This window comes from Pleurodeles waltl, chromosome 3_1 (assembly GCF_031143425.1).
Source record: "Pleurodeles waltl isolate 20211129_DDA chromosome 3_1, aPleWal1.hap1.20221129, whole genome shotgun sequence".
In the NCBI taxonomy this organism is placed as follows: domain Eukaryota; kingdom Metazoa; phylum Chordata; class Amphibia; order Caudata; family Salamandridae; genus Pleurodeles; species Pleurodeles waltl.
The window spans coordinates 362691565-362835743 of NC_090440.1; the positions used below are offsets into that span (position 1 = coordinate 362691565).

General features: G+C 45.0%; 1 protein-coding gene across 1 annotated transcript; it reads right to left on the reverse strand.

Annotated features, from left to right (window-relative positions):
- Nucleotides 1–15938: 15938 nt before the first annotated feature.
- LOC138284100 (nicotinamide riboside kinase 2-like) lies at nt 15939–59355 on the reverse strand. Its single transcript, XM_069222531.1, has 8 exons — nt 59109–59355; nt 53099–53189; nt 52474–52519; nt 52203–52383; nt 39045–39116; nt 26712–26818; nt 22347–22438; nt 15939–16149 (listed from the first exon to the last, which is right to left on the reverse strand). Exons 1-8 carry the CDS (start codon nt 59132–59134, stop codon nt 16144–16146), a joined length of 621 nt encoding a protein of 206 aa, XP_069078632.1. The 5' UTR covers nt 59135–59355; the 3' UTR covers nt 15939–16143.
- Between the last annotated feature and the right edge of the window lie 84824 nt (nt 59356–144179).

A 144179-nucleotide genomic window follows, 5' to 3' on the forward strand; every position in this document is an offset into this window, starting at 1 on the left:
TAGGACTGTGTTGTGGTGTACGCATGAAATAAGTATACAGTCCATAGTAGTAGGTTGAAGATTTACTCAAGTATTCAGGAACAGTGGGGCCACACGACTATCTTCCAAAGCATCAGCTGCAGTCTGACACATGCCAGATTTAACACCTGATGTCATACAATGCCCACAAATGCTTTTTCAACACAATGTTTATCCTGCTGCCAAAATATTTCTCAAGCATCATCATTGGCATTTCAAACTGATCTCTAGGTTTCCCATCTCCTGCACCTAAAGGCAATTCTTCCAAACTTTTGTGAATGTTCCTCCCCTCTAAACCAAGATTGCGGAGTAGAACTGCCTGCTTCCTGGCTATTGAGAACCGTTCTCCACCCATGGCTATCAAGTAGGAATCAAATAATTTTCCACAAAAGTAAAGATTCACCTTTCTCTGACAAATATGGTGGAGGTTGGGCCATGTTAGAAGTTCCATGGCTGTCTAAACTGAAAACTATATATCCCTCACTGCAGCATTCTTTAATTATATAGCCCAGAACACACATTTCTCAGCACTCATGCAGGCTATATAATCAGGAACAGTAGTTTTCATTTTTTATCAGAGCACAGAACAAGTCACACAAAGCACAACAAAGTACAAGAAATGTTCAGTTGAAGACCAAACCATCAAATCTCCAGTCGCAGAGAAAACACCCACTGTTGTCTGGCGGCACGTACATTTTCACAGTGCACCGTTGCAACCACTGTTGTCCTCTCAGCTGATAGTGGCTGCCCCCTCAGCTGACAACAGCTGCACCGATGCACAATGCCCCAATCCAAAATGGCGCTGGTGTGTGTAGAATGTTATACGCATGCTGCGTATGCTGTACTGATATCAGGGGTTTGTGCATGGAAGCCTCAGTCCAGGAGTGTCACGCATCAGGAATATTGACAGCCACACAGTTGCTAGTATGCGGAATGCCGGCTTGAAGTCTCGAGGTAAGGCAGTTACTGAACGATCTTGTTATGTCTCAAACGTTTAAATGTTAAAGCTGCAAAATGTTCTTAAAAGTTAATGCTCCCAAAAGATGGAAGGGAGAAAGAAAAAATGTACTTACTTTTATTCCCTCTCCCTCAGCATCACAAATCGCTCACTTCGGCATTACTTTGGGTACATAGAAGTCCTTTGCTGCATGTATCAGTTTGGTATTTTCTCCAAACATTCCAAGTTGTCTAGGCCAACTTGCCTCTCTAAAGGCTTCTTGCTGGGAGGCTCAAACTGCAAAGGTCACACTTAGCCTTGTCAGCGTGCTTGTCATTCTGCCTCTGTCCAAATTGAGCTGGTCGCTCAATCTATTCAGCTCAGCTAGTGGTTCCTCCTCTTTTTCACAAGCCCGCTCACTGCCAAAATTTGTTGGGTTGTATGCATGATATAAGTATAGTCCATAGTAATAGCCACTGGTTTAGTCAGATAGTTTGAATGACTAGCCAATCTTGAAAATCAAGAATTCAAGGATGGCAGAAGACAGGTCTGCTGTAAAACTAAACTGAAGCTACAGATAAAAATCAAGAAAGCCAAAAAGGAATGTTATATCAATCAATTACATCAGGCAAACACTTCACCTGATCTTTTTATAAACACAAAAGTTCTTCCTTAAAAATAAAAAAAAACTTGAAACTATGGGAAAAGCTCAAGCAGTACCCATATTCCTGCATTAGTTCGGATATATTTTCTGGATTCTTGTTAAACACAGCCCAGAATTCTGGTTTCTAGACACCCCCCACCCCCACCCCGATACCAAAGACTTTGTCCATGTGCGAACCTGAGACAGAAAGCTAGTTGGACTTCAACCACCCCACGACCCACTGAGCAATATTTAAGTGAGATGTGTTTCAGGAAACAATCAATCCTAGGTGACTTTACGGTGGAATCAAAACCCTGTTTCATTAAGGGAAGTCATACTCAATAACATACTATGGACATATTTTAGTGATTTCCTTTAACATCAAAATTCTATCTTAGTGCACACAATATGAATTGCAAGTACAATAAAGGTAAATAAAATGGTCACTGCAATGTTTACTAATAACATGAACAACACACAATACTGAAACATATTGGCAATATAACTATTTTAATCCCACCCTCATTTTTCTATTCACGGAGCTAATCTTAGCACAAAAAAAATCCTAATTTGAGTTTCAAATATACCGGTTTGAACAATAAGGCTTTATGTTTAATAAAATAGGAGTCTGCTATTCTCATCTCTGCTGGCAGCTGGGCTGATTAGCTCAGCAAGTAAAGGATAATCTCTTCTGCTAGCCTTAAACAAAAGCAGGTGATGCAACTTTGCATGGCCTGTCTCATCAGTTTTGCCTGGCATGAAGTTCCTTTCTAACCCTTGTGAGAAATTGGGTTGTTGGTTGACTGGGGTGTGAGGCTTTGTGAAGCAGCAACCACATTACTTGTCAGGATGAGGCACAAGCCAACTCTAAATCAACCTGTTCTCAACCCTCTGGTAGCTTCGCAGAAAGCAGACAGGCTTAACTTAGAGGCAATGTGTAAAGTATTTGTGCAACACTTCAAACAGTAATAAAGTGAAAACACCACACAAAAAAGATCCTACACAAAGTTAGAAAAATAGAACTGTCTTAAATAGATTAAATAAGACCAAAAAAACAAAAATTTAATTAATAGAACTGGAGATATGCAATTTTAAAATTTCAGTAGAAATATGCCAAAAAGCACAAAGCGCTTACTGTGGATATCTGGCCAGATTAAGTCAGAAGTTTAGGCCGACCCCGATGGACTGCAAGCTGACTACAGGGACGCAGTTAGGCATCCTGAAGAGAGTAAATTAAATCAATTTTTGGGGGGAGCGCTCACAGTAGAGAAGATGCATTGCTTCAACAGGTTCCACAGAGGCTTGCAGAGCACCTTCGGCTCACTTTCAAAGTGTGCCTTTAAAATGGGGAGAAGCTTTGAGAGTCATGCCTTTGAAGTGCACAAGTGCCCTGCCTTCCTGCCCCTGGCTCCGGAATAATTACGGGGAGTATGCAGCAGAGGACCCATCCAGTCACACCTAAGCTCCCTCATTGTATGCTGCTGTCTTAGAGGAATACACAAAGGCCAACTGTCAACTACACCCAGTCATATACCTCAGAGACAAACTGCAGGCACCAAATGGCTAACACAAGAAAATACCAACTTTCTAAAAGTGCCCTTTTCAAAATTGTAACTTAAAATGTGACTTCACCATAAATAAGGACTTTTCATTACAAAAACACGAGGTCTGAAAGTAAAAAGTTAGGGGGAAACAAATGCCAAGGATGCCAGGTCTATCACATGTTCCTCCAGCTGAAAGTGGTGAGAAATACCCAACCCCTTTGGAGTTCTCTTCACTAAGATGGAAGAACCTGGAGAGACCATCAGCATTGGTGTGGTCTGTTCCAGGATCGTGTTCCACCATAAAGTCCATTCCCAGTCAGGATATGGAGCACCTCAACAGTTTGGGATTCTCACCCCTCATTTGCATTAGCCATCTGAGGAGTATGTGGTCTGTCTGAACCCGTAATTGAGCACCAAAAAATGAGACTGCCCATAAGGAAAAAGTTTACTCTATTCTTCAATTGTTTTTGCTCTTGTTCATTTTGTATTTATTGTAGACTTTCTGTTAACAGACATTTAATCCTAGAGGCGACTACACAAGCCTCATTTTTTACTAAACTTCTGTGTCCAATACATAAGTCACCAATGCTTGCTTAAGTGTACCATTGATGAGTTCTATGACCCCTCAGAGTCTTGGCGAAAGGTGTGTTTATTTAGCAGTCATATTCCCACAGCAGACACAGCATCCATGAACCCCACAGTGGTGAACAAAGGACCATTGTCTGAATGAAAGGTATGAACTGCTTCCAATGCTGCTAGGCACTGCAGGTCTTTTATGACTGCTCAGAAAATAGCAGTCTTTTGTGGGAAAACCCAAAGGAATCTGGACCAATATATATTTATATAGACAAAATCAGAATAGTCCTGATATGGTTGAGGAGGATTGCTGCAAAAGGCTTATGAGAGATAGTAAGAGAGTGTCGGCACTGGTCATACAATAATAGAGTGTTTTATCTGATGACAAATATTGCATTGAAGCACATAAGTTTTGTAAGATTTTGAAAATATGGTAATCAGTATCATTGCTGTGTCGCATGACACAATAGCACTGATGCCCAAATAAGCAATAGCTATCCCCTCAGGAGCAGTCTTTATTAAATGCAATCTAGCGTGCTCATTTGGAATATGTCTATCTCCTACTATGGCTATGAAAACCATAGTCATGTTTTCTTTAGTAAGTGTGTAGAAATATTTAAGAGGGAAAGCCATGAGGGGGTTTCTCCTTTTTGAACATTGCATGTATCGCTACCAAAATGTCTGCATCAATCTAAGCTTGAGATTGAGTTAAAGCAGTCATCTTAAAGGTTTGCCTGCTGACTTTCTTTTAGCTTCAATCTCTTCACTTTTATAGGCCACATAGTGCTGTACATGGACCAACGAAAGTGTATCCTGTAGGACAGCTACCTTTTCCTAAAGCTCTTTACTTTGACTTCTCTTCTGAATCTCTAACCCTGTTAAAGCGGTCCAATGCGAAAATCCTACACTGTACCCTTGGACACAGAATGCTGAGTCTGACACAATAAGTGTACGAACTGACAGATCAGTCTTCTGTAGAGCATGTAACAGCAGATGTATTTCTGCTAACTGTGCAGTGGAATCACCTAACACTTTAATATATGTGTTGCACCCTCAAGTTGCCAACTTCAAAGATTCCCTGCACTGCAGCACAAGCTGTCCATGTAGAACACACTGTTATACTCAAAACTGGGTAAGACATTCGGAGTTTGTGGAATATTTTGTGCGTGCATGTAAAGTGTAGGATCATATTAAATTTTTACATCAGTGGCATTTAAAGAACTGCCCTTCTCCCCCAACGCAGGAGTACAGCACACACATTAGAAATATTAGCTTTGGTTGCTGCTTATAGTGTAGGCATAGGAGAAACCGTAATTATTTGTTACCTCTGCACTTTCACTATAGCTGTCTGTACTGGAAGGAGAATTTTCCCAGTGAGAGTGAAGCATTTCTAAGCAGAGCATTACAAATGTGATCTGTAAACTATTGGAGTTGTCTGTCCTTTATACATTGCATATTTTGTAGCCTGAAGTGCTGGGAACAACCCAAATCACTAGATTTGTTTTGCTGTCCCTTGTCTGTCAATATTTGGGGGCCTATTTACGAGCAGGTTTGTGTCACTCTTGCCCATGCAATGTGGTGCAAGAGTGATACAAACCTTAAGTCAGATTTTTGAAGCCACGCAAATCCCCTTTGCGTGGCTCCAAAAATATGGAGGAACACAACGCTGCACAAATCACTGTGTTTCATTACTCTGCCCTGTGAAAGCGTTCAATGGATGTTGCATGGAGGTTCCTGCACAACTCCCATGGTTTTTGACGTATTCCTAGATTTACAAGAACTTGTAAACCTGGGAATGCGCAAAAATCTTACACCTTCCAGAGGAGGCATAATGAAGAGAAATATCTCTATTTCTGCTTGTTTCTGCCTCTTTCTATGTGTGCTGCATTGTGCAGCACACATAGAAATAGGAATATGCCTCCCAGAATTGTTTTTGTGCAGGATGGTGCCCCCTTCTTGTAAAAAACAATCCTACATGCAACACCAGCACCCTTGCACCATGGTGTAGGGGTGCTTGCGTTGGTGGTAGGTAGACAAAAGGGCACCAGCACAGGGGAAAGGACAGGAATACGTTGTATTGCCCTTTCCCTGTCACGCAGTGCAGGAAGGTGACTTGCTGCGCTGCGTGACCTCCCCATAAATGGGCCACTTAGTCTCAAACAGGTCTTGTTGCAGTCCCTGTAAGATAGCTGTGTGCACTTTTGTCCAGTGTTTTTCAGACCCCGTTGGAGTGATTTATTCATACAAAGGTTTTACTTACTCAGTATAATGTGGCAAGCATTCTCTACCGAAGTAAGGAAAACTTGTAAGGGCTTGCAACTTCCTTAACCTATTTGAAGGATAAATTAGTCCACTTCTGTAGGAAGTCAGGTGCCAAGCCCTCACAGGTAGGTCGTTTCCAAGGGAAATCACATTTAATATACAATTTTAGATTTCCTAAAATTAAATTTATACCCATGTTGTGTTAATAGATTCAGTGTCCTGTCTATTCTAATCAGGTGTTCAGCCAAATCATCATCTGTTATGTGTATCATAATTATATGTTAGCGCCTCTGGTTGTTCTTGTATGATAGTCACGATTCTTGCTGCAAGAAGCTCATGGCTATTCTTATATCCCATCGACAATCTTGTATAAGTGTACTGTGGGCCTCAGATGCTATATTTGACTAAAGAATCCATTAGATCTGTCTAAGGTTGCTTTTTTCCTTCTCACTAGATTCATCATTAGTCCAATGGTGTGGTCATTTTATACCGCGTGTGTGTATGCTTTTACATTTCTAGAATCTAAGATGATTGAATACAAAATTTTAGGCTTCGATATCAAAAAGAGAGAGTTGTTCACTGTAGAATGACCAGGCTTTTGCCTTGCTATTGTAACTGATCTGATAACGGTTTTGATATTGCGCTTCGCTTCTGGCTTCAAAAGAAATTGAACCTGTATCTGGCGCTTGCTCCTTAAGAGAATTTCATGTGAAACAGATTTTTTATCCCAACCCACACTGTCTATATACATTGCTGGAGCCTTAATTTGTTTTTCAGTCTCATGATTCCTGTTTGAAAGGATTACATGCCCATCCAGCATCTCAACCTGTATGTATTCTTTAGTTAGAGTCACCACCAGATGCTTCTTGAGAGTCTAGCCAACTATTCTCATTTCTGCTGGGCTGTTCAGAAGGACTACCATACAAGTCCGTTCTGCAGAAGTGCTTGTAGTCTGCATTGCATGTGTTTTTACTAGACTGGCTACTTTATTATTCTTAAAGTGAGTCTTTGAGTCCAAACCTTTCTCTTCATTGTTATACTAACTTCAACTCCATGTTCTGATTCAATTTTCTGCACAATATATTTGGCTTCACTGCAATACTCAGTCCATCCACTTCTCTCTGCCATTTTATAATCCCCAGGGTCCTGGAAAGTATGGGAAGAACGGCTATTAGGATACTGATCCGTCTTTTTGATTTTTATCATGGTCTCTCAAATTCTATTTCCCCTGCTGGATTCCTATGTTGAAGTTCTCCAGATTCAGTTCTGTTTTATGTGTTTTGCTTTCTGTTGTTTTAGTTCCGGCTATAGTGATTTCCTTGCCAGAACCTCACTTGCTTTGAGAAGTGGTTTTATAGCCCATGAGCCTAAGGTATCATGGCCCACAAAGGCATAAACTTCTGCAATAAGTTTTAGAAGTTCTTATTCACAATCCTGATAGGGACTGCTGCCAACCGTTGGCTTACTGCCTGAACTGCTGCTTCTCTATGATCTTTACTCAGAAATATCAAGGAGAGGATCATAAAATTCACGAATTCATTTCATCCCTAAATCAAGAGCATTTGCAGCTGATTGCTTATTCTGTATCTTTTTTAACATCTCTGGTCGCACCTCATGTGGTACAGTCTTCTACCAGTGGTACCATCCCAAAGGGATGACATAGTTAAAATCCTATGCCTATCCTGGGGGTGTCGTATTAAGATTGACTGCTTCTAATTCATTAGTCAAGCAAGCAATCCAAAATAAAGTTTTATCTCTTCTTGTGGATGCTTCATCCATGATAGCATTAGTTGTCTGTGGAATAATTGCCTGTGGTGCAGGATGCTTATGCTGTGCAGGACCAGAAACAAATGTTCCTGTAGCTGTCAAACTAGTCTGAAAATATTCACTATGTCATTTAATTACTGCAACTGTTTGATTCATTGTGTCAAGGTATTGTGTGTACCCCGCCAACGCAGGCTAGGTGGTCTCATCATTACTAAAAGGGCCCATTCTGATGTTTTGCACCACATGGGTAACTGGCCAAACCTTACTTGGTGTTCCAGATATCTTGATGGAACTTCTAAAACTCGATATGGCTTATAATTGGCTGGCAGTGCAGCAGCTCTTTATGTATGAAAGTTCCCAGTAGTGGGATCTACAGGATCAAACCCATGAGTAAAATATTTAAAAATGTCATGCTGCATTATACATCAAAAGTGACCTCACCTCCTGAATAAGAGAGACCCCTAGCACACAGATGTTGTGTGACTGGTGCCCTGAAGTTTACCCCAATCAGCATTTTCAACAAACTCATCCAAAACATGAGATTTAAATTATGAAATCAAAGCAGGGAATAACCTTTTCTAAGTCAAGCGTGTGACAAACTTACAGCAAATACGAAATATCTCTTTAAGCTGCAGGAGGTACCCAATATTGCAAAGGATGTCCCCGCAAATAGTAGGAGGTGTTTCCTGAAGTACTCCATGAAGGTTCAAAGGGTCCAGAATACAAATCTAAGGGTCTGGAATCTTCTGGATGGTCCATGGAAAGTTGGACCACAATTCCCACAATGCACATAGCCAAATACGTAAAAGACCACTGGATGCACTCCAGGCTGGGGACTCTTGCTGGAGATGATGCAGGTGAAGCTCTGTTAGCTTGTAGCTGCAGGGAGTCCACTCCGGAGTCCTTCTTAAAGCAAGGCCCCATCCCCAGAGCTGTAGTACCAGATTGTGCAGCAGGTGCAGTTCTCTCCGTATAAATGTGGTCGGAGACGCGGCCTCAGTGAGTAGGGGAAGACCTTCCCCAATTCTTCTTAATATGCGAATGTTACTAGCATTTTATTGTGTTTGACTACTAATTTATGTAATTTTACACTTGCCCGATTTTTATGCTTTTATATTTGTGCGACTGGCTAGTCACAGCGCATTTTTGAAAACTTGTTTTTATGGGTATTTTTTAGGCTGAGGCATTTTGTTCACCTTTGGTAACTATTATTGATACTTATTTTACCTGAATTTTGCGGTCACACCATTCCTTTTCCCATTTCTCCTCCCTTCTCACCGCCGATATTGCCACCTGTAATCTCAAGGTAAAGGCCTGTTAGAGCCCGCCTTGTTTAGGACGGCAATTTTGCTGCAGACATCTTGGGGGTACAATTAGACAGCGGTCTAGTCCTTCAGCTGACATCACTGACCGGGCGGCTCGCATCTCCGTCTAAATGTGGTCAGTGATGCGGTCGTGCCAACCGCGCGCCTAAGGCATGCCCGTCTGCGCCCGTCTGTGACCATATGGGGCAGAGGGCCAACCACTATAAACAAAATGTCGGACCTCCCCTTCGTACGACCTTTTCGAAACAGGAGCTTTTAACTCTCAATAGAGAGTCTCCTAACTTGCATTGCACTTGGGTGGATCCTTTCCAGGCTAGCTCTTTTAAATGTAGGACCTGTGGATGGCGTTTCAATACATCACCTGTAGAAAGCCTCCCCATATACAAAGACCCAGGAATGGGGCATAATAAGAAGTTGATGATTAATGCCCGCTCGCTGACCAAGCACTCATTCAAAATTCGAGAATTGATTGAAATGGCCAATTTGGACTGTCTTTTTATTACTGAAACCTGGGCTAGAGAGGACTCTAACCCAGACTTTCTATTGCCCGCTCCCCCAGGGTACTCCTTCTCTAGATTAGACAGGGTCGAGAAAAGAGAAGGTGGGCTCGCTGTTATATTAAAAAACCTCCTCAGTTTCACGATGGAGGGGATTAATATCAGTCAAACGATTTGTGTAGGCGCTTTCTTTAAAATCTGCTTTCAGTGCACAATCCTTCTGGAGGGACTACAACAATACAAGCCGCTAAGAAGGTTTTTCTCTCAGTTTGGTTATCCATATTGGAACCGCTGATCTTCTCTGCCAAAGCTATCATTTTGGGTGACTTCAATTTACATATCGATGATCAGTCCGACCCAGCCGTTTGTGAATTTGTAAGCACCCTGCAGAATCTTGACTGGCACCTTGGGGATTTGATCCCATCTCACAGTGCAGGACACACTCTTTATGGCATTTTTATGCGGCATGGAATTGGCACCAGATTAGATAACAGGGCGTTGGACAGGACTGACCACTACCTGCTGTCTTTTAAGTCATCAAGCTTAGATATGGTCCCCAAAATGCACTCAACGACAACTCTCAGGAGACCATGGCACAAGGTACAGGTGATTAACCTGACCCAGGCACTTAAGTCTGGCTGGGAACTGGCGAAAGCCTTGGGTCGAACGAATTTAGAGATCTTTGAAACAGGAACGAGGGCGGCTATTGACTCCCTAGCCCCTTTCGCCCCCTTCAATCCTAAACAGGGACGCAACTTATCTGCGCCATGGTACTCTGAGGATCTTAAAAACCTGCAGAGAATTTATCGCAGGCAGGAGCGTAAATGGCTGCTAAATAAAACTAAGACAGAGAGAGATAAACTCAGGAGGACTCTAGAGAATTATAAATTGACTATTAGGACAGCTATAACTAAATATTTCTTCCATACTATTAGAGAGGCTATTAATGTACCTAAGGAACTGTTTAAAACAGTATGTGCCCTTATGTCACCATCTAGGCCCCCCTGCTTGGAGAACTCTACTACTTTCTGTCAAAAGGTGGCAGATTTTTTTTAAAACAAAATCACACAACTGCAGGCTAATTTTATAAAATCTCCTTCAGAATTAAAGGAGGATAGGCAGGAGTACTCTCTATATTCTGACATTGGAAACCAGTTAAAAGGTTCTCAGCCCCTAACATAAAAAAAAAATATTAAATGTATTAGCGGCTACTAAATCTGGTTCTCCTAATGACCCCTGTCCTCGTATTCTCAAGTTAGTTCCCAATCTTATTTCCACTGCTTTCGAACCAGTTTTTGTGGACATTTTACAATTTATCGATCGCCATTCCACTTACTAAGAAACCAGGCAAGAATGTGTCAGATCTGTCCAATCGACGCCCGATCTCCCTTTTACCCACCTTAGCTAAGATTTTAGAAAGACATCTTAATATGGAATTGGTGTATTTTTTTACGAGCCAATGGAAGGCTGGATCCATCTCAACATGAATTCCGTTGCGCTCACACCACAGAAACATCGCTAATATCTTCGGCAGATATGATCCGTAGAAGAGTAGATAAGGGGGAAGGCACAATCCTGGTCCTGTTAGACTTGTCTGCTGCCTTTGATACTATATCGCCGCAATTCCTCATTAAGGGTCTGCATCAGGCAGGAGTAAGAGACAAAGCACTCGACATTCTTAGGTCTTTTCTGACCAATAGATCCACTACGGTGTCCTGCGTTGATTATAGAGCGACCCCTTTCCAACTGCCCTGCGGAGTTCCTCAGGGTTCTTCCCTCAGCCCCTCTCTTTTCAATCTGTATGTCACACCTCTGGCCAGTGTGGTTTGCTCTTTTGGATTCCATATAGTGTCCTAAGCTGATGACACACAGCTTATTATCCCAGTTTCCCACAACTGGGAGGAAATGAGGGAGAGATTCCAACAATGTATGACTGCTATTAACAGCTGGATGTCCCATAATTGGCTTAAACTAAACAGTGACAAGACTGAAATTATTTGTTTTGGTCTTAACAGCAATCTTTTGAACGCCAGAGGGTGGCCGGAGTCCTGCAGTGGGTGCCCAGTTCCGTGCACTTCAGCCAGAAATTTGGGTATAGTATTTGATAGCTCCTTTTCCTTTGAGCAGCAGGTCAATAATATGATTTAAGTTTGCTACTGGGCTCTGAAAATTCTCAGAAAAAAGTTCAGCTTTTTGGAGGACAATCTGAAAGTTCCTGTAGTTCTGGCGTTAGTCATATTCAGAATAGACTACTGTAACACCTTATTGTTAAATATTAGTAAATTTGCCCTCCACAAACTCCAACTTATTCAGAATGCAGCGGTTCGCTTGGTCCTGAATTTATCCCGCTCTTCTTCAGCAAGTAGCAGCCTTAGACAGCTTCACTGGTTACCCATCGAAAAAAGGATCAAGTTCAAATCCCTTAGCTTAACCTACAAGGCTCTCCATGCAGAGGGATGTGAGTACTTGAGTTCCACCTTACAGTATTATCAACCACCTAGAATCCTTAGATCCTCTTTTAAACATCTGATTGTGGTACCCTGCTGCCATAAGGCTAGGTGGGGGGACAGAGCCTTTACGGTGGAGTCAGCGAGACTATGGAACTTCCTGCCCTCATTAATCAGACAGACGGAGATAAACACGACTTTCAGAAAGAAACTAAAAACATGGCTCTTGTCTCAGTAGGTAGGGCTCTCTTCGAGTCATTTTCAGGATTGGTCCTGGTTTCTCTCGATCTCACTAAGGTTAGCGCTTTGATGCTCTATTGCCGGAATGCGCTTTACAAAAACTACACAATACAAGACAATATTCAGAAGTGCAGGCCGAGGGTGCAGATCCAGATTACAGCAGGGCAGTCCTTCTTCCTCTTGTAGTTTCCGGCAGCAGATCTGAAAGGCTATGCACCTCTCACATATGTATTCCCAGCTCCTTTGCACCAGGAAAGGGGGCACCCCTGACCAGTAAAATGCTGGGTGACACCCAGATGCATGACCACTTCCTCCAAAGTGTGGCATATTCCTGTTCCAGAAAGCACCATTCTTCTAAAATCCATGATGGCTGAAATTTCAACAGAGCAGTGAGAGCTGACTAAACCAACCCCCCAGTGTGGATCTTGATAGTTCTCTTCCTCCAGCATCTACAAATTCCGTACTTAAGCCTGGTATTTGGCTGAGGGGTCTAGAAAGTGGGGATTAGCTGATCTGGCATTCCCTGCCTGTCCTGCTCTTCTTTGAGGCTGTATGTTTTATTACCCATCCCTCTGTTCTGGCATTCCCGTGTAGCCCTAGAGCTGCTCTTCACCAGATAGCCTCTCCCCTGGACAGCAACTTATCACTTAATCAAGCAGCTCTGCTAATCCTGTTAGCACTGACCAATGAGTGGGGAACCTTCAGAATTCTGGATTTTGACTTACTGAAAGAAAATTCTTATAACTCTTTGGCTGTACAAGTTATTATAAATGAACCAATGGCAAATTGCTGGATTTATCAAAACAAATTGTTTAAGTCCTTGAATGACTTGTCTGCTCTTTTGCTTCCAATATTTACAATAAAATATAATAATATTGCAATGTTAGCTTACTGCACCCAGTATTTACAGTGGGGGGAAATTAAATGAGCATTTTTCTCCATCACCAGGTTTATAAAGCATCTTTTATAGAGACCCTGCTTATAATTACATGCCCCCCCCCCACCCTGGGACAGACCCTGGGGATACCCAATATGCGAAAAGTAAGTTAAATTATGACTTTTAGAGAACCCATAGCACCAAAGTCAAATTGGGACACCATTTCCATTTAAATGCAGTCTGCAGAATCAGGCTGTATTTAAATAATTAACAGAAACCCCCAGCAGTGCCTTCATGCAAAGGGCAGCAATTCTGCTGGGCTTCCACTTCCATGACCTATTATATACTAGGGGTGTGTAGGTAGTTGGCACCCCCTTACCCTATTATCTACTAGGGACTTATAGGGGATGTCATGCAAATGGTAAGAATTTAACTTTTAAAGACAGGCTGCAAGGCAGGCCTGCATTTAAAAGTACAGAAAGCACACAGCAGTGTACACACGAAAGTGCAGAAATTCTGCTGGGCATCTAATATCCATGCCCTATTGTATACTAGGGACTTGTAGGTCTGACAGGCTAATTGGAAATGGGGGAGGTGTGTGTGTGTGTCACAGTCAAAGACAGTTCCCATCAACACCTGTCAGCAACATAAATTGGGGTGAACAAGGTAAAAACATGACTTTCCAACATGCACTATAAGGCATTCTCATAGTGTAGTTAGTTTAACACTGGCATGCAGATGTTACTCATAGTGTAATTAGTCTAGCACTGTACACCTCTTGTTACTTGTACAAGAGACTTCTACAAATTAAACAGAAAAGCAATGCAGTGATAAATTCATGTTTCAATATGCATAGGATACACAGATATAGGCCCTCATTCTGACCCTGGCGGTCTTTGACAGCCAGGGCGGAGGACCGCGGGAGCACCGCCGACAAGCCGGCGGTGCTCCAATGGGGATTCCGACCGCGGCGGTAAAGCCGCGGTCGGACCGGCACCACTGGCGGGGTCCCGCCAGTGTACCGCGGCCCCATTGAATCCTCCGCGGCGGCGCAGCTTGCTGCACCGCCGCGGGGATTCCGACCCCCCCTACCGCCATCCAGATCCCGGCGGTCGGACCGCCGAGATCCGGATGGCGGTAGGGGGGGTCGCGGGGCCCCTGGGGGCCCCTGCAGTGCCCATGCCACTGGCATGGGCATTGCAGGGGCCCCCGTAAGAGGGCCCCTACATGTATTTCACTGTCTGCTGTGCAGACAGTGAAATACGCGACGGGTGCAACTGCACCCGTCGCACAGCTTCCACTCCGCCGGCTCGATTCCGAGCCGGCTTCATCGTGGAAGCCTCTTTCCCGCTGGGCTGGCTGGCGGTCTGAAGGAGACCGCCCGCCAGCCCAGCGGGAAAGTCAGAATTACCGCCGCGGTCTTTCGACCGCGGAACGGTAACCTGACGGCGGGACTTTGGCGGGCGGCCTCCGCCGCCCGCCAAGGTCAGAATGAGGGCCATAGTGTTACAAATGAGTTGCTTGCTGAGGAAAATGCTGAAATGGTGTGTATCTTTGGGAGGTGTAAGCTTTAATCGCGATGAAGTAACTATTATTGCTTTTAAACTGAGTGATACTTTCAGACAAATACTATTAGAAGATATTAACATATCAACCGAGTGCATGAGTACATGAAGCCATTTCGTTTTTGCAAAGCCTGTGATTTTCTAAATCACAGGGTTTAAGATAGATAAATGGCTTTATTAATTATACTAAACCCATTTTGTGATTTGGTAAGTGAATCACCAAATGATATTAGAAATGCATAATGAATCACAACTTGGAAGGGGCATGTCAAAGGCATTCCTTCCAAATTATGATTCAGGATGCTGTGTATCTATGGTTTGAGACCATTGTTAGGATACAGACTCCTCAAATGAGGAGGTAATACATTTGCAAAGGGGAAGAAGTCCTTGTGTGACCCCCTTCACCTTGAGAAAGTAAAAAAAAGTTTATTTGTTTGGGAGTGGGCCAGTGCCAACTCTTAAACCAAACGTTTAAAGATTTATTTTTTTCTTATAAGCAGACCCATTTCCTGTAAAGAAAACAGGCTACATTTGAAAAATGTACTTTATCACAGACATGGTGGTCTGTAGACTCCAGAAGGCAAACATCTGTGTGATAGCATGCAACTGGAGTGAGTCGCAACCTGATACCTACCTTATGAATATTTATGAGGTAGGTCGTACTGTGACCCAATCTAAATGGTGGTTTTCCACAAAACGTCACTGTGGAATTTGGGACCACTTTTTGCAAATTGATTCTATGTACTTCTAGCCCCACGTTCCAATGGCAAAATGTGAGCCATTTACTTGGGTTAAAAGTGGGCTGACCAGCCACAGCTGTGTCTAACCGCAGAGTTTTACCAATTTGGATCATAACATAGTAGTTGACAGACCATAAGTGGCGTGAATAGACAACAGGCCAATAGCAGGCATTTCTACATTACAATAGCTATGAGCGAGAAGTGGCGGAAGTGTTATGAGCAGAAGGAAGCCAGAACGGCTGAGGAATATCTCCATGGTTGCATAGGACCAACAGCAAGGCTGCTATGAAGTCTAGTCATTATATGTTAAGTAATCTCGTAGTTTGTTCACCCGCTGCAATATGTTTTTACACTCGTGTGTACATACAGAGTGCTGCTTAGGGTCAATCAGTTTTCACTTTCAGGGTAAGCACATCTGACGTCACTGTCTGTTGACAACATTACAGACAGCAATCATAGTGAATGATATGCATGTTCAGAAACAAAATGATGAAACCAAGTTTCTTAAATGACAATTTATTTATATGGAACATTTTAGTTCTCAGTGCAGTCGGTCAAGTGCTCAGGATAAAGATTCCAGTTTATAACAATGTCTTCAAGCAAGCTTGGCTATTCACATAAGCTTAATGCCAGAAGCAAACAAAAAAATATATCTGAGTGATGACAATGTCGATAGAAGGTAGGCAGACATTTGGAATTCTTCTTCTAGGTCTGTTGAATGAAAAAAATGGTAGAATTAAATACATCACTAGCTTGCCAATTTAGTTACCATACTTCTCTCTAGTCAACTAATAAACTAAAGCACAACCAGAGTTTTACAACAACAATTCAAATTTCGTATTAACTGTTATGCATTGATGCATAAACCAGTGCACATACTGATTTGCCCTGCTTTAGTTAACTGTATACAACAATGCTCTTGCAGTACCGCTGCATTCATGAGGCATGTGCCATCACTAGCATGTGGGAATCCTTTAATTTAGAAGAGAGCTGCTCACCTATTACAGAACATACACTATCAGCTGCTCCACTTTTGGCAGGCACACACTGTAATTGTAAATTGTATTTATATAGCTCTTACTACCCATAATGAGACTTTGTAGCACTTTTTAAAGTGAGTAGCACGCTACTCCAGTACTTAAAGTTAGAGTTCTTTTAGCTAGCAAATTAGTAAAAAATGTTTTTTTGTTTTCCTCTTGGAGATTAGCGGTGGAAAGCTTGTTAAGTAATTGCTCATTAAGATTTCGTGCCTTAAGTGCATAGTTTGAAGAGACAGATTGGCTTTGGAGACTTGGTTGTGGGAAAATGTAAATTGATATGGGAGTGGTGGACATGTGCACCTGTTAGTTGGATGAGGGAATAGTTTGGAAGGGCTATTTGGGATTCCACAGTAGTATGAGACGTTTGGGATGAGTGAGAGAGTGGAAGTAGTGGAATTTGGAAGTGGTTTAGGATGAGTGAGAGTAGAGCTGTGGGTAGAGTTGTAAAGGTTTTCTTACCTCCGCAGTAAGTGGAAAATATATAGGCAGACATAAAAGGTATATATTTTTTAAGTTGTTAACATATTACACATATGCAGAATAATCTAGAAGCATACAATTGTGCTATATAAAGACCCATATCTACATGCATGCATTAATATTTACAAACTCCTGTATGTACATGGAGAGTTTATTATTTACAAGATAAGGCATTTACAGTTTTAGTTGTGTATAAAATATATATTTTTAAATTATATATGAAGATAGCTAAGGCCTTGTGTTTGTTAACTATAGAATTTGCAGCATACTCTGAACCGGATACAGTTTGTGTTAGCTGAGTGCGGCTTCCTCTTGGCATTAGGCATGCAGCTTTCCTCATATTGTATGTGCTCATTATTTTTACTATTGCCACAATAAGTGTGTCATTTGGTGCCTCTTTTACATATATTCTGTACTAGACTGATAATAAAGACCTCTAATAACACCAGTCCAGATATCTTGTGCGTGGACTAATTTAGGAAAAGGAGTAATGCAAATTAATCTATAATGTGCCAGTCTGGCAGGACTGTTTGCAGTGCAAATTAGGTCTTTCTTCAAGTAAGCTAGGGTAGAATGTTCATGAGACACCTATCTATGTGCTCCACTGTGCACATAAGGGCAATTAACCTTTACTTAACGTGGAATCAAAAGAATTCTATTGGGTGCACCCAAGACTTATATGCAACGTGACAATGTGTGACAGCCCAATTAGTGTATTAGGTGGTGTTGTGGCGCATAGCTAACCATTAAGGAACTCAACAGTGGTGTCCCTTCAACAAATGTTCTTTTTCTAAGAGAATATACATACACAGATCTGTATACAATACTTAAAAGTCTTATTTATAGACACACTTTAGTTCTCTACTACCAGCACACGTGAATTCTGTAAAAATGTAAATGCCAGTTAGAGTAACTTAACGGTTATGATCTACAGCTTAAAAAAAAATAAAAAACGATCAGTTATGTTCATTATCTGTAGAGTTATAATGTCCACATACCCTCCCCAACCCTGGTGCACTGTTGAGGACATCACAAGCTGCATTCTAGAAGAGGTCTATAATACCATCACTGGTGACATCACCAAGAAGAAGTCTATAAAATGATTTGCAAACATGTATCATACATTAGATATTTACACACTTATATGATGTTCTTGGTTCCCTACGTTTGACACACACAAAACTCTCCCTTCCATTGCCCGGAAATGTTATTCCTACACCTTCTTGTGCAAACCATACATTGTTTCCAGTTTTACAAAAGGCTAATAAGTCAGAGAAAAGGGTTCACTTTCAAGTGCAACCTAGTACAATGCTGCACTTTATCAAAAATATTGTTTACTGAACCGAATTGAGGACACTGAATTGAACTGCTATACTCATTCACTCACTTCAAGCTGGAAACTGCTCTTCACAATCACTCATTTGCCCCAGTGGCATAATAGCTCCATATACAAAAAAGGTGTACACTGTTCCAAATGGAAAAATATAATCACTAGGGGAACATTAAAGTTCAGGAGCAAGAGCCCTCACACATCCGAGAGGATGTCATGCTTCATCATCGGGTAGCTCCTCGTCAGACCGGCGCTGCAATGTCTGACGGGCTCCCCGTAAGGGGGCTCTTTGCCGGAGATCTTTTAGGTAGCAGCCGTGGTAGCGGACACTACAAGACCTGGTGTTGCGGGACCAAGATTAAAAACAGAAGGAAAGTGTAAAATGAGGAATAATGCTCAACCACTTTCTGCATGGTGCTGGAGCTTAAGGAGATTATCGTCGGGCTCCAAGTTCCTTCTGTTTTTAATCTTGGTCCCGGTCTTATTCCATTGATTAATTAAATTGACTCGCTCCTATTAAGACTGGGAACCAATTTTAGCTTTCACTCTCCGGCCAGGATTAGCGCCTGACCACAACACCAGGCCTTGTAGTGTCCGCTACCACGGCTGCTACCTAAAAGATCTCCGGCAAACAGCCCCCTTACGGGGAGCCCGTCAGACATTGCAGCGCCGGTCTGACGAGGAGCTACCCGATGATGAAGCATGACATCCTCTCGGATGTGTGAGGGCTCTTGCTCCTGAACTTTAATGTTCCTCTAGTGATTATGGGCCATATTTATACTCCGTTTGCGCCGAAATTGCGTCGTTTTTTTTGACGCAATTTCGACGCAAAACTAACGCCAACTAACGCCATATTTATACTATGGCGTTAGAGGCGAATAGCGCCAAAGTTCCCGGAATGTGCGTCATTTTTTAGCGTGAACCCCTTCCTTGCGTTAATGATATGCAAGGGAGGCGTTCCCGTCTAAAAAATGACTCCCAGGCCTTTACGTGGTATTTATACTCCCGGGCAAAAGAGACGCCCGGGAGTTGGCGTGGCTAAAAACGGCGCATTTGCGCCACTTTTTAACGCCTGCTCAGGGCAGGCGTTAAGGGGCCTGTGGGCTCAAAATGAGCCCACAGGTGCCCTCCCATGCCCCCAGGGACCCCCCCTGCCACCCTTGCCCACCCCAGGAGGACCCCCAAGGATGGAGGGACCCACCCCAGGGACATTCAGGTAAGTTCAGGTAAGTATAATTTTTTATTTTTTATATTTTTTTTTGGTGGCATAGGGGGGCCTTATTTGTGCCCCCCTACATGCCACTATGCCCAATGACCATGCCCAGGGGACAGAAGTCCCCTGGGCATGGCCATTGGGCAAGGGGGCATGACTCCTATCTTTACAATGATAGGAGTCATGTTGATGGGGGATGGGCGTCGAAAATAAATGGCGCAAGTCGGGTTAAGACGATTTTTTCGACGTAACCTGACTTGCCCCATTTTAAGACGCCCATGCGCCATTTTCCCCCTACGCCGGCGCTGTCTGGTCTACGTGGTTTTTTCCCACGCAAACCAGGCAGCGCCGGTCTGATTGCGCCGTCTAACGCCATTCCATAAATACGGCGCCCGCATGGCGCTTCAGAATGGCGTTAGACGGCGCAAAACTTTTTGACGCTAAACTGCGTTAGCGCAGTTTAGCGTCAAAAAGTATAAATATGGGCCTATATTTTTCCATTTGGAACAGTGTACACCTTTTTTGTATGTTCAGTTAATTGGGAGACCGTACACTGGACCAACTAATCTCCCAGTCCCTCCCTTTGTTGATAATAGCTCCATATACATCACCTCGTGGTCAGAAGGGACAGGTGATGGCCTTTGTTGATCACTGTAGAACATTTTGGCAAACATCCTTAAGAATATCATTGTTCAACATAAAGGACCAGTCCACTTTTACCTGATAACAAGCATACCTCCTGGTTAGTACTGTTGTAGAACATCTATCTTGGTCAGAGAGATTTTCTCTCACAGAACCTGTGGCAAAGGGTGAGAGGAGTCTTTCACAGAGATGCACTGTTAGACTGAACTCCCCCCACTGCCTTACAAGTTTCCAAAATGAGGGGTAAGGTGAATGACTGCACTCCTCTTGTATGTGGACTGCATCCACATGCAAAAGCTGGTGGAGGGGGGCATGAAGATGTATGTAACAAGTGTGAGCCAGGTATCAGCTGTCAGTATGCATCTTTTGCAGCATAGCTCCCACAATATGCTATGAGCCGTGACAACTTTTGACTTCTGCAGTCACGGAGCAATGAACATGGTGCCCATCCTAACCATGGAGCAGGCGACCTTTACATACTATGGTGTTACTTTTTAAAACCCTTACTTAGTTGTTTTAGTACCAATCCTCCCATTTAGTTTACAGCTCCAAAGGTATTCGGCTTTGCTATACTTTTCCCCCACTACAAATTCTCTTTCACTCTGATCCCAGTTTGTCTGTCTGACCCTACTATAGTTTGCAGTAAAATGAGAGTGGGCAGCAACACAATTGACCCGGTCTCTCACTCTTGAATATCAGAGTGTGAGGCTAAGCCAAAACTGTAATTGGACCATGCAGCTCCAGAAATCGCCTGCAACCATGTCTCAAAACTCTGTTTCCTTATCTAAAATTCACAGTAAAACTTTATCTAGGAGAGTGGCACCAGCTCTAGAAATGTATAACATGAAGGCTCTAGGTGCTGCCCTATATATGGCTGCAAACTATAGGGCTCTGCGATTAGTCAAATCCTTACTACCATTGAGTATATGTTTTTAAGATTATTGTTTGGACTCCCTATGAGTACTCTGATGATTCCTCTTTGTTTTGATCTTGCCCACAAATTTATTTCCCAGAAATTTGAGTTCAGAATGCTCATCTATTGGCACTGTCGGTTGACTACAGCGGAGTTACGGTCCTACTGTGTGGGCTTGAAAAATGTTATGTCCCCAATCTGTGCATGCAAAATTTGATGGCTGAATTCCAGACATCTGCTTTTGGGAAAACTGGTTCTGGAAAGCTTGTGGTCTACTCCTGAAGAGATGGGTGCAATTTCAAAAGCCAGGCTATTAGAAATGTATTGGAATCTGTTTTAACCCTAATAAATGTCTCTATCAGAGGCTCCCTGGTAAGGGATTTTCTCGATGTTAAACCGCTGCCATGGTACAAGCCCACTATAGATAAAATAACCCCTCATTTGGCTCACAAACTGAACATGCAGTTCAGGTACAGATCGCTTCCAACCAAGCAATTCTGTAGCACATGGTCCAGGGACGCACCACGGGTTGACATATGCCCAGTCTGCACCGAGGCTATGGGGTCACTACCTCACATACTGTGTTTTTTGTCCTGGATATCACTCCCAAAGAAATTAATGGGTAGTTCCCTTGTGTGGGAAGCTGGGTACTGGCCACTACATGGAGGCATACAGTATTCTTTACTGATTTAAGCAGATTGATGGTTTTCTCTGAATGTCTAAATATCTACTGTCTGTATGATACCAAGTGTATCATGGCAGTGGAAGGAGGGTTAGAGAGTTAGTAAACCCCATACAGTGGCTTGCTGTATTAAATATGGCCCAGTACTTTATTGCAACTTTGTACTGTTTGTGGCTTAGCACTTTTCTGCGACTTGTAATCCCTGGTAGATAAACAGGATGCTTATGGTTTGTTCTTTAATCTTTTTATTTCATACTGATTGTAATCTGTTTTAGCTGCTTTTAAAAAAAATTGGTTTGCACGATGAGCAGCCATCTGACACGATATGTCTTTTTGATCTTGATGAAATTCCGTTCACCTCTGTCGCTAATGGTTTATGTGTATTGTATTGTTATGTACTTTTACGATTCTGGCAATCATAATAACGTTATTCATTCATTTAGTCTGCAGTATTTAGAGCACTAATCAGCCAAATAGTAACAAACTTCCAACTGTAACACTATTTGAATTTATTTTTGACTTGGTGTAAAGTCTTAAATGGGGTACACTACGTGCAACAAATCCTCCATGAATAAAATGCATAAATGATAGTGCAAACCACTTTTCACCTTTGTACGCAAGCATTCATCGATTTTATTATGAATATCTCCATAAACTGCATTGAACAATTCTTCCTTGGATTTTGTTCCATCCAGTCTCACTGTGGTAAGAGAAAACAAGTTAAAGCAATTAGTCACAAAGTTGAAGCATTTACACAAGAGAATGAGATAACCAAGTTAACTGCACAAGCAACCATTCAGGGAATGGTGAATCAACAGTGCCTAATGCAGAGAAGCTACCCAAACTAACCTTCTGTGGAACTTAACACAAGACATTAACACAAACTGGACGATAAGGAAAACAATCATTTACAATGCAATGGGTCCAGCGTTTGCTTGACTAAGAGCTATTAGCATTGTAAATACCTAACTGGTCTTTTCTTGCCACATAAATTGAAAATAAAAATAAAACAGTTGACATAAGCGAGCCGATTCAAAGCTCCATGGCTGCTATGAGCATGAGTGCGAAGGAGACACAAAAGGAATAAGAAGTTTGTTTGTAGTAAACGTATCGGCAAAAGTGCAATTATCCATGTAACAGGGTCAATGTCCAAGGCGGTAACAAAACTGCCCCAAGGAGGGACGAACATAAAGCATTTACCAATGATAAAAAGGATTCTTAAAAGGCAAGCCCATGAACAAGTCATAGTGATGGGCGTGCAGGGGGCGTGATTAAAAGCCCACAGATAAATTGTAATAGGCCAGAGCGCTTACGCACTCTACCTAAAAATACGTAATACCATTGGGCTCATTTGGAAAAATAAGTTTATGCCCCGCTGAAACCAATGGCGTAATGAGACTGGAGAACCCCCCTTCAAAGTACATGGAGGGCCCCCGTTTCCTGACTTACTCAGGAGCTCTCAGGTCCGGGTACTGTGCTGAGGGGGCCCTCTGAAGATCCCCACGTACTCTGGGGGCCTTTGGTACACCACTGGCGGAAAAAATCTCTAATAGCACGTGCCGGCTGTGGGTGGATAGAGAAATAAAGGTGGCACCCCATCGCCTCTGCTAACCTCATAGTGCCAGCCACAGGTTCCCGCAGCTATCAGCTCTTAGAGCCTGCAGTATGTGGAGTGAAGTTAATTATTGTGTATTGTTTATACAGTTTTCTCAGTTTATTGACCAGCATTTGCTCTCTCCGGTGAGCAGAGGCAATGGTGTGTAACATAGGCAAGATGGGCAACAACCGCCAGAGGCAAAAGGAATAAGTGCTCTGGACAGTGAAGCCAGCCGGACATACAGCACACTTAAAATATTCTTCAAAAGGCTAAAGTGTAAAGCAGCTGCTGCACAGCCGAACCGAACCTCTGCAACATAGCGGACTGAGAGCAACTCCTACTTCATAGCAGTCAAAGGTGGAGCACTGGCTGAAACCTGATTTCCCACATAACAGGAACAGTCATCATCAAAGTCTGGTGCTGGATGTAGATGTACCACCATAAAAGGATGCAACAAATGTTGAGGTTAGTCGGCATCTGTAAAGTGGACTGATGTTCGATTGCAGCTGCTATCGAAGTTTTTGCATGAATTTGTAGACTTCTGACGATTGTGATCTGTTATTCCACTTCATAAAGAGCTGATATTGTCACTTTAAGGCACATATTTCTGGTGGAACAGCCCAAGTTTTCATGTTCATGAACTGACAATGTGGGGCTCTTCAAAAACGGCCCCAGCTATAACTGAATGCTCCCTGTTTATAGATAAATACAGTTTTTCTCCCCTAAAAGGCATGTTAAATTTCAGGTCTGGGGTTTATTCATTCAGAATTAGTTGTGTCTCACCGCTGCATTGTCAACTCTTCAGGAAAAAAAACAAAGTATGAGCTACGAGCGTGGATTAATAGGAATCGTAGCAACTGCTGCAAATGAACAATTATTTTTTATTATTCCGCCGGACACGCCTTCCTTTCATTAGCATCAACACACGCTTGGAATCATCTTTGTTTTTTTTTTTTTTGAGAAAGGAGAGCTCTAAATCAAGGGGGACCGAACTGTGTGTGCTGAGGAGAGGGGTTGGTCCTCAAGTGACAAGCTACATCTTCAATCCTTCAATCCCTCCCTTTCTTAAAAAGTAAGATATTTTGCAAAACAACTCATTTCACCCAAATCTACTGTCTGAACCAGGCACTTAGCAGATGCTGTTACCCAAACAGTCTTTAAATGAAGCACCCAAATACAAGTGGACGTTGGATGATGCAAAGGCCCTTGTCTTACAGACAGGCATGCTTGCAACTCCCATCACTTCCTTTATGAGTTGCACTCAGCACCTCTCCTATTTTCTGTGCCGCCCTGTGAGTCAGCTCTACTGTCGCCCATGAGTTCCTAGGAAAGTATGCATCTATAGTGTTTGGAGAATGCTGAGTAGGCACTCCGGACTGAGTTGCAACTATCGGGACAAACTGCTTTCCTAACATCATCAGAGTGGCAGTGTTTAATTTGTAAAATTATAAGTGTTGGGCACAACGTTTTGCTCAGAAAGCTGGAGCTACAAAATGTCGGGAAAGCCTTGATTTCACCTTGTGGCCTCTTTTATTCATCACCAGACACTCCCTGCCTTTTATCTCACTCTTGCAAGTTCTTTTCATACCAGCGTTATCCCTTTGGCACTATTTCCCATCTTCTCTTCATCCTTTGTCCTTCTAGTGTTTTTCTCTTTCTTGCTCTGGGTCAAAGTCTGATGAGAAAAAAAAGGTGCTGGTCCCCAAAATTGAGAGCTGGTGGGTCACACTTGCAACTAATGGCTGAAATTAAGAACTGCACATTAGAAAGAGAAACCTCGGAAACTCTGTGGTGGAGGCAGTCACTGGAGGTGCCAGAAATGTAACCAGGCAGAGTGAGCGAAGGAGAGGCTTTGGCCTTCCGAAGGGGCTGGTGAGCTAAACAGTGACCTGACAAAAGTGGAGCAAGAGCGCTTATCTTAGCGTGAGGGCCCATCCTTGCCAGGGATAATACAGAGCCATCATGTGGTGGAAAAGAGGAAGAAGAAGAACCTTGTTCCTCAATACTGCAACTTTGAGACCAGATAGTGCTATGGGAGAGTGGCCCCCATTTCACTGGATGCTGCATGGGGGCAGCAACATTCGTGACACAGATAAAACATAGAAGCCTCTTCCTCGATCGTGTTGTTTCCCTCCTGCTTGGCGACAGCAATAAGGGCTTGGGAGACTCAGAAAATGCTTCTGACTGGTGCAACACAGAACAGTAGGGTAAGCAGAGGGTTTTGACATTGGCTGAACAAAATTAGAAAAAGGATTAAACTCAAGGGCACACTACAAGATAGTGGACTCCTTGTTACATGTGCCCTCATCTATGCACACTAAAACATGTGGACTTTCAAGAAGGTCTGCTAAAGAGGCGCTGGTGAATTCTGACAGTCACTTTTCTCGGGGTAGGTGATCAACTGCATTAAAGGACACAGATCAATCTGAAATTACCAAGAGGGCTGGCTTATAGTTGTTGACCAGCTGAAGCAGAAGTGGAGGAAGGCGGTAATTGCCTCTCACTGCATGGATGTCAGGCATTTAGTTGCCCAGAAGCTGATCATATTCCTCTTGGAGTTGATACTGCAAGATGGCAGACATACCAAGGATTCTAGGGAGATCTAGAAATTTGGAGATCTGAAAGCAGCTACAATTTCAGGGTGAGAGAGTGAGTCTTCCGGAATGTAGTGTTTTTGTGAGCTAACATGGGACACTGTTTATTCCTATGTGTGTATTGAAGGAGTTTGTGATCACAGTCTAATGGCTACTGCGTTGCTTTATTGGGTCGGAAGAGCACACTCTGGACAGGCACAATGTGATGATCATTTTGTTGCTTATGTAAAGTCTCTGTTTGTAATATTTGATACACAAGAGCCTTCTTGCAGTGGGTTGCATTCTTAATGAGTTTAGCAGATGGTAACCTGCAGTGCACGGATTTAGGTGTTCTGGTTCTACTGGATGGGTAAAGGTGGTGAAAGGGCAGGCAGGCTGTCTATGAATGTTTTTATGTATGTATGTATGCTTTTTGTTGTACATCTTTGCCACCCTTAAGACAACAGGTGTTTTAGGGTCACACAGAGCTGGTTTTTGGCATCTTTGTTTTTGGAAAGATAATCTCCTGCTACTATTGTCTTAAATGAGTGGGGGTGCGCTCAATATTCTGTTTGCATACTGTAACTCTGACGTGTTTCAGATGCAGCTAGCGAAGGGTGTTGTGGTAATATTATGCTAAGGTGCAGGTTTTTTTTTTATTTAAAGTAGGTGGTAGGTGTAAAATTTTTATCTCATCAGTACAAAACAAGATGACATTTGGGGAATATGCATTTTTTTTAAATGTTAATCTTTTACATCTGTGCTTTTTATTTGAACAAACCATTTAATTCCATTGTACTCACCAACATCCACCTTGAGATTCTCCATTATGTTCCTGTGTTTAATGTACATCGGCCAGACGTGACCATCGAATAGTCCGGGGGGATCAGGAACAGTGTAGTTTCTTGAACTAAGGTCAAGGACAAGGAAACAAAAAGTCATAAATCTAAACAAATATTGACAGGGAAGATTTGTAATGGAGGAAGCTGCGTATTTACTGTTGGTGTGAAACCCAGCCACTTGGTTATTGGCCAAGCAAGAGGTAGATGGGTGACATGTCACGCCTGCCTGGCTTTCTCTTTCTTTCCACCTTCAGAATACTGGAGTAAACCCCATACACCACGGACCACCAGCTGTTGAGACTTGCATTCTAACTCCCATGTGGCTGCCCCAAATATTATAATTGAAAATCACCTCACAAAGAACCCTCATGTAGCACTTTATAGATTCACAGAAGTGTCTCGGGCAATAATGGAATTGTACAATTGCAGAGCTCCTTTCTTAGAAAATTGTATCAGTGAACGACACTACATCTCTTTTTTCCTCAAACCAAGTGGTGTTCTACAGAGCTCTCCATATACCACTTGATAAACTTCTAAGAAACTTTTATACCGATGCGAACTATACAAATGTGCTTCAAAATTGAAAGCCCTGCGAATAGTTTTTTAACCTCCCTAAGGAAATACAATGCTCTGAAGAATGAATGAATGATGTGCCTTGTAACCAAGATTGACTGCTACCTCACACCCTCTTCTGAATAATGTCGCTCATTCCTGTCTCATGTATACTGTGGTCACAAAATCACCTAATGCACAACCACAACAGCGATGTGAACTGACTAGTAATAAACATTCACAAAAAAGTGTTTTATTTCAGTTCCGTCAATTTACAAGTGCTCCATACTTTGGAACCAAGAAATGCACAGCAGTCAATGACATGCCAACAAACACCGACCAAGGCCACGCTAATACTAAATATAATCTTCCCAAATATCAACTAGCAGCAAGGCACAAAATTCTAAATTCTCTGATGATGAGGAAAGATGGACGAGACAGCAGTTTTGCTTCCCACAGCCAAAATAAATGCTTCATAGACAAATTGATGTGCCGCTTTGACTGCATCCCAGTGAGCATCAAATTCAGAATGCTAGGCCTTTCTTCACTTTCCAGTCACATTGGTGGATCATTTTGACCAAAGTGCTTCCACCGAACAGTTGGGAACAGCCTCATTAGAAATGCAAAGTCGAACAGCCTTGCCATCTGTGCCCACTCTGCATTATTTTAGTTTCTCAGAAACACCGCCCTCCCCCCGCCCCTTTTATTTATGCAAGAGAAATAATTCAATGGTCCTGATGCTCTGGGACTTTTTTCCCTGCACATGGTTGCCACTAAAGAATTCCCCAGCATCGGTCCACGATAACGTCCATGGTGGTCCCAGGCAGTGGAAATCTACTTTCAGAGGCCTGCCCTAACTGGAGCCCTCCCTCACCTCTAAATGGAAAAATGGAAGGGGAACCGTGGTGGGCTGCAGTGCTTTACCAAACCCTAAAAAAACTCATACATTATTGCACCTTCAGTAGACCCCGCCCCCAACTCTGTCGCTGAGCGACAAACTGGTTATACCATGGAACCGGCAACAAAGGCTTCTACAAGAAGACATCTACTCTAGGGGAACATGCATAGCAGTAACGCAGCAGTCTATGCATCTCTACTAGCCTTCAGAACAACCTCCAGTTTTTCTGGTTTATTTGATCTCCCTCACTGTCCTCAAGGTGACCAACAAATCAGAAAATTCACCCATCGACAATTTGTTTAACAGTAATATAACATGCTCACCGTGGTATATATTTTGAAACTTTTAACATGTACTAGATCCAGATGTTTAATGCTACTAACCTCAATGGAGTTTATTTTATCGACCCAGAAACACTAAAGACCTAATGGACCCACCATGATTTCATCCTGTGACAATGGGGTCAAACACAGATTACTTCACTATACACATTAGTCCACTGCGCCACAAAACCAGTCTGAGGGAACTTGTGTACTAGTTTATTTTGGAGTGCATCTGCTTAGTATCTGCCAATGTATTTATTCGAACAGTTAAAACATGGACTGTTTTTGAAACAGTTACCTGGTTTAATGTCAAAGGGAGCCTCTGTCTGTCTTTTAGACCCTCTAGTTATTTCCATAATTCAAACATATTACTTGGTTCTCATTACCGCATGTGTCAGTAACTATTTTACATCTCACGATAGCCAGTCCCAACATAGTCCTTTGATGTGGCAAGTGAAGGGATGCTAGGCCGAACAGCAAGAGAACAGCAAACAAAGAAGAGGGACAACAAGGTACGTTCAAGACTGAAGTCATCATGGATGACGGACGATTGACGTGCTGTGTGTTTCTGATTTATATTTAGTGAAGGTTGCAATCTAAATCTATCCTGCATCACGCGTCAAGCTGTCCCACAACGTTATCACCTCCGGTATTAATTTATGTTTAAATTACCTTTCTACAAAACAACAAAGTACATTTAGACAACGCTGCTTAAGCTTTTAGCGGTGATTTTGCGGAGATGATCTTTAAGATCCAGCGCTCGGAACAGTGTCCTGTACCATATTTCTTAGGGGGACATGGGAGTCCTGTGATACGGAATTCCATTATTTTCTCCCCCACTAATTCACACTGTTTTTCTCTGCAGCCTGAGTTTTGCGTTCACTGTGTAGGACTGGAAAACAGCCAACGTTAACATAATAAAAATCATCCTATTAATAGCCCTCCGCCCCATAGCCTAACTGAGCAGGCAATAAATAGCACGTGCTGACAGCTCAATGCCTCATCCCTGAAAGACTTGGAACAGGAGGTCTTTCGTTAATTAAAATGAGAGAGTGAGCAGGATGTAAGCCATTTGGAGGTAAGTACTAATATCATTATATTTCCTGCTGCATGAGTGTGCATTACCTGCCTCACCGTGGGCTCGAATTTTAAGAAAAGTAAATAACCTCACATGGGTATATAACAGACTTATTTTTGTGTAAACAGAATGTCTTTGCGAAAGTGCATTTGCACTAAGAATTTTTTTCCATCTCAAAGGAAATATCTTTCTCTGAAGCGAAACCTCTTCCAAACGACAGTGAAAATGTACACTAAAGTTTCTCAATTTAATGCAGAAAATGAAGAAACAAAGCACATTAAATGGTACTCAGTGGTTTTAGATCGAGGTCTACTTCAAAATGAAAGAATTTATGTGAACATCTTGGTATGAAAAAGTTTTTTGTTCTAGCACACAACAAAAATGAACTGTGCTGATATTTCAGAAAATATCACAATTGGGAACTTACAAAATCAATCAATCAGGAATTTGTAAAGCACAATACTCACCTGTGAAGGTCTCAAGGCACTTGGGGGGGGGGGGGGGGGGGCAGGGAGGGGGGTAGAAGGGATGATAGTGCTGCTACTGCTCGAACAGCCAGGTCTTGAGAAGTTTCCTGAAGGTAAGGAGGTCTTCGGTCTGGCACAGGTGGGTGGGAAGAGTGTTCCACATTTTGGTGGCGAGGTGCGAGAATGATCTACCGCCGGTTGTAGTTCTGCAGATGCGTGGGATGGTTGCAAGGGTGAGGTCGGCAGAGCAGAGATGCTGGGTCGGGTGTAGAAGGAGAGACGTCTGTTGAGGTGTTCTGGTCCGGTGTTGTGCAGGGCTTTGTGAGCGTGGGTGAGGAGTTTGAAGGCGATTCTCTTGTTGACTGGGAGGCAGTGCAGGTTTCTCAGGTGGTCTGTGATGTGGCAGTGGCGGGGGATGCCAGTATGAGGCATGCGTTCTGGATGCGTTGCAGCCTCTTCTGGAGTTTGGCCATGGTTCCTGCATAGAGGGCATTGCTGTAGTCCAGTTTGTGGCTTATGAGGGCTTGGGTGACCGTTCTGCTGGTTTTGGTGGGTATCCATTTGTAGATCTTTCAGAGTATGCAGAGGGTGATGAAGCAGGAGGAGGAGATGGCGTTGACTTGCTGGGTCATGGATAATGAGGAGTCCAAGATGAATCCTAGGTTGCATGCGTGGTCAGTGGGAGTTGGAGTGGCTCCAAGAGTGGCAGGCCACCAGGAGTCATCCCATGCGGAAGGGGGGGAGCCGAAGATGAGGACTTCCGTCTTGTCGGAATTGAGTTTGAGGCGGCTGCTCTTCATCCATTCGGCGATGGCCTTCATTCCTTCATAGAGGTTGGTCTTGGTGGAGTCCTTGGTGAGGGAGAGGATCAGCTGGGTGTTGTCGGCATATGAGATGATGTTGAGGTTATGTCAGCGATGTTAGCGAGCAGGGCCATGTAGACGTTGAAGAGGGTCGGGCTAGGGTACGCTGCAGATGATTTCGGTGGCCTCCGAGTGGAATGGGGAGAAGCAGACTCTCTGGGTTCTGCCAGTGAGAAAGGAGGGGACCCAGACCAGGGATCTGCCATGGATTCCTGCATTGCAGAGGCGTGAGCATAGGATATGGTGGCAGGCAGTGTTAAACGCGGCCGAGAGGTCCAGGAGGATGAGGGCCATTTAAGAACATTTTTGTAATTCTGAAGTGTGTTGGAAACAAATATTTGAAAAGATCACAACACATCAATGCATTAGGTGCTGACATTTCAACTCATTATCGTTTTGTGTGCAGTAAAACTGTTTGTCTTTGCAAGTGTGATAGTCATTTCTTATTTTTTGTTCAAACCATTTTTATTGAAGAATTGAGAAACTGACAGTCCATAGTGAGGGCACATTACAGGGAACATCATGAGAGCATATCAAACCACATAAAAGCAAATGCATGTATATGAGTTTACGTAAGATACAGTTGGAAATAACACTACAAATGTGTCTTTACCAAATCAGATTGTTTGAAAAGTTTCATGTGCAGAAGGGTAAAAACCACCCATAGAGGACTCTTGAGGGGATGATGGGGACGAGCTGAGGTCCCTGTATGTACTCATGGTGAGTGAACCATGTCAGGGGGGATAGAAAAAGAAAGAGGAGGGAGGTGAGTGAGGGAAGGAGAGAGGGGATATGGAGGAGAGGGATGGGGCAGCTCCGCTAATCCATTGATGGGGTGTGTTGCTAATGTGTGCAATGTGATTTAAACAAGGCAGTTTGTGCAGGAGGTTTGTTGAGTTTAAGGAGGTTCTATTTTTTGTAGGTAAAGGTCAAGTTTGTCCTATAAACAACGCATGTGTGATGCATTGTGCAGTCTCTTGTACATTGTTATCTGCACTTCTGGTCTAACAGTGTTCCGCCACCTGTTGTAGGCGGTGACAGTGGTCGATTTCCATTCTGATAGGATCGTTTCAGAGCCCCGTGCAAGCATGAGGTCCGATAATAAGGAGTTTTGTATGGGGAAAATCTTGCTTGCAGGGTGTGCTGCAAAGCTCAGGCACAAAGTTGGTATGGATGGGGAGATTCTGATTTTGAGGATGTCATGAATCGTTTGGTGGATTCTGGACAACGGGGTAACAATTTTGCATGCAAGGAACATATGTTTTAGTGTATTGGGGATTTCGCCATAGCGCCAGCAGGTGTCTGATTGTAGTAGCCCAAATTTGTGTAGTCTGGCAGGTGTCCAATGTATTTTGTGTATTAACCAGAATCTGTACTGAGCAATTTCATGAGTGATTTTGGTAATTAAAGGGTGACTGCCAGATTCTCTACCAGGTAGTGTAGTGGAAGGTTCTCTGGAATGAATGGGGACCATTTCTTTTTCAGGTTATGTATGAGTTGAGTTTTGGGGGCTTCAAGCAACTTATAAATGTGTGAGGCAGTATGACCAGGTTTTTTGAAGTTCCCTAGAAGACTTGGTAAACCTGGGATGTGCGGTTTCTGCAGCGGTCTGACTGCTCCTTTAAGTTTTAAAAGGTTGTACAGTATAGTTTGATTGGTTGGAGGTCGTAACGGTAGCTAATTTTGGCAAAGGTAAATGGGTATGGGGTGAACCTAGGTGGGCAGTGAGATTTAAACCTTTCTTAGACCAATGCTCCCAGAATAAGGTTTTCCTGTCTAATTTAATTTTACGGTTGGGCCATATGGAGGATGATTTGGAGTTGACAATGCAGTTTTTCAGAGTTTTGTCAACATGCAGAAAAGCAGCAGTTGTGCCAGCTATTATTGGGAGAGAGAGCCAGAGGGAGATTCATTGAGACCTCTAATAGTGAGGGTGGCACACAGAGGTAGCAGGGATAGCAAATGGGATTCAATTTTTAGCCACAGTGGGGATAATTCGTCCATCTCGTTAAGCCACCAACTGCCCTGTGCTGCTAGAAAGGCCTGCTGATATCTGTAGAAGTCATACTTGTTTAGTCCTCCTGTATTCTTCTTCAACTCAAGGGTAGGGCCAGCTATCCTGGCCATTTTTCCTTTCCACAGAAATTCTGATATCAGTTTGTCCACAGATTTAAAGAAAGAGGTGGATAGATTGATGGGTAGCATGCTTGATAAGAAGTTTATTACTGGGCCACCATCATTTTTGCAGTCTCTGATCTGCCCCACTAGGTAATATATTTCGGAGACCACAAGCTTAAGAGGTCTTCGATTTTCATTAGTGTTCTGTTTGTACTGATTTTTAGTGAGAACTGGATGTCCTTCCCGAACCATATGCTGAGGTATTTAAAAGCCGCAGGTTGCCATTTTAAACCAGAGCTACCCAAGGTCGCCGGACAGCATAGTATGTTCATGGGAAAGACTTATGTTTTTGAACGGTTCAGAATGTAGCCAGAGACCCGGGAATGTTTATCAATCTCAGACATGACATAGGGGATTGCAGTAGCTGCATCTTCGTTAAAGATTAGTACATCATTGGCGTAGGCCACAACTGTCGGATTGAAAATGAACACCTTTGATGTTGTCGTTATGTGACAGAGTGGAGAAAAAAGGTTCAGTTACAAGCAGGAATAAAAGTGGTGAGAGTGGGCATCCTTGTCTTGTGCCCAGTTTTAGGGGAAAGAGTCAGAGAATGTATCATTGATTCTGATCTTAGCAGTTGGATTAGCACTTATGGCCATGAACATGAGGGTAAAGGTCTCACCTAGGCAAAATCTATTTAGCACAGTTCGCAAGAAAGACAAAGAGACCTTATCAAAGGCCTTTTCTGCATCAAGGCCTTATCAAGTGTATGACAGAAGACCCGGATGTTATCTGTCACTAGGCAGTCTTTCAAGAAGCCAGTTTGGTGAGGGGCGGTGAGTTTTGGGATCACCTTTTCAAGTCTATGAGAGCTTGGCGTATATTTTACAATTGGTGTTAACTAATGAAATAGGATGGAAATTCTTAACATCCATGGTATTCTTGTCCTCTTACGGTATGACGACTATAGTAGCTTCAGAGCCTATGCCTGAGACCTGGCCTGAGGAGGAATATGATTGGAAGAGGGCAATGTAATGGTCAGTTCAATTGAAATTGTGTTGTCTGCAATGGCAGTGCACTACCACATCATGCATACTCCGCACTACCCCACTCCACTCTACACCACTCCACTCCACTCTACATCACTCTATGCCCTTCCACTCTACCCCACTTCATTCCAGTCTACCCCACTTCGCCCACTCTACCTTACTCCAATCCCATCTCCATTCCAATCTACCTCACTCCATTCTACCCAAGTACAATTTACCTCATTCTTCCCCGCTTCACTTTACACCAGTCAAAAGCTATCTATCCCATTCCACTCCACCCGAATGTACCCCAATCCACCCCACTCCACTCTACCACACTCAACACTAATCTACCCCACTCCAGTCTACCCCACTCCACTCTGCTCAAATCTACCCCATTCCACACTAATCTACCGCAGTGTACCCAATTCCACATCAGTCCACACTACTCCACCTGTTCTTACCCAACTCCAATCTACCCCAATCCACTCCAATCCTATCTACCCACCTGAACTACAATCTACCCCACCCCAATCTACACCATTCCACCACACTCTAACCCACTCTACCAAACTCCACCCTACCCCATCCTGTTCCAATATATCCCACTCCACCACAATCTACCCCACTCCATCACTACAATCTACTGCACACCAATGTAACCCAAGCCAGCCTACCCTACTCCACACAAATAACTTTTAGCCATGCTGATCAGCAACTATAATGGTGTGAAACATGGCTCAAACACATTGCCAAAGCCAATAGCTCTGGTGCCAATGGTTGTTTATGTTAACCATTCGTGTCTGAAAGGAAATAAACTGAAATATGCAAGGTCGGTAGTTCCTTGCACACATTTGTGCTCACTTTCTCCTGGTTGTCTCTCTCACACACTCTCAGTCACATCACTGTTACAGGGAGATCTCCGAGGTGACAAGCCAGGGAAGCGGAAGTTACCTTCTCCCTCTCCGGATGTGAGGCATTTGCAACAAACTGATGAGTCACACCACTAACCTACACAGGCCACGCTCACGCTACCAGTGCTACTGATACACGTTATCCTCTCTGCCCCCCAGTGACTACCTGCTCCCAGAAGGATAGGCCAGTAAGCCGTGCACGAGGCAGACGCAGACATGGCTGCCCTTCTGACTGGGCGCCTCTGCTGTCAGTAAGCTTATCTTCAAGGGGGAATACCGAATTAATTCAGAAATACGTTATTAGTAAAACATTAACTGGCTCAACTGCTTATTGACAACTTATTATGCAGCACATTATGCCACAGTTCATAGAAAACACTTTTAGGACATAACGTCCCTTGTATGGCAAACACCACAAACTGATTGTACTGAAAGCAGGTGTTAGTTACATTAAGCCACATCAAGTTTGGGCATTTTTTTATTTCCAGAAGATAAAAGGCTGAGTCCGCCTCGTCAGGATTTCAACATGTGCGATAGTATGTTGAATCTACATGTCCGCAGTTTGTGCGTTAACAGAGATTAATCTCATAAAATAGCAAGATAATGTTTAAAAAATATTGAGCCCTCACCCTAACGTCGAGTGACGCTGCTTCTGGAAAGAGGAGCGAAAATGAAGGCAAGGAGTGTGGACTGAAAATGAACAGAAAGAGCAAGCGTGAAAAATGAGGGCAGAAGGAGGGGAATGCGATTAGAAACAAAGAGGGGAAGGAAAACGACAGGACAGGGAAAACATTAAAGAGGAAGACGAATAACGTAAAGAAGGAGGAGACTGAAAGAAAATGAAGCCCAAAGGAAAAGGAATATAAGGAATAAGATTTAACCACAGGATTTAACTCTCAATCCTGCCTGGACATTTTGTGATCTTGGGCATATCACTGTTTATCGCTGGCAATGGCTCATCTGTGACAACCTCAGAACAATTTACAAACAGCCTGACCTAAACAACAGTACTAAGGGCAGCTTTAAATCAGATGTAGGGGAGACAAGGAGAACAGCATTTCATTTTTAAGCATGTTTGTGGTTCACCGTTCATGAATTGTCATTGTACACAGAGCCATTTAGCACTGCTAGAGAACATCACAGTGTGAGCAATGACCGTGTTCAGACGCTAAAAGCAGAGTTTGCAGTCTGTTTCATTACAGTGTGAAATGTTGTCTCTGCACAGGTTATAAAAGGACAAGTACAAACCTTCTTCTTATTCTTATTAGCCCAAGGCTAATCACAGGAGGCCACAGGGCAGTGCTCCAATGTTAAAGCCTGACCGTGTATTTGACTATGCACGTGGCAGCAATGAAAGGAGGACATTATCAAGGTCGTCTTCTTTGGTGCGTACAGCACTAAGGGCCAGATGTAGCAAAAAAATATTTTGCGACTTGCAAATTGCGAGTCATAGCGACTCGCAATTTGCAACTCGCAAAATATTATGCAGAAAGGTGTCTCAGACACCTTCTGCGACTCGCTATGGGGTCGCAAAGACCCACCTCATGAATATTAATGAGGTGGGTCGCATTTTGCGACCCCATAGCGAGTCCATGCACTCACAGGGATGGTGGCCTGCTGGAGACAGCTGACCTCCAAGTCTGTGACTGCTTTTTTAATAAAGCAGTTTTTTTTTCTTTTTGCAGCCCGTTTTCCTTAAAGGAAAACGAGTTGCAAAAAGAAAAAAAAAATCAGAGTAGGCAGTGGTCCATAGGACCACTGCCTGCTCTGAAAAAATATATTTTTTGGGCATTCACAAAGGGGAAGGGGTCCCATGGGGACCCCTTCCCTTTTGCAAATGTGTTACCATCCACTTCAAGTGGATGGTAACTGCGAGTTGGTTTGCGACCGCATTCGCGGTCACAAACCAACTCAGCATGGTGATGCGGTCGCAAATAGGAAGGGAACACCCCTTCCTATTTGCGAGTCGCAGCCTCAAATTGCGAGTCGGTACCGACTCGCAATTTGAGGTTGTGCATTGCGTTAGGCCTTTTGCGCGTCGCAAACTGCGTTTTTCGCAGTTTGCGACGCGCAAAAGGCTTCCTACATCTGGCCCTAAGTCTCTTTCTCATGTTACTAGTAGCTTGCAAGTAAAGTCGCAAAAACTGTCTTGCACTGCTTTTGCTCACATGGGGCCAGATGTAGGAAAGGAATTGCAACTCGCAAACGGCAAAAACTGCCGTTTGCGAGTTGCAAATTACATTTTCCTATGCAGAAATGCATTCTGCGAGTCGGACCGACTCGCAAAATGCATTTCAGAATCGCAAATAGGAAGGGGTGTTCCCTTCCTATTTGCGATTCCTAGTGGTATGCAACACCATTTGCGACCGCATATGCGGTCGCAAAGGGTATAGCAGTTACCATCCACTTCAAGTGGATGGTAACCCACTCGCAAATTGGAAGGGGTCCCCATGGGACCCCTTCCAGTTTGTGACTGGACCCAGAAACATTTTTTCAGGGCAGGGAGTGGTCCAAGGGACCACTCCCTGCCCTGAAAAAATACCGAAACTAAAGGTTTCGGTTTTTTTTTTAAGTGCAGCTCGTTTTCCTTTAAGGAAAACGGGCTACACTTAAAAAAAAAAAAAATGCTTTATTTAAAGCAGTCACGAACACGGAGGTCTGCTGACTACAGCAGGCCTCCATGTTTGCGAGTGCCCATAGTCGGTATGGGGCCGCAATTTGCGACCCACCTCATGAATATTCATGAGGTGGGTCATTGCGACCCCATACCGACTTGCAGACGGTGTCTGAGACACCGTTCTGCATAACATTTTGCGACTTGCAAACAGCGAGTCGCAATGACTCGCTATTTGCAAGTCGCAAAATGTTATTTAGCTACATCTGGCCCATGGTGTCTTTTCTCTGTGTCTTACCGGAGCTTCACAAAACCTGCTCACTTTTCAAAAGCCAAAACGATCTGCATTTTAATGTACGTTTATTTTATTTTCCCTACTTCAAAATGTGCACTTGTGACTTTTACTGAGCAAAATGTCCAATTTTACTCACTTAACAAATTTCCTACATAGGTCCAACCTAATGGCTATATCAATGTTATTTGGTACATTGACAAACATTTCCAAATAACACAAAAAATCCACCTTTTTAGCATTAAAGCACGGGAATAATGTAGGAGAAAACGTGAACTCTCTCTAACTTTTACATTTCCAAGAACAGTGAAGCGTATTTCAATTTTCTGTAGTAACGAAAAATGCTAGATGAAATGAACACCAAGCGTATACACTTAAAAAGCCTAACCGTTTAGGTATACATGGAAGCCAACATAAACAACGATAGAGTTGTGTGGAGCAGCAGCACCGGTATAAATCCGGAGTGCTTCCGTCCTGGCTAACTTGCATTTGCTGTGGTCTATTTAACCTCGAGGACGCACCAGGTTTACACCGATGAGTCTCTGCTGTCTCGGGCAGTGTAAACCTCTGACCTGGTGGTTTGTCCGCCAAAGGGCCACAGGTCAAAGTAATTGACTTTTTGAGGGTGGAGTTAGCGTCACTCATGTGCCCAGCTCGGTCCGCAAAGAGGACCCTGATAGTGGAAATGCAAAATGGAGAAAAAAAACTCCGCACATCAGGGCCAATAGCTTGGGTGTTATCTAAAGCAAAAAGGTTTGATTAGTGGGTGCTTTAAACATGGCACTGGCACACCAAACCTTCAGAGCTGTGTAGGAGCTGCCACCTCGCTGGCAAAAATCTCCAAATAGGTGGACCGGCAACCATCTGCCAGAATCTATTAGGTCCACCTGGTTCGTTTGCAGTAAAATCTCAAGAGATAAGTGGTGCCGTATTGAGATATGTAAAATTAAACTAAGAAAGCAGTATGTTACCCCTGCCCCTGCTAATTAGAGACAAAGAGTGGTTTATGAAAAGTTAGAGCCGCCTTTGCGTCATTTTTGACGTAAAAGCGGTGCAAACTTACATTTCTAAAATAATGACGCAAAGGTCGGCACTAACTTTTCATAAATCAGGCCCAAAATGTTTAATATCTCAAACCAAAACTTACCTTCTCCTCAATTTACAAACGTCGTATGGAATGGAAAGAAAGTAGCGTTGGTTGAACAAATCAATCAGCGGTCTGAAAAGTAAAAGATTTATATCTTAATGATACAGCCAACACTCACCTAAATACATAACCAAACTGAACACGGCAAGGAAACAAAGTACACTATTAAGACAGTTTCAACATGCAAATACTTCCTTATTATGGTTATCAATATGAGTTATGTCATACATACTTGCATGTCCTCTTGCCAACTTTCATATTTACTAACACTTTAGTAATTATATGTTGCTCTGTTTGCTTGCCAACTGGTTGGAAATTGCCTATTGCCACAGACAGAAATAAGCTACCACAATATAAAGACCATGATGTAGAGTTTGGCGGTAAGTTACTCCGTCACAAACTTGACAGATATCCCGACCGCCGTATTATGATTCCCATACGATATAATGGGATCGTAATACAGCAGACGGGGTATCAGTCACATTTGTGACTGAGTAACCCCATCTGCCAAACCCTTAATCAGCCCCATGATGTTTATTGTAAAAGTTTTATTGAGTTATACGAGCCTCAGCTCGTGTTTCCCTCTGTAAGTCAGGTCCCCCACTCCTTACTTGTTCATCACAATGGTTCCCATTCTGTCCCTGTTTAAATGCATAGGTTATGCTGTACAGATTTGTAAAGCTCAGTATCACTGGCATGGCATCCTGGTGCTGGACAGGTGTGAGCCTATCCAAACATAGGGCCTGGTGGATTTACAGTTATAGCCAGGTCTTCAGCTACTTGTGCAATTCAAGAAGCGAGGAGGAGGCTCTTCTGTGTAGCAGCAGGTCGTTCCACACTTTAGGAGCAAGATAGGCACAGAGGTAAACTTATCCAGTATTTAACTTTCAGTGGGCAATGCCTTACTTTCCAGAATACCACTTTGAAAATAAAATTGACTCTCTTCAATTCTGTTGACAACAGGCTTCAAACAGTGCATTGAGTACAGTAGACAGCTCTCAGGGTCTGATACACACAAAACCTGCAATCCCCCCTTTGAAAGTTCCATCTGATGCGGTTCTGCCCTGAGAAGCTGTGTCATGTTCAAGAATGGGCCAGTACCACAGGCCATCATTCTCTTCATCACTTGACAGAAGCTTTCACACCCAGGTAAGCAAGATCTAGTACAGAGCGCAGAGCCCCGCTTGCCAATGCCTATTCATACATGCATGCGGGCTGCCCCATTCTGATTCCGTAACTGTTCCAGACCGGTACCCTGTGGCTGCACGCATTTAATGGCTTGATGGAATGTTGAGACTTCTGCTTTGTCATGAAAAAATGAATGCATAAAATGAAAACTCCGCAAGAACACCTACCTCTACATTTAGATTACTCTGACATCAGATGTCTCTCACTTAACAAAATGACAGCTAATCAGCATAGTGAGTCCCTTCAAGGGTGCACCCTGGTCGGTGTGTTCTTTCAAAAGCACCCCCTTTCTAGGTCTCTGCCACTTTCATGTTTTATCAGATTGTTGGAAAGTGGATTATTGGTAAGGGCAGCTAAGTACCAACACTTAGCAACAGGCTACTAACCCCCACTAGGTCCAGTTAAGTCTCAATAAATTAACCCCAGCTCAACGCTTGGTAGCTTAGCAATGAGCAACAAGGCTTAACTTAGGAGACAAAGGGTCTGATTATGACCCTGGCGGATATGATACTCTGCCACAAAGGTGACGAATATCCCATCAGGTGTATTACAAGTTCCATTATATCCTATGGAACTTGTAAAACGGCGGGTGGGATATCCGTCACGTTTGTGACAGAGTATGCCATCCACCAAGGTCGTAATAAGGCCCAAAGTGTGTAAAGCATTCAAATATCACAAAACAGTAATTAAATAAAACACAGGAAACAGTTTAAAAATCCAAAACAAATTTATACAAATAGGAAATACTTTAATCTTTAAATTTGACACTAAAACAATTAAAAGCGCATAAGGGGAACCAGAGTTATGAATTTTTAAAGAATAAATGTTTTTACCGCATAGAAAATGAAAACTTCAATCAGGACATCTGGTCGCATTCGACCGGGGCAAAGTCAAAATTTGAGACCGAACGCGACGGAGCCCTGCTCGGCTACAACAAGTGGGAGGCCTTGCTCAAAAGTTTACCTTCAGATTTAGGCGGTCATTCTGACCGCGGCGCCGCCCGCCATGCGGTCACCGCCATTTGGCCGCTCCGCGGTCAAAAGACCGCAGAGGCCATTCTGGCTTTCCCGCTGGGCCGGCGGACGCCCGCCAAAGGAGCGGCCGCCGGCCCAGCGGGAAAGGCCCTGCAACATAGAAGCCGGCTCCGAATGGAGCCGGCGGTGTTGCAGGGGTGCGACGGGTGCAGTTGCACCTGTCGCGATTTTCACTGTCTGCTATGCAGACAGTGAAAATCATGCTGGGGCCCTGTTAGGGAGCCCCTGCACTGCCCATGCCAGTGGCATGGGCAGTACAGGGGCCCCCAGGGGCCCCACGACACCCGTTCCCACCATCCTGTTCCTGGCGGTAAAAACCGCCAGAAACAGGGTGGCGGGAAGGGGGTCGGAATCTCCATGGCGGCGCTGAGATTCAGCCCAGACAGGGGAAATCCGGCGGGAAACCGGCGGATCCCCTTTTCTGACAGCGGCTTTACCGCCGCGGTCAGAATGGGCAGGGAAGCACCGCCAGCCTTTTGGCGGTGCTTCCGTGGTCCTCCACCCTGGCGGTCGATGACCGCCAGGGTTGGAATGACCCCCTTAGTCTTTTTCTTGAAGATTTTCTTCACCAGGACGAAGTCACAGATTGGATCCAATGACCCTGGAGTCCTCTTCGGACACACGCTGCAGGAGACCTTGGTGAAGAATTCTGCCTTCAGACTTGGTCGATTTTTCAGGGTTGAACTTGAAATTGGATCCAACGTCCCGGGAGCCTTCCTCGGATACGCTGTGCAGGAAGCCTTGGTCAACTTTTTACATTCAGACTTTGTCACTTTTGTTAAGCTTTTTCTCTCTGACGTCGGACGACCCTCCACAGCAAGCCCATTTCCAGTCGATGCCGTCGAATTGCCTTTCCAGGAGCCCCCGGTGAAATCCTGGAAGTCTGGAGCTTCGGGGCTTTTCAGTACGACGAACCTTCAAGTCAGGCCGGGTCGCGGTTGACGTAAGCCGTCGTGACACACTACGTCAGGTCAGTCCCTTTATGGAGCTTTTTACCAGAAGTTCTGCAATCTTCTCCAAACTTCTGGATCTTCTTCCTTAAGGTCTTTGAAGGTCCTTTAGGAGTTCACAACTCACCCCAGGGTTCCAGAAGGTCTGAGTTGCTCCTTGAAGGTTAGGACTCCAACTCCCAGAATGCACCTTGCTCAAATCCAAAAATGACCACTGGACAGTGGTCAGCTGGTCGGTTCCTTCAGGTTTTGATGTAGGAGACTCTGGTTAGCTAGTTTCTACCTGTAGCAAACAGGGAGACCCTTCTTGAACCAGATGAAGCCAGGCAAAGTACTTTTTGTGGTGAAGCCCAAGTGTGCAGCTGGTGCAGTCCTACAGAGTACGGTGTCGAGGTGCAGGTCAGGGTTCCAGCAGGGCAGTCCTTCTTCTTGTCTTGTCCTCTGAAGTGTTGGTGCAGCTCTGCCATATTTATCCTTGCTCCTGCGGTGGAAAGCAGGAGTGCAAGCTGTCCAGTCATAGGCAGGCCTCCACCCTCTTGGATGACCACTTCCTGGGAAGTGTGGCAAAAATCAATCCCAGGGAGCAACATTCCTCAAAAATCCAACATGGCAGAAATTCAATCTTGGAGGTTAGGTGTGGCTGAGCCCACCCATTGGTGTGGCTAAAATCCTTTAGCATACCCTTTCCTTCCCTCTCCTAATCTAATTAGGGGGGCTCCTGGTTGTGTGCTGGAAATGGGAGAGGCCGTGAGCTGCTCCAAATGGTCTTCCCACCTTTCAAGTTCAGTTTGGCTGCTCTCCCCCCTTCCTGTTTCACCATCTGCTGAGGCAGATCTCCTACCCCAGGCACTCCCTTTGACCTCAGCCCAGGCCGCCTCACACCCCATCAAGGCAGCCTGGCCAGGCAACCAGAGGCTAGCCATTCAGAGAAGGGAACTAGAGAGCTGAAGTTGGCAACTTTCAGGTAGAGTTCTAAAACTCTTTCCCTTAACTAGTTATATTCAATTCAACAATGGCAACAATTGCAAGTTGTTGGATTTATTAGAACAATAAGTTTAATACCAAACTTGAAATATTTAGATCCTTTTGAGACTTTATTAATTAAAAATAAAGTATTGCATGTTAGCCTATGAAGCCCATTCACTACAGTGAGGGAAACCCACATTTGGCTATTTTTCCCTCACCAGGGCTTATAAAACATCTTTTATAAGGTCCCCGCTTATAGTTACATAGCACCCAGCCCTAGGGGCACCTAGGGCACACTTTAGGGGATACTTATATGTAAAAAATATAAGCTATTTTTAGACTTTGGAAGTACTTTTAATTCCAAAGTCGAATATGAAGGTAACTGTAATTTAAAAGCAGCCAGCAAGGCAGGTCTACCTTTCAAATGTCACTGGGCACCACAGCAGTGCACCTATGGGTGCACTACCTATGGTGGCGTCCCTAAACCTACATGACCTACCATATATGAGGGACGTACAGCTAAGTTCACATAGCTAATTATAATTAGCCTAATTTACATATCCACTTTACACAGAGCAGTGGCCCTGCAACTGGTTAGCAGTACCCAGGGCACAGCCAAGTCAGTAACCACCAGTATCCATCCAAAATGTTTGGGGGTGACCTGGCAAAAAAAGAGGGCTTTCCTACTTAGATTTCGAGTGGAGGAGTGTGGATGCAGATGCTCTAAACATTGTCAATGTTTTTTTTGGGATGGGGGGCAGAAGGCCCTATCCTACCCCCAAACCCCCATCCTGGGGATTTTCGGGCGGGTGGTAGGGTGCAGGACATGGGATATAATGAATGGGCAGTGATCGCGAGGGTCGGGGCTTAGGAATATAAGGTCAAGGACATAGTTGGGATAGGTCACCATTTTAAGGGAAGCATGGTCACACCTGCTTGGCAGGGGCAGTTTTGTGGTGTTCCTTAGTGATACGCGTTTGTCAGGTTAGCTATGGAGGGTGGCGTGGCACAAAGGTTTTAAAGACCCTGCGCACGCCAGAGCAATCTTTTTCAGCCTAGGGTTTTGAAGCGCAAGTTGGTTCTCAGGGAAGAGAGGCCACAAAGGAGGTTGGAAGCAGTGGTTCTTGCTTGCTCCCCTCCCTAAAATAAAACATAAGCAGGTTGTCAAGTCTACGGGATCCATGGGAGGTAGAGGGGCCGACGACTGCGGGCCAGCCTTCCAAGGCCTCTATGCCCCATTGGGCACTGTCTGTGTGGGGGGGGAGGGGAAAGAGACTCGCCAAAAAGAGGCTGGGCCCTGGGGCAAGAGGAGGCAGGCACCACAGTGCCAGTATGTGGTTCCTCAGGGGCACTGCCCGGAGGAGCAGAGCAAGCTTGTCAGCCCAGCAGAGGACATAAGGGGCACTAGGCTGCACTTGAACCTGGAGCAGGGCAGAGGTCTTGGAGCATAGCAGTTCCACAGGGTGGACGGGGATGGTGTGTGTGTATGTGTACAGGAGGTGGTGGATGGCCTAACTGCCGGGCCTTCTTCAGCTGGCACTCGGCCCGCGAGTACGGTTACACTGCTTGGCCGCAGTATTCTGTAAAGAGAAGGTGAGGCCAGTGAGGCTTTGGGCCTGCCACTGGACTTATCTAGTCCGTGGAGGCAGCCCCGGAAGCAGCAACATGCCCAGGAGGGAGAGACGGCCTATTCCCAGCAGAAGGGGCACCAACAAGGCCCCATAGGTTTCACAGGGCACTGTGATCTGGTCTGTGAAATTCCCCCGAAGCAGCTAGTGTGGTGGTCTGTGAGGTAGGGATAGGGCATACCAACAGCGGAGAGAGCAGGTGGGGCTGGAGAAGGAGTGCCAAGAAGGTGAGAAGTTCCAAGCCGGGAGCTTGGGACTGTTGGCAGTAGGGGTGGGTGGGAATGAGGAGGAAGGTAGTGAGGATTTAGGTAGGAGAATGTGGGTGCCTGAGCCCCAGAAGAGCGTCGCCTTTCAGGCAGGTCAGGGGCAAATTAGTGCCAGCTCTGTGGGTGAGGCAGGAGGCGAATGCTTGGTGGCGGCCAGGTGGTTGGAAGGGTTTTGTGCATTCCGCTGGCCCTGACTGGAAGACAAAGCTTGCATCTTTCTGTCTGGCTCTGCATATCATGTGAGTGGATAATAAACTTGCTGATGCTCTTTCTTATTTCCAGTGGAGAAGGTTCCGCAGGCTTGCATCATGGGCCAAGGAGAGGAAGACGCTGATGCTGGTTCATTTGTTGTCAGTGGGCAAGATTGGGTGATGCAGCTTTTCCTCCATTTCCTGTCGGAGTTGACTCAGTGGCTGTACGGGCTTGTGTGGGATGAATTTTTGGAACCCAGGACAGTGAGACGAACTGGTCTAACAACTACTGGCCAGCAGGTTAGATGTGGTAACTTTTATTATTTCCCTAATTGCAAAGGGCTCATCAGCCGTCACCACTACGCATATGTTGGCAGGGATAGCTGTTTATGGTAAGCTGTTATGGCAATATCATCTGCTGGCAGAGGAATTATGCAGGTGCATTTTGGAAGATTGGGAGAGGGGCCGGTGACAGAGTGAGCCGGCCGTTAACGCTGCATATCTTAAAAGGCATTATTTCGGTGCTACCTGGTATTTGCAAGGACGCACATGAGACACTTGGATTCTCTGTGATCATGGTATTGCTGTTTTTTAGGGTTTTCAGAGTTACTCAGGTGGTGGGTTCCAAAACCATGTCAGGGGTCTGTTGGGAGGATGTGAGTGTCAGGGGCACAACTGTTCAGGTTTTGCCCCCAGGTCTAAGATGGATCAAAGAGGCAGGGATACGCTTGTATCGCTCTCAGCATACCTGGACCCGCGGGTTTGCCCCTTGGCATTGTGGGAGAGAATGGGAGGGCATGGTGAAGGAGTGGGTGAAGTATGTGGGCACACGGATGGGCCAAGATCTCTGCTTCACAGATGTTGGGGGTTTTGTGGAAGGCTTGGAGTGTGCTGGAATACCCAGCACAGGAGATTGGGCCACATTCATTAAGGATTGACATGGCTACGGAGGCAGAGCGTAGGTATTGGATGGTGGTGGGGATCAGGCAGGAAGAACAGTGGCGGACAGATTGCTAAAAATTATATTTAAGGTTGGTATGGGTTTTACAGCACATGCATTAACTTTGCTGTTTTTTCCATTTTAGGTTGCATTGCACACCTGGGTAGAGAGCATACTGAGGTCTAGAATCCTTCATAAAATGGGCAACTCTACATGCAGAGATGAGGAAAGACAGAAAGCAGCTTGGTTTCCAGAATACAGCGGTGCAGGTGAGGTGTTCTGGAAAAGGGGGCATGTGGTGGTTTGAGTTCTTGCCTAAGTTAAATATGTTGACAAAGGGCTGCCCCTGCCCTGATGAGTTAGTTACATTTGGGGGGGAATTGACCTAGTGAAGTTGAAAGGAGGACTGACACTTTTGAAAAGAATCAAAGCGGATTTGCTGGAGATAAAGAAGGCGTGGTCTGGTACTACCATCATGTGGACAGGGTTTGTGCCAGGGAGAGCAAGGCGTGAGGTAATTAAACAGGGTGCCATTCACAGGCCAAGGAGGAAGAGGAACAGGGACCTTTAAAAAATTTGCAATGCTGAGGAAATTGTGTTTCTGGAGCATACAGATATATGTTACGAAGAGGCAGACTTTTTTAGGGATGACAATGTGCTCCTGTCGTTTTTTGGGGTTGAGTTATATTTGATGCAAATATGGAATGCTTTAGCTGGATTATTGAGCTTGCCGGTGGGATTGTATTCCACACTGGGGTGAGGGGACAGAAAACCTCTTATGGGTTTTTCTGATGGCGGTTGTTTAAACAAGTTTAAAGTTATTCTTCAAAAGTTGGTCAGATTGACACCCAGTCAGGGATGTGGGGGAGGGGAGTTAGGAATGCTATCAGTGGAGTATGCACAATGTTTGAATACAGGAATTTGGAGTCAGGCGAGTTGTGATTAGCCTTTTAGGTTGCACAGCGATATTATTTATTTTGGGGGCGGGGAGGCAATGGTCAGTATTACATATGTATTAGTGACGCTGAGTTTTGATGTTTAGTATGTAAGGCTCAGTGCTAAGGTTATGGTTTGAGACTTGTGCTCCTGTCTCATTAAAGAAGCCTATTCCACATGATCACTTTTTCCATGAGTTCTTGGATGTGCCATCCAGTCCGATGGGGGCTTTGGGGGGGGGGCAGAAGGCTCTACCCACCTCCTCCACCCTGGCATCTTTGGGCAGGTGGTAGGGTCCAGGATGTGTGATATAGTTATTTGGCCGTGAGTTAAGCAATGGGGGCTTAGGAATATAAAGCCGTGGGCAAAGTTGGGATAGGTCACCATGTTAGGGGAGTGTGGTCACACCAGTTTGGCAGGGACAATTCGGTCACGTCCTATGCTCTCCCTCCCTATGTCCTTTGTGTGGCCATCAGGGGATTTCTGTTTATAAGGAGTTTTGTTGTGATGGTGGAATTTGCACGATGGTGAAACAGGTGTCTAGGATTTAGGTATGATGTGATTGTCGCTGTTAATGGACAAGTGCTCGGGTGGTTGTTTAAACAAGTTTAAAGTTACTCTGCAGCAAGGTCAGGTGGACACCCAGTCGAGGATGGGAGGTGTGGGGGGGGAGACGAGGGTTACAAATCCAAACAAATGCAATCCGTAAAGTATGCACAATGTTTGCATGCAGGAGATTGGAGTGAGGTGAGTTGTGATTGGCCTTTTGGGTTGTTCAGGGTTACTTAGGGGGTGGGGGGAAAGACAGTCAGAATTTACTTTGTATTAGTCAGGCTACGTTTCAATGTTTAGTAGATAAGGCTTAGTGGCAGCCAAAGTTACAGTTTGAGACTTGTGCACTTGTTTTATTAAAGCAGTCTTTTCCACATTATCACTTTGTCTGTGAGTTCTTTGATGTGCCATCCCGCCCGATGCTGCCCGCAGGACAGCAATGTGCTATGAGAGATGTCAGACAGTGTTCCAAAACCTGGGGTTCCCATTTATACACATGTTTGCCATCAAGAACAATGTGCAGTGTCCTCAGGATAGGGAAAGCCTCTGGGCCATACTCTCCACCCCCCAGCAGTTGCTAAATTGGAAATGCTGGTTCCTGATAAATTAGTATATGCATAGTATCTGCTGCAATTTGCTTTGAAACACTCCACTGTGAATAATTGCAAGTGCAAATGGTAGAGTTCCTGCAAGTGGAGGGAGGGGTCAGGGGGAAGAGAGTCAGAATGTAATATGTATTATTCAGGCTGGGTTTCAATGTTTAGTAGGTAAAGCTTAATATACATATAAAATATATAGTTCCTGCAAGTGGAGGCATGAGTAAGTCAATCCTCTTCAGGCTACTCTAAATTAAGTCATCTCTTTCACCACTTACTCAGCAGATTACGGAATTGTTGAAAAGTCATGTAACTGATTTTCAGTGACTCGGAACACCTTAACAAACTGGACAAATTCCCATTGAAGAGCACACATGTGAAATGAAGCTGCAACCTTCCAGCCTGCTGTGACACTGATCTTCTTAGGAGATGGCTGGCCTTTTATGTCTTTTTAGGTAACAATCACCTTTGCCAGCAGAAGTAATACATTTCAGACCTTGGCCTTTATTAGTTAATGCACTGCAAAGGTCTGTGTCTGTAACCACAGAGCTGCAGTATTGAATCCTGGTTGGTGCAGTGGATAATGAGTGCTACGAGGCCCCAGTCTGTGACAGAGAACACTGTGAATATATAAGTAACTATTTTAAACTTGCATTGCATACATTATCAAATAGGCTGCTACAAAATGTGCAAAAAAGTGTAATATAAAAAACTGCTTCCAAATATAGATTTTAATAACACCCAGACAGCACATACTGCAATTTTCTTTTATATCTGACCTTCAAATGTACACACTTCACAGCTCACCTGGTAACTCCCTTGTAATACCACTCAAAAAAATAAATATGTGTCATCAGGAAACCTCAAGTTGTTCCATCAATTCCATCAATTAAAACCTAAGTCAGCTTCCAAGCACCCTTTACATATTAACCAGGTGTGCACATTTCCATTTCTTTCAGGCAAGCAGGCACTCTGGCAAGAAGGTTTGTTTAGCTGTTTGCCCCTCCCTGGGTTTCACAGCAGAGGAAACCTCCTGCCTTACACTTCAGCTGAATCATTTCAGCTCTCGGAATTGGACGGTTATCGTTTCATAAAAAGTAGGGGAACAATTTTCTTTAAATTAAAAAAGTATGGGCAAGTCATGCCCCTCAGATCCTACCCACTTCGATCACTAGGCTCAATGGATTTACATGTTTCTTCGTCACACTACCTAGGTAGTTGCAATGCACTCTTCTACTCCTCTCCACCATCTCACCGAAAAATGCCAACCTATTACAACTTGAAAGAGTCATGCAATTTGAATCAATCACCAATCTGCAAATGAAAACCACATTTCCCCCTGTAGGTGCTCTACTGGCTGCACATTGAAAAGTAGAATTGTACCCATAGCGCTCCGTATTTTCTTTAAGACCACCACGCTTAGATCATCCATCAAAAGCACCCATGCCAAAATCCGAACAAACACTGAGGGGGTCATTCTGACCCCGGCGGGCGGCAGTCAAAAGACCGCTGCAACCATTCCGACCTTCCCGCTGGGCCGGCGGGCGCTAACAATGTTAGCGCCCGCCGGCCCAGCGGGAAGGGGGCCTGCAACACTGAAGCCGGCTCCGAATGGAGCCGGCGGTGTTGCAGGTGTGCGACGGGTGCAGTTGCACCCGTCGCGCTTTTCACTGTCTGCTAGGCAGACAGTGAAAAGCAGGCTGGGGCCCTGTTAGGGGGCCCCTGCACTGCCCATGCCAGTGGCATGGGCAGTGCAGGGGCCCCCAGGGGCCCCTAGACACCCGTTACCGCCAGCCTCTTCCTGGCGGTGTAAACCGCCAGAAACAGGCTGGCGGTAAGGGGGTCAGAATCCCCATGGCGGCGCTGCTTGCAGCGCCGCCATGGCGGATTCGCCCAGCCGGGGGAAATCCGGCGGGAAACCGCCGGACCCGGTTTTCTGACCGCGGCTTTACCGCCGCAGTCAGAATGGGCAGAGAATGACCGCCAGCCTGTTGGCGGTGCTTCCGTCATCCGCGGCCCGACCCCCTGAGTTACTACGGAGCAACCATCTGAAATGACTTGCACCCGACCATGGGAGCCTCAGAGACTTTAATATCCTGAAGTAGATTCTTAACTATTTCCCTTGAAAATGTGTTACAGTTGTTAATGATCGCTTGAGATTGTTAATTCAGCTCCTCCAGAAAATACACACTGTTGACTGATTTTTTACTCTATGTTGTACTTAAGAAAAGCAGGAACACACATTTCTATATGCACCATCATAAACCGTGCATGTTAATAGCTGGCCTTAGTCAGTTATAGTGCGGTATAAGTGTTGTATAAATAACACAGGAGTTAGGTTTGTTAATTGGCACCAAGAAATGGACTGTGAGACTAACTAACCTGCACCCATTTTCTCTATTTGATCCTGTGTTTACAGCTGGAGTCATTCCTACCCTACTCCTCTTCTATACAAATCACCAGTTATCATACCTGCATAGCTGACGACTGCTTCTTGGTGTATTCTCAAATAAAGATTCCACCTCTGTTACTAAGGGGGCATGTGGGTATCACTACATCAGTCATCTTGTTTCATCACTTGGGCATGGTTATTGCCAGAGTGATTTTTCATTTCCACGGTTATTTGTGCTTGTGGAGAAAAACATACTGGTAGAAACCTGTCTGGAGAAACTTTAACTGCTGAATTTCAGTTTAATTACCATATCTAACTAGGCCTAATTTGTGTCATGCATCGCGTGGGGCTGGGCACAGGGCCTGACCGCACGCCAGGCCCTGGGCCGAACTTCTGTCATGCACAGCATGCAATAGGCCACAGGGCCAGGCCTATGGCCAGGCCCCACTTCCAACACCGCACAGGAGACACAGCAGTCCTTATTCTTGTGAACCCCTCTGACGGTCTCACACCATCCTCATCAGGTGCCTGCACAAGATTGGCATCCAAGGACCTGCTCACCGCTGGATCTGCTCCTTCATAACAAATAGAACACAAGTTATCAGCCTGCCACAAGTGGCATAACAAAGTCCCAGCAGTGTGCCCCCCCCCCAGAGCTCCAGGGGGGCCCCCTCAGCACACTACCTGGCCTGAGTGAGTCCCGGGGGGGGGGGGCCTCCATGTACTTTGCAGTGGGGCCCCCTCCAGTTTTGTTATGCCATTGCCTGGCACCTTACTCCTTGAAGCCTGCAAACTCATCTGATGAGTGCCTCAATGCTCATTGATTAGCCTCCCCCTACTCAATGCGATTCCTGTGGCAAGTGTCATCTGCACACCACATCAACATCGGCTCCTACACAGACAACACGCAACTCATACTATCCCTCTCGGACAAGGCCCACAACAAAAGAAACAAGTTCACCTCATGCATGACGGAAGTCTCTAACTGGATGAAAGCCAACAGTCTCAAGGTCAACACCAACAAGAGAGAAGTACTGATCGTTGGCAATAACACCTCACCATGGGACTCTGGTGGTCGACCAAACTCGGACCTACACCCAGAATCCATGCCAGAAACTTCAGAATAATAATCAACAGCAAACAGGACAAGACTGCATAGGTCAGCGCCATTGCAGTATCTTGCTTCTCCACCCTGAAGATGCACTCAAGCAATACTAGAAACACTGTCACTCAAGCCCTCGTCACCAGTAAGTTGGACTACTGGAACATCCTCTGCGCCCGGGTTACCAAGCAACTCACTAGACGACTACAAACCATCCAGAAGTAGGCAGTCAGATTTATCTTCAACCTGCCACACAGAACTCACATCACACCACTCCTGATACACAAATGCACTCAATTCAAACTCCCTGCACACACATTCAAGGCACTACATAACTTAGACAGGCCTCACCTACTTAAACAGTTTCATTTCCCTCAACCAACTACCCAGAAACACATTATGAACTTTGTGTTTTACCTGTAAGTGTACAGGAGAAAGCCCTCGACAATAAGAATATGGACCACCTCCTTCTTAGAGTCTTGTAGAAGATCAGCATCCGCTGTGTTGTTAATGCCATGCGAGCGTTCAAATTTGCTGGGGTCTTTTATCCAGGCTTCGATAGTGCTTACCATTGCCTCCATATCTAGTGCAGAAATAACTGGAGGCAAATAAACACAGCAAGGATTAAAGCCACTCGAGACTCATATCTGTATTTGAAAAACAGAGTTAAAGTATAAGTCCACCTTACCATCGTACTGCTTAAACCCATCTTCAAATGCTATCTGGTCCTGGGGCTGAAACAGTATTAAAAACATGATCATCAATTTCCAGGATTTTTCCGAAAATTATGTTTTGTGAAAGATACAAAGGGTGGTTTACATTTTTAGAGCTACGACACTGCAGCCATTTTCAGGTTTCATAGGTAAGTTTAATTTTATATTATAAATAAAGTGTGCTGTGTCATATCTTAGACAAAGGACAACAAGTTTAGCAGAAGGAAAAATGCAGAGCAAGTCTCAGTGGTGAAGAAGACCATTTGAATTTGACAACAAGTGTAAAGAAAGCCATTCAACAACATATTTATGAACTCCTGGGCAGTACTTGATCAATCAACACCCAAAACAATCAAACATGTGGACAGATGTGTCTGTTTCTACCCATTACCAGTCACAAAAAACATATTTTGACTCTGGAAAAGTGAACAGTGGAGCCGAACATTAAGCAATATTCACTTCCTTAGAGTTCAAATATTGTTGATGTTTAAGTATCTATCCAGTTACCAAATGTCAAAATTGGAAATGCTTAGCGGACTTACAAAACATATATAAGCCTTGTCAATTTTAAGCATGCACAAATTTATCACAATAACTCACCTTAAAGAAGTCATCCTGGTGCACCACGCAACAGTTGGGTAAGTTGCTGATAAGTTTATTGGTAAGAGTAGTCTTCCCGCCGTTGGTAACCCTACAGGGAAGGATATATCAATTGTTTTTCAGGAGTCTACAACTTGTACTTAGTTTGCCCACACTGAGGCATTATTACCCCGTTTGAGTGTTAGAGCTTTAACAGCGGTTTAACACTCTACTGAGGACATTAACTGTTCTGATTTGCCCACTCCACAATCATGAGCTTGTGACAAATTTGAAGGATCATAATTAAGGTAAGGGCAATCAACAATGGCTAATGGCCTATAGCAGGTGGGCAATACATCTATTAGCATCCATACCCCAATTCTCTTCCAACAGACTGACAAATAGGCCAATTGTCCACATCTGCTTCATATCCCTGTTTCATGCTCCAAATAAACGTAGAATTCAAGCAAAACTGTTAGTGGCGGCATTCTAGACAATTCAATTGGTCGAGCCACCCTCGCCACGGCTTTGGGAACCAATTTTACTAAAATAAAACGTTATGCTCCTGAAGTTGATATTAGGGAGCAAGTGACTGAGTGCCATTCGAATTCCTCACTTCTTTGTTGGCATGTAGTTTAGTTTCTATTTGACCTACCAAAGAAAAGAGAGAAAAAGGCAATACAGCCCCAAGGGCTTGATTAACAGAGCCATTTGCACCCCCGCTCTTAACGTAGGTGTGCAAATTACTGCATGTATGAGTGCAATTTTGCTTTTTGCATTCACATAATGTAAATCTTCTCTTGTTAACTGATTTATTTGCATACAAAGAAATTCAAGTATGATGTAATTTTACGTGGGAGTATACCTACTCAAAGAGGGAGGTTGTGGATCATTCTGTGTGGGAAGACCATGACCTCTCAGACCAAATGATCAGGACCTCTCAGACCAAACAAGCCCCTTTACTCTTCCCATGCCAGCTTGGCTCTGCTTGGTAGCCCTTCACCACCCCCGCAGGAATAATAATTTGTACCGAAGCAATCGAATGGAGCAGTGATCAAGCATGATAAGGGGTAACTCTGAACTACATCATCCTACCCAGAAGTCCTGTCTAATAATAAAGTTAAGTATAAACTATGGCAATATCAGACTGCAAATGGCAGGAGTATGGCATCTGAAAAACGTTGATGCTAAGTGGTTTATGCCCTATCCCCACTATAGAACATAACACCAGAAAGAATTATTCTGCATTGTCTCCTACAGGATATATATATATATATATATATATATATATATATATTAATAATTTCCTGAAAATGTGTTCTCGTGTTTTCATTCGTCTCTTTGTATGCAAAGACCTGCTGGCTGAATAAAATGGCACAGGGTATTGGGTATTGCAAGAAATACGTGGGTAATGGGAGGGCTCTATATTTAGGGCCGCTTTGCAGATGTCAGGAATTCCAGTAAAACATATCCATAGTAAAAAACTGAAATAGTAGAATGAATTATGTGAGAAGGAACGCCCACGTGCTTATCGTAGGATTAAATCAGTACCATTATTTCAAAATCTTACCTGGTGTCGAGGTGATATATATATTTCAGTGTTATAAATGGAGAAACATGTCAAAACTGTATGTCGGTCGGTGCGCGCAAGACCAGAAAATATCGTTTGGTGTATGTTGTGGAAGATCACAGCCTCTGCACAGCAACACCGATTGTGAGCTGAGTCCTATGCGTCTGCTGACTTTAAATAAACGAGACCGTGACCATTGTTACATGTATAAACATGACATGCACTGTTACATAATCATGAACCTACTTCCAAGATTAAAGAAATACAAACTTGGTATTTACCAATAACAATAGCCACAGTTCGCACACAAATAGGACACACACACAAACTTAAGCCATTCTTCGTTATATTTCAAAATCCTTAAATTGGCCATATTTTGGCCATTCAAAATACAATAGAACCAGACATTTGAGGCCATTTAAAATATAATAATATAACCAGAGCCATTAAACAACCATTAAAAGGCAAATTAATCTAGCACCGACTGACAACCCTAGAAACTCCGAGAATAATTATTATTCCTACATGAGCCCAAGATTAATCGTGAGTCAATCAAATAAATTTGAACTTTAAACTTGAATTGTGCATTTATTCCTAAAGGAACTAGAGGGTCTCCATCATTCACACAAAACATTAGTTTCATGTATTCATATATAAAGGTTAGATTTACTATTGTTCACAAACCTCAGATTATTCACAAAAACACAACATACAGACCATGCCCCATCGTTCCAGACCAGAATGTGGACAGTCAAACAGTTAACTTTAAACGAACCTGCTATTCCCTAATATTAACAGTGCTGGAAACAGAAACAAATACACTGGCAATGACACTGGTGTGGTTTATGAATGAAAGTACAATTTTTCATTCATGGATTTAGATACTCAATAAATCTGACATCTAATCTATCACCCATCCTTGCACTCATGTATCCATTCATCCATCCATTCCCTGACTCATTCTTTCTTTCACCCTCTGACATAACCAAACTCAACAACATATGCTGGATACATTATTAAAATATATCAATGTAACAAAATACCTCACACAGACTTTATCGGAGTGCAAAAACAGCCCACCCTTAAAGGCCTATTGGCATTAAATTGGTTTACCTAGCGAATACCTCAGATCGAAATAACTTTGTTGTAAATTTTCATAATGAACAGATCAGACCCATAGCATCTGAAATATATTTTCCCGGAGAACCAATAATGCCTATTGCTGTTATCATTGGCTTGTCACCATAACCAACTCCGGCCTACTGCATTGAGCCTATATTTTCACACAAGGCAACCATCAGGCATATAATCATAAAATTACATACATATACAAAATTACAGTTGGCAAAGCAATACAAAACTCCTCCAAATATAGATTAGTAAGGATTACCATAGTTCAAATCTTCTATCCTATTGGTTTGTACAGGTAAATCATCAAAATCAAAAACTTTGTCTACTATGGTAATCTGCAAGATTCCATGCAACAAAATAAATACCTTCATGCTTTAGCACGGTGTACTAACAATCCACCTTTAATACATGCTTTTAACAATAAGTAAGTCAGGTCTACTTGTTTTGTCATATTGATTAAAAACAGATCACACCCACAGAATCTGACATAACTTTTCTAAGTGAACTGATGAAACCTTTAGCTTTAACCATTGGCTTGACACTATAACCAACACAGGCCTACTGAAGTGTGCATAAACTGGCAACCATAATGCATAGTTATAAAATTACAAATATGTGCAAAACTATATTAGGCAAAACAATATGCAACCCTTATGCAATATGCGCCTAATGAGAATCATGACAGCGAAAATCTTCTACTTCCACAGTTTGTCAGAGTGGGTGACCAATACCAAAACTTTTCCCTACTATGGTAATCTGGGAGATTACATGTAACAAAATGACTGTCAAGGCTTGTAACACAGTGTAATAAAAATCCACTGCTAAAGGTATACTGGCTTTAAAAAGTTTTTCACAATAAATAAGCCCGGCCTCCTGCCTTTATCATAACTTTTAATAACAAACAGACTGGGCCTATGGTATCTGGCAAGGGCACTAATCAGGCCAATAGCTGTTATTGTTGGTTTGTCACTTTATTCAAGTGAGGCCTACTGCACTGATGGTAAACTTTTTCACCAGGCAACCAACAGACATTCAGTCATAAAATTAGGAAGGTGTACAAAATTACAGTTGTCTGAACAAAGTAATATCTCTCCTGAAAAGGAGTCGCACATAGCAAATCCTGTAACCCCACAGTTTGTCGGAAGGGTGTTCCCAAAACCATTGCTCACTACAGTAATCAGTAAGATTCCATGTGACAAAATTATTTTCTGCAGGCTTTCCTACAAAGTAATAACAATCTACCCTTTACAAGACTGATGTTAACATACGCTTTTCCCAATTAATATGTAAGACCTAGTGCCTTCATCGTAGCACTGCCTACAGCCATGATCATTTGTTTGCCACCATAACCAACTCAGTTCTGTTGTACCGAGTATAGGTTTTGCTACAAGGCAAAAAGACAAGCACTTTTCATTCGAAGCACATAAAACTTTGGCCCAATCAAATCCTGTACTCAGAACAACCATCATGTGGGCAGAGTCTAAGCCCCTCTCCAAGCAGTATTTTCAGAGCTCTTTTTAATTCATTACAAGAGGCCTGGGGCTAGCTGTAGTGTCAAGCCAGACTTATACACTCTGGAACCCCATCAATGGGGTTGGGAGCAAAAGAGGGACCAGGAACGAAGATGTCATGAGCAGGGTCCCGGACAGCAGCATATTGTTTGCAAATATATGCATATTTTATTTTAGTCTGTCTTCAAATAAGTTGACAAGGAAAATAGCGGTGATAGTAAAGATGTTCTAGTCTTCTTTATTTTCACCAGATAGTTAATTTTCAGAAAGCTTACGGAGTTAAGACACCTACTGAACACACCTATGTGCCTCCAGGAATTCTAAGACTTTAATAATGGTGTGATAGTTTACGTGGTTAATGTGCTTACTACAGATCGGTGTACACTATACTATACTTAGAGGATTAACGTCCAGCTGTGGACAGTTACGTGTCACTTCCAGGTCACGGGTTGCATTCTTTATGCCACCAGCTCTGCACGATAATTAATTTGTTGCATAGAGTTTTGTATACAATTCTGGCCACAAATTCTAATCCTGGAAAAAATGTCTCGGTGAGATTTTCAGCTGCAAGTACCTGCATGAAACATGCAATGCATACATTTGATTCCTTGTTGGTTGTGGTTCAATATGTAGTTCATCTAATGTTGATAAAATGTCCTTGTTACGGTCTCCCCGGGCAGCTACTGCTCCACAAAACTGCCAGTGATCTGATGTTTCCGGACTCCAGATTTCTAGGATTAGAAACGCAATACCAGGTTTTGAAGGACGTGTATCCCACCCAGTAACTGTCACTGAGGAAGGGTAGAAGCTACAGGTGCAGCTCAGAGCCAGGCCACCCTCACCAGCATCGCAGGAGGGGCGCAGCCTCCCTCCGTCCCAGAAGCCTCCCTGGTTCAGCCTCAGAGCAGGTGGTAAATACATATTGGCAGAATCGTCCCTGGAACAAGGGGCAACGCGTATGTGTTTACCCAGTATAACCGGGTCCTCACAGGTATTCCCTATTCTAAGGACTAAAACGAGCTGTGCCTACGTTACGCCCCTGCTGCTGTGCACAGTGAACATGGTGAACCAGTGCCTTGGCTTAGCCTGTCTCGGAGACGGCACACTGCGAGGGCAAACACCTGGGAGCCGACCCGGAATCAGATCCCGGCAACAGAACAGCGCCAGAACCGACATCCCTGTCCCATACCACACTCGCTCGATTAGTCATAGATAAAACTGATGTTCACCATTAGTCACTTATACCTGAAGTTCGCCATTAGTCACGCACGCCTCAGGGTCACCATTAGTCACTCGCACCCCAGGTTCACTATTATTAACAGGCCACTTTTCAAATGGAAGTCCAGCTGCTTGCCAGAGCCACGTGTAGTGATTATACACCGGACAGTGATGTCTGCTTTTTATAATCAGTGGAAGGGGGAGATACAGTTGACATTCATTCTGATGGCTTTCATACACTGCATTAACCACTGCAGGTCAAAATGCATATATATTTTTTAAATGTGTTTGCTACATGGCTTCGTTAATCAAAAAGGTTATTTTCATCTTTGTTGAGCTAATAGTTCTCTTACCTAATTAATTGCGTTAGCGCCACGTGGCATTCTGCGCTATACAAAGACTGAAATGAACAAGCAACACCAACAGAAGTATTAATTTTTGCTTTCTTGCATATATTTCCCATATGTATCATTCAGGCTATATCTTAAAACGCTGTGATAATATTTGCGGCTGTTACCGCCTGTAGCACATGAGGATGATGTGCGATGTCAGCTGTGACAGCTGTCCTATTCCTCCCTTCCCCTCCTTCCCCCTCACTCACCCTCCGATTCCGAAGATGAACTTCATGGTGGCTGCGAGGAACAGCAGTACGCGTGACTCTCACACCAGGCTCTGGGTAGGGAAGGCTCGGGGGCGCCGCTCGTCAACTATAAGCATCGAACCGCATGTTGCTGCAGGAACCGCGGGCTGCCGTGCTGCCGTCCGGGTTTGGGCCGCGTGCTCAGGGGGCTCCCAGGCAGCGCGAGCCAGGCACACAGCGTGCGGCACTGAGATGAGGACTAACCTACCAGCGGAATGCCCAGCCATTGGCTTATAACCAGTCCGCACTCGGCCGCGCCCACCAATGGCAAAGGAGAATGAGGACACACCCTTCCCAGAACAAGCCACTGCCCAGGCAGCAGTTGCCGGGAATTGCCTCCTTACACCAAGAGTCCCAGCGCATTCTATACGTGTAAGAAGGGTCGACATAGAATTGTTGAACTCCAACCAACATTACTAACGGAACACATTATATAATATAATAATACTGACATGTACAGCACGAAACAATCTCCAGCACTGTCCATACTCCATACAGAACTGCCATGTGGTACAGCTACCCTGAACAGGCTAAACTGATTGACAACTTCTACCAACAACCAACAATTTAGGCCATGACGTCTAAGAGATATTGTAATTAAACATATTCAATCCACAAAAGACTAATTTAATTTGAATGTTAAATAAGAATAACGTATCAAATGAAGCCATAAAACAATTAGGCATTTCCTCAAAACACAAAGGAAATGTAAGCAGGATACAATATTTAAACCAAAGGGGAAATGTAACAGTCAAAGGTGAGGGGAAAGAAAACAGTAATTGAAAAAACATGGCAAAAAAAGGCAGAGATAATTGAGTGACTGGACGAAAGTCTGAAACGAAAGCCTAGCTCAAGTAGCAGTGGCACAGCTGGGGAAATAATTTCTAGTTTGTCACACACCCTGTAAATATTCATCAAGAGACATTAGCTGCCCTTTGTTGGATAGTCAGTGCTGCCCTTGCTCGAGGAAAGGCACATCACAGTAGTGATTTAAACTTTCTACCTAAATTGCACCAACCGCTAGGTGGAGGATGGGCACAGGAAAAGGGGCGCCAGCGCATTGCTTTTTCTTTCTCTCTGTCTCTTGAGCCATGCCTGCTGTAGCACATTTCTTCAATGGTTTATGCTATAATCAAGGTCAATAAATGTTTTCACCCAGCATAAGGGTGTTGAGACATAAGCATCAGTTACACAGCAAATCAATTTAGAATGACAGTAAAACAGTGGGGCCACACAAGGAAATAAAGTCTAAGTTTTTTTTTTATTACAGATCAAGGCTCAGAATAATGTAGATTATTCTCAAAACAAAACAGTAAAAATACAGAATCATAATAAACTGTCCAACCCCCTAAAGAATTCTAAGCACTCGATCAATGCTGCATATAACAGCTATAAGAAAATTAGAAAAGGAGGAAACAAACACTGTCTAATTCTGTTAATCATTTAGCAGTTTAAGTCCTACAATTTAGTAACCTGGGCATGGGTTAACCCCACAGATGAGCAAATCCATGTTACCATATGCTGGGTTCAACATGTGTGGGCAAAAAGGCAAGAAGCACAAAAGGACAAAAAGAATTTGGAAAAAAAATAACTAAAAAACAGCTACCACTAGTCTGCTAACTTTTCACTCATCGAGTTTCCAAATGACTATTATTTGTTACTTATAGTGTTACACAGAAAAATTATTTGGACATATGATCATAATGATTATTAAAAAGGAGAATAAAGGACATTATATCCACATCATGGTGAAGTACCCAACAAACAAAAATATATCTGTATCAAACATGTGTCCATCTTAAAATACTTTCAGCAGTTGTTATTATTCATAGAAGGAAAACCACATAATGGGCTGACAAGTGATACAGTATCCATTTCATTATCATACAATATTTTTTATATAATGACCCAATTTGTTTGCTACAGCAGCATCGATACCAAGGAATTTCTCAAGTTACTATCGCATTGTCCCTTCCCTCATTGTTGCATTTGCAGTTGTCCAAAACCATTCATAGTCAAGTGTGCATATATGACACATTACTCCTCATATCTTATGGTATTCATTGGCATCATTTACATGAAGAAACCCCACAATGGACTGATAAATGGTAAAGTACCTAATTCATTATAATGTCAAACTCTTCATGATGACCTAATTGTTTACTACAATACTACCTTCAAATGTCTCAAATTACAACCGCCTTGCCCTTCCTTCATTTGTACACTTGTAGTTGTCCAAGTCGTTCATAGTCAAGCGTGCACACATAACACATTATTACTCATATCTTATGGCACCCTTCGCTTTACCCTAGATGCCAAGTAAGAAACAAATAACCACCATTAAAGTGTCATTGCTTTCAGTTCTTTTTGGAAGTTTAGAATATATAGGGGGTCATTACGACCTCGGCGGTCTTTTCAAAAGACCGCGTGGCCGCGGGAGACAGAATACCGACATTGCCGGCGGTATTTCTGTCTCCCTATTATGACATTTCCGCTGGGCCAGCGGACGATAACAGTGTTACCGTCCGCTGGCCCAGCGGAAATGTCACATCAACATTGCTGCCGGTTCGTAATAGAGCCGGCGGCAATGCTGATGTGCAGCGGGTGCAGTAGCACCCGTCGCGCATTTCACTGCCCGAAATTCGGGCAGTGAAATGCACGACAGGGCTATGCCTGGGGGCCCCTGTACTGCCCATGCCAAGTGCATGGGCAGTGCAGGGGCCCCCAGGGGCACCCCAAGTCCCCTTACCGCCAGCCTTTCCATGGCGGTGTGTACCGCCATGGGCAGGCCGGCGGTCGGGGACTCATAATCCCCAGGGCAGCGGTGCTTGCACCGCTGCCCTGGGGATTATGACCGCCAGGCGGAATCCTGGCGGGAAAGTGGAGGGGCTGGCGGTATGGCCGTGGCAATTCCGCCACGGTCATAATTGCTGGCGGAACACCGCCAGCCTGTTGGCGGTGTTACCGCCAACATACCACCGGCCGCCAGGGTCGTAATGACCCCCATAATCTTAGGTAAATAAAGAAATTACACGTATATCCTCTAACAAATTGCAATTGCTACCAGTGTACCTTAGATATTAATTGTAAACCTCCCATTGGTAATTAGCTTATATATTGGAAAAATGTGCTAATGCTTGCTCCTGCCTAAAGTACAAAAAAGGGAATCTCTATAGACATAGACTAAAAATTACCCCCAGATCGCAATCAGAAATTTGCCTGGGGAAAAGTGTGATACCTACAGCGAATATCAAGAGAATCCATGCATTCATCCAAAATGCACCTATGTTAAAGTGTCAATGCTTCTATGGTATTGGATTACCTAGAATATTGTAGCTAGTTAAGTTTCCTACCAGTATACCTTGGGTATTTGTTATTAAAATTCGCAGTAAGAATAAAAAAAACCTGGATATGAAAAAAGTGCCAGTGCTTACTCCTATCTACAGTGCATTAAGTAGGGTGATGTTGGTGATCAGAAACTAGGTGTTGCCCCAGAATATAGTTGCAAATTTGCATGCAGAATTGCTGTTTGTTTCCATCTAGTTTTACTGACTGCAAAAACCTAAATATGGTGAAAGTGCCACTGATTAGTCCTATCTACAAAACCTAAAGTGCGGGGATATCCGAGATCCAAAAAAAGGGATATTGCCCCCAGAGAATCATTGGAAGGTTTACAGGTAGAAATGCTATCAGATTCTATCTAATTTCACTACCTGCATTATATAATTTTCATGTAAGGTCAATCTGGAAACCCTTACTTGACATATACATGAACATCATTTATGCTCATAACATTATAAGTGCACATGTAACTCTGCATCTGCATTAAGTCCCCATGATGTCTTCGTCCTCATCAGGATGATCCACTTAGATATAATTCTCCGTAACATCAACTCTCGATCACCTTCCCTGGAGCCTGCGGTGATGTGTTGGATGCCATAATATCTTAGTTCAGATCTGTCACCATCATGCTGTTCCCAAATGTGCTTGGACATTGAATAAGTTGTGTCTTTATTGCTGATGGCTCTGGGATGCTGTAAAATATGCAGTCTCAATTTGTTAATTGTACTGCCCACATATTGTTTACTGCAGCCATACTCCAAGACAAAAACCACATGGGAGATCTCACAGCGTATCCATTCTTTCATTCTCATCATCCTCCCATCATGTAATTTGAATGATCTCATATTTTTGCCAAATGAACAAGCCTTACATTTGAGGCATTTCCAAAAGTCCACTTATTTCCATTTTAACCAATTCGAACCATCCTTGTTTTGTGGTGCCATGTAACTTCCTGTTAAATAATCACCCAATGAGACTGTTTTTTTAATAAGGGATCTGTGGATGTTCAGTCAGTATTTCTCTAGATGTTTCATCAATTAACAGCAAGATCTAATTCTTTTTCATGATTTCCTTTGTTTGCTGACTCTCAGAGTCAAATTGGATTATGTATCTGATCTCATTATTACTTGCTGTATCATTGATGAAGTTCGATTTTGGTATCAGTAATTCCTCCCCTTTCCTCCTCCTGGCTCTTACCACAGCATATTCAAGTACTGATTTGGGGTATCGACTAAAAGTGAATGTTGTGTACATATCCATGGCTTGTACTTCAACTTCCCTATCCTCTGAACAGTTGCGTCTAGCTCTCAAGAATTCTCCATACGATACACTCCATTTAAGTGCGTTGGGGTGCCCACTGTTAGCATGTAGCACACTGTTATAGCTTCTTGGTTTCCTATGAATCTTAGTACATATCTTGCCATCCTGTATGTAAATACCAATGTCTAGATAGTTAATGCCCATTGCACTATCTCATGGGTGAATTTCAACTGTTGAGGATTATTGTTAAGTGAGACAATAAATTCTTCCAAATCTCTTTGTTCACCTTCCCAAATAAAACATAAATCAATGATGAAGAATACCCATAGTACCACATGTTCCAAGATCCTTAAATTGTCTTCTGTCCATACAGTCTCTGCCTCTCACCACCCCATTGTCAGGTTTGCATATGTTGGAGGAGAAGACGTGCCCATCGCAGTCCTTCTCTTTTGTAGATACTAATTACCATCAAGCAAAAAAGTATTGTGGGTAAGGTAGAATTGTAAAATTTCTATTATCATTTCAGTAGGTTCTAATGAGCGGATGGACCTGGACCTAAGGAAGTATCTACAGGCATTTAACCAATCCTCATGTTCAACAGAAGTATAAAGCGACACAACGTCTATTGTGGCCATTAAATAGTTCTTCTTCCATGTAATATTGCCAATTCTGTTAAAATAATCAATTGAATCCCTGAGGTAGGATGGCAAATTGGAAACATAAGGAAACAAAAAAAATCCACAAATCTAGAGATGTTTTCTAACAATGATCCTATCAATCTAACAATTGGTCGTCCTGGTGGACTTATGTTATCCTTGTGCACTTTTGGTAAAAAGTATATTGTAGGCGTTATCGGATTATCTATTTTTAAAGGTATCTCAATTCCTCCTCCTCTAGCAGGCCTCTATCATACCAATCTCTCAATTGTTGATGGTATAGTGTCTTATGATCCTCCATCAGCTTTCTTTCCAATTTTATGTAACTTGTTTTGTCATCCAGTTGTCTTTTATCCTCTTTAATATTTTGACCGATCCAAAATTAGTTTGTTCCATCCTTTATCAGATGCTTTTATTATGATTGTGTAATCATTTTGCAGGTCTTCCAATGCTGACCTATCCTCCTTTATCATATTGGTATGATTTGTCCTTGTGTTTTAAGGGCAATTTCATTCAATCCTTCTATTATCACCTCTCGAAACAAATCTATCTTATTCCCAACAGGTAATTGGGGGCAAAAACCTGATTTGGTTTGCAGAGGCTAGGCATTGTGCCATCTGTTGGACTCCCCTGAGCTTCAGACAACTACTGATCTGACAGATTTTCCAGAATGGATTTTTGTGAGATTCCCTCAGACTCCTCTTCCAAAATGGATAAAGATCTCACATAAATCGTGTCTGTGGTGGTAAATGGGGAGATATCCTGATGACTTGGTGTATGGGACTTTTGTCCTTTTTGTGCAAAGAATGCCTTGAGCTTGAATTTTCTACAGGATTTATAAAGATCAATCCTGGCTGCTGCCAGATCCATCCGTGCCACAGGGTAGAAACTCAGTCCTTTGTTTAACATGTTAATGTGCTTGTTCTCCAATTTTTTAGAAGAGAGGTTTATAACCAGATCTTCCTGTATTTCTAGTTTTCTAATCCTTCTTGCCTCCTCCTCTTTTACTCCTTCCTCTTTATCTCCTTGTTCTCTTGTATGTGCATTTGCCTTGCTTTATGTTTCCCACCCAAGCCTCTTTGTTTCCATGTTGTAAAGGCGCATCTCTACTGAGAAATCTAATATGGGTAACATTGATGGTGGGTCTTCGTCCCCCGAACTAAGATCCGATCTCTCAACTCTTGAGGGGACTTTATCTTTTTAATTGTTTTATCCATAGTTTGTCTGGTATAAAATGAGCCAAACCTTTTGACGAGTGTGTATATTCTGCCTGTGGCATAGCCTGCCTTATCTCTATTACATTTCTGTGCTTTCTTCATGTGTACTTCCTTTTCATGTTTCTCTAACTTTTTATCCACTTCTCCCAAAGCATTCTTTATTTCTTCTGAGGTCTGTCCAACTTCCAGAGCATTTTCAATCTCTTATATTCTCTGATTTATTTTCCAATTTGCATTCTGCCTGTACAATGAGTGTATTCATTAATTTCATGGATCATTCCGCTGTATCCACCTGCCACTGTTCAGTAAATCTGGATCCATGTCATTTAATGTAGCAAAACAAAGATCCTCAGACCCCTGGAAACCCTCCTACACTCAATATATTTCTTCAATGTAGCTTTTCCCCATCATTTGTTAATCTCCATTAACCTAGCTTGTTCTAGTTCCTATATTAATTTACTGGGGGTCACATCTTACTTTACATGCATGGGGAACTCTTCTATTTCCTTGTTGCTGTCATCATCAAATAGGGGCTTAAATGCCTGCTTCCATCTTATCTGCCTCTCTGCCATCATTAACGGTCAGTTTTATCTAAAAGCAACACTTTCACTAGCAGCTCCCACACTTTTTAAATCGTACAGCATATCAATGAAATTTGTAATGACAATGTCAGAGTTGGCAACACAGAACAGAAATGAGTTTGCAGTTTTTCTAATTTTCTCACTCATACTCTTCTGTGAGTCACTGGAAAATACTCGATCTATTAGTAGTCTCCGTTCACAGTTGTGCTTGATCTTGGCAGCACGCTTCAATAGATGTCAAAAGTGCTCAAGGGAAAAAGGAGCGGCGGGTACACCCTCCCCCACGTCTCCTCTGAGGCATTATGGAAAAGGTCCCCGTTAAACCACCCGATTCCCCACTCACCGTGTTCCATGGGGATTCCTGGCGTTCTTCCCTGTTCCTTGATCGCAACTGAATATTTTGTGGACTGCACATCATCAGGGGGCTCAGCTTCAATTCAATCTCCCTTCAATCTCCTTCCCAGCACTCAGTCCTGCATTAGTGTTCTAATCAGAGTGCTGAGTCTAGTTACTCAACCCCAAACTTCCAGCTGACGTTGATTTTCCTTTTCAAAGAAGCTCGCTCCCAATGAAGTCCTGTCACCACATTACATTTGCAATCAATAGCTCCTCTGCTTCTTCCTCCCAGCCACCATTTACCTTTTAGCAAGAATGACTAAACATTTTCTGCACAATCAGGAAACAGGGCCTTGCAGGCCTCATTTAGATTAAGCCAAAGTGAATTAAAACAGCACATTGATTTATGCAAATAAGGCAGCTTTAGCATTCACAAGTTTGAATCCAACATTAATAAGCTTTGTCAGTGTTCATGTTACAATAGATTTAAAACAAAATAACTTAGTTAATACATTGTATTGTGTGGTGCAGAACTATAAATGTCAACTTTTGCATGCAACATTTTAAACATTTCTCTTCTGAAAATCATTATTGTTTTAGTGTATGCTATTAATTAATACCATGAAATATAACATAGAAATAAATTAATTGGTTAAACATTAAATTTGAAGGCTGTAGTACATGCTTTTCAGTAACCTATTCTACTGTGAATGCACATTAATATGACTTTTAGTACACCATTTTACAACACAACTATTAGTTCAAAATGCATAAGTTGTCACGTATAGATGATCACTGTGACGTTAGGGGCAGTATTAACATTTCTGCTATGTTAGTTCCCCCCCTGATGGTGAATTAAGCCATCACACATATTCCAATCTCTCATTTTCAATGAAACAGCTCAAAAGTTCAAAGGTCATTCCAGGCAAGATCTTCTGGACTCCTCTAGCTGCTTAATGTCACTATAGTATATGCATCATGTTGTCTTAATCTCAGACTCTTCTTTTTCTCCTCTGCTTGTTCTCACATCTTTCAGGTTCTTAAACAACTACAACTAATGCACACAAATCTATTATCAATATAGGTCTCATGATAGCACCAACAAGTCCTTTCCCTAAATTTCCAAACCACCTTCCAACTGCTGAAAAAACACTTCCTATTGCTTCCCAGGCACCTGTTGCTTCTAACTCCTACAGGTCCTTTTTCAGGTCTGTCATATTTAGAATATCTTCTTCAGCTCTTTACTATTGTCAGATCGATAGGTGCAGTACTGTTTGACTTGTAACATTTTGCAAGCTCCGCTATCCTTTGCAGGAAAGATGTCTAACACAAGATGATTTTGTAAAACCATTGATTTTACGGCAACCATTTCTGTGGTTACTAATAAGAAAGCATCTGCTATATCAGTAGAAGGCTTATTTACAATGGTTGACAATGTCCTTATCTTGTGATCATTCAGGACCACAGATTAAATTATGGCACCAAAAATATCTCCTACTAGCTCTGAAGAACTAATACCTCTTTTAACTCTGGTGTTTGATTTCTCACCCCAAAAAGAATCATTGAAATGTTCCACATGATAAATCTTTGGAAAGACTACTCATAGTTAACAAGTATCATACCAGCCTTTTGGCAGCTTGTAGCGTTTTCCCCACAAATGTAATAGACACCTGGTATGGTGGGGTCTTGTCCAGATAACAAAAAATTCCAAACACTTTTAAAGAAAAACACACTTACACATTCACTTGTCCCTACAAAAATTGTGTCAGTTTTCGATTTAGGTCTATATACACACAATTTCCCTACCTGTTGCCAATCTAAAGCAAGGAATCCTTGACTCCCTGCTAATGAATGATTTTCTTCTTTTGTCCAACGTTGTAACACTATTTCTTTTTCTATCTTAGCTTTCATTGTTCTCCTCTATCTTCAACTTGTCCTACCAATTCCTTTTCTACTGGGGTAAGTATAAAGGTCAGATTGTTTCTTTGGGCATAGACTGTACCAAATGTCAATGTAGGTTCAAAAAAACCTCCCACTGTATCAATACGTTTCACTTTAGCAACGCTGCTCAAATGTTTCATGATTAGGACAATTGAGAAAGCAGTGTCATAGTTCGAATAATAACATTGAAAATATTCCTGCTGATATAAAAATGTTAACAACAGGCTACAGGAAATTCCACAGGTTAATAGCATACTATGATAAGTGATTCCCTCACTCAATGATGAAGGCAACTGGTTTCACATGCAACAATCTCTAACCTCCATGGTATTCACATACTCATTTAATAAGTTATAATATATATTTGTAGACAAATCACCTCTGGATCCATCTGCATGTAACTCTTTCTCACTAAGTAAAGACTTTTGGTTTGCCATTGGAATTGCAAAACTCAGAACAATTGTGGATTTAACATTTTCTGAAGCACTAGATGTTGGTAAGCTTGCTCCAATGAGCAAACATTTAATCATTACAACTGTCACAACTAACAATCCTACACATATGTACCTAAGCATACTCTTTTTGTTTCCACTAGAGTCCATGAGCTCTCTAATGTCAGACCAAAAATCCAAAATCAAAATCAAAAATGCAAATGCGGCTGAAGAATACTACTGTCTCTTTCAGTCCTCCTTTATTTTTGCGCAAAGCAAATATAAAAAATAGTCTACCATGAAAAAGTTCAAATTATTTTGCAAAAAAATCCTTGACCTTCTAGAAAGGTCATCAAGTTTTCTATGGAATGTTCAAAAAGCTTCTAATAAAAGTTTTTTTAACAACTTTATTTAGCATTTGACATGAAACCAAGACATATTTAGAAGCACAGAGGACAGGAAAGTAGAAGTCGCCACACTGCACCCCCATGAGCTAAATTAGCGTAACTTCAAAGAAAGTCTCTGTAGAAGTCCAGAAAATCCCAAGCAAGACCTACATGTCCTCCCAGCTCCCGCCAAAAATATACATAAACCCTTTGAGCAGCAACAACCACCGTATCCAACATGAATGTCTTGTTACCTCAGACACTGTAACAGCATAAATGAAGAGCACTCTAAACATAGGAAGTCAAGAAGAGTCATCTACTGAGTCTGAAGAAGAGAAGACCGAAATGTCTGAGGTTTTTAAGCATCTTGGCCATTGCAAGGTGTATGCCCCCTGCCCTATTTTAATGCTGAATGTGCGTAACAAAGGGGCACCTTATGGCCTCAAATTTAGCCACTGTAACCCTAATGGTTGCTGTAAGCTTGTCCATGGAAAACAAATTCCATAGTTTACACCACCACAGATTGAGAGCTGAAGCGTGGAGCTGCTTCCACAGTTGTGCATCATCGCGCTGCAAGGAGGAGATGAGACTAAAGCCGTCCCCATGGAGTCGTTGTGGTGAGAGCTCTCTCTGCGCCCGGACCACCCAGAAGGACCAGCAAAGGATCTTGAGGAAGTATTATGTTAGTTAAACTGCATGTGCTGTGTAGGACCTCCTCCAAAAAGATTGGATTGTCGGTCAAGACCACCAGCTCCCCACACACCTTTCAGCAAGGCTCCCAAACATTCTGTGTAACACTACTGGAGTCAAATACCATTCCATGTAGCCGTACTGGAGTCAAATACTTCCGTGTGACAAGTTGACATGAGATGCCTTTGCGCCGAACGTCTGAGTGGTATAGTGATTCAATGGCTATTTTGTCTCTTTCCATAGCCAAGCGGGCCTTCAGGAGACCCGCCCAATGCAAAGCTTGCTCTACTCGGTACACAGTGTGGCGAGGAAGGGCAAATTTATCCCTTATTGATTAATTAGTACTCAATTCATAAAAGGCATGCAATCTGGGGACGTACCCTGATCCCAGCTGAAAGAGTCTTGTGGAAGCGTATCTGGTGGGAAATCATAATTGGGCACTAAAGGTGTCAGGTGGATTAGGTACAAGGGGAATAGTCTTTTAGTCCGTACCTCACGCCAGTATGTTAGCAAATGGGATGTCAAAGGAAGAGGTGTGGGATCTGGGGGGGTCTTTCAAAAGTGGAAGCCACAAGAGTCCATATATGCGGACCGAGGAGTAAACCTGCTCTACCTGCACTCATCGTTTGTTGTCTGGGTTATAGTTCCAATCCAGGGAGGGCCAAACTTCTTCCGGTAGGACATAGGTGGACACATCTGGAAACCCAAGGCCTCCTTCTGCCGTGGTACAATACATGGTTGCCCTGGCTACTTGAGGGGGATTTCCCTCCCCAAACAAAATGGAGCATTTTTGTGCGAATGTGTGTCTGCATCGATTTAGGTATCGATAGTATGAGGGATTAGAGGGCGTATAATAGGCGGGGCATAAACTCTATCTTAAGGCAATTAAGCCTTCCCAGCCAGGCGATTTCTAACTTGCCCCAGTGACAGAGGTCTTTGAATAAAGCAGTAAGCAATGGGCGAATGTTGCCTTGATATAGGTCTGTGCGTAATGTAAGATGAATCCCCAAAGTGATGTTAGAATTGGATCATTGGAACCCGGCCATCCGAATGGGTATCTCAAGGCTACCATGTGGGTCGGCTACTCCCATACCCCAGGATTTGGTAAAGTTCACTTCGAAGCCTGATGTTCTGGCGAATGAATCTAGTTCTCTCATCAGGGCCGGGATGAGAGTATCAGGGTGAATGAGGAAACACAGTAACGCAAATAGAACTGATTTCTGCTCCCTTGCACCAACGCTAATACCCTGAATGTCTGGGTTGCTTTGAATTTTTGTGACCAAGGGTTCCATGGATAATGCAAAGATTGAAGAGGATGGAGGCATCCCTGACGCGTCCCGCTCATAAAGGGAGATAGTGGGAGAAAGAGTTCCGTTGATCTTTAGTTTTGCTGCAGGTTTCTGAAAGTTAACTTGTATATCTATCATCATCTTGGGGCCCAGGTGAATTTTGGTCAAGATTTTAGATAGGTATTTCCAGTCTACACTGTCAAACATGTTTTCAGCGCCCGAGGAGAGGAGGACCAAGGATTGGTGGGTGTGTTCCACTACTTCTATGACGCCTCACCTCTAGACATACAGGAGCATGGTCAGATAGAACCTTAACCAGGATCATAGAATCTAACAGGCGGGGAGTAGTGTGCGAGAAATCAGGATGTAATTGATGCGTGAGTGTGTTTTATGAACATTAGAATAAAACATGTAATCACATTCATGGGGTCTAGGTGTCACCAAGTGTCCACTAATGAAAGGTCGAAAATACCCTGAATCAGGGATAGGGGTGGATGGGCGGCTCCCTGCCTAAAGTGAGAGCTATGAATACTAGGGTCAAGAGCAGCGTTAAAGTCCCCACCTAGGAGTATGTCACCTCTTGCAAAGGAAATTTTCAGGAAGAGATCAGTGTAAAATATCTCACCTTCAGTGTTAGGTCTATAGATAGAGAAAAGTGATGTTAGTGAGGAGCACAGGGTACCCCTGATGCCCACCACGTCCCCCTCGCTATTTCTATACTTGCAGTCAGGCTTAAACAGAAGGTCTTTGCAGAATAAAATCGCAACCCCTGAGTTTTAAAGTTGTATGAAGAATGATATTGTGTGTGGTGCCAATAAGTACACAGGCACTTGGTATCTTCTCTGAGCAATTGCATCTCCTGTAGGAAGGTGATATCAACCTCAGACCTACGCAGCCAAGTAGTTAGTGCCCTACGCTTGATGGGGGAACTGAGATCCTGAACATTTAAGGTGAACATATTGAGTCATCTGCGTGTTGTGTAGAGACAACTGCCTACCCTAGAGAGGGCATCGGGAACATCTACCACCCCCTCCCACTCTTGTCAATGCGAGGGGGTGGTACATGTTTCTGATGCCTTTGTTGATGGGACGGCGCTAATGTGTCAAACAACATAATATGAACATGCGAAACAGTGTCAAGTAACCACACAAAGGCGCCAGAAGTGCCCAACTGGAAGGTTCAGACTGTCCCCCCTCCCCGAAGGGGGGACCATGTGGATTGTCCAGAGAAAGAATAATATGATGTGAAATATAGATCTTTAGGCATAAAACAAAGAGGTGTAAGGGGCAAGCTCCTATATAGAACGTGGTGACTGATTCTTGATGTCTGGCTGACTGCATCACTTTTTCCTTTATATGAAAATAATGGACTCTAGTAATAGTGTCCGGCAGAAGATTCTTCCGTTGTTGGTGAACTGAGTACACTCTATGAGTGTGGCCCAGGACCACCAGCTGGTCAGCCCAGTAGTTGGGTGAGGAGAGCCTGGACATGTGATTCGAGTTCTGAAGGAGGGATAGTTGCAGCAATTCCTCTGATGCGGACATTGTTGCATCTGGGGCAATTCTCCAGATCGTCTAGTTTGTCTTGCAGCAGGTCATGGTCCTTTTCCAAGCTTTCAATGCATGTCATTCAGTCCACATTTTCCATCAAATGGTCCGTGGCTGTCGACTCAACAATAGTCAAATGAGAGTCGATTTGGCATATGGACTCATTAAGATCAGAGAGGATTCATGTGATGCAGTGTCCTTGCGGAATTTAACCAGCAGTAGGGGTATGTCTTCACTTGTTGCCAGGGTTTGGACGTCTGAGCTCATCTCCATTGTCTGGGTCAGCACTGGGAAATCGTCTCCATAAGACTGGGAAGGAACAGAATTCTGGAGCATGTCCTCGATAGATGTAGGGAGAAGGGTCTTTGCCCGGTTCGTCACCATTTAGACTCGAGGATGCACCACTCACTATTATTTGAGAGCTATAGAGGTTGTTCCACAGTGACCCAGCTGTCATGTTGTGAATCCAGGAATCGTAAATATCACACTTAGTATTCCATGAACTTTGCTGATTGCGGGGACCCCCTGTTGGGCACTGGTTGGCTCCAGGACGCCGTCAGGCAGGCGAGAAATAGTAATGTTCATGTAGTGAGGGGCCACATTACCTCCAAACGTCCAGGATCTCAGGCATGTCACCAGACTCCCCTGTGGGGGTTTGGGTATGGACGATGTGGTGATGGGCCAGTGCAAGAAGCCCTTAATAGAGCAGGCAAAGAGTGCAGGCCACTTGCAACAGGAATCTTATCTCAGAACACTAAGTGTGTGACCAGGATTCAGTGTCCCCTGTAGGCCATCCAACCATCTATGTGGGCAGGTTGGAGGCTAGGCTGCAGCCACTGAGGTGGGGCATGCAGGCCGGCCCTGCAGCAAGCAGGATGTGACCATGCGCCCTGTGGAGTCAGGTGTTGCTTCTCGCACTGGACCTCTCAGGATAGTACAGGTTACAAAGGGGCAATTGAACTCACTGGTCTCAAGCAGTACATTTGGCATGCAGACAGATTCCCAAGCACTCCTCACCTCCTGTGGCTCTCGAGTTCTAGTCTGCCAAACTGGTAGGAGCTGTCCACTGCCCTTTTCTGCCGTTTGGGACTGGGATCTAGAGGCCATTTCAGGAGGGCCAGGAGGCAGCTAGGCCACATCACCAGTCCCTCGTTGCCGTCGCATGCCTCCTCACTCACCAGCCCAGCCATCGGTTGCTGGTTGTGGATTGTAGGGGGGCCGCATGGGGCTCCCCCGCCTTAGTGGGGCTTCAATCACAGAATGGCCCTGCAGCTGCTGTCACGGTTGGGGCCACCATGATCAAAGGGATGGCCTTGCCGGAGGGTGCAGAATGCTGTATGGGGCCCGCGCAGTCACCTCATCAGTACAAGGGGCCCAAACTCAGTAGCACTCCTCCTCTGGGTCTGACTCTCCTCAATGAAAAAGGCCCACCATTTCGGAGCCGGAGAAGCTCCCCTGTGGCCCTCCAGATGACTCCCACTGTCCAGACCGCCGGGGCCACTGCTTGGAGAGCAGAGTTATCACCTTCAGGCAAAATCAAGGCTGCCTCCTACATGTCAGAGCCCTTGCTATTGTAAGGGGTATGAGGTTTCCTTAAGGGGACCCCAATGATGTGTCCCAAGCCTGGGGAAGTGGGGTGCGGACAAGAGCTCAGGAGAGACGCATCTTGTCGAGTCTCCATCTTGGCCAATCCCCCAATAAAAGTTGAAATCTCTCTAATAAAAGCACAAGTCATAGTAACTAATAATCACTTCCAGGATGTAATGTCTTTGTTCATCAAGCAGTAATGAGATTTCAAAGTTGAGCTCTACTGCAATCACAAACTCAAGAATGTTGAACTGGATTTGCATTGTTTTAAAGTAAAAGTTTGTAAACTCTTCCTCTCATTCATTTGCTGCAAAGTATGTCCATTCAGGTGCTGAGTATTTTCGAGTGGGCACTCTTTTTGATTTCCGAGTTACTCGACCCTCAGCATCACTGTCACTTTGACTCGACTCTCAGTTTCTTCAGCAATTGTTTGGGGCACTTGTACAGCTGGCACAGTTTGCTCACTCGGCCAGTTGTCTCCAGGTACAACTCTTTGAAGTACAGCATCTGGTCCTTCATCAGCATCTGAACTTCCAGGAGTCAAATGAGTGTGCTTCGACCCTTCTGTACAAACCACTGCTGTTGACTCGCTCAGACCTTCCTCACACCCCAATTGTGCTGTTCAGTCACTTGCATATATCCAACAGCTTGGCCATCCTGACACCTCTAAATCACTGTGACCGACCCTTCAGGGACAGGTGCTGTATCACCTAGGGTACCTGGAACTTTGCGAGTGTGGCTTGCATGTACTCTGTTAGGGAGACTACCTGGTGTGGCCCCTTCCAATGGAGTTCCAAGCAGGATTTCCACACATGCTTCTTATCCATGACCTAGTCACCTGGACACAGCTCCTGCTGCGGTTGTGCTGTAGCTTCTCCAACCTGAAGAGACACAGAATGAACCACGTCAGCTAGTTCTTTGCAACAAGTAGTTCAACAAAATCCAACTGCATTCTATTGAATGGTCCTCATGATCTTCCTATGTGACGTTTCACTACGTTCATCTGTTGTCATGTGACACACCTGTGACACACGGCTACTGCTGTCAATCTAAGTCTAGGGTTAAACCATATCTTCCTGAAAGTTCTAATCATTGCATCACAATCTACATGAGCCTGTCCATGATAGTGTCTAGCCATGAGTGGTAATGGACTGTTTGACAAAACCGCTCTTCCATCACTTGAAACCAAAATATCATCTTCATTTCTTATGACACATCCTGCTCTGATCCAACTCTGCTTTCTTCCTCTATTACTTCTTCCTGCAATATTTTAACTTCCTACCATGTATCAAGAGCAGTTCACAGGACATTTTGACTTGTCTCATTGCTTGATTCATTGCATTACTCTCCACTAAAGGAAGTACAGCTTAGGGTGCAATACCTCACCACTTCATCTGCATACATATTTTCCAGTGTTACATAGTCAGTGGAACTGTGATGTGCAATGCACTTTACAACGGCAATTCGAGCAAGCAACTGTAATGCATTCAACAAGTTGTACACTTTATCCCCATTTCTGATGAGCGATCCAGAAAAGGCCATAAAACCTCTGTAGGACCACAAATGACCAAATTCATTGACAACGACAAAGCCATATTGGCTATCAATGAAAACTGTCACTTTCAGCTGTTCAGAAAGCAGCATGCTCTGGTAAAAGGAACTAAATCAGCTGCTTGGGCAGAAAAGACTTCCTGAAGCCAAGAGGCTTCGATCACACTTGAGACTGTGCAAACTGCACAACAAGCTCTCAGGGTACCGTTATTGTCTTTTAAACAGGAGCCATCAACAAACATGACATAATCATTTTCAGAAAGGGGAATATCTTGAATGTCAGGTCTTGGCTTGTTGCATAGTGCAGTAACATCGAGACAGTCATGTTCAGCTTCATCAGTACAATCATTTACATTTTCAACAGGGCAAGGTATAGGTTGGCAGGATTCAACACAGTGCGACCCTTTAGATTTATGCTGGGGGCAGTGAGAATGATTTCAATCAATCAATCAATCAGGGATTTGTAGAGCATGGCTATTCACCCGTGAGGGTCTCAAGGCGCTGGGGGAGGAAGGGGAGTGAGAAGAGGATCAGTCGAAGAGCCAGGTCTTGAGGTCCTTCCTGAACTGAGACAGGGTGGGAGATTGCCTGAGGTGGATGGGGAGGGGGTCTTAGGTCTTGGCAGCGATGTGGGAGAAGGATCTTCCTCCGGCTGTGGTTTTCCGGATGCGGGGGGAACTTGGTGAGGGCCCTGTTGGCGGAGCAGAGTTGTCTGGCAGGAGTGTAGAAGGAGAGTCTGTGGTTGAGGTAGGCTCGTCCGGCGTTGTGTAGGGCCTTGTAGGTGTGGGTCAGGAGCTTGAAGGTGATCCTCTTGTCGATAGGCTGCCAGTGTAGGTCTCTTAGGAGGGCGGAGGTGTGCCTGTGTCATGGGGCTTTCTTGATGAGACGGACAGAGGTGTTCTGGATGCGTTGTAGTCTTTTACGGGTCTTGGAGGTGGTTCCGGTGTAGAGAGCGTTGCCGTAGTCGAGAGGGCTGCTGACAAGGGCCTGGTTGACTGTCCTTCTGGCTTCGGTGGGGATCTACTTGTAGGTCTTTCGAAGAATGCATAGGGTGTTTAAGCAACCCGATGAGACCGCGCTCACCAGTCGGTCGATTGAGAGTGATGAGTGTAATCTAGTCATACGAGTGCTAGTCAGATGTTGGGTTTTGGTTTTGGTTAACAAAATGTCCACCGAGTGGGGTACAAAAACATTTAGGGGATGACCCATAACAATGCCTTCGTACTGTTGATGCTCACTGCAGCAACAGCCTATAAACAACCAGGCAAAGCTGAAGCCACAGGATCAAGAGTGACAGAAAAATGGGCCACATGGTTGTTTGCATTTCCCTGCAACTGAGTCAAAACCGAGAGAGTGCACCCCTCCTTGTGACAGCAGGACAGCAGCACCCCTCCTTGTGACATTTGTTATAATCAGGCATTCCCAGAGCAGGGGCACGACAGAGAGTTTCTCTCAACTCTGTGAAGGCACTTTGCAGTTATCATCCAATGGTACCAGATCAGACACATCTCCGTAAACGCTTGTCCAAAAGAGAAAAGTTTTGAATTGACTGATGGCTGTAGCGAACCATTCCCAAGAATATCCTGACTTCTTGCTGAGTGGTTGGGGGATTTATTTTCAGAATTGCTGAGATTCTTTCTTGTGACACCTTTCTTATACCTTTTTTCAATGTGGTGACCTAGGTACAGTACTTCTTTCTTATAGTACTGTCAGGGAAACTTTATGTCCATTCTCTCCTAAATGGTTCAAAAGAGCAAATGCTTCTTGAGTATTTGATGCCATTAATGGGTCCTCAAAGTTCTGGACCAAAACTGAATGGTAGGTAATTTTAAGTGACTTCAGATTATTCTTCAAGATCTGGTTAAAAATTGAAAGACTCTTTGTATATCCTTGTGGCACTCTGCACCATGCCAAAACACAACTGCCAAACCGAAACTCGAAGATAAACTGGCTCTCCTAATGCAACGGTATGGTAAAGAATGCTTGACACAGGTCAATCACAGTGAACCACTTTGCTTCACAGGGAATTTGAAATAAAATTACTGCTGAATTTGGTACCGTGGGACAACATGAAACATTCACTTTTCTAAGGACAGGACTATGCAGTATTTTCTATTGGGCTTATGTAGTCCCACAATGGGAAAGTTACATACATTTCCCATTATCTCTTTCAGGATACCCTGCTCAATTAAACAGTCTATCAGGGGAGTGATTCCTACAATTGTCTTGGGTGTCATATTATATGGGTGAATTTTTGGATACACTGCATTTGGTTTCACTGTTATTTCTACAGTCTCAACCCCTTTAATGTGTCCTATCTCCTTTCCTGAAAGATCCCAAACTTGAGGTGACACAGTGTCTATCAGATTCTCAGGAAAATCATTACATGTCAACATTGGGTACAATAGGAAACTCAGGGTGTGCAGCTAATGGAACAATTTAACTTACACAATGGGACTTGCATTGCATACCACAAATTGATGCTCATCTTCAAAGGAACCCATTTTTACAGGAACAGATTCTGTTACTGGGTTGGACAACTGTTTATTTGCGACTTCTATAACCTAAATTCCTGAAAGGGGTACATTTTGTACTTCTGCTGTCCTGACAGTGGCACGTGGAGCCCCAGTGTCAACCAGGAATGATACATGATGATTCATTACATCGGCATCTACATAGGGACAATGTTGATCCACTTCCAAGGAAGCACCTAACAGGAAATCCTCTTCATCTGAACAACCCAACGAAAGAATCTCAGAAAAATTGTCGACACTCAAATCCATTAACTTGTGATGCTAACTGATTCATATATAAATGTGCAACCTGATTTAAATTCTGTCAGGATACATTTGCTTGTTGCTGACCCCTCAGTGTTTGTGATATCTGAATCTACTGTCCTTGGGGCACATTTGCATTTTGCATTTGGGGTCTCTGAACTCTCTGCATTTGAACCTGATTTTCACCTTTCACTTGTACAACTCCATCATTCTATACCTGACTGTTTGCATTATTAAGATGACACTCCCTCCTCCAAAGGTTGAAGTGGCAACAACCGTGACACAAATCTGTTCTTTTCAAAGTCTGGACATCAACAACCCCACTATGATCTACAGGAACACCACATCCTCTGTCTCTCGGCTAGAAAACATTTGCTCCTTGCTGTTGCACTCCTTGCATACCACCAGTATTCACCACCAACTGTGGTCTCTGATTAACTTTGCATCACCATCGCCTTTTCTTTCATCTTTTTCATCTTTAGTTCCAGTTCATCAGTGCAGTATTTGGAACACTGCAGGATCTTGTCAACAGGCTTGTGCTGCTGTTTCATGGCACTTGTGTGTGGTTTCAATCCTTGCACAAATCTGAACACAAAATGGCTCATATCTTTTGCTCCTAAGGTTTCAGTGCCACTGTAATGTTTGAAAGCTTTCAACAATCTCTCATAATAGGAATGTATTGACTCCTTGGATCCTTGAGTCGTCCTATCAATCCTTAGCCAATCAATATCCTTTGGAGACACCATGGGCCCGATTTAAGAAATGTGGCACTGCATCCAATGAAGTGCCACTTTCTTGTGCCCCTTTGCGCACCCCTACTGCCACCATGTGTGCAGGGTAGGGGCAATAGCATCTAAATATTTGACACTATTGATGAACTGTGTAGGATTAGTGCTGAAATGTTGGTGCTAATCCTGCACAGTACATAGGGGCACATTGAAAACAATGGTATGCCCCTTTTAAACACCTGCTTTGTGCAGGCATTAAAAGTAGCCACAAAAACACCCCCCCTTGCATGCATTATGCCCAGCGCAGGCATAATGTGGTGCAAGGGGTTACAAAGTGGCGCAATGCATGCATTGCGCCACTTTGTAAATATAGCGCATCAAGTTTGTCCTCATTGGGCCGCATTAGCATTAAAAAAATGACGCTACTGTAGGGCAAGAAGGCACTAAGCCCTCTTAAATCAGATAACCTTTCATAAGCCTGCCCTGCACAATTCCTTAATGTCTTTGCACACTAACTGCATTTCGTCATCTGTATAGATATATAATTGGGCAGTGTTCAGAGGTCCTAATATTATTTCGTATTATTCCAATTTTCAATCTGGACACATTCAGTGATGATTCACTCTCTGGAATGTTGTCTGCCTTTGCACTGCAATTTGTTCAGCCTGTTGCACCTGCAGGACTAAGATTATTCAGCCAATCATTTAATTAGTGTGCAGTAAAACCTCACTAACTTACTGAAATATTCTGTTACACTTCTGCTGTTGCATGACCTGCAATTAGCTCATTCGGGGTACTTGCTATAGACATGTCTTCTGGTGTGTTAAAGGGTATTCCTTCTTGTGGGGTACTGTAACTAATATTTAATATTGGGCACAAAATATTGTGAGGATCTCTGAGGAAACCTTGTATTAGGAGTAAATCATATCTGACTTCACTGAAGTTGGGCCTGAAATCTGGGTAGGGGTTAATGGCCATGGAAGAATATTCATTTTCTCTATTTCTGAACCACTTAGGCTTACAAATCTAAGGGTGGTTCCTTGCCATGGACAATAGGGCTCCGCCCTCTTTAATTCTTGCCCACTTTTTAGAGTTGAGCGCACAAGTGCTTTGTCCCTGTTGTAATCTCTCTTTGGGCTTTTAACCATGCCCATGCCACTCCTGTCACTTTCATTGGTTCGTGGGCTTGCCTTTTAAAATCTGCTTTATTTCATTAGTGATGTATATGTCATGCCTTTCCGGTGTTTAGCCCTCCTTGCGAGCACCGGCCAACTACTGAAAACATACAAGGCTCCATGTTTTCAGCCTGGTTTCTGCACTATTTTATTTTTTATTTTCCACTTAGCGCGATCGTGCTGGGTTTTGCATAGCGCGATCATGCTAGTTTTTTTTGTTTTCAATTTCAGTGTGATTGTGCTGGGTTTTACATAGCACAGTCGCGCTAGTTTTTTTTCTTTCAATTACGTGGCAAGAAAAGTCTGATTAGGAGTCTACATTGCTAATAGCTCTAACTCGAGCAAATGCGAGACCCAGATGCATTGCAAATGCTTGTGTAATGTTCCTGGAGCTCAATAAAGCACCTCAATGCCTTCAGATCGAGTTTGCGCTATACAAAACTGCAAAAAATAAACTTTCTGGTCGAACGTGAATCGACTGTATGATGTCAAACCGATTCCTGCTGTGGAAACATTAGTCTACCCAGCCACATGGAACCTGTGCGCCCGCACCCCTCACAAAAGCTCCTTTACAGCCTGCGTCTTCCTATGTCACTTTTGTGAGGTGCTAACATGTTCCTTAGGGGAGCCTAAATTCATTCCTATACCCACTGTTGGCTTAAAATCACTCATTGACCTAGCCATCGAGTATTGTCTGTGCACTCCAGGGAGCAATGCTGGGAAACCAATTGTGCAATTCCCTCCCAGCAACAGCAGAGGGGACTCCTTTGACACAAATCCCCACACGTACGCCTTAAGCTTTCGCAAGTGTAGCCTTTGTTTTGGAAATTCTGCTCGGGACGGTTTTGAGCCGAGTCTTCAGCCATATGAATGTCTAACCATCTCTTTCCAGTACCCTTTGTACCCTCCCTTTTTGCGGTATTTCGAGATATCAAAACCTATAGCAGGCAGCGGCCATTCCCCCCCCTCAGTTTAAGTCCTTGCAGTGTAACTTTGCTTGTGAGGCAGTAACATTTCAGACTACCCTCCGAGCACGGAAGCTTGAAACTCCCCCAAAGAAGCCCATTCCCAAAATACTAAAATAGTACATTAATCAGTTTCTTGATTTGGGAAATGTTGGCCACAGTTTATTAATACTGATTTATAGCATGGTTGCCCTTACTTTTATAAGGGCCATAAATCATTGTGTCATATCACATATGGCATGCAAATAATATGCCTTGAATTTCCATAAATCACTTTGTCATCCATGAGATTGAAAATCCATGAGTTCATTGCTTACATTTTGTACATTTAGGTCATAAATCACAGTTGACATATTAACAACCCCATAAATTGCCGACATCTGCATATCATATGCCCATCAATCAATTTACCATAAATCAATCCAAGCGTTTAGTCCTTTGGGTCTCTTGCCCCTTGGCGTTATTCCTTTTTTGTGTAGGAGGGTACTTATTTTCTTTTAGGCTTAACTCGCCACCTTGGTTAGTCCTTGTGTCCAGCCCTCCGGTGGACTCAGGCTGCGGGTGCCGTGTTTCATGTACCTCCCCTGACTGCCTTACCCTGCTCTGAGGCATCCCAAGGTAAGTAGCCCTGCCACCCCGTTGTGTTGTGTATGGCCTTCCTTGTTCTTTAACACGCCTCTCGGCTGCAACCCCTTTCGACACAGCCTGCAACTTCCTGCGTACATTGTGTTTGGTGTGGGTAGGTGGGTGTCCTCTTTGCATGGCTGCCCGGCTGCCCAGGTGAGAAAGAGGGGTTCCGGCATGGGCAGGCCCTTTTTAAGCCCCCATCCGTGCCCCTGGGGCACGGGGGGGATTCAAAAGATTCTTAGGCCCCCATTGGGCCATCCAGGGCTTTACCTCCTTTCCGCTTCCACCCTGTGCCAAGTCCCCCCTTTGTTTGCGCGCCCCCTTTGGCACGCTTTCTTGCGGGCCTCAGAGGGGGTTTCCGATCCGGCCCCTCGAGCCCCCTTCGGGTGCGGGCCTTCACCCAAATGGCGCGTTACAGCATAGTTAGAAGGAACTGTCAGTAACAGTGAATAAAGGTGGACAACCAACAAGATGAACGCTTTAGTTATTTATTTATTGCCCTGACACCCCCAGCCCCCCCCCCACTCACACATACACATTATCAGACAGGCCACCTTTCTGGTTTTGAAGGAAGCCAGACGCAACAGCCGCTGTTTTGCACATTGACCTTTCCATCACAACGCGGGTTCTTCATGGTGGAAGTGGTCAAATTTTCACCTGGGTGCGATGAAGAAGAGTTTAAACTTTTCCAAATTAAGTTCAGATGCTCACATTGGATACAAGTACTTTAACTCCACTGGACAGTGTTGCACAGCAGTTTTTGCCAATTGCACAATTACGAATTGTGAGCAGCAAACAGACAATCTCTTTGCAACATCAGCTCAAAAAACTCCTGAATGACAGGATACTTCTGTGTAGACTTCAAGAATGCACCGTATAGCGATTGAGAAAAAAGATCGGAATTCTTTGAGATTAAACCTGGTGCTGTCACCACAACACGATGGTTCCCAAAGGCTTCAAATACCACTGAATAACAATGTCCAGTCATCCGTTCTGTTAGGGACTGCTACAATGGGATGATAAGTTACAGACAAAATCAGTCTTAATCAGGGATTCATCCAGTAGCTTCTCACTTCAACGTTTTTAGATCTGGCTATAGATGGCATAAGAAGTTTCTTTATGCTATTAAGTACAAGAAATAGTAGCAGAGAATGAACTTTAGGTTGGCCCCTTAACCTTTCTTGCATGCTTTTTAGGGTCGAGCCTACGTTACATGCGCTCGCGCATGCGTATCGCAGCGAGACGCTTTTGTATTTAGAAAAGGGTTCAGAGCCCTGTCAACTTCACGTCAGTGTTTTTCATTGGTTCGTGGTCTTGCCTAATAAAATCTGCTTGCTTTAATTAGTTGAAGGCATGCATGCGTCATGCCTTTTTCGGTGGCTATCCCTCCTCGAGCGCAGCGACCAAGTACAGAAAACATGTGAGGCTCGCTGTTTTCCATCGGGCTCGTGGACGTCTTTTTCTCTAATTTACGAGCGCGATCTCGCTTGGCAGAAGTCGAGCACTTTACATAGTTAATTTAACTTTTTCGGGTTACGTACATAAATGCACTTTTGCCCGATAGGTGAAAAGTTGGGTTAGGAGTTTACAACGCGATCAGCTCTAACATAAGCAAACGCAAGACCTGTTGCATTGTAAATGCTTGTTCCTGTTTGTTTCTGCTTGCATGGGTTACTGATCAACGCAGTGACTTTATAATGATGGTCACATTGTGTTATTTGTGTTCCTAATACGTTTGTTGTGGACATCAACTACTTCTTTGTTCCATTGCATATGGGACATGTAGCTTGTAAATGCGAGCCCTTGTGTGTTTGCTCTTTGATGTGTTTACTTTGAAGACACAACTTGTTAATTCCTGATTTGTAGCGCTCTTGCTTAGGAAGCACAAGTAAAATCGGTAACATATCCTGCCCTAACGATGTAGTGCTGATGACCCTTGCTCGTTTATATATGCATCATAACTTTTTTTTTGGTGTGAAAATGTGCACACGTGGGTATTAAGTGAGTCCTTACCTTATTCGAGTTGGATTGGTAATTAAGGATGCCCTTCAGGGTATGAGCCTCATTTGGATTCTGAAATCCTTTTTTTTGCTGCACTCGTGTAGGAAAGATTGTCCCTACTGAATAAAACAATCCTAAAATCTCTTTGACAATTAAAGACACCAGGACAGAGTTATATGTAGAGAACACATTAGAGGTCTCTTGGCGCTATTGATGGGTTCCATGTATCTTGCTGATCTTCTGAACCTTGGAACAGTGAAAGGCTAGGTTTCGAACCTGTGACTATGAAGTCAAACACAGATCCCTGGAATGGATGCACTGTCCAGAGCCAGCACACCTGGCTACTGAAATCAATAACTAAGATAAAGCAAGAGGACACTAGATTGTTGTATGTACCCTATGCATTCTCACTATTAATGTCCTGCTGTATGCTACTTTGTTGCTTGGTCCACCTTACTACAGATCTGCTCTGCTTTTTTTTCCCCCTCTATTTTCCATCATAATTTTTAGGTCGAGCGGGCAAGTGCTCTGACATGTTGTGATCTATCCGTGGGCTTTTAACCAAGCCCACATCATGCCCATCACTATCACTCGTTCATCGGCTTGCCTTTCAAAAATCCTTTGTTATCATTGGTAAATGCTTTACGTTTGTCCCTCCTTGGGGCTGTTTTGTTACCCCCTTGGTAATCGATGCTCTTACATGGATAATTGCACGATTGCTGATACGTTTGACTGCTCGCAAACTTATTTTTACTTTTGTGTCCCTCCTCCTCTTACACTCTGATGGCGGCCGATGCATTTTGAATCAGCTCGCTTATGTCAACTGTTTTAGTTTTCATTTTCAAATTATATGGCAAGAAAACTTCAGTTAGGAATTTACAGCGTTAATAGCTCTAACCCGAGCAAACGTGAGACCCATTGCTTTGCAAATGCTTGTTATTTTTTTATTACTCATATTCTGCCCCCAAAGAGGTAGTCAGGCACTTTTCCCAGACACGTGTGGGTGTGCATGTGCTTGCCATTGCATTATTTACCAGGCTTAGATTTCAGCCACCCTGCCCTCAGTGGCCTGACAAACTTCAGGACTACACCCCCTGTCAGAGAATGCAGCCCGGCTAATTGAACAAGTGCATTAGGTTTCAGCCCGGTGCTTTCAACGGCTGTGTGTCAATCAGCGAGGATGCATACCCCCTCCCTGTCCCCATCTCATCACAGGCAAGGTGGGATCAACAAGACTCACTGATCCCACCATCCCTGTGATGAGATGGTAAAATGGCGGGCTTCAAGAGGGAGTCGAGTTCCAGGTACTTTTCCTGCGTCATCACAGTGCATTCCAGCAGCTCATGATGCTTTCCATGAATTGCCCACCTGCCCCCAAAAGTCTCTAGCTCCTCATTTCATCTTGTCACTCTTCAGACTTACAATGTCTGAAAAAGCCAGACACATTTACTGTCTGGCCTTGTGCAGAGGCATTTCGTTAGTCAGAGCAGACCATACAGGCTGGCACATAATATTGCTTTCAAATGAGGTCATTTTCAAATGAATCTCACTAAGGCACTGCCATTCTGTGCTGTTTTTTTTTGCAGTTTTATATAGCGCAAACTCAACTCGAAGGCTGCTTCACCTGGCTCCAAACACAGGGGGACACGATGTACTAGAAAGTGACCCCCATTAGAATGTTTCAAAACGTTCGTCCGATCGCCAGTTCTGATGAGAAATCACCGGTTCTAGCCTGGGTTCATGGTACACTGCATTTTAAGCAACATGTTGATGCCACAATCAGCCCTGCTCTCACCTCCGTAGGGCTGCAGAATGGAGCTGTAGCTCGAGTGGGAACAGAACATTCACAGAACTAGCTGTGCTGCATTTTGCCATTCATAGCGCATTATTGTGTTCTCTGCTGCTCACCCTCATGGTATGACTCATACGGCGAGTGTTAACTCCTGAGCTCTGACCCTCATGGGATCTGAGTCCAGACTAGGGTAGTGAAGCGCTGTGGCCTCGGCCTGTCTGCTTCCTTGTCCACCCATCCACCAATTAATCTTTCACATTCACACAAATAACTCCAGCCAGGCAGGCACCATCACCAATTCGTTTGAATGCAACCTGAGTTGCCTGAACAGGGCTGCCACAGCTGAGAGACCATTCTTTCAGATGTGTTTTATCTGTACTTATGTTACAGACATCTACCATTCGTGCAACTTGAAGAAAATGCCAACAATGTATTGGAACAATACCATTTTGCCAGGTATACCTATGTTGATAAAATATCCTGACTAGGTGTTGTTTTAAAACACTGTTATAGCAGACCTGATTATCATTATGCAGTCATTACATACCCTGAAAGACATACTTCCAAAGTGCACGCTCAAAACCATGCAGCGGCTCAGCTACTCAAAACATATGGTGGGGAAGGAATACTCCAAAACATTTTGACGCACCTGCTCTGAAAAATGGCTGCAAAAGCAAATGCGGACAGTACATGTGCTCATAAAGATGCCAGCAGTGCCCCTACTTAGACTCACCAGTCTCTCTAGTCCAAATTACCCAAGTATGTAACATTAAAGTGTGTATATGCCTCAATGTATAGGGCACATTTGTAACAACTCAGTGCATGGCTGAGTGTAACAGAAATCTGTGAAAGAAAAGAGCACCTTGCGAGTGGCAGTGTTCAAGTTTCTGGAAGATGTGTACTAAGGTTGTGTGTCTAGATTCTCTCTGCAGCTAGTGGTGTAAAATAGCAATGTGTAACTGAGTATGAGCCGCAGTTATCAGTGTTTGTGGGCAGTTTGATTATGTTTGTCATCCTGCTACATGTTTGAACAGGTCAAGTTTCACAGTATTTTGTGTGAGCACAGACAATTTGCAGATGGCTATATATGATGTAGAGTATGCCATACTATATACTTGAGAACAGGAAGTTTGTATTGCTGTTTGACTCAGTAGTTTGTATGATGTAAGTTTACACAGTCTCAAGTTTTATACAGCTCTTCCATTCCTGTGCAGTCGTTTTGTAAGGGTGCAACGAGCTATCATGAAAGCAAGGACCATGACTGAATTGTAAAAGAGTGCCATCATTGAGCTGTTGTGGGCCCATACAACTCCCAGGCTCCAGTGTAACTACACTTATTATACTAATAGCCACCCCAGTGTTATGGTGGATATGCTATTTAAAACACATACATCGTGCTTAAGGGTGACTAGTTTGGTGTTAGTGTGGTTATATCAGCTGCTTTGTGTAGCTCAGTTTTCATTATTTCAGTAGCGCTTGTACGGAGCTCAATTTTAGTGTGGCCATTTTTGTCATTGTCATGTAAATAGAAAGCAACCTGCCCAGTGTAAGCCGTATGTCTCTAGCAAGAATTGCCTGATGGCAAAAATTACACACCTCTCATATAAGAGCATGATAATGAATGCTGTATATGCCTGAGGTTCATTGCTGATGGACTCATGTAAGCAGTACATGTCTTTTTCTTAGCATTATTGTTTTCCTTTAAACTGAAAAAAATTCCCTCAGTATTGGAAACTTCATATGAGTGTCATGGCTGAGACACTGTATCTCTATATTCACAATCAATATGTGAGAAATTGGGAAACCCAGTATGTAAGCAAGGCAAGAATGAAATGCATTGGCAGGGGTGTGTGTAGGGTACTGTGCTGAAATAAAAGGAGTTTCTGTATAACAGGGGGAGGTGCACCTGGAGAGCAGGGTGTTGGGTGTAGAACTGCATCAGAGGGCATCACTCTTTAAGGGTTGAAGTATGTTGGCAAAGAAGTGTTCGGAGGTTGACACTGTCATAGTAGGACTATATTAGGTAATATTTTGCAATTTAATGATATAGCTATTCAGTTTCATTGTGTGACAGTTTAGTACTGCAAGTCAGGGCTGAGATTGGTTGCACACGTTCATGCTTGTTGGGTTTAATTGTAGGTCATTGCTTTGTGACATTATGGTGGTCATTACCACCCTGGCGGACGGTGTTAAAGCGGCAGTAACACCGCCAACAGGCCGGCGGTAAACATTTTGGAATTATGACCGTGGGGGAAATCGCCAACAAAGACAGCCACTTTAACACTCCGACCGCCACGGCGGTACAGACAAACAGCGCGGCGGTCACCGCCAACAGACAGGCAGAAGACAATGTACCGCCCACAGTATCACAACCTACCAATCCGCCACCTTTTCCGGGGTGGATTCACCACGGATAAAAACACGGCAGAAACAGCCATTTCAAAGGGAAAACGCTCACCTCTACACATCCCACGAGGAATCAGGACACCATGGAGCCGGAACTCCATATTCTGCCAGCGATAGTCTTCTTGCTCCTATACGAGGATCATCAACGCCGGCGGCGAAAAGCACGGTGAGTACTGCACCTACGACATAGGGGAGGGGGGAGGCAAAAACACAGGGACATACACAACCAACATCCCAACCCCCACCCCGACCCTCACCCACTACAACACACACACCAATGCTTATCTATACATTACAGTAACACCCCCCAACCCCCCGGAAGAATGCAAAGACAAAAGGAAATTAGTGGAACCATTGTAATATATCAAAATACAGTCAGCAAATATATACAGATATATATACACATTAAACAAAATATACACCACGATTAGTAGTGCAGGTAATGCACCATTCATTGTCCGTGGACCACTGGGCCCAAAATGCATGGGCGAGGCCCACACAAGATACCTGATCAAAACGGAGAGAACACTGCTGGGGCATCAGATAGAAATACAACAGGCACCTCAGGGGGAAGGGAAGGGGGGGCACCTCAGCCGGATGAGTGCACCACGCCAGATCCATGAGGGGGCTCCATGCCCATTGATGTATCCTGGGGAGTGCAAAGCCACAGTCTCTCAAGTCTCTACAGTGGTTGGTTTGCCCACTGTTACATCCTGGGGAGTGCAAAGCCACAGTCTCTCAAGTCTCTCCAGTGGTTGGTTTGCCCACTGTTACATCCTGGGGAGTGCAAAGCCACAGTCTCTCAAGTGGATAACAGTCTCCACTGGTGCTGGAGGGGGACTGGTGCCCAGAGTGCAGCACACACCCTGTGACGGTCCCAATTGCGTCACTGCCCCTGCCGCAAATGGGCTAGCGGTGCATTCCATGGCGGTCTTTGTCCAGTTCAGCAGTCCCTGGCCTGTTCAGCGGTGCTTGCCTTGCCAGTGTCAGACCTGTTCAGCGGTGCATTCCATGGCGGTCTTTGCCCTGTTCAGCGGTCCCTGGCCTGATCAGCGGTGCTTGCCTTGCCAGTGTCAGACCTGTTCAGCGGTGCATTCCATGGCGGTCTTTGCCCTGTTCAGCGGTCCCTGGCCTGTTCAGCAGGTGCTTGCCAAGGCGGTCCTTAATTGCCCAGCGGGGCTGTGGGTGGCGGTCCTTCATGGGTCAGCTGGGCTGTGGCTTGCGGGCCCTCCTGGCCAGCTGGGCTGTGGCTGGCGGTGGCCTCCTGGCCAGTGACGATGGGGCTGGCGGTGGCCTCCTGGGCAGCGGGGATGATGGCGGTCCTTTCCGCCGTGCTGCTCCTCCCAGACTTTGGAGATTTCTTCTGCCCCTTCCCCACCTTGGGAGGAGTCACAGCTGAGTCGACACTCCCCCCGGGACCCTTGTGAGCGGCTTTGCTGGCTGGAGTCTTCCCCCTCTCCCGCCGGGCACTGTCCAACTTCTGGTGCTTCACAGGGGGGGGGGACTGGCTGTGCTCTGGCTCCATGCCACACTGGCTGGCCTGGTGGCCTGTGCACTCCACATACCTGTAACAACAGGCACCACTGGTCCCGGAGATTTCTTGGCTGAGGTGCTGGTACGGGACCTATGAGTTGGAGGGAGGAGTGGTGGTGGGAAATAGGTTAAGGGGGGCCAGGAAAAGTTTTTTGGAGACACTGGGACGGGTAGATGGAGGGGGTTTGGGAGTGGAGGAAGAGTTGGTGGTTGTAGGAGGTGTAAGTTTTGTGGATTTGGGTGCAGGTCGTGAGGTGGATGGCTGTTGGGTGGGTGTGTGCCTGCGTTTGTGTATCTTCAGAGGGGGCGTCACAGACACACTGGGAGAGGACACAGGGGACGTGGAAATGGTAGTGGGGGTGGTGAGTGCACAAGAGCGGGGTGTGGTGGTGGGTGTGCTGGTGCGGGACGTAGTGGCTGTAGTGGTAGTGCATGCAGGTGTGAGTGTAGACGAGACTGGGAGGGAGGAGGGAGACGACGACGAGGGGGACACAGTGGAGGCAGTGGATGTTGGTGTGTCTGTATGTGTGTGATGCTTGCGTGAGTGCCTGTGGGATGTGTGGTGCTTATGTTTGCCTGAGCTTCCCTTGTGTGGTGAGGTGTGTGCAGGCTGGTCTGATGGTGTGCTTGGGATAGGCAGAGGTACAGGGGATTGGGCCGGGGTGGAGGAAGTTGGAGGGGGGAGGCTAGAGACAGGGACAATGGCTGCCATCAGTGCTGAGGCCAGAGTTTGCAGGGTTCGATGAAGGGCAGCCTGACCAGAATGAATGCCCTCCAGGAATGCATTAGTGTGTTGCAATTCCCTTTCTACACCCTGGATGGCATTCAAAATGGTAGACTGCCCAACAGTGAGAGACCTGAGGAGGTCAATGGCCTCCTCACTGAGGGCAGCAGAGGTGACAGGGGCACGGGCTGAGGTGCCTGGGGCGAAGGTGATGGCCACCCTCCTGGGTGAGCGGGCACGGGGCACACGCTGAGGGGCTGCTGGGAGGGCGGTGCTGGTAGGGGGGGTGGCGGCTGTACCTGTAGAAGTGGGGGGCACAGATGTTGCCGCCACCACAAGGGAGCTCCCATCGGAGGACGAGTCCGTGTCGCTGGTTGCAGATCCTGTGACCGCCGTGGTGCTCCCCTCGCCCTTCGTCCCACTGGTGTATTCTGAGTCCGTGGTGTGGCCCTCCATGGCCATGTGGGATGCAGCTCCCTCGTGCTCCGGTGCCACTGTACCTCCGCCTGATGATGCTGATGCACACAAGAACAGGGAGACCACAAAAAGGGGGGGGACGACAGAAGAAAGACAGGTTGAGTGCATGGCTTACCGCTACCGTTAGCAGACAATACAGACACAGCAGCCCCCTGTACTACGTCGCTCTGTTGGGCTCTACAGATGCAATTCCTGGGATGTGGCCTACAAGGCTATGGACGACATCTGTACACATAGATGACACAGGGGCATGAATACCTGTACTTGGCACTCTGCAGAGGTGGGCTAGGGTGCCACATGTCCTGCATTACGGAGGGGCCTAGCCTACGGAACTCGCCCTGGCCTAGGGAAGCCCACAGCCCTCCTCCCCCACCCAGACCCCTCCACTGCGCGCAAAGTCAGCTGAATGATGTTGTACTCACCCCCTTGTGTCTGCTGTGATGCCCTCAAGCGCCCATCCAACTCAGGGTAGGCCACCGCCAGGATCCGGAACATCAGGGGGGTCATGGTTCGACTGGCACCCCTCCCACGTTGGGAGGCCATCCCTAGCTGAGCCTCCGCCGTCTTCTTGCTCCAGCCGCGAACGTCCTCCCATCTCTTCCGGCAGTGGGTGCTCCGTCTGTGGTGGACCCCCAAGGTCCGGATGTCCTTGGCGATGGCACGCCAAATATCCTTCTTCTGGTGGGCGCTGACCTACATGACATGTACAGGGGAAGAAGAGAAGTCATTAACAACTGCACCGTCTAAGTGAGTGGCCCACATCCCTACCCTTGCCATGTGGCACATGCAATCACATTTCATCATGCATGCAGAACTGTGCCCCCTTCCTTCTTACAACCAGCCCTCTCCACACAGGCATAGCCCATACAACATGCTCCCTGTGTACTTACCTGTTGGTCTGGAGGACCGTAGAGTAGCGTGTACTGGGGGAGGACCCCGTCCACGAGCTTCTCCAACTCCTCTGCAGTGAAGGCAGGGGCCCTTTCCCCAGACGCACGAGCAATTGTCTCTTCCAGACCGAGGTCACAGCAGCACTTGCAGTGTAGGTCCTCTCCTGTCGAAGATCAGGTATCAAGTGATTGAACAGATAGAAAATGGCGGTCACGTCCGCGGCGGTCACGTCCGCGGCGGTGCGTAACATCACCGCCGGCGTACTTCGTCATTGGCTCCTGGGACCCATAGGGTCCAATGTTAACCAATGCAGCATTGCGCCGCGGTCTTCGACCGCCTACCGCGACAGTGTACAACGCCGGTGCAGTTACCTCACCTCACATCCCATTGTCCCACTTTAGAGGTCAGGCAGCCGCCATTTCAGGGGCCCACATGCCCTAATTACCAACTGCGTCACACAAACCTAGGCCTTGTCGCACAACACAAATACAGGCCAGATTTTGTGTATGAATGGTGTTCTGTGTAGACTGTGGGTACATACCTCTGAGTTGTTTGACTCTGTGGTCGCTGTTGTCATTCCTAGGCACCGTCTGCTGGGACATGTGAGGAGATGGCGGAATCCTCTGGTGTACCGACCGCTGGTGGACCTGTCGACAATGGAGGAAAGACATTTGATCATCACCTACAGGTTTGACCGTGCCACTATCCAGGAACTGTGTGCCCAGTTGAAGCCTGACCTGATGTCAGCAATCCGCCATCCCACAGGGATCCCCCCTCAAGTGCAGGTGATATCAGTGCTCCATTTCCTTGCAAGTGGGTCATTTCAAACAACAGTGGCCATGGCATCAGGGATGTCCCAGCCTATGTTTTCCAACGTGTTATCCAGAGTGTTGTCTGCCCTTCTGAAACACATGCGGAGCTACATCGTTTTCCCTCAGGTGGAGGATTTGGCTACAGTTAAAGGTGACTTCTATGCCCTTGGACATATCCCCAACATCATCGGTGCCATTGATGGGACCCATGTAGCTCTGGTCCCCCCCTACAGGAGTGAACAGGTGTACAGGAACCGGAAGAGTTATCATTCCATGAATGTACAGATGGTATGTTTGGCAGACCAGTACATCTCCCAGGTAAATGCTATGTTCCCTGGTTCAGTGCATGACGCCTACATCCTGCGGAATAGCAGCATCCCTTATGTGATGGGTCAACTCCAGAGGCACCGGGTGTGGCTATTAGGGGACTCTGGTTACCCCAGCCTGTCATGGCTACTGACCCCAGTGAGGAATCCCAGGACAAGGGCAGAGGAACGCTACAATGAGGCACATGGGCGGACTAGGAGGGTGATCGAATGGACCTTCGGCCTCCTGAAGGCCAGGTTCAGGTGCCTCTATATGACAGGTGGATCCCTATTCTACTCACCAAAGAAGGTGTGCCAGATCATCATGGCCTGCTGTATGCTTCACAACTTGGCTTTGCAACAACAGGTGCCTTTTCTGCAGGAGGATGGTCCAGATGACGGTTTTGTGGCAGCTGTGGAGCCTGTGGACAGTGATGAGGAGGAAGCAGAGGAAGAAGACATTGACAACAGGGACTCAGTTATCCAGCAATATTTCCAGTGACACACAGGTGAGAACACATTCCTGCCTACTGCAAGTACTTTCACACTTCTACCTCTATCCTGTCTGTCGATTTCTACCAGTATATGGTAACTGAGTTGTACATTTCCCTTACGGTTCCACAGGTGTGGTTTCCAACGTGTGTCATCTGCTTACATTCCTCATGGACTCGAGATGTGTGACATAGGTATGTTGACATTACATTTGAAAGAGCATTTTGCCACTGTAATTGCTAATACACATTTTCGAAATCACCGACTGACTCCAGATTGTTTTGTTATTCAAGGGTGTTTATTTAAATACAAAATATTGGAGGGGGAAGTTAAATGGTGAGGGGTGATGGCAGAGGAATGTCCATGGCAGAGTACAGTCTATTAGTCTCACAGGTGCATTGCACATATGGGCAAAGGAAGTGGGGCTGGGGCAGTTTAAATATGGACAGGGTTACAAAGTGGGACAGTGGGATGACAATCAGGGTGGTCTCATTTCTTGGTGGGGGTCTTGGCATCGTGCTCTGTCCTGTTCCTGGATCTCAGGGACCGTTTGCGGGGTGGTTCTCCCTCTGCAGGGGGTGGGGTGCTGGTGTGGTGGTCCTGTGGTGGTGCCTCCTGTCCTCTAGTGCCGGCGGAGGTGGTGGGCAGTTCATCGTCCATGCTAGTGTCAGGGGCCCCTTGTAGTGCCACAGTGTCCCTCCTGGTGTTAAGTATTTCCTTCAGCACCCCTACGATGGTGCCCAGGGCGGAGCTGATGGTTCTGAGTTCTTCTCTGAGCCCCAAATACTGTTCCTCCTGCATGCGCTGGGTCTCCTGAAACTTGGCCAGGACCGTTGCCATCGTCTCCTGGGAGTGGTGGTATGCTCCCATGATGGAGGAGAGGGCCTCGTGGAGAGTGAGTTCCCTTGGCCTGTCCGCCCCCTGTCGCACAGCAGCCCTCCCAGTTCCCCTGTGTTCCTGGGCCTCCGTCCCCTGGACCGTGTGCCCACTACCACTGCCCCCAGCTCCCTGTTGTTGTTGGGATGGTGGGTTATCCTGGGTTCCCTGTAGTGGTGGACACACAGCTGATTGACGTGTCCTGGGGACGGAGGTATGGGCCCGCTGGGTGGGTGCTGTGCTGGTGTTACCAGAGGGTGGAAGCTCTGTGGTGGCCTGTGACTGGGTGTGGGGAACCGACTGTCCCGAGGCCCACGATGGTCCGGGCTGGTCACCTGGATCCAGTTGGACAGAGCTGCTGTCATCACTGTGGGCCTCTTCAGTGGGTGGGGTGGAGATGTCTGGACCCTCCTGTCTGGTGACGTTGGGTAGTGGTCCTGCAGGGGTGTAAAAGCATGATTATTGCATCGGTGTGTGTCATGGTGTGCAATGGGTGGGTGACCGTGTACCCCAGTGCTAGCATTCCTGTGTGGGGGCTTGTGTGATGATGGTTGAGGGGGGTGTTATGGGTATGTGCAGTGTGCATGCTTTAGTGATGGGTGTCCATGCTTTGTTGCTGCATGCAGGGCTTGGTGTTGGGATGTGTGGTTTGTGATGTTGGGACATTTGTGAGGAGTTGGAGTGATAGGGGAGGGGGCGAGGGTGGGGGTCTGTGATAGCATGCAGGTAGGTTGGGGGATGTGAAAGTTAAGATTTGACTTACCAGAGTCCATTCCTCCACCTACTCCTGCGAGGCCTTCAGGATGCAGAATCTCCAAGACCTGCTCCTCCCATGTTGTTAGTTGTGGGGGAGGAGATGGGGGTCCGCCGCCAGTCCGCTGTACCGCAATGTGGTGTCTTGAGACCACGGAACGCACCTTCCCCCGTAGGTCGTTCCACCTCTTCCTGATGTCGTCCCGATTTCTTGGGTGCTGTCCCACTGCGTTGACTCTGTCGACTATTCTTCTCCATAGCTCCATCTTCCTTGCAATTGAGGTGTGCTGCACCTGTGCTCCAAATAGCTGTGGCTCTACCCGGACGATTTCCTCCACCATGACCCTGAGCTCCTCCTCCGAGAACCTGGGGTGACTTTGCCGTGCCATGGGGTGGTGTAGGTGATGTGTGGGGTGGTGTATGTGGTGATAAGTGTGGTGATGTGTAGTGGTGTGTGGTGTTTTGTGCGTGGAAGTAGTGTGGGTGATGGTGTTGAGTGCCTGTGGCTGCTAGTTTGTGGATGGTGGTGTCTCTCTCTGGCCTTCTCTCTGTAATGGTGGTCGTAGGGGTTTGTGGGTGATGTGGGTGTGTGTTTTATATTGTCTTGGGTGTGTGGGAGTGGTGTGTGTATGTGTATCAGGTGTGTGTATTTCGAATTGTCCAATGTGGCTGTGTTTTGTACATGTGTGTGTATTTTGAGCGCGGCGGTGTGTCCCGCCAATGGAATACCGCGGTTGAAAGACCGCCGCGTGGATTCGTGGGTCGTGATAGTGTGGGCGTATTTCTGTTGGCGTGACGGTGGAGGTTTTGATTTCGCCAGTTTATCACTGACCTTTGGTGTGGCGGTCTTGTGTGGGTGTCTGGATTTTGTCGGATTCCGAGCTGTGAGTCATAATAGCTGTGGTGGAATTCCGCAGCCGCGAGTTGGCGGTAAGCAGCTTTTACTGCCAATGTTGTAATGACCCCCTATGTCTCCTAAAGCTAATGCACTATCAACTGGTCATAAAATAGCAGCACACACATCTCTAATGCTTATAGTCACCTCTCCCAATGCTTGGTTCTATCTGATGTCTCTATTTACATTTGTTTTTCTTACTATGGTAGTACTTGGATTTTTCATGTATGGCCTTTGAAGAATGTAAGTAAACATTTTCCAAGCTTTGCACTATTAACATTGAAAAAAAAACTTGTGGGAGGGAGCAACAAGGAAGATTGCCATAGTGGGTGTTACCAGTGCTAAAGCTTGCCCTGGCAGCCCGCCTCAGCTTTCTTTCTCAAAGCTTAACATGGACACATTCCAGCAATTATAAACTTATTAGCTTTAAGATGCTTGTATTTCAAGATGTAAAGTTTCACTTTTTATTGGAATGTTCCAGTCTACAGCTCTGTGAATGAAAGCTAAGACTGTGACAAATCAAATGCGCCTCATCATACATTATGCTTGTTCATTTTTGTGACATTTTCACTGAGATGAACTGTAAAACAATATAGGCATTCCATTTTCAAACTCCTTTTAATGACTGGCTTAATACATATCAATATATAATGGTAATGACTGCCTGCAGAATGGAAGCGCAGGAGGGTATATAGACAATGTGTACTGTTCCAGTACAAAAAGCATGTACAAAATTGAAATGCAGGAAAATTGAGTGATCAAGGCATTTTCATATTGGCGTCTCGTTAGGTAATTGCTCCTTGCAATTCCAGAAAAGAGTTTATGCCCCACCACTTTCACATTTCACCAGCCGCCACTATACAAATCCCTGTGCACTGTTTGAAGCAACTGAGGTATTTGGGACAATCTGAACATTCAGGAACATTCAACTTGTAGGGACTATTCCCCGACATGCCTGGTGCATACAAAGGAAAAAATGGGCAAATTGCTACAGGAACTGTTAATGCCTCTGAACTAATATGTCATCTGGTTCTGGGGAATTTTCATTCTTACACATTGCCCTGAGAAAGCAGAACTTTCACTTTGTCCTGTTTGAGTTGGAGAAACATTTGGTATGGGCTGATTTGGACAGAACATTTGCAAAGGTTGACTCGAGCTAAAACTCTGTGCTGGCTGATTACATAGGATGTCTGTACTGACTGATTCATGTTAGAATTCGGTGTAATCTGATTCATATTAGGACTCTGCATTCCATTCTCATACTTGTCTTTCAGTTTCTGAATTAAGTTATGTGTTCCCAAGTATTAAGCGCTTCAAACTGTGAGGGTCTTAGAGGAGGTTTCATCTCATACAGTACTCGCCTCAGGTTCTCAAGAATTCTTATATTAAAAGTTCCATACCAGGGAAATGCTAATGCACCTTTTTTCTCTAATTTTGTTCCATTGTTCAAGCCACAAACATGAAGACCTTTTTCAGACATATTTTAATAACCTGGAGTATCTTCGGTGGGGTTTGTATTCCCTTTCTCACTGGAATATATTCATCTCCCCTTAATGCACTCTTTAAAGCTTTAAAGAATTTCATTTTCAATCATTTTCAATAATTCACTATTTACTTTCCATTAAAAAAAGAAGTAATTCTATTCCCACAATTCTCTCTTTCATATTCTTAACCAATAGCAACAACTGCAGATTTATAGCTTCAGGCGCCACAACCACACAATGCAAAAAGTCTGTAAAACACTTCATAACATCACACTTCACCGCAATTGCAGGCCAAAAGCAACACAAGCACAAACCCTCTTAATACTCAAACATCCACTGCGAAGGAACACCTCTGGAACTCGTCCAATCTTAAGAATGAACCACGGGACAGAATTTGGGGTGGCTATATTTGGAGTGGGCAGGTCCCATGGCAATAACCCTACCTCCCTAACACTATGCCTAACGCTGTCTCCCCACTTGTGGGAGAAATCATCCGCTGCTACCAGATTTGCTGTAGCATATTCCTTCTCAGGAATATGCGTTAAACAAAGTCAATACATCTTTTCACCCAGCATAAAGATATGGAGACATAGGCATCAATTACAAAACAAATCAATTTAGAATGACAGTATGACCAATATGGCTATACAAGCAAAACCCAAGTCTGAAATAAAATCCAAGGGTTTTTATTTCAGATTGAGACTCAGAATACTGTAGATTATTCTCAAGACAAGACTGTAGAGATACAGAATTATAATAGGCTGTCCAAACCTCCTAAAGAAGTTCAAACAAACTAACATCAAAAAGAGTAAGCACTCGATCAATGCTACACATAACGTCAATAAGAGCATTTGAAAAGGAGGAAACAAACACTGTCTAACTCTGTTAATCATTTTGCAGTTTAGCTCCTACAATTTAGTAACCTGACAAGGGGTAACCCTACGAATTAGCAAGTCCATGTTAACAGGTGCTGAGTTCAACACACGTAGGCAAAAGGCAAAAAGCACTAAAAGACAAAACAAATTTGGAAAAAGTAATCTAGGGTAACAGGTGACTAACTAAATTTAGCTAAAATTAGGTAAAAACAAAAGGGGAGGTGTCAGCATTTCAGAAGTTCTATCAAGAGTCTTTTTCTGTAGGTCAGGGGAAAATCTCTAAGTCTCAGCAAAGCATTTCAAAAGGGCAAAGGTAGAGAGGAACTGTACCTCTCAGAGTCCAATGTATTCAGCAATAATGGGAAGGGAATGAAGACCATTGCAGTGGGGTTTGGAAAGAGACTGCCACTGATCCAAGTGGGGAACAGTATATTAAAGTTCAAAGGGCAAGATGATTCGTCCATCCATCATTCCACATGACACAGAAGGTGTAACTATACAGTTAAAGCCAGTCATGTGCACACAGAACTGCAACATTGACAAAAGTTCTCATTACCATTGTGTAGAATATACCTATCTTTGCTCATCTGTGTGGGTTGAAACATTTATATACATTTATATACATAGTCCATTTCACAGTTCCTGAATGTACTGGGCTCAAGGTTAGGTTCTCAGGCTCACTGTGTGTTAGACAGTAGAACATCTATTATCAAGCTAGCATTCTTGGGAGAACCAAGTCTGAAAGGAAAGATCACGTTAGCAAGAATGGCAACATTTTCTGCACAATCAGGAAACAGGGCTTTGCGGGCTTCACTTGGACTAAGCAGAAGTGAATTAAAACAGCACATTCATTTATGCAAATAAGGCACATTCAACATTCAAAATTATGAATCCAACATTAATAAGCTTTGACAGTGTTCATGTAACAATATATCTAAAACTAAATAACTTTGTTAATACATTGCACTAAGTGTGGTGCAAAACTACAATTTTCTACTTTTGCATGTAGCATTTTAAACATCTCTTCTGAAAATCATTATCGTTTTAGTGCGCACAATTAATTAATACCATGAAATATAACATAGAAACACATTCTTTGGTTAATGAAATTTAAAGGCTATACCACGTGCTTTTCAGTAACCTATTCTACAGTGTATGAACATTAATATGACTTTCAGTGCACCGCTTTACAACAATACTATTAGTACTTTAATTAACAAAATACATAAGTTGTCACATATAGATGATCACTGTGACATTAGAGGCAGTATTAAAATTTCTGCTACATCATGTCTAACTAATACTGCTCATATTGTTCTAAAAAATAATGTATTTGTGACCATGCTGGTTTTCCAAGGAGTGTCACTACTAATCCATTAGCAGTGAGATCCTTTTATTTTAATTTGAAAGACTATCTGCCCACTCCTCCACTGGTCTGTTTAACCCATGAGTGGCTACAAGGAAAAGCAGAAAGTCAAGAACTACATTTTATATGGCATTTTACAAGTCTACCAATTAGCCCTACAACATATTATAAAATGAGCCACTCCTGTTTTTTAGCCAACAACATGTTACATTGTGGGGCATGTAGTTTTGCTTCAGAGCTGCTCAAGACAATAAGGATGCAACAAGGTCCTCAGCAGTGCAAGCTACATAACGTATGTAAAAAAGGAATAGGGAGCTCTGGCTAGTTCCTACGATTTAGGTGGAAAGCAGCTCATTTAGATGGAGCACTTTACAACACCAGCTAAAATCTGAAACTTCTCACCTCAAATGTCAGAATATTAAAGTAAACAATAAACCCAATGCCACCCATGCCGAGCTACAAAAGTGACAAAGCTTTTTGCCAATTAACAATGTTTTTTAACCATAGGATTAGCAAGTGATATCCACGCCGACATAAATAATTACACAGGCATTTTACCAATCCAGACATAGTTTTACAGTTTTGGATTGATAAAATACCATCCAAGCCAATCTGGAATAAGTAAAAGCAGCTCCTGATGTGTGTTTCATTCTTGTTAGAGCTCATCAAAAAAGGATAGTTTTGTCCAGACACAAGGAAGCACCCATTATAAGTCCAAACAATGCCCTTTCAGGCTTAGAATGCCACCTAAATCATGCAAAAAAGGAGTGGCGAACTCTGGGAAGTTCCCAAGTTTTTGTTGGAAAGCTCAGCATGCATGGCATTAGACTATTCCTGTGCTTAAATATTATGCTACAAAAACAGTTCAGGCACTTGCCTGCACGTTACAATTCAGGTATGATGGGTCTCACACCAGATCTTAAGATCAAGTTCAAACCCAGCTAGAAATTTGTTGCCAAGGATCCATATAACAAAGAACCCTCTAATGGTATACAGAGCTATATCGTTTTAAATGTCACTATGAAGTCACATTGAGGTTTATCAGGTAAATCATTAGGATTTATGTACATCTAGAAACACAGAGGGTCTGCAGACCCGACAGATCTGGCAGCCATCTTGGGACTTAGACTTGGGCGAATCCTAAGAGAAAACGTTAAAAAAAAAACACAAGGGAGCAAGGTAGGAATACCTGGGCCCACTAGGCCTGGTGGTGAGATCTCACACAGACCCTAGTTGGGCCAAAAATGTTTTCTTTTTTTAAAATTGTGCTGTGGATCTGCGGAGGATCTGTGGATTCCAGGCAAAAAAAATTTTAAAAAAACAAGCGCAATTTTTAGTGCTTGTTTTTTAAAATTCCCAATGGGTGGGACAGGTCCAGAGAGGGGGTAAATACATAGATTTGGGGGGGCGCATGTGGCCCCATCCCTGGCACGATTTCAGCTCCAGGGACTCCATTCTCCAGAAGCCGGCCTTATACATAAGTGGGGGTGGGAGGACAAGGCCCCACGCCCAGACTGATTTTGGCCCCAGGGATCCCATTCCCGGGGCCTGGCCTCAATTAAAAGTGAGGGGGTACTGCACAGCCCCCCTCCCTGAGCCATAAATGGCCCTGCGGACTCATCACCCAGGGCCAGCTCCTCCAATATCCTGGGGTGCAATCCCCTGGGACATAGCAGTTTCCCTGCCTGCACTCGCTTTGGCAGGGACACCTGTGTTTGCTCTTGCATGGAGCAGGCTGGGGTCCTGGTGGCCTTGGGGCTCCCCGCGGTCCCCAACAAGGACATGGTGGGTGCCCTGGGAGGGCACGAGGGCACCCACACTTTGTTGGACGGGCCTAGGGTGAGGGAGGCCCTGGGGCCAAAATCGGCCGGGGAGGGGGCCACATTGCCCACATCCCCCTTTAGTAATTGCCCTGGCCCCAGGGGATGATGTCCGTAGGGTCAATATCAGCCAGAGGATGGGACTCCACGGCACCCCTTCCCATTTTATTAATTGGCCGGGCCCCAGGGGATGCGGTCCCCAGGGCCAAAACCAGCCCAGAGAAGGCGGCTGTGTGCCCCTTCCACATTATTAAGTTTGGCTGGGCCTCAGTGGATGGGATCCCTGGGCCACAATCCACCTGGGTAGGGGGCCACGTGGCCCTCTCCCACAATTTAATAAGGCCAGGCCCTCAGAGATTGGGTCCCTGGGCCTTAAATCAACCTGGGTAGGGGAGCTGCATGCCCCTTCCCCAAAAATATGATGGTGGACCCAGGGGGATGGGGCCCACTGGGCAAAAAACAGCCCAGGGAGGAAGGCTCCCCTAAAAAAATGCACTGGTCCCCACGGAATGGGGTCACCGGTACCAAAATTAGCCTAGGGAGAGGGACACATGCCCCCTCCCACAAAATGTGCCAGGGATGGGGTCCCTGGGGCTAAAGATGACCCTGTGGCCAACTCCCTGCCGCATTTGGCCGTTCAATGCATGGGGTTGGCTGGATGCTGGGGGTTGCAGCCAACCCATCACACATACGTACGGTAATTAAATGTTACATTATGTTAAAAAAAAAACTAGAAATTTACTGAAAATCAAAAGTTATAGTTTAAAAAAAAAACTTTATCATTTTGCAATAATCAACAAAAGAACATGAAACAATAAGCACTACCAACCCTCTCCTATGAAAAGAACAGCAGGCTTGCAGGTAGGATTAGTTACCATGCAGAGCAACTGCACGTATGAAACCGTACATGATTATCATGTCTCTGTCAATTGTGTACAGCATATCAACCACAGTGTGTTTCCAGTTTCATTCACATCTCTGGAACTCTCACCCCAGGGTTCCCCATCATGGCCTGGCCCGTCCATTCCTCCCCTGTTCCCCGCACTGTCAAGGGATGCCTTGTGTGGTGAGGTATTCCTTAAGTGGCTGCCAGATAGTTTGGGAAGGTGATGTAAGTGGTTGGAGGGATGCCTATAGTTCACTGTTTGTCGCAATATATGTGGCTATGAATCCACGCCTCTACCTTGGGTGCAGTTTGTGAGCCCCAATGTATGGCTGCTTCGCCCTTAGTGAGCACTAATGCTAGTGCTGTTTATCATCTGATTGATTTAGGGATGTTGCTCACATAGCAGAGCAGGGAGGGGAAAGACATGCAAATACTTCCCTCCAGCACCTGGAGACGGGAGAGCATGTCCACCTCATATGCATAAAATCCGTCATCGGGATCCAACACCTAGGGCATGCATCGGAGCGTGTGGCATTTATTTTGAAAAGTGTAGCTGGTGAACATACATGCGCATTAGGAATTTGTATTGTATCAATCGGTGGTGGTTGTTCATGGATACTCGTTTGGGTGCAACAAGCTGTCCACATCTTGTCCGATGTGGAGCACCCCAGATCTGTCTCCTGGTGGCCATGGAGCAGAGCGTTGTGAGTGGGTAGTAAGTTCAAACATGTTCTATACATCTTGGAGACCAGCCTAGAGCCGTCTGTCTCTGTAATTAGTAACATGAGCGGTGGAAAGTCATAAGTTGCAAGTGGTAGAAATAAGGGCATGCAATGTTCTTTGTAATCTATGCAAGACAAATTGGTCCCTAGGTGATGCCGCCAAGAATCGTAGGTCTCCTCTTCTAGATAAAACATGCCCATCTGGAAATAGATCACCCATTGTATAAAGGGACATGTCGGTAAGTGTGCATTTAACTAGCTGCTTGCAAATAAGTTGCAGCCAAGGGTTGTCAGCTATCGGCAATGCTGGAGAATACAGCGTCCCATCTGCCAACATTCGGGCTAGTCTCTGCCATGTCCAGCACATGGTGGGGAGTATCTGTGTCTGCACATCCAAGGGGTCCAACGAATGACCCCTCGGAAGAAGCGTGTTCAGTCGAGCTGTGTACACTAGATCCTTTTTAGGCACATTCTATTGTATGCGCCCATCCAGGTGGTCCCAACAGTATGCAAAGCTACACTGTGCCAACATGTAGCGTAGATGAAAATGGGGTAGGTCAAAACCTCCCGTCCCATAATGGAGTACAAGCACCTTCCACTGCACCCTCGCATTCCTGTCCACCCAAACCAGTAGGGTCAGCAACCTATGTAGCTCTCTAAAGAAGGAGTTAGTTAAGGGGATGGGAATGTTCATAAAGAGGTATAAGAATCTGGGGAGGATCACCATTTTAATAATGGCAATTCGTCCCGCCAGGGATATCGGTGACCTCACCCAGTGTTCTGTCTGAGTTGTGAGCTTCTCCATCGCTGGCCCATAGTTCAGGCAAAGTATTTGCTTTTTATCTTAATAGATATGTACGCCGAAGTAATTAGCTGCATCTGTGCACCATTTTAACAGGTATTATGTATTCACTGGGGTAGTTGTGGCAGTCAGCGGGAGCAATTCTGATTTGGACTAATTAATCTGAAGTCCCGATAATTCCCCAAAATGGACAATGTCCTTCAGTACTAGTTCCAAGTTTCTGTCCAGGTGGCAGATAAATAATAAAATATAATCCGCATACAACAATACGAGTAGTGGACCAGTCCTAAACTGCAGTCCCCTTTGAAGGTGATTTTTTTGTAGTTGTCGGACCAATGGGTCTATTGCTATAAAAAAAAAAGCAAAGGGGAGAGGAGGCAGCCCTCACAGGTCCCCCTGTAAATTAGGAAGGGAGTGGAAAGTGTGCTGTTCACTCTAATTCATGCAGTTGGGTTCGAGTATAGTAACTGGATCAGGGCAGTTAAGCCCCAGGGGATTCCTAGTTTGCAGCAGGTGGCGAAAAGAAAGAACCATTCCATAGAGTCGAACCCCTTCTCCACATCTAGGAAGGCGATCACTCCTGGGGTGGAGGCATCTATCCTATACAGTACTGCAAATGATGTACACAAATTGATATTAGTGGACCTATGGGAGATGAATCCTGATTGCACCACAGAGATGATACTATCCATCAACTGGGATAGGTGCATTGCCAATAATTTTGCCAGTATCTTATTATCAAAGTTTACTAGTAATAATGGATGGTATGAGCCACAATAACAGGGCTCTTTGCCAGGTTTAGGTAAAAGAATAATGACTGCCTTCTGGATAGTTGGTGGCAGTGTTCCTTTAGTGAGAGCCTCGTGGTACACTTCCAAAATTTGTGGGGCTACGATCTTCTTATAAGCTTTGTAAAACTCTGCATTAAAGCCATCTAGCCCAGGTGCCTTGGAACCACTCAACGTGCTATTGCTAATACTATTTCCTCACACATGAAGGGCTCGCTGAGGTATCGTTGTTGTGCCGAGATGAGCCAGACCATGGCCCCTTCCTCTAGGTTGCTAGTCAGTGCAGCGTCGTCCTGGTGACAATGACTGCCATAGAGCCTGATGAAGTAGGAAAGAAATTCAGATTGAACCTCCTCAGTGCTTACCCTATGCGTCCCCCCCCAAAGTGTATAGCTCTGGGATGCCGGTCACCGAGTGTGGTGGTCTCAGCAGGCAAGCCAGTGTCCGTCCTGGGTGCTTGCCATTGCTGTAGCGGCGGGCAGCGGCATGTTTCCCCATTAAGAGGACTTAACGGTCCGCTAATTCCCAGAACTCTCCCAGAAGGGCCTCACAGGCCCCCAACCCAGGATCTCCGCCATCTTGGGTGCCAGCTTGATCAAGGTCGTGAAGTGCAGCCTCCACACGTGCTAGGCTGGAGCGAATTGACTTGAGAACACCGGCTGATTTAGCAATAAATATACCCCTAACATAGGCCTTGAATGCCTCCTAAAGGGTAATATATATCTGCCATAGCTGTCTGCAATAGTAGAAATATGGTGAAAGGGGAGTTTCTTGTGTAACTCCCCACCCACACTCAGCAAAAACAAGCTAGGTGAATTCCCTCATTAACCCCCAAAACACATACAAAGAACCCCCAGATATTAACATGGTATCAACCAAGGGGGGGAGCAACACCACGGTAGTAAGCACCACATATATAACATTTAGTATGCAGCATACATGAAGAAGAGCAGTTAACTATGATACCAAAAAATAAAAAACATAGAGACTACTATCTCATGCATCAGGCAGGGACTCATGTGGGAACAAGCCCATGCTACCAGAGAAATGCATGTCCGGCATGGAGTGTCCAGGGGAGTTCTGCGCTTGTGTGACTTAGCCTTGGCATAGGTCCTACAGAAGTCTATGACCTCTTTGCGGTTGTCAAAAACACGGATTCTGCCATTGGCATCGACTTTAAGCCTGGCTGGATATAACATACCGTAGCGCAGCCCTAGCTTACGCAATGCCACCTTGGCATTCACGAATTTGCGGCAAGCCTCCTGTACCACTGTAGTGAAATTCAGGAATTTTTATATTTTCATCCCCTGGTACGTCAGTGAGCCCGTCTCTTTCTTTCCAGTCATATTGCTGTGCGTGGTCTCTGAAGTTCAGCACTCTCCCAACAATCAGGCGGAACGGTGCATCAGGGATGGGGCAAAGGCTGAGGGCTCTCTGGGCCCGTTCTACGACAAATGTATCTGTAAAATTCCCCCTGCCCAGTAGCTCTCCCAGTAGTTTTTCCACAAGGGTGTCCACTCTTCCGGTGTCCATGGACGCAGCCTGGACTCGTCTCTCCAAGTGCTTGTCCAACTAATTTTGTGTATCTTCCATCGGTGATATTCGCTCTTCGGTCCCCAGCTGTCTGGTGTCCTGCCGCTCCAAGCGCTCCCCATTTTATCCAAATGAGCAGCCAAGGTATCAGACCTTGCCGAAATCCTGAGCGCAGTTCTTGCAGTATTGGATTAATGTCTATGTGGTGTTCCAGGGCCTGGCCTCCCACCGAACCCTCCTCCATGGTGGCACCAGTGTCTGAGGGAGGGGGTAGATGGGGTTTTTCAAATGGGAGCTTGCTCTGTTTAGGATCTCCAAGGACCATCACTGTGTTCCGGGGGCCTATAATAGGTGAGCAGAGTTATGTCCTTAAGCAAGGGGGAGAGGCTTGGGGAAAGCCCTGTGTGCTATCAGATGTGAGGCTGCCTGGGTGCCGTGTCCGCTCGTCAGATGCCACTACGTACACAGCCAGAAATACCTTCAGCCGCAGTAGCGATCAGCACCTCCTTCAGCGTAGGCCCAGCAGATCTGGCAGCGAGCAGTCCAGCCTCCACATGCCGACCCAGGGCAGTATCAGGACAAAGCCAGAACACAGTATTTAATATTTTATTCAAAAACAATCTGGTCTGACGCGGCCCCAAAACGCTGGGCACAGTCAGAGCGGCCAGCTGCTCCCGGCGGGTTTCCCAGCCACATCCGGAGGCCAGCGCACTCCAATGGCGCCATCATTTCCCCCAACGCCAGTGAGTGAGGCTGCCGTCCCAAGGCGATAAAGGCACAGTCTTTGCAGGTGAGGGTAGCAGGCCGGCCCTCTGACCTTGAGTCTCAGGCTGTCCCGCAGCCCCTGTAGGGCTTCCGTGACCCAGATGGGGTGGAAGAGTCGCCTCGCTGCTGAATCACCACAATCAGTTGTTTCTGCCAATTGTGCATGCGGCGACCCCTCTGCTGCCCCACCTTACCTTGAGCAGTCTCTACTGTTTAGGAGCATCATTTTAAGAGGCTCTTCTTGCATGTTTAGAGCGCTCCTCTGCTGGAGCTTCAATGCCGCATGTCAATGTTGGTCGCTGGCTTGGCTCCGCCTACAGGGACATTATAGTTAGGAAACAGAAATTCACTAGAAAACAAATGAACCAGATGACACTTTACAGTAGACATTGATATAGCTTAAGACCCTCCATAGGAGTTACTACACAGCAACAATGTTGCTGAAAATAGATAAACGGAACACAGCACTCTGTCCCAAGAAATCGGTCAACTGGGCACATTTTACCACATGATATGGGATTGTCCTATGCTTCAGGGTTATTGGGAGGCAGTGGTGACCTCTGTGGAGCATGTGTGTGGTGTTGAACTGGAGCTGGAAGCGAAATGGTGCCTCCTGAACATTTGGGGGGAATTAGTCACTCTAGGATTCATAGTGGCCATACGAAACATAACCAAACATTGAGGAGCCAATACTACACTGCAGTTGGGGAACTGAAAAAGGATATGGATTGGTGCATGCAGGCTGAAAATGTAGTCAGTGAAAGTAGAGGGTGTCCACCCAAATGGACTAAGGTGTGGGGGAAATGGAACAAATATCGGGGACAGCTCTGTGCTCGTGGATTGGATAACACTTGGGATGACTGGGATGGGGAGGCTGAATGTGAACGCAAATGTGAGGGAAGCAGGAGGTAGGGCGGGGGACGAAGATGAGTGAATGTCTATTAACGATGTACTACAAACTGCCATTCTGGTGTTTAACAATATGATTGTACCAACTGTCACCAGTTTTAGCTTTATTTGACTTATATGTTAATAACAAGATTTAACAAGAAATATAATGTAACCCAATGCTTTTCTATGGGAGAGCCAGTCTTGCTACAGTGAAAAATGATTTTGAAGGTTTTTCTCTGCCAAGAAGTTTAAAACGTAAGTACTCGTCCTACTTTTTAAATACAATTTACCTTACTCTATGGGCATTTAGGGCCTGCCTCAGGGGTGACATAAGTATTAAAAGGGAAGGTTTAGGCTCGGCAAAAGGTTTATTTTGCCATTTTGAAATGGCAGTGAAAAAATGCACTACAAGCTACATTGACGGGACATGTGTTTCACTTCTACCACAATAGATGACACAATGAGTGCTGCAGCCCACTAGTGGCATGTAATATACAGATCCTATGTACATATAGTACTGTATACTAGGGACCTTTAAGTAAATTAAATGTGCCAATTAGGCCTATGGCTATTTTACCATGTTTGAAAAGGAGAACAAACACTTTGCCTCTGATTAGAAGGAACACAGTGCACTGAGTCCTATGGCCAACAAGAACAGCTTCAGCAAAAATGGGGTAGTGAAGGCAAAAAATCGTGGGGAATAGTAAGCAGAAGGTGGTAATTTACAACAGTAGTACACTGTGGTATCCCAGTTGGAACTGCTAACCCATGGCACTCTTTCCCTGTGAATCTAGCACGAAAGAGGTAACTTTTGGGATTCTACAGCAATGTTGCCTATGCCGACTGTTCTTCATCAAATATATGAGACATGGTGGACCTCACACGAAGTCATGGTTTTGGGCTTTACTCATGTATATGAAATTCATGTTGTATTCCCAATGAACAGAGAATTAAAGATGACTCATGGCCACTTCGGGAGCAGTACTTGCTGCAAGTTTGAGATAAAACAGCCTCAAGGTGAAGTTTGCTAATTAGCCAAAAAGTAGACATCTAGGGCCAGATTTATCAAGACTTTGCCAGTTTAGTGTCACAAAAAAAGTGACACAAACCAGAGCAAAAGTCTTGAATTGGGATTTACTTTCCAGTGTATTTCTTGATTCACCAGGTAAACAAGACCTAAAATAATGCAAATTAGCTCTTTCTTCTACTTCGTGTCAAGGGAGCTACATCTACTAGTGTACATGAATCTTGTACAATCTCCTAATGTTATTGTTGGTATTCGTTCCCTGGTAAAAGCCGCTCTGGTTGGGGTGGACTAGGAGAGGGAGTATTTCATGTAGCCAAAACCTTGCTGAGTATTTTACTATCCATGCTGAAACGGTGATCAGCCTATTATGGTATGTGAATTTGTGCAGCATGCTAATCACCCGTGAGCGTATGCAGACACTTGAGCAGGTGCGTAGGCCCTAGGCCTGCAGTGTTAGTCGAAGACCCAGGCCTTCAGCTTCTTGCAGAATTCACGAAGCAAGCAGGAGGCCCTGATGTGTTGAGGAAGGTTGTTGTAGATATTGGGTGGGCAGTAGGAAAATGAGTTGCCTCTAGTTCTATGTTTGTTGATATGGGGTGTGTGTGTGAGTGAGAGTGTGGCTGAGCATAGATGTCTAGCTGACTGGTGAAAGCGTATGTGTTTGTTCAGGTATGCTGGTCCAATATTGTGGAATGCTTTGTACTCATGCATGAGGAGTTTCAATTGGCTGCTTTGTGTATGGGGTGCCAGTGGAGCTCTCTGAGGTGTGGTGACAAGTAGGTACTACGAAGGAGGTTGAGCATGAGTCTTTGTGTGGTGTTCTAGATGGTCTGGATTCTGTGTAGGAGCTGTTTAGAGATCCTTGTGTACAGTGCACTGCTATATTTGAGTCTGCTTGTGATGAAGGTACGTCGGGGCAGCTATTTGAAGATCTTGCATAGCACGCATAGAATGTGAAAGCAGAAGGAGCTAACTGCATTGACTTGCACAGGCATGTTGAGTTTATCATCCAAGATGATTCCCAGGTTTCAGGTTTGGCAGTGGATTTTGGTGTGGGTTCTTACTCTGTCGGCCACCAGGCAGAGTCACAGGGATAGTTCTTGTTTCTGAAGAACAGCACTTCCATCTTATCCGATTTGAGCTTCAGACAGTTAGTTTTAATGCATTCTGCTATCTTGATGATGCAGTTGGTATAGTTGTTTCTGGTAGGGGTTGTCTTGTTTGTTTGGGATAGGATAAGTTGGGTGTCGTATGCGTAGGATATGATGGCTATGCCTTGGGATCTGATGATGCTAGGGAGCAGTATCTTGTAGATGTTGAAAAGGGTATGACTGAGCGATGAGCCCTGAGGGATTCTGCAGATCAGGTTCTTTGATTCCAATGTGTTGGGTGGGAGTCTGACTTTCTGTGTTCTTCCGGTGAAGAAGGAGCCCATCCAGATGAGGGCTGGTCCTCGGATGTTGATGTTGTGAGGTCTTCTGATGAGTGAGTGGTGAGAGATTGTGTCAGAGGCTGAGGAGAATTTGAGCAGGATGAGAGCTGCGGTCTCAGTCCAGTATGGTTCATATGTCATCTGAGGCCACGATGAGTGCAGTTTCAGTGCTATAGTTAATTATCCACATTGTGATTATTAGAAATGGGGGTGGGTGTTTTGAAGAATATTTGGTATCCCTTGCCTTTTGACACATACTCCCAACTAGGATATAAATGACAAAAGATGTTAGTGATAGCCCATTACAGAGCGGCATACTCACGCTCATTTTTTCTGCTTAAAAAAAGCATTGTCATCAGCATCATACTTCTTTTAGCCAGAGCCTGGTGCCCCCCCGGGATAATTTGAGCCCCCCTGGGGTGACCCACCCCCCTGCCCTAAACTCTTGGGTACTCCTATATACTCTGTTTTTTAAAACAAGGTCATTACTTATGCACTTACTTACCTTTTACGCATAACAGGCTTATGAATGATTGAGACTCACCTTGTGTATTCGTGCACCTTACAGAACACTCTCACTGGGGTCTCCTAGGGTCAGCTGCTTCCCTACACCTTCCACTCGGCAGACGGTCCAGCTCACACCCTACGTACCATTTAGGTACATAAAGGAAGGGGTTGGGATTGGGAGGACTGCTAGTGGTTACCGTACTGACCCTTGCCTTTTCACCTCCAGGAAACAGCTGCTGTCCACACAGAGGGATTTCACTACCTAACACCCAGGACCCTCCCCCCGTACCCTACCTTTCTTCCTTTTCTGGTATACACATGGGCAGAGGTGGGGGACTGTGAGTGGGCCCATATCATCTCTGCGAGGCCACCCCACAGGCTTACCGGTAAGTCTTGCGACTGTCTGACACAGCAAATGTTTTATTGAGGAGGGTGTTGACTGCTTAATGTTTCCATTCTTCTGCGAAATTAGAGGTTTTGATGGAGGTGTTGATAATGTGGGTGCGGTCGTTACTGATCGGTGATCTTCCCATAATGTAGATGTGGTGGGGACATGGTGTCAGGAATAAGGCCAGGCGCGGTCCAGAAACTCCGCTGCGCGACTATGTGGTGCTTTATGCACACCACTTGTCATCCCCTATTGTTCCAAAGGTGACCATCAGCGTCGTCTGGCATGTGGCTAAGCTCATAGAGCTGCAGGTTCAGGACACTGGTGGACAGGATGCACTTATCAGTGCTATTCTATGAAGGGACTACAATTACCATGTTTTTAGAGGCAGCAGCCATCTTGGAGTGTGGCAGGCCTATAAAGCCCAGCCACACCAAAGCACGTTGCTCACTAGTTTGAAGACTTCGATGCAGCGCTCTTTTGCACAGCAATTCAAAGCATTTCAGTTCGCAGATGTAAAGCGCTTTTGTGTGCAATTCAAAGCGTTTCCGTTCACAGATGTAAAGCGCTCTTTTGCACAAGCAATTCAAAGTGTTTCAGTTCACAGATGTAAAGCGCTTTTGTGCACAGCAATTCAAAGTATTTCCATTCACAGATGTAAAGCGCTCTTTTGCACAAGCAATTCAAAGTGTTTCAGAGCACAGATGTAAAGCGCTCTTTTGCACAGCAATTCAAAGCATTTCAGTTCACAGATGTGAAGCGCTTTTGTGCACAGCAATTCAAAACCTTTCCGTTCACAGATGTAAAGCGCTCTTTTGCACAAGCAATTCAAAGTGTTTCAGTTCACAGATGTAAAGCGCTTTTGTGCACAGCAATTCAAAGCGTTTCCGTTCACAGATGTAAAGCGCTCTTGGCACAACAATTCAAAGTGTTTCAGTTCACAGATGTAAAGCGCTCTTGGCATAACAATTCAAGCGCTTCAATTCACAGAAGTAAAAGGTTCTTGGCACAACAATCTAAGTGATTCAGGCTACTTGAGTAAAAGCGCTTCCTGGTATTATTGAGTAAAGCGCTTCAAGGCCAATGAGTTAAACTTTTTGGCATTTATTGTTGTGAATGTGAAAGTGTTTCTGGAGATAAGCAAATCATAGTTTTAATTGTTCTTTGAAAAGCCTAAGATGTAAAAAGCATATTTTATTCTTTGAGATTTTCTAAGTCATGATCAAAGGTTTATGTTGTGAACACATAGATGTTACAGGATTGATATTCTGTGTATAATCATAGTTCAAAGTTCTTGCCATTTCTTGATTCTGAGGTCGTAGTTTACTCTAGTTCCATGTATCAGAGAAGGGGCTTTGCCCTCATTTCAAAAGAGGTCTCCATCTGATATCTCAGAGACGCATTTAGTCAAGAGTCTATTGATGAGTTACATTTCTATGAATGAGTAAATGCATATTTGTTCTAACCTTTACTTTTCAGATCTCTCTCCCTGCTGTTCTCTACCCTAATTCCCTTCCCCCAAACTGGCTTCATCATAACTCTGTGCTATAATGGCTTTCTGAGTTGGTGATGCCGGAAGGTAGGCCTTTTGTTCAGCGACGTGCAGATCCAGAGGAAAGGACACCGTGACACATGGATCCGTTGGGGCCCTGGAGTGGACCATCTTTATGATCTCTTTAGTGTCTTCTCTAATAAGTGTTTTCCCTTCGGTCAAGTGTCTGTCATGGTTGGTGGTGGGCAGGCTGGTGATGAGGTCTCTGGGATTGTTGTTCGAAGTTACTGTAGATGATTGCTATTTTCCTTTGGAAGAAGTTTCATAAGTTGTTGCAGAGTTCCTGTGAAGGGGTGATGTTGACTGCGGCCTCCAGGGTGGTTAACCCTTTGACACGGGAGAAGATTTCCCTGCAGCTGTCGGTGTTCACCTCAATGTATCCCGCTCGTGCTCCTTTTTTTTGGTGTTTCTTAGTCGGTGGTAGTGTCTGACCGTAGCTTTGTATACGGTTCTGGGGGTGGTCTCATGGTTGGTCCACCATTTCCTTTCTAGCTCTTTTGCAGTGACAATTAGGTTCTCCTGAGGCCATCTGTGTACCACCTGCCTTGTTTGTTAACTCTTGTCTGTTGGTTTTGATTGGTGCGAGAGAGTGCCGTTCTTGATCAAAATCGTCGACGTTGGTGTTATTCTTGTTGAGGTTGCTGATGATGTTTGGTTGGCCCATTTTGAGGGCATTGCGATAATCTGCTTCTGAGATTTCTTCGCAGCTATGACTTGGTAGGCTGATGCTGGTGCTTGAGTGTGTTCTTTTGTAATGTGGTGATTTGGAAGTGGATGATGGAGTGGTTTGTTCATGTGAGTGGTGAGGTGGAGTTTTATATGATCCTGTCACTGGAGGTGAAGACTGGGTCCAATGTGCATCCTGCGATGTGTGTTGGGTCTGTGATGAGCTGGGTGAGTCTGATGTTGTCCAGGCTTTCAAGGAGGGTTGTGGAGCAGGGATCCATTCAGTCCTGTAGGTGGAAATTGTGATGACTGAGTAGTATGATGTTCCTTGAGTTGATGGTGACTGGGGGTGTAGTGAGGCTCTCTTCGAGCTAGGTTGGTTCCCTATTTTAGCTTCATATTACATTTTACATTTTATATGTTTTAGCTGCATTGCTTTCCAGCAGTGACATTCTACACACTTCGTTTGCATGATATTATTCTAGGAATATGCTGTATGAGTTGCTTGTTTTAGTTAGCCTTTTCTTGACATATAATGAGTACATTCTGTTAAAGGCTAGGAGCACAGTACACAATATCCTAGTGCTTGCATTGCCCTTTTAGGGACAGCTTCTAAATCTTAGGCATATCATTGAATCAGAGCAGTGCCTTTAACACAGTGTTGCTTTGATTGTATAAATGATGCACTGACCCGGAAGGGGCAGAGGGACACTCCAGTCATGACCGCCCTGGGCCGAATGCTATGTTCAACATGCAGCTTTGCTGACAGTAAACTACCATCTTCCAAAATGGACTGCCATTCATACTACAGGCTGACTCCTTACTCTGTCTAATTATCACACCTCGTTCTCACTATGCAAGGGTACAACTGGTTCAACAAATGTATTGAAAACTTGTCTCATATCTCTCTTCTTTCACCTCGCATGCATGAGTAATACAATGGAAGGGTAAGATCTGTTTCCCAGAGTCAGTTAGGAGTCAGTGTCATGTTTCGGTTGCCATAATTACCTCCCACCTCAGCAAGGTTAGGGGTGCAGGTGCAGTCTGAGTTCAGGTCTGAGAGAGCAGGGCAGTCAGAGCACGGGAAAAAGGAGTATGGGAAACCAAAATAGGACTCACAACTCCCTTCAGACATCATCATAAAAAAGGAAGTGAAACTTCCACAACAAAAACCCCAATTCAAAAAGAAGATTACAGGTATTTCAGAAAAGTATGCTGCACCCACTGAGAACTCTACTTCAGAACAGGATGGTGAATCTGTGAAAAAGCGTGGCAGAGGTCGCAGTAGATTGCCGGAATCTTCAGGTGTTTCTGGATACAAAAGCATCTAAAGACTACATAGAAGTCGAAACCCCATTTCTGGAATTCACCCCTCCTGATAGACTGTACAAACTATATAAACAGATTTAGGGTGACATAATGCACACACTTAAAGTAATATTCTGAGGAAAACTTAACACTTAGCTATGACATTCTTTTAGCCAAAAGGGATTGGCCACCAGAGTTTGTTAGAGTCTTCCCTTCAGGTGAAGATGTAATATTGCCATCTATCTCGGTTCTTGTTCTTGTTACTGAGGAAGTTGTTACTCGGTTCTTGTTCCTGAGGAAGTCAAACAAGCCTTCACTGCAGAATGGGCCCTTGCACAAGCCCTTACACTATACCGCAACTATGTGGGCTGGATAATGCCTCGCCTTATTACATCATACCCATAAAGTCCAGCCTGCAAGTGCAATCACAATATCCAACTAAACATGAAGCAAAAGCTCCAGTGAGAGACATTCTCTCACAAATTGAGTACCAGGGAGCAAGTGAACATGGCGTATTTCCAATGAATATTCCAGTAGCTAAGGCCAATCACTCCTATGGAACAGTTTTAGATTATAGGCACCTAAACAATCGTACTTGCACATTTGCAATACACAATTCACAGAATATGGCTTTAATGAACAATACTGTCAGTAAAAAATACAAAAAAAAACTGGATATTTCAAATGGGGTTTTCTGCCAAAACATAGCACCTGAAAGCAAGGGTCTAACTGCTTTTTCTGCGCCCAGCTCTAAACACTGTTTTTGTCAGCTCTCTCAAGGGTATAAGAATATTCCAGGATAGTTTGCGGCCCATGTAACATAAATATTGCATGGTATTGATCTAGAAGCTTTGTCCTATGTTGATTATATATATATCTCACAGGTGAGGCCTTAAACACACCTAGACAGGGTAGATCACGTTGTTTTGGAATTTGCTGAACATGGCAAAAATTCAATTAAAAATAAACTAAAATTGCTTTTCTCAGTGTCCTATTTTTAGGATACAAGTTATCAAATGAGGGAACGAGTCTGGCACCACACTCCCTAGAGAAGTGTGCCCTATTACAACAAACAAATACTATTAAAAAATGGCAATCCTTGTTAGAAGTTTTCAATTTTGGCAGAACATATATTCCGGACTATGCACAATGCATCAAACCCTTATATGATTTCATTTGTCCAGGCTTTTCCAGTAAACATTTGAAACCAGGACATACACAGATTCTCAGATCATTACAGATTGACATGCTTGCAGCACAACACTTACATGCATGTGTCAACAAAACAAATTTGGTCATCTGTATAATACGGGGGCAATTGGTTTCACACGTCACATTTAATAAAGGTGACACAGTGCTGGTTGCATGTAAATGGCATCCATATTCTAATGTAGAAATGTGTTTTGCATTTACTGAAAAATTTCTCACTGAAGTTCAGATGGCTATCATAAAAGAAAGGCCACTGCTTCAAGGAAAATGAATGATTGTTGTTACTCCTGTCCCAGCCTTAGAGACTGTTTCGCATCCCATGCTGCTGGATTGACTACAGAAGATTGGAATCCAGGGAAATGCTTTTGCCTGAACTAAATCTTACCTGGAGGACAGATCTCAGGCGGTGTTTCTCCCCCCTTTGTTTCTGACCGCAAGCCTTCCATGTACGGAGTGCCTCAGGGTTCAGCCCTGCGTTCTGCGCTTTTTAATATCTACCTAGAAGCCCTGGCCAAGCTGGATGAAGCCTGTGGCCTGAAGGTCATTTCTTATGCTGACAACACTCAGCTTATAATCTTCTTCCAGGATAGGCTCATGTGACCATCGATGACTTTAAGGAGGGCCTCAAAGCTGTCGGAGAGTAGATGAGAAAAACCTGTCTTAGACTTAATTCTGAGCACAATCAATGATTCTCGTAGCTGGTCATCAGTGGAGCTGGAAGATTCCACTGCGCCTTTCTCACGTGTCAGAAATGTGTGTGTCAAATTTGACTGAGCTGTGTCATTTGACCCACAGATCAAAGCTGTCTCTGCCAGCTGTCTTACTACACTGAAGGGCCTTAGAAGGATGTTTTATCTGGTTCCGGTGACCCCCAGAAGATGATTGCCCATGCTCTAGTCTCCCCCAAATTAGACTATGCTAGTAGTCCCTACCTGGGCTTGCCAGATTTCCTTTTTCATCGACTGCAGATTATTCACAACGCTGCAGTCTGCCTCATTCTTAAGGTCCCACTTTGTCAGTCATTGTCTGCACATCTCCTCCAGCTGCACTGGCTTCCTATATGCAATTGAGTCAAATTTAAGTTGTTAACCGTCGCCTTTAGGGCACTGGAGGACAAGGATTTGAGATGCAGACTCAAGGCCTATAGTCATACTAGATCCCTTAGGTCTAATTCCCACAGGCTCCTACATATTCGGAGGGTTTAGAGGACTAGGCTTGGTGGTAGATCCTTCTCCTTTCTTACGGCTAAGTTATTAAATTCTTTTCAGTCTAGCCTTCCTTTTGCCCCCTAAGAAAAGATTTTTAAGGAAGATCTGAAGACCTACCTACTTAATGCCTAACCTGATGGTTCTACTTTTGTCTTTCATGCTTCTTAGCAGTCCCTAATAATTAGCACCAGGACGCTCTATTGGGAGCCAAATGCCTTCTACTGTACATCAAATTACAAAGTCCAGAGTTACAAACACAAAAGACTTACACCCTAGATGGAGACATTGGGCCAATTTCCTGATGGCCACTGATGTAGACTATGGGCTGATTCACAAAGGTAAAGTTAACCTTTTCGTCAAACTTTAGACCAAAAGTCTAACTTTACTACTTTTCAGTATTCACATAGGTAAACTATGAGTGGTATCTTTACGCCTATACTCAGGCGGAATCTCCACACTCGGGGCAAAATCTCTGTGCAAAGATTCTGCCCCAAGTGGAGATGTAAAGATACTCCTTGTAACTTACCTTTGTGAATACCAAAAGTTGTAAACTTTTAATTTTGGTCTAAGTTTACCTTTGTGCATTGGGCTCCAGGTCTTTGACCCCACACTCCAAACTCAAGAATTTCTCCAGTATGAACAAGAATACACCATGTCCACTAACATAATAATTCTGGATCAGTATAAATACATGATATATATTGGCGGTTCAGCTCAGTCTGCTGTAGGCACCAGGCACCAATACTCTGTGGCTTGCGCAGCAGTATATGGAGTAATGAGGGATGGAGAATTCCACCCCCAACAAACTTTCACACAGTCCCTAGGGAATTTCACTGCAGAACTGGCTGAATTAAAAGCTTTGATTCTGGAACTATAACACATGAATCCTGAATTCCTCACACAGATAGTGTGTGATTAGTATTACTGTGTCCAGTTTTTTACTGAAATTTGCATTAGTGGCACCTAAATGGATTCAGAGACTCAAGAGGGAATGCTACAAAGCATAAAATACTTTGAGGAAAAGTGGCAGAACTCAAAGACAGTCTGCCACAGGCTCATGTAATCCGTACACTGAGTCATCAATGTGTTGGAATACATTTTGTAGGGAATTCATTGGCTTATGAAGCAGCCAAATCTGCAGTTAAGACTGCCACAGTAGCTGTGACTCCTTGTTCCCATACGAGGGTAGATTAACAAATAATGCCTGCCATTAATGCTTCAGGTAATGGCACCTCTGTACCAAAAGCACATCCAGAAAATTATTCCACCACTTAAGAGCCCAAAACATTCCTTTTGCTACCATTCTGGGGGGTGGGTGGTCAATTGATACCCAACCAAGACAACAGGCTAGAATTAATTAAAGCAGCACATGAAGGTATAGCATCTGCCAATGCTGGAGTTGAGCCACTGTGTCCATGTACCAAAAACGATATTGGTGGCGTGGTCTGTACAAACAGACAATGCAGTATGTCCTTAGATGTGACATTTGCCAAACAATTAAGAGCTCAACCATTGCACGCCCACTGCAGACAACCCTCTTACTCTCAAACTGCTCGAATGCGTGTATCTAGACCATTGCGGCCCACTAAATTTGGAAGGTGCATTCAAATACATTCTACTGGTTGTAGATTCTTGCTCTAGATTCCTCTGATTGTGTCCTCATCGATCAGCTGACTCTCGCATTGTTATGAAAGATTTGCAAGCCTTTTTCAGGACATATGCAGCAGCTGCATTCCACTCAGACCAGGGCCCTGCTTTGCCTGTAAGACTTAAAGGGACACCATGGGAACCCTTGGTGTAGTTATGCATTACTCCTCCCTTTATCATTGTGAGGTAAATTCAATTGTGAAGAGGAAAAACCAAAACTTAAAGCAATCCTTAACAGCTAGAGAATTAATTTCAGGTCGTAGTTCGCTCCATCACCTGTATGTAGTCCAGAAAGCATTAAATAGTCTGCCTAGATGATCTTTGGGTGGCCATACCCATATGAATTCCTATTCGGCATCCAGATGTATGGCGCAGATCTTGATGGTCCGGGCACAGTAGCGGCAGATACACCTTTTGATATAAATGAATGTTTTGCTATCTTACAAGACCTCCAAAACTTCAGGGACGAGCACTCAAAAATATGTTCGCCCACTGAAGGAGTAAAAGAGCAACCAACACCTTCTGGCTGGATTCCAAAGGTTGGGGATCTGGTGTGAGAGAAGATTGCAGTGAAGAAATAATTTGGCCAATCAAACCGTGCACCAGTGCCAGTCCTTGGACTGTGATTTTGCCAACGCTTGCTGGTTGTAAAGGCAAACGTTTTGTCTCTATTGATCAAGTAAATTGACATCATGTGGCCGATCCTTCCGAGCAGGCAATGAGGACTCCTGAATAGTTTCCTCACCCTTCTCATGAATCTATAGGAAATACATCTTAATGTATTACATAACACCAATATTGTTTTCCCCAAGTAGGGGAGGGTGAAGAATCGACTTTTGTTGATTCCTGATTCTGCTGCAAATGCAAGAAATACATCGAACATAGGTCTACAGTTTTCTATTACTACTCAAAGCAACAGACTTGTTTATGATGAACCACCTTTGGAGGTGTCTACCAGCTCCCTTTTACCTGTTGAGGCCCCTCTCTTCAAGCAAACTGCTTCTGGGTATTTTGTAGAAATTGACAACTTCTTTTCTGATGCTTCTCACACTTCACTTCATGGTGTACGTGATTTTCTTCATTTGTTGAAACACACTTAACTGATTCGTCCATGGTCCTGTTTGTGGATTAAACTTGAATTACTTTCTCTACTTCTGTGGACTGGATTTGTGACTGTCTTCCACTTGCTTATAAATGGGCATTATCTCCCAGAACACTCTGCTGTAGAACTGGTAGCTGATGTGTTGAAGCCTCATTTGTCTTCTCACAAAGTGCGAAGAGACCTGTCCCTTGGGACCACTTCTGTGGTTCCAGTTCCTGATGGAATAGTTTGGGATAGGGTCCCCTACAATATTTTTGATCCTACAGTGACTATACAGATCCCTTATGTTTTAAAAGTTGCTATAGACAATGTGATAACCCCAGATATATTTTCTGATGAATGGGACGTTAAAACAATTTCTTTAATGCTCTTTGAGCTTAAATATTATACTGTATTTGAAAGTGAAGATGTTTATATAAATTCAGCGAATTATGCTAAGATGTTTTGTTATGATCACTATGCACACCATTACCTACAAAGAGCTAGTACTCCACGCACAGTTTTCAATTATACATAATGAGAACATTGCCCAACTCCACCAGTGGGAAGTTCCAAAACATATTCAGGCACATTCACATACATTTCTGGGCATGACACGTTAGGTCCTATGTCTTGTTGTTTTAAATTGAAATCTTTAAAAGCAAGAAAAAACATGCTGACCCATATGAAATCAATTTGTTAAAACATGTTTGTTTCCCAACTATCAATTAAAGGCTATGACTATTGGAAAGAAACAATTGATTTAAAATCAGTTTGGGGAACAAAACATTGGCAAATGCAGGGCATAGAGGCCTTATTTAAAGTGTGTCTAATTCCACTACAGATGATTTTTCTTAATGACACACTACCGCAGACCACTTGGCAGGGCTAGCAAAAAGTAAAGAAATTCATGTGCCCAGCATCCCCTTAATGAACCTTTTTGAGAATTGGCAGAACTTAGTAAATTACACTGAAGAACAGCTCAATCGTATGGTACAGAATGGTGCATTTAATTTTACACTTTCAGGTCCCAACAGGTGATCATTGTGGCCAGTGGAGAAAAATGGTTGTCATGCATGTTTTTTTAATCTCCTTGCAGGGTTTTAAAGCAAGCAGGCTGGACCCTTGTTACATTCAGTCCCAGCACTCAGGTGTGGTCACTAACTATAGCGTGGGGAAGTTATGCAAACAATGGTTGCAACATTCCTCTCTATCTGCAGTAAAAGAACACCTCTGTCTCCTCTCCAATGGCGTGGAATTGCAGGATTTCTTGTTAGGCCCTAGGTCACCACATTTTAAAAGATTCCTTTATGCTATGTACAATGAATTTGGAAGCTTTTGCAATTGGAAGCTGCTACTCATTTAAGGCAAACAGATGAGGATAATTTGGAAAACGCATTAGCTGTTGTTGATAGCGGGATAAATACATTCTCCACTCATATTCACACAATAAATAACATTGTATTATCTGCAACTGATATGATACAAAATTACATGTCCTTTTTACAACATGGACAAATTCAACTTAACTCTATTATGCAACTGAGTTGGACATTACAGATTTTGGAATTGATCTGTGTGCCCTGGAAGCAGGTGAACACAACAGAATTGTTTTTGCCTGTCAATCTGACACGTAAACAACAAATAATGGCAAAGAAAGATGCTACACATACAATGCTTAACTGAAAATTTAGAGAAGTTGCCTTTCACAGTAGCCTAAACATCATACAAGGAGTTATCTTACTGCCAATATCAAAGTTTCAATTCAAATCATGCTTGAAACATTTTGCAGTAGGCAGATATGAAACTTTAGGGGGATGTTTTATGCATGAAGTGCGGAAATGACCTTTGATTACAGATGTGTGAGTGAGGAAAAATAGGTTTTTCTTAATGGAAACAATGTGAAAATTCTCTAAGCCACTCCATAACCTGTAAACAGGTGAACTGCATGGGTGTGTAATGCATCTGTGGCCAATGTGACATGTTACTTGAAGGGAGAACAAGTTTCCTTGATTCACCCAGCTTTTCAGTTATTTTTGAACTGTAGTTATTTGATACTGAGTGATCAAGACTGTCGTGGGATGAGAGCAGGTGTCCTCTACGTGGTTTCTTTTTCTCAAATAGTGACCTGCTTTAATAACGTACTCCTCACTCCTGTGCATGAGATTAGGGTAGCTAGTTTTTGTCCTTACATTCCTACCTTTAATTTTCATTTCGACAAGCTGAGCAGGCTGAAAGCACTTTTGTTTCAGAAAAACATAGCGCTTAAAGCTGCCCGTGAAGCCTTTGAAATGCAAGTTGAAATGTTGTCCTCAGAAATACAATCGCTGTCTTTGGTGCCCTTTCAAATGTGCATTGGATATTTGTCTTGCAACGCAATTCGTACTATCTGTAGGCATAGATCTGCTGATGTCCCCATTGAGGGTTCATTTTCAGCGCTGTCCTATGAGACTGCCATTGCTTCAGGATGCTTTCTTTGAACCAGCTTCCTCTATGGATATGGACCCTCTGGCTTTAGGATTCCTCAGTGTAGCTCTTCTACTGCTGGCATTGTACAGGATGCAACTACATCAGTGGCGGCTGATGATAATGACCATGTTTGTTCCTTTCACTTGCTCACTGACGCCATTGTGGTTCTGTCATCTGCTGAAATAGGATCCATTCTGGATTCCATTGACAGTGACAATATGGATGACATCTTGGAAGCCTCCACTAACTGTGACCTTTGTTTTTTTCCGGAAATTGTTTTGATTGATTTTATGTTTTTAATTGGCTCATTTTTAATACAGCTTTTTTGCTTTTCTTATTGGAGTGCAAATTTCATTCCTTTTATTCCTTTGATATCATGGTTCTTTTAGAATCTGTCTTTTCATGGCCAAGGGGAGGGTATAGTGAGGCCCTCTTGGACCTAGTTTGGTTCCGTATTTTACCTTCATTTGATATTTTACATGTTTTAGCTGCATTGATTTCTACCAGTGACATTCTACATACTTTGTTTGCATATTATTCTAGGAATATATTGTATGAGTTGCTTGTTTTAGTTAGTCTTTCCTCGACATACAATCAATACATTCTGTTCAAGGCTAGGAACACAGTACATGATATCCTAGTGCTTGTGTTGCCCGTTAAGAGACAGCTTCTAACACTGTTGCTGTGATTATATAAACAATGCACTGACCCGTTAGGGGCAAAGGGGCACTCCAGCTCTGACCATCCTGGGACAAATGCTGTGTTCGACATGCAGCTCTGCTGGCGCTAATCTGCCAGCTTCCTGAAAGGTTTGACATTTATACTACAGGCTGACACCTGGTGCTGTTCTCCAGAAATGGGTGCTAAGGCTAACATTTTAGATTGGGCAAAGACAGAGGGTACACCCACTATACTCTCAGTATAGGCTTAGGGTTTTGTAGGAATATCTAGAAATCATTTACTGTGCTTGGATTGTTCATTCTCTTTGCCATGTTCATAATGCTCGTTAATTTGCTTTGTTTCAGCTGCCTAATTATCGCAGCTCATTCTATCGATTGAAGGCTACGATTGTTTCAATAAATTATTGAAAGCGTATCTTGTATTTCTGTGTTTTGCCTGGGCATGCACAAGTAATACAATAACAAGGGTAAGATCTTCCACAACTTCCTTGGGAGTCAGAGTGTCATCTTTAGGTTGCTATAATCACCTCCTACCCTGGTAAGGTTAGGGGTGTAGGTAAGGCACTGTGAGCTAGCCAGGAATTGGACCGACAGCTCCTGACGGTGTGGACGGACTTCGTCCCCCACATTCTGAAGTACTGTGATCCTAATACACAGGCCTATTATCTTAGTAAGAACCCTATAACAGGGGCAATGAAGTTTGTGATGAGACTGCTGACATTGTTCCGGGGTCCAGGTGGTTGGTAGGCGAGGGTTCCCTTTAGAGTGAAGCTGTAGCTAATTTGCAGTTTGACGTTCATGTGTTCCATGAAGGTAGTGTTGTTTTCTGTGAATGTAGAGCATTTGATTGTGTCCCTGCAAATTAAAGTGAGTGCAGTCGTGTTGTGTGATCTTGTAGCCCGTTGGTATAGCCACAGCGATGTCTGGTGCTCAATTGGGGTTGAGCTAGGTTTCTGTCAGGAATACAGGATTTTGTGCATTGTTGCTGAAGAGATCCCAGATCTCAGTAGCGTATTTGCTGAGAGATTGTTTTTTGAGAAGCACGTATGATGAGTGGCTGTTGGGGTGCGGGTTTGATGGTTTTAACTTGAAGGGTTAGTGATATTGTTGGTGCTTGAAGGGTGTGTATGGGTGTGCTGCTGCACGAGAGCCAGCAATGGGTGCAGGTGAAAGCACCATGGTGTGTAGTGCGGCGCAGCAGCAGTGGCAGTGGGATGAGCGGTGTCCCGGGTTGAAAGATCGAGGGCGCACTGCAGAATATTGCTTGGGGGCTGATCAGGCCAGGATTCCTGGAGCTCGGCGTGGTCCAGGCATGGACGGGCACAGACGGGCTTGACAGTGATGCACTTTTGGCATACCAGAAGCCCAGTCACATGGCTTTTGCATTAAGTGGCTCATGAGAGGAGGGAGGTGTGCGGGGGGGATGGTGGGAGGGACAGGAAGAAGAGGCGGGATGGAAAAAGTGGCAGGAGGGGCAGGTAAGGAGTGGAGGGATGAGAAAGAGAGGGGAGAGGTTTGAGGGGGTTGGGGAAGTGCAACGGAAGTGGCATAAGGCCCAAACTTCAGCTAGAAAGATCAAAAGACAAAAAACACAAAAAAGCCAGAAAGACTAAACACTACCAGAAAAGAGCAAGAATTAGCACAGAGGAGCACAATAGAACAAAGCATAGCACAACAGAGCACAGAAGAGCAAAGGATATCACAAAGTAGCACAAAAGAGCAAAGGATGGCACAAAGGAGCACAAAAGAGCAACGAATAGCACAAAAGAGCACAAAACAGCAAAGAATTGAACAGAAACAAAGGTGCCCAAAAGAACAAAGGTAAGAATGTGAATGGTAACTAGCATGAAAACAGGGAGCAGAGGAACAGAGGGAAAACAGGGTTGAAAGTAATGAACAGTGGAACAGAGAGCTGAAGAAATGAGTCGGGAGTCAGGTCTGAAAGGGTCTTACCTGGTCAGAGAACTAGCCCAGGTAAGCTTGAGGTTGGGTCTAGGTGTCAGATCTGCAAGATCTCATTTTGTTTTTAATATGGAGACTAACATGACCTTTCTTAAAGATGAGGGCAGTCTTCTTCCTTTTAGGACTTCCTCGTAAAGTGTCTCAGGGCGAAGTTTATCATGTATGTTTTATAAAATTGTACTGGGAATCCATCTAGGCCAGAGGTCTTTCCTGTTTCCAGGTCCTTTATGGCTGCTTTTATCTCTAGGGGCATAATGTAGCCATCCATTTCATCTCAGATGTCTGCTGGTACACTAGGGGGATCCAGAATGTCCAGGGAGTCCTGTACCATTGTTGGTAATAGGTTCCCATCTGCCTTGTATAAATGGCTACAGATATTTAAAAAAAACTAACTGATGGCCTGCTGTGCAAGTACATGGGAGCATGTCTCACCTCGGAGTGCTGTGATGGGGAGATGCTTTATACCTGAGGATAATATCCACGCAAAGATTCTACCTGGTTTATCTGCCTATAAGCGAGAGCTAGCAGTATATGCTGCCCAATCTAGGCTGTTTAATTTTTTTGGCTAATAAAGCTTGCCAAAGTCAGCTCTTACAGATGGGTCGAAAACCATCTGAGAAGTACCTTTCTATGGATTTGTAGCTGCACAACACTGTTTGAATGAAATAGCCCTATGTTGCTACCTTCAGTGGCTCACTGTCCAGTGTCCCTTGAAGAGGTTGATCCTTCATAATTATCAAATAATTCAGTAATCTAGGAAGCACACTGTCTTCCAGCATGGGGAAGAAGTGGGGTCACCAAGTCGTGACAGGCTAGGGCTTCTACTGTAGTCCAGGCACAACAATAATGGGTTATGGTCTGGATGTTTCTGTCCAGGTAGTTTGAGGAGACAATCTGTGATTATAGCATTGTAGTACAGCTCAGTCTGTCCAGATGTATGTACAGGTTGTGCACAAGTGAGTAAAAGGAGTAAGGATGGGTGGTACAATGGTGGAGTTGCCAAACGTCTGATAGTGCCCAACCATGTAGCCACAGCGATAGTATTTCGAGATTCTGAACAGTCTGTGCTTTCTGAAGTGAGGGATGAGACTTATCAAGGGTTTCTTCAGTGTCACTACTGGAGTCTTCCGCAAGTAACCAGGGGGCATGGGACCATTCTGTTAGGTGTGTGGCTAATCGATTCAGGAAATTCTGCTGGTTTGGGGCATATATACTTCCTCTAACAGGGATTATCGATTTAACTTACCCTCCTCACACACACATTCAAGGCCCCACCTAAATGAAAAGTTGCATCTCCTTCCACCAACCACCCAGACGCCTCCACTCTACAGGACTCCTATTCACACACATCCCACACATACACAGAACCAGATCAGGAGGACAGCTGTTCTCTTACATCACTCCTAAAGTTTGGAACAACTAAGCTCTACAAAAAGCTGAAGCCCTAGCTTTTCAATTTTACCAACCTACTATAGGCTAGGCTAGGCACACACACTTCCTCAGTGGCAGGATATTCTTGCGGGTGATAGTGTGCAACATACCATAACATAGCATAACATAACATATAACATAACATAACCACAAATCTACCCTCTGGGCCTATTGCAGATTTTTGTTTACTGTAGGCAATGCAGAGAGGCACAACTCAAGCTATCGTCCATAGAATTGGGTCTCTGATGGAGCGTCCAAGGAGGTTCTGCTCTTCTGCTTCCTCCCACAGGACATTCGTCCCATAGGTTGTTCACTGGCAAGGGTTGGCTGGGATCCCAAAGTGGGGAGAAGCCCCGGGACATCCAACAACTCCAGCCCGGGCACTGCAGGATTCTCAATAGGTCCTGTAGTGTCCTGCTGGACACGTTCTAGTGTTTGCACAGTACTGTGTCACGAGTCACTCTCTGAAGGCTGCCCTCTCATACTCACCCAACACACATCCATCACAGGTGTCACTTGTCAGGTGACCCTGCCAATAAAAGAGGCTGGGCGCGTGTGCCCTGGACCAGTTATGTACACTATAACTATGTGTCTGTGTTGTCCTTATCGCCTGATGTGGGCCTAGGGCCCAAGATCCTACAATGGCGATGAGCGGATCTGACCCTGTGTGTATGCTGGCAGCTGCCATGCAATTCCTTGTGAGGGGGAAGAGTAGCCAGTGCATAAGGTCCCCCCGCACCTGTTGCCAGCACAACAGCTACTAAGGCCACCCAGCGCATGCTCTGGCCTCCACCCGGTAGGCCCCCAGCAGCTGTTACATGCTGTGAGCTAGCACAGCTACCGGCCCTAAGGATAGTGATCCAAAATGGGGGTGGAGTACTGCAGCTAGTACTGTGGGCCGTCAACCCTTGAGGTGTCTACACGCTGCCAACTTAATACAGGAGAAGAAATCCGCAAAATCAGGACAGGCCCTGAGAGACTGTACGGCCCCCTGCTGTCGCCGCTGAGAAAGTAGGACCGGGAGGCATGTTATGCCCCCTCCATAATGCCTTCAATACACCAGGCAAGTGATCAACGGAAGAACCGGGCTTGCAGCGTTGGAGGTGCATAGAGAGAAGCACGCCTACTGAGGCCCCGTCCACAGGTGAGACAAATCGCAGATCGGCCCGTGCCTGATTTTATGCTGAGTGCCACCCCTGCAGCTGCGTGATAAACTTTGCTACACGTCGGAAGAACTGTCAGTGAGGCCGCACCTGCACAGACTAAGCTCTATGCGGCGGCCCGACCTGGGTTAATGTAGTGAGGAATGCCACTGTTTTGCACTGGAATCACCAGCCCCCGTCCGCACTGGCAAATCCCGGCACAGTACGCAGCTACAAAAAAGACAGCCCCGGGGAAGCAAAGGTTTGGAGTGCCCCCAGTTAACTGTGCACCAGGTGGAGCATGAAGAAAGTATGGAGGCCTGACAAGCGGACCAAACGTATCATCCTCAGACTGTGGTGGCAGCATCCCGTCCGGCAGAGGAGGAGACTGTGGCAGCACCCTCTTCTGCACGGCAGGGCCAGCAGCATTAGGAAGGCTACTACGCCATTGAAAAGTGGCTGCAGTGCCACCTAGCAGCAGCCCAATGAACTTCTCTAGTACAAGCAAGTAACTCGTATGCGCCCCCCTCCCCCATGAAAAAATATGCTGTGCAAATCACCAGCAAGCCGTTGGTGCCCCCGCCAGTTTGCCCTACACATTGGATCAAATTTGGAAAAAAGAGAGACCTGCAGTGCCTCGCCCCAGGCATCAAGGACAGAGACAATGCTAGAAAGAAGATAGTATTGGTGCTGAGTGTATCACGCACCCCCTGGTGGTTGCCTGTTTGCCACTGCAGAATAGCCTGATGGTGTGGCTACCATCTTCCTCAGTCGCAAGCATCAGAAGGAAGAGGGAGCCCCCACAGTACCCTTGGAACTACGCTCTAAGCAGTTACAGCAAAAGACTGTTTAAGAAAGAGCCACAGGCACCCTGTGGTGCTGCCTCTCATGTTGGGAGGGGAGAGACAGATAACCCCACAAACAGCCAAGAAAAGATCAGCCAAGGTAATAGAACCAAAGGCAGACCAGCACCAAGCAGCAAAGCCAAAAGGCAACAAGTCCTTCCAGTCAACCAGCAAGGCCATGAAAGGTACGAGGAGTGCGGTGCGCTTCATGCACGTCCCCAGTGGTGAACAGCCACCACCGCAAGAGAGAGGAACAGGCATGCAAAGCACAAGTAGTGGGCACCCACAGAGAGACTGTCTATCAGCCTCATCACTGCATGACAGGGCACCAGATTACAAGAGCGCACCCCGCAAAGGTGAGAGACCAACAGTAAAAGATTAGAGGTGCGCAGAGGGCCGCACGTGGAAATCGGACAGCATGGGCAGGAGCCCAGGAAAGCGCCCTCAGAAAAAGAGAAGTAATGTCGGACGAACAGGGGCTGCACCAGCCGGTCACCCCCAGCACCTAATGGCCACCGTTGGACTGGCATTGAGCATGTCGCACGAAAGGACAGACCATGCCTAGCACACCAGCACTTAGGCAGGGCAAAGTTCTGCAACGCCGTAGCCTCGAGGCGCAAGAACCATGCCCTCGAATGAAGAAGAGAAGATGGAACAAAGGTGACCCTCGATCCAGGGAGGGAAGCACCAAGAAGATCCCTGAGGAAGGGACAGGACCTATGAGAGGTGCACAAGAAAGCGAAAAGTCCTACTGACATGACAGGACCTGTGAGAGGTCTGTGTCGAAGAAGAGAAACAGTCCTATGAATAGGACTCGACCAGGGAGGTGCCTGTGAAGAGAGCATCACAGCAAGAGGGCTGGTCAGAAGAAAGAGCAGAAATGAAAGAGTCTTATGAACAGGACACGGCCAGGGAGGTCACTGTGAAGAGAACATCATAGCGAGAAGCTTGGTCAGAAGAGTGAAGAGCATGGCATGATGCCACATCATAAGAAAATGTTGGAGAGGAGAGGAGAGTGGCACAATGACAAATCACAAAAAAGAAGAAAGACGAGGAGCGAATGTTGTATGACAGAGCTGTCACACGTAAGATTCTGACTACCACAGGTGCTCAAGAGAAAGGAAGAAGAGCCACAAGATAGAGGACTCATTCCACTACCAGAGAGTACATACAGCAACACAAGCCAGCCACCCGGGTGTAGTGACGTCACTGGAGACAGCACTGAGGAAGTAGTGAAAGTAAGCTGCCAGAGTGCACAAACTGTGTAGCTGCCCCATGCTTCACAGTGAAACCAAACAGACACCTGTCACCAGCTGCTTAAGAGAAATGGCATCCCTGCTAGCGATTGCACATGCCAAAGAAGAAGAACTATACTAATGCTGTACCAACAATGTAACAAGTCCCTCCAGTAATCCTCACTCCAAGTATACCATTGCCACCTGTAGAACAAGTTGTTGAATGGTAAGATTGTCATCTTTAGCAGGTGCGTCACCAGAGCCATCTATGGAGCATTGCACTACCAGAGTGGAACCTTCTGCCTGTGATACATCCAGAGACCAACGAGGCATTCCTGGTTTGGTGGTAGACTCACCACCCAGAGACCATCTGTTAGACCCCACATGCACCTGAGTCCTGCTGAAGGGAGCACACCTGACCATTGTATCACCTACCCTAGTGATTGCATGAGCTACTTGGATGTGGCCCTGTTGGGAGTTCTGCAGAGACCCCTTCACACAGCCTCCAAGAGGTTCCACACAGCCCACGCATTCATGTGGCAACCCAGCGCAAAGGGCTTCAAGGGAATTCTGGTGTGAGAGATTTTGAGAGGCACCTAGTCCTCAGAAGGAGATGTCCTACCACCGAACCGTTGTCCCCGTCTTTGAAGGTTTGCTTTTCAGGGCACCAGGATGCCTTCAAAAAAATCTCTGTGACGGACTTCAACACTGCTCGGGATGAATCCCTACATTGAACTGTGCAAATAGACTCCAACACCGTGAAACCAGGCGGCACCCAACAACATCTCCCAGGGTGACTGAAACCCCTTCGACATGTGATTGAGGGATCAGGACTCCATCCACACTACATTTCATGCCCTGAGTCATCTGGTTAAACTACGGATGCATGTTGTGATGCTGGGTGCTCCCAGTGGCACCTGTCCACTCATCATATACTGCGGACTGCCTGAAGAGACTCAGTGGTGTTTTTTGCTCATTCTTTCTCACAGGTTGGACTAATTTGTTTTTCTTTCAATAAAGTTTGGGAGGGATGTAGTGTCCTGCTGGACACTTTCTAGTGTTTGCACAGTGCTGTGTCACCAGCCTCTCCCTGAGGGCTGGCCTGTCATACTCACCCTACACCCATCTATCATCAACTCAGGGGGGTCACCTGATAGGTGTCACCTGTCAGGTGACCCCCCCAATAAAAGAGGCCGGGCACACATGCCCTGGGCCACTTATGTACACTATCACTATGCCTCTGTGTCGTCCTTATCGCCTCATGTGGGCCTAGGTCCCAAGATCCTACAGGCCCCAGTTTAGGTTGCACAGCCCTTCTATGCTGGCTGCTCTGCAAAAGGGTTCAGCACTGACTCCAAACTCACTCAGGTGCCGACAGTTGACACCGCAGAGTTTTCCACTCCGTATGCATGAGGATGAGGGCTGATGGGCCATAATGTGACAGGATTCACTCAGTGAGCTGCAGAGGGGAGTCATGGTAAGGTGCATCTGCCATGTTGGGCTTGGGGTTGCATCCCCAAAGAACCCCAATACCACCCCGAGTGAATGGACTTAATAACTGCTTGAAATTAATATCAATATGAAAACTGAGGCCAGGTTATGAGAATTTTATTACATTTACATGTGTCCAACAAGAGCTTACAAGTTATGTTAGATTGTGATATTTTTAACAAGCGGTTGTCCTGAAATAATGTCTTGTAACCTTCATGGTTGTAGTTTACGTGTTTTGATGTTTGTTTAAACCGAAGTCAAAAATAGAAAATGTGGAAGGACGTGATAATGAATACGTTGGCATATTTATTTCTATTTGCCATGAGAGCGAAGGGACAGTATAATGGAGGAAGCAGTCTAGTTTTACTGTAAAATGATACGACACTTTCAGGCTCGTGAAACACATAACAGCGTACAGAAATTACCAGGGGAAAATGTACAAAATGATTAGGTTTTTAAAAGTTAAAGTTATTAAAAAAGGTTGTGCGAGGGAGTTGTTCAGTTACTGGAGTTATCACCTCAACTAAAACCAATTTCTTCGCTATTGCAGACTGAAGAGGAAGAAAAATAAATAAACACTTTTTGGTGACTTGTATCTTCGAGGGACTCGTTCTTGGTATCTTAGGAAGGCAGGGCGTTCTCTGTCAGCAAGACAGCTGTCAGCGTGGCCTGACCTGGCAGATAAAGAGTGGTACAGTCTGCTGTACAGAAAAGAAGCAGATGTGTAGGTGTCAAGTACCAAGCAACAGCACACTCAGATGTGCCTTCTAGCAAACAAGAGTGAAAAACACAAACCTAGGAATCAGACTAAGAGGCATATTTACAACAACAGCGGTGCAGGGCAGCGCAGCAAGTGACCTTGCTGCGTTGTCCTGATCCACAGGAAAAGGGCAGAAATTCAGCATTTTTACAAAATACAGTGCTTTTCTGTTCCTTCCCCCTGCACTGGCGCACATCTGGCTGCCTAGCGCCAATGCAGGTACCCTTGCATCGTGGTGCAAGGGTGCCTGCTTGCATGCAGGATTGTTTTTGTGCAGGAAGGAACACCTTTCTGCACAAAAACAGTCCATGGAGGTGTTTTCCTCTTTCTACGTGTGCTGCAGAACGCAACACATGCAGAAAGAGGAAAAAACTAGGAGAAATGAAATGGGGAACTGTACAGTTTTCACGCATTCCCAGGTTTACACCCCTCGTAAATCTGGAAATGAGTCAAAACCCATGGCTGTTGAATGGGAAATCCCACCACAATACCCGTGGTATTCCCCCTGAGGCAGCGTAAGGCAATGCAATGAACTCAAGTGCTTTGCTTTACTCCATATTTACGAGGCCATGAAAAGCCACGCAAAGGGGCTTTGCATGGCCTAGTGGATATGGGTCTGCACTCTGCGCCACCTGTGCATCAAACAAAGTGATGCTCTACTTATGCATGGGGCTTGTAAATATGCCCCTAAGTGTTCAGATGAGTCATTTGTTCTTCTTTGTAAATTGTCTGTTAATTTCATGTGCCCATGGATCGCAGATCTCTGGATTTTTGAGAGTCGATGATGGGTGGGACTTATAATAATGTGAAGTTCTAATGCTAATAAATTCTTTGATCAAGTTGTCAAAATAGTCACCTAGATCTAGTTGAAGAACCTGGGAGAGGGAGACAGCCTGACAGCACCATGGATCTTTCGCTGCCCTACTATCGGTCAGTGTACATGTCTTGCTGAAATGGGCTGAATTATTGGCTATTGCTGAACAGGGCTGGCTGAAAACCCCTATAAGTTAAATATATTAAATAGACAATTTTACTAAAATAAAAAGGTTTGGCTAACACTAGGTCTAAAAATGAACATCTATCAATCTGAAAATAGGCAATTCATTTGACATTCTTGATAGACACTTCAATATATTATATAATTATGATAATATAACTATATATATTTATCGATATAGATAAATTCAATTTTTAGTTTTTTTAAAGTTAGAAATTCACTTTAAAAAAAATCAAAGGTTATAGGTACTTTATAGTTAGGTTCTGAATTTACTCGCACAAAACCAGAAACATTCAGCAGTTAAATACTTATTTCAAGCAACTATAACTCGTGGCCTAAGGTAACTACAGCTTGCGCCCCCGCCATGCACAGTTTTTCTTAAATAATTTGACTTCTAATGTTTCATTGATATTTTTATTGATGTTATAAAATTTGTCATGAGTGTTGTAATATCTGGGGCAATTAGCAGTGCATGACGAGGGCGCAAGTTATAGTTACCTTAGGCTGTGGGTTATAGTTACTTGAAATAGCTTTAACTATAACTGCTGAATTTCTCTGGTTTTGTGCGAGTAAATTAACAACCTAACTGTAAAGTTCCTGCAACCTTTGTTTTTTTTAAAGTGCATTTCTAACGTTTAAAAAAAAAAAAAAATCCTAACTATAACATCTTTGTAGCCTTTGTTTTTTTCAGTGAATGTCTTTGGTTTTTAAAAACGTAAAGTAATTTTCATTACTATACGTTAATCCAATCACCACCACACACGGCCTTTGGCCGTGCGCGGCAGGGGTTGGCTTCAGGAAGGCCAGTCCCTGCGGCCAACCCCTCTAACTACCCAACCCTACTCTGCTCACGGCCTTTTGCAGTGCACAGCAGGGATTGGCTGCAGGGCCTGTCTCTGGGTGTGAGAATAGGTGTGAGAGGGTGTATCTGGGAGTGAGAGTGGCTGTGAGAGTGTGTGTCTGGGTGTGAGAGTGGATGTGAGAGGTTCTATGTGGGTGTGAAAGTGGATGTGAGAGTGTAGGAAAATAGCATCTTTCTGACATAGTTATCCCCATTTTCTGCTTGGTGTCAGTGTGTTTAGACTGTAGTACACTGGGATCCTGCTAACAAGGACCCCAGTGTATGTGCTCTCTCCTCTAAATTTGGTTGCTGGTAAACATTTACACCCCACAATTTGCATACTGGTGCACCCATGTAAGACCCTAGTAGATGGCACTTAGGTACCCAGGGCATCAGTATACCAGGGGTCTCCCATGGGCTGCAGCATGTATTATGCCACCTATGGGAGCCCATGCAAACTGTGTCTGCATGCCTGCCATTGCAGCCTGCGCGAAAAGGCGCATGCACCTTTCACTTGTGATATAAGGCTTGCCTTATATTGCGGTCACTGCACTTGGACACTGTAAGTCACCCTTCTAGTAGGCCCTTCAGTCCAAGGGCAGGGTGCATGTTCCTAAGTGTGAGGATACCCCTGTGTGAGCAGAGGTGCCCCTACAAACCCCAAACTCCTATACCTGGGCTTTTGAAGTGTGGGGAAGCCAACTTAAGGTATCTAGTGGGCACTGGTCAACATGAGTGGTCAAACTACATAATGGCTTCTCTGTACCTAAGCATGTTTTCTATTAACATGTTGGAATCATGCAACTACACTGATTCCAGTGCTAGTTGCATGATCCCATGTATTATAGGGGGTCTTTAGAAGATCCCCCAGTTCTGCCTGTACAGCATTACAGGGTCTAGCTGTCAGCTCACGCTGTTGCCGACCCCAGGCACTATTTTGCCCTCCTGCTGATGAGCCTAACTCAAGTGAGGGAAGGCAGAAGAAAAGATTTTCTGCAGAAGAGAAGTGTGACGACCTATCCCTTTGAAATATGTGTCTCTGGGCTAGGGTGGCCTCTGAGCACCACCAGGCTGCTTTGAACGACACATTTGGTGCCGTCCTTGCATAATTTGGTTTGCACCAGCTCAAAATACTTGGTTCCCAATCTGGCGCGAAACCACACAAAGGAAAGGGGAGTGACCACACCCCTGGCCAGCTCCTCCCTTAGGGAGGTGGACAGAGTTCTGCCAGGTGGCTGGTTGATTCTGCCATCTTGGAAACAAGGCAGACAGAGTACCCTAGGAGCATCCGACTGGTTAGGCCAGGTAGATGACGTCCCTGACCCCCTCTCAGAGGTGGGTCACTACAATGAGAGACCAACCCCATTTTAGGTTAACTTAAGGGCTCCCCCGAGGGTGGGTCCTTAGATTCATTGAGCAAGACACTTCAAGGAACTCTCTACAAGACATCTTTTGCCTGGCCTTCAGAACCGCTGCTTGTCTGCTTTTGGAACTGAAACAAGACTACATCCAGTTGGGAGGGCTCCCACTGCAACATTGTTTATCTAGCTCCTGCAAGATTTCTGCAACATCCGTGGCTGTGCATCCCCCAGGGAAACAAAGACTCTACCTGCATCCAAGAAGTAAGAAGGAATCTCCCTTGGAGTGAGGTAGTCATTCTTCTGCATCCGCAGGCACCTCAAGACGACGATGACTGGCTGGTGGATCGTGCTGTCCCACGGACAATGAAAAGGCTCTGCTTACAAGTGGTGGTTCTGTGGTCCTTTCTGGGTCCAACTTGTCTTCTGACCAACTTGAGAGATGGTGGACCCTTGCTGCAGTCACTGGAACAGAACTTCTGTGCACCATGACTGTTGCTCTTGCCAAGGCTTGTTGGCTATTCCTCCAACAGATCTTTGAGCTCCAAGAAGTCCTCTGCCTCCAGCACTCTGCAACGCCAAGATCAGCTTCCACTCTGCAGCTTCTGCGACGTGGGACTTCTGTTTTGTTGTGCTGTTGAAGCCTCTCTGCGTTTCCCTATTCCTGCTGCCAGTGGGTCACGTGTGGGGGATCCTCCAACTATAGCTAGCTTTCCTTCCTGCTGAAGACCTGCCCTGACCCTCTTTCAAGAGACGAGTAACTAGGACCTTGCCGGTTCCCAGAATCGTGCAATCTTCCTTGCAGCAACTATTTACATTTGCCATGGCTTGTTGGTGGTCCTGCTGGCCACTGACCCTCCTGAAATCCGGCGACTGATGTAGGATAGCTCTTGGTTACTCCAAGGATCTTCTGTATCCTGTAGACTCCACAAGTGAGCTTCCTCCTTCACCATCCAGCAGGAACTTCACCTCCAAGAGGGTGGGCATTGCCAACCTGCACTGCCTGGACACCTCTGAGTCGTCTGGACACTGTCCCCTTCTTTTTCAGGTTCTTCACATCTGGAGTCCACCGTTGGGTTCCACCGACCTGGTCCATGAGGCGCAACAGCAGCTGGACAATTGAGGCTTCCATTGACTTCAATGTGGGTTTCTGACACCACCTCACCCCTATGCACCTGGACTCCCTAGTGTAGGTATTCTGGCCTTCTGGGTATCCACGAGTGGGGACACTCTCCAATCTTCTTTGTTCCAACTGGTTTCCTTGGGGTCGACTGGGAAGAGTCCTGAATCCATAAAAGTCCAACCGCGATGGCCCTCTGTTAGCCTATGGGATGCCCAGTTTGATAGCCTCTCTGCACCCGAGCACCTGTGGGATTTCTAGTACTTACCTCAGGTAATTTCCTACTCCCTAAGCCCCTGGGATCCTAATACACTTACCTTGGTTGGGCACCTCCATTCTTATACCACTTTCATAGTACATGGTCCCATGTATTTCTATACTTTTCCTGCTTGTTGCTAAGTGTATATTTTGTGTGTGTATATCTTCAAGCGGAGATATACCAATGTTAGTATAGCCTTAGTGTTGTAATAAAGAATACTTTATTTTTGCAACACTTGGTGTGGTTCTTTCTTGTGAACAGTTACTGACTGACTATTGTGGTATTTGAAGTGCTTTACACTCCTCCTGGTGAAGCTTTAGCTGCTCTCCACAGCTACCCCTAGAGAGCTTTTGCTATCTGGACACCAAAACACAATCACTAAGGGTTGCCTGAACTCTGTATAGGGTGGCAACTAAGCCAGCTTCCTACAGTGTCTAATTGCGCTCCAGGATATGAAAGATGCATTTACCTCCATGAAGGATTTTAGATCATTTTTCAATATGGACACACTTACTTTGCCTTCGTGAAGCCCAGGAGTTAGGATCATTTGTCCTTTCCAGAAGTAGAGCTTCAACTGGGGCACCTACTTCGTTTATATTTGTAAGTGCTTCCTGTTGAGGTTTAATTTCTGTGATGTGATCATCATGGCCAGAAAAGAAGCTCACCTGCTTGTTTATCCAACAAGAGTCCACAGTTTTGCACAGAATGTCTATCCAGCTGTAGCACTTTCTACTGGTTAGTTAGTGAGTTCTACTTTGGGTGAATGGCCAGTGTGGGGGAGGGGCGTTGCACAGCCCCCTTCCCCCGTCCGATTTCTCTGCCAGAGACCCCATTCCCCCGGGGCCCACTACAATTTAATCAGGGTATGTACGCCCCCCTCCCGAGCCGATCTCAGCCCCAGGGACCCCATCCCCCAGGGCCCAGCATTAATTAAATGGAGGCGCTTTTGCTGGCTGGGATGGGGTGTTTGCTCTGACATGGAGGGAGCTGTCAAAGCTCCTGCCAAGTCATAGCAAACAGCTACGTGCCGGGGGTGGGCACCCAGGTACATAGTAGGAGCCAGCCCTAGGGGTTGGCAGTCTCAAGGGCTTACCCTGAGGCCCTAGCCGCGCACCCCCCCCCCTCCATCATTTGTATTTAGCCCCAGGAAGGTGGTGGTCCCCGGGGCTGCGGAGGGGGGTGTCCAAAGCCTGCATATAATACAATGGTAGCCCTGTGGAGGTGGCGGTCCCCGGGGCTGCGCAGGATCCGCAGGACCCCCCTTACTATAATTAAAAGAAACAGTCCTAGGGAGGTGGTGGTCCCTGGAGTGCAGGGGGCCATGCACTCCTCCTACTATTTCATTTTTTAGTCCTCGGGCCTGCAAGGAGGCCTAGTGGGACCCACTCATGAATTTCATGATTTGCCCTGGGGAGATGATCCCTGGGAATATAAATGTCTTTATTAAAACAAGTGCGGGAGACTGCACTTGTTTTTAAAAAAACATTTTTGCCATGGATAAGTGACCCCATCACAAATTTGCAGCAAAAATTACTTAAAAAAATATTTGTTTGCCCTTGCGGGGCCCTCTGGGACCCCTGCACCAGGACTAAGGGGTGAGGGTATCCCTACTCTGGCCCTTTTTCTTATTTTTGTAATCTTTTTTTCCTGGGACTCGGCTGAAGCCAAATCCCAAGATCTCAGCAGATCGGGAGGGTTCTCAGACACTTTGGGCCATATGTACGAACACTTTTTCCCATAGACACAGAATGGGTAAAAACCTTTGCTACATCTGTCTCTTTGTGTCCCTATATACACAGATTTTCTTTAATACCTCAAAATCTACTGGATGGATTTACACCAAATAACAAAAAGGATGCTTTCTGGACCAAGAGCTATGTTTCTGCAGAATCTGGTGTAATTCCGTCCAGCTGTTCGAGCTGTAGACCAGTTCAAAAACCAAATGGGAATTAACATGGTTAAAACTTGTTTTGGGCCCCCCCTTTTTTCTCAGCCCCTGCTTAATGGATCACCCTGGAACTTTCCAGACAACACCTGACGTGAATGTCAAATTATTTTGAAATATTTTCTGAAGATTCATCAACTGGCACTAGGTTCTGAATCTACTCGTAAAAAAACATAGAAATTCAGCAGTTATAGTTAGATTTATTTCAAGTGACTATAATTCGCACCCTAATGTAACTATAACTTGCGCCCTTGCTATGCAAAGTTTTCTTATCCAATATTTTATTGCAAATGTTGCAGTGATAATATCAAAGATGCCATATCAGATTTCATCAATGATATAATATGTGGAGTAATTAGCTGTGCATGAGGAAGGCATGAATTATAGTTACCTTAGGGCACGAGTTATAGTTACTTGAAATATCTCTAACTGCTGAATTTCTATCTTTTTGTATGAGTAAATTCAGAACTTAACTATAATGTTCCTGTAACCTTTATTTTTTTTCAATGAATTTCTATGTTTTTTTAACATAAAGTAAATTTAATTATATACGTTATTCTAACACCTGTTGCGCACGGCCTTTGGCCATGCATGGCAGAGATAGTTGGAGGGCCTGGCCTTTTAAAAAAAATATTTTCCCCGGGGCTGGTGGTCTCCGGGCTGTGTGTGGCAAGGTGCGTGCCCCCATTCAAAATACAGTGTAGCCCCAGGTGGTGGTGGTACCAGGGTTGCTGCTGTCCCTTCTACATTAAGTACATTTATCGCCCTGGCGAGGTGGTGGCTCCCGGGGAAGTAGGGGGGCCCTCACATATTTAAGATTTCCCTGGGGAGGTGGTGGTCCCCAGGGCAGCGGGGGGCATGCTGCCCCCCGCATGTCGCTCATAAGCCCCGGGGAGGTGGCGGTCCCTGGAGCAGTGGGAGGGTGCCACTGCCCCACTTTTTTACACAAAAGGCCCCAGGACTTGGCCCAGCCAGGGTCATTATAGTAACGAAGCACGGGAGCCCATGCTTCAATTTTCTTTATTTTATGGCAGATCCACAGATCTACTGCGACTCCATCCGTAAAATTAAAAAATGCTTTTTAGCCTGGGGGGCTCCCTTTGGGGCCCCACCACCAGAGCTAAGGGATCAATGTGTTCGTACCCTGGCCCCTTTTCTTTAATTTTACTTTATTTTTTTCTGTTTTTGTAAGTGTTACCAGCTAATCAGCTAATCAGATCTCTGCACAAGATCAGGAGGAGTTGCGAATCCTTCGCGTCCCTAGATATACAACTTTGGATTTTATTTGATCTCTAATAGTCTCTAAACTAATGAATGTAATTACACCAAAACAAAAAGCACCAGGACCTACATTTCTGCCAAATTTGGTGTAATTCCATCCAGTAGTTTCTGCACTGTCGCTGTTCAATGGGGTTTTGGGATCCCCCCCCCTTTTTCTTGCCCCCCCGGGACGGATCACCCCCAATACTTTCCAGGCAGCAGCTGATGGGTGTGGCCACTTTTGTTTGGAAAGGTTTGTGAAGATTCGTCAAGTAAAAAAAAATTTTTTTTATATAGAAACTAGGTCCTAACTATAACTACCTAGTGGTGACTGCCACTAGGTTATATATATATATATATATATATATATATATATATATGTGTGTGTATGGGGCGTGGCCTGCAAATCCAGCATGGCGGACGCGTTTTAATCGGCTCCGCCTTGCGGGCCAGTTAATCCTGGAATTCCTGGTGCACAGGCACTGCAGGGGGAGCGGAACGGCTGGATGCAGTGGCAGAGATGTGTGAGTCTTATGTGGCGGACTGAGGCCGACGGTGCGGCCTGACAACGGAAGGTTTGACGAAGCGGCCTAATGCCACGTAAGCAACTGAAGTGGTCGGCCTGCGGCGGGATGGAGTGGAGAGTATGAAAGCCCGGAGACGCGTCTCAGAGGTAGCGAGGAAGAGCCATGGGGCTGCGCTGCAAGACGGGGGGTGCCCTTCATTAGATTTTTGACGCTGGGGTGCTGGACCACCACTCTACCTGAAAGGCTCGGAGAGGAGCGCCGGAATACTTGACGTGGAGCAGCCCATTACTGTGATGATATCAGGCCGCTGAGCATGGTCCAGTGAGGCGGTAAGGGAGTGGCTCTGAGCAGGCGGCAATAGCCTTGATGGTGAGAAGACACCCTCGGGCCTGTGAAGGATACGCACCCCCTTCTCATATTTGATGCGCGTGGGGCCTGGAAATGGAAAGCAAATGGCCCTGCAGGAGTGAGACCTAGCAGAACGACGGATCCGACACAGTGGCACTTGTGATATTGCCGCCTTACGACGACACTGGAGGTGAGGAGGTACGGATTTGAGCGGCAGAGGGGGTCAAGGATTGCGGTTGCTGACGAGGCGTTCCGAGGAACAGCGTGTGGAGCAGGACAAAGACTGGAAGCTATCCCCCCTCTTTGGCCAATGAAATGCGGTGTTTTGGGGGGTGATGCTGGCTAATGTCTCCCCCATGATAACAGACTGGTGAAAGAACTGGGAAGCTACTGAAGCCAGTGTCAACCAGAAGCAGAACTGACACACTAATTTCGGCGTGCTGTTGAGACACTGGAGACCCCTCCATCTGCTCTAAATAAGTGGGATCTACAAATCGGAGGTGGGACCGCACAGTGGTGGCTGATTGAGTCAAGCGGCCATCACGTTATACCTCACATTTTACCCTCAAGAGCAGGTAAGGGCATCTATTCCTGTCCACCTGCAACATGGGACGGTTACGCACTGGGATGAGTGGTGGCTCCTTGGCTAGGGGTGCAGGCTCCTCGTCCACGCTGGACAACAAGTTAGACGCGGTACTGGAGGTGGTGGAACGCCTCAGAGCCTGGACCAGACCAGAACGACTCTGGAGCAAAAGATAGACACTGTGGCAACAGACCTGACCTTGCTACATGCAGACCATAGGAAATTGGCAGACAATTTCACTCCATGGAGCACAACTTACTCAAACTTATCCCAGAAACTCAAAATCTTGAGGCCTCGATGGAATCGCTGCTAGACAGAGTGGCATTCTTGGAGCGCAGGGTAGAGGACTCTGATGGACTCTCTCGGGGAAACAACATCCGAGTGGTGGGGCTGCCAGAGGGGTTTGAGGGGCACGACCCAGTGTCCTATGTGGAAAAATGGATAAAAGAACTGATCCCTGCTGCAAAGCTTACACCTTTTTTCACGGCTGAACGGGCGCACAGGGTGCCCACGAGACCTTTGCCACCGAGGATGGGCCCACGCCCATTTCTGTTTCACCTATTACACTATGCTGATAGAGATTCCATCTTGAGTGAGACGAGACACCTGCAAAGTATTTAGGTAGAAAATGTCAAGGTGATGCTGTTCCCGGACTACATGTTGTCTGTGCAAAAGCAAAGGAGCTCCTTTGTGGCGGTGAAGCGGCAGCTCTGTACCCTCGGCCTGAAGTACTCTCTTCTTTTCCCGGCGCGGCTTCGGTGGTTGCTCAGGGGCAGACAAAAAATGTCTATACCCCTGAGGCGGCATGGGACTTGCTGGAGGGCGACAGACCAGGCTCGCCGGCCTGCTACACCGGAGGCACGAAATGGGGAGCGAGGGACGAGACCCCGCCGCCATCAAGCCCGGGGCCAGGGAGGAACAGCTGTGCAGCGACTATCGCATGCTACGGACTTGAGCAGATCATAAGGGACAAGAGAAGCACACTGCAATCGGCGGTGTCCATTGGGGACCCGGCCCGTTGCTCGGACCTGGAGTAGGGAGGGACTGACACGGCCAGTGGGGATGAAATCTCACATAGTGGGAGCCTTTCTGAGACTGGGACAGTTACCTCACCCGTGGTGACACCACAGACGGCAAATGATATTGTTTGAGTAACAAATGAATGTAATGTTATGCAGGGCGGGTGCGCTGCGATTACACAGAGCTGCCAATATGCACCAGTCACCTGATGGCCAATGATATGCTTAGGGGCAATTGCATGGGACTTGCTGGAGGGCGACAGACCAGGCTCGCCGGCCTGCTACACCGGAGGCACAAAATGGGGAGCGAGGGACGAGACCCCGCCGCCATCAAGCCCGGGGCCAGGGAGGAACGGCTGTGCAGCGACTATTGCATGCTACGGACTTGAGCAGATCATAAGGGACAAGAGAAGCACACTGCAATCGGCGGTGTCCATTGGGGACCCGGCCCGTTGCTCGGACCTGGAGTAGGGAGGGACTGACACGGCCAGTGGGGATGAAATCTCACATAGTGGGAGCCTTTCTGAGACTGGGACAGTTACCTCACCCGTGGTGACACCACAGACGGCAAATGATATTATTTGAGTAACAAATGAATGTAATGTTATGCAGGGCGGGTGCGCTGCGATTACACAGAGCTGCCAATATGCACGAGTCACCTGATGGCCAATGATATGCTTAGGGGCAATTGCATGCTCTTAATGAATTTCTGCTTCTTTGTAATAGTTATGCTGGCGCTTATTGTTTGTGCTTTTTTTATTGGTCTGTTGTTGTTAGGAGCCTCTGCTGTCACTATCGCTCTGCGCCAACCCCGTCACCTATGAGAGACATAGGTCCTCACCCCCCTTCACAATTCTATATTTGCTTTCATACACCGTACACATGGCACCCATTAATGTCCTCACTTGGAATGTTAGGGGTATGCATACACCAGCACGCCGCTACGCAATTTACTCCTATCTCAAAAGACATTCAATACATATTGGGTTCCTACAAGAAACGCATCTCGTTTTGATGGCGGCCACCAGGCTACAGAGGTGCTGGTGCGGGCAACTCATTGCCAGGCAGTACTCCTCCTTTGCCTGGGAGGAGCTCATATGGGGTAGGCCAGGTACACCTTACTAGTTGAAGAGCAGGCAGTGGACGCCGACGGTCGTTATGTCTTTGTACGAGGCCGTTTAAATGGTTGTGCATTAGTTTTGGGATCCATATATGCGCCAAATACAGAACAAGCGTCCTCTTTCCATAAGTTGTCTAGTGTTTTGTCCCGATGGAGCGCTCTTTCATGCCTTCTGGGTGGAGACTATAAGTGTGTTCTTGACCTGGGCTTGGACCGTTCCTTTCCACCGTTGCCCACAGCACCAGCAATATATGCTGCTGCATCGCTGTGTAGCTGGCTCCAACATTGCCATTTGACGGATGCATAGCACCATCGCCATGACCGAGACTGAGTATATTCCTATTATTCAGCCCCACACGATCTCCATGTACGCTTAGACAGGATCCTTTGCACTGAAAACGTACTGTTCACCATATCCCATAGGGATTACCTAGATCACACACACTCTGACCATAATCCGCAATATGTGCGGATGATGGAGGAGAACCAGAGCCCAGCTATCCCTTACTGGTGAATGTGGCCAGAGGCATTACAGGATCTGCCCTTTCGTGAATCGCTCGGCAGGGCTATCAAGTCATATTTTGATAAAAATGCCCAAATAGCCTCCTTGAGATGCCTGAAATGGGATGCATTTAAGTTA

What these genes read in the sequence shown, in the direction of transcription:
- LOC138284100 (XM_069222531.1), bottom strand. Translation starts at nt 59,134, where the DNA reads ATGAAGTTCATCTTCGGAATCGGAGG. An exon ending in GTTTGTAAATTGAGGAGAAG is followed by an intron (nt 26,819 to 39,044) that starts GTAAGTTTTGGT and finishes CCTTGACCTTAG; the next exon opens with TTCAAGAAACTACACTGTTC. An exon ending in GAATCTCAAGGTGGATGTTG is followed by an intron (nt 22,439 to 26,711) that starts GTGAGTACAATG and finishes CTCTTACCACAG; the next exon opens with TGAGACTGGATGGAACAAAA.